Genomic DNA, 144,179 nt, shown 5'->3' with positions numbered 1-144,179 from the left:
TCACATTTTGAGTTTGTGTCCCAAATGGTCAGTTTTGGTTTTATTTCATTTCATATGATAGAAAGAGTTCCTGAAGAAATTAATGTCTGACAAACCTCTTAGCAGAAGGTAGCCTGGCCAGGAGGATGGATTTTGTTAGCGTTCTTACTGGGGAATGGTTGCAGTATGAGCACAGCCCTAAGTAGACATCAGAGAAGACACAAGAAAGAGTCATTATGAATATTGCAATCTTTGGGGAAGACTTCAGACGAAAACTACGCCTTAATAAATCCTAGAGAATCCAGCCAGGAAACACCAGTTTGGAGGCTACCAGGCTTCATTGCTCACAGAACAAGGTGCCTACGAATATCCTGGGAGCATCCAGTTTTCTTCGCCCCAGCTGTTATCCCGTGCCTTGTCCCGTCAGTGCTTTGGTTTTGTAAGTGAGCTCCTCAGGGCAGAGGCGTTAGGTGGTGGAAGCAGAAAGCAGCCACAGTTAGACAACTTTTCTGTCCAAGTACAGGCTTCCCAGCTGATCTTGGAAAGCAAGCAGGGCCCTTCTGCTTCTTTATAGGCTGCTATAAAATCCACTGTGCAATATTTCTTGTTGTGAAAGTCTTTAATTATGAAGCAGGTATCCTATTGAACATGGGAACACGGCACACCTTTGTCATCTGCATCTTGCTGGCTGTGATTATTCTGCCTGAGGAACAGCAATAGAAACTTTCCATTCCTTCCTGCTCCTCCAGGATCTGCCGCAGGGCTCTCTAACCTGGGAACGTCCCCCCAGCTGTAATCCGTGACCCTAATTTCAAACCTTTTCCCAGAACTGGGATGGTTTGGGATGGCTGGGCAGAGCCATATTACGAATCTCTCGGTATCACTCTTGAGTCAGCCAGGGGGAAGGCTGTTAAATGATGTGAATTAACCCCTTTGACCCCTTTGGTTAGTGCTGGGCACATGTCCCTGCATCTCCTGCCCCAGAGAGCAGAGCACAAGAGCCATCAATCAAGGCAAAGCTGCTCGCAGAGCCGCGCAGGCGACTCTCCAAAGACAGTGCACGGCAATTACAAGAAGGCTACAGCAAATTGCAAAGGTTGGGGCAATGCTATTTAGTTCAGTGCTTCATCTCCTTTTCTGAGATGGCACCTACCTACCAGGATTCGTCTCCAGAACAGGAATATACTAAGGACAGCCTCAAGAACCTGTAAATTTAGTTAGCTAGGGTAGAACTGGCAAGTCTTGAAGGGTAAACCCTGGATGAAGTGGAGTATGAAATTCCAGCGCACTGCAGCGATGAATGCATAGCAGAGAGCAAACGGCAAGTGTGAAGGAGAGATTAAAGAACTGACTGACGGGAGCTGCCCTCTTCTTATACAGAATGGCTTTAACCGATACCTGTGTTTAGATCATACCTACCAGCTGGCATCTTTTCCTAATTATGCCTAATTATACTCAGACTATGAAAATTGTCAGGTCATACAGTTCAACCCAGATTATCTTTTAGCTGGCTAAATCAGGAGTAATTGGAGGCATTGCCCCAATACATAATTTACTTGGCAGCTGCAATGCATACTTAATTTCCACAGGGGGTTTCCCCAGCCCCCATTGATTTCCATAGTGCTCATGGTACTTGAGTGGTTTAAAGCCAGCTCAAGCCTGTTTGCAGCCACAGCCACGAGTGGGACCTACCCTCTGTGGTAAGTGCAACAGCTCATGTCCGTCCGTCCGTCCGTCCGTCTGTCTGTCTGCAGAGCGATCTGCCTCTTTTCTGTCTCCTGTGTTTGAAGACAGTCAGTCAGAGTATTGCTTGCGGAACAAGGAATTCTGATTGAGAAATTCCTGTAATTCTGATTAATTAGAATACCCGCAGGTGACTTAAGTGCTCCCTGGGACTACAGCTCCAGGGAGCTGTGCTGGCAGTGCTCAGCATTTTCACTTACCAAGCTTACAACATCCCAATGCTTTCAGAAAGTTGGTGGCACCAATTTTTGCCAGAACAATAGCATGAAATTGTTATTAGTGTCTAATCAATGATCATATTTACTTATTCATGCGATGGCGATGTAGACCCCTGTGATACAAGAGAATTTGAGAAATATTTTTAGAAGCAAAACAAGTTACATTTGTTGGTGTTTTACTCTGTTCAGAGCGGCAGTTTGCTAAGCCGTACTTGAAGATTCAGCCTATTATTTTCTATTAGCAGCTTCAATTTTTGGTTGTTGCTCTCCTGTCCCATTCAGAGATCCTTTAGTTCTGCCTGGAGAATATTTATTTAGGTGGATTTAGGTGGAACAGCCCTCTTTCTCTAACAGCTTGATAAATTATCTGCTGCCGTCATTTCTGATTACATAATTTTAACATTTCATTACCTTAATCCTAAACTGGGGCCGGACTTGATCACAATATAAGAAGTTTATATGCGCTCTGACTTGAGGTCTGCCTCACATCTGCACTGGTTTCCAGCCACGTGCTTCTCTGGGGTCACAGAAATTTTCACTCAGCACAGAAATTGTTCCGAGGTTTAGAAGACTTTTGATTTCTGCTGAAACAGATCCCAGTACTGATTTTTTGTACAAACAAAGAATGAGGCTGTAAACTCCAACAGAATAAAAATAATTCCAAATCCAACTCTTTTTCTTTTTTAATGTGTTTACCTGGCACAGTAGGCAAATGGATATGATGACTTTAATAGTTGTAATTTTCTACTGCTTCCATTATATAGCGAAGACTCAGGGAAGATTGTAGGAAAATATAAGAAAACCTATGGTCAGATGTTTAAATCTGAGCATTTCCTTAAACACTGTAGGAGAGATTTCTGCAGGTTCTGCCAAACTCAGTTATCCACCTTACATAGTATTTAATCTGTATGGCCTGCACTTCTCACTCTGTTTGAAAATAGTGGAGACCACGTACCTGGTTTCCACTTTTTTTTTTTTTTTTGTGAAGGTATAGCAAAGCAGCTATGAAATATTTCAACCTTTTCCCATTTCATCTATAATTTGTTCTTCTTTTGCAGTAGGTAACAGATCCACACTTCTCTCTGCTTGGTTATCCCATATAGCTAGTGTTCTTCATGATAAAGAATGGAATAATGTTTTCAAATAATTAAATGCAAGAGTGAAAATGTATAACCAAAGTATATGGGAACCAACACCTGATGCTTCTGAAAATTTTTCCTGATACTTTAACCTTGTATATATATAAAGTATAAAGTGTGTGCATATATATATATATTTATGTATGAAGTATATTTTATTATTTCTTCAAATAATAATTTCTCAGTAACATTCAGGAAAACAGCAGCGCATTAATAATTTAATAAGGCAGTGCCTCTCTGACGGCAACATTATGTCTCTTCATCTGCATGTCGGTCCCTGGTGCTGCTGAAGCAGATGAGAAGCCGTGGCGACGAGGCCTGAGCACAGCATGGGCAGGATGACTGTGTTTTGCCTTTTACAGGCTGCGGAGACTTGGGGATACGTTCGCTTTAGGCATCTGCAAACAGCTCTTCAGGTAGAAGGCTAAACTTAAGTCCCCATATACTCAGCTGAGAGAATCGGAGAGGTTTTTCCCTGGGGTAACTTAGGTGAGACTTCTCTGACTTCTCCTCTGGAGAGGCTTAGCCCTTCCCTCGTGGGCAGTCAGCCCTACCCCATCCACGCGTCTTCTGGGTGGGTGGTACGCTGCAGCGATGAAGTCCCTACAGAGTCGTTACAGTGTGTTGCGCTCAAGGAACATAAATTACAGTACTTCAGGGGATATTATGGAGAGCAAAATTTTGTGCTTGTTTTCCTGATGGTCTTTAATGCCCTATTGAAAAAAATGCAACCCTAAACAGGCTTCCCACACTAGGAATTTGAAGGTGCGTGGCAAAATTAAAGAAGACTCAGAGCTCTTGTCCTGCATTACCTCCTGGTGCGCTATTTTGTTGTTACCTCATTTGTTTTGTGCTGTTTAGTGGGATGCTGACCAAGCTGCACAGGGAAACTGTCATTAATTATTAAGAAATTGTCTAATCCATCAGGACATCAGTACTGCTATAATGTTTCCCCTGAGGAGACAAAAAGAGCCTTGAGTAAGGAGCTGGAGGAGTTCCAGTGAGAACACGCAGCCCCAAAAAACAGTCTTACTTCTTAAGTTTGTTAAATGAAATTTCCAGATGTTTCCTCCCTTCTCAGTGTTGCACACCAAAAAGATACAGCAGTTAGTTTTTAGAAAATGAAATTTGTTTTCCAGAAAGCAAATATTACTGAAGGGACTAAGACACAGGATCCTGAGGGACTGAATTCCTCTGTCAAGACAAATTCCCCATGTCCTTTGGGCACCACCATGGTATTACATGAAATAATATAAAAGCTCTGACCAAGGACTACTTTATTGAGCTCAACCCTATTGAGCTTAAAGCCAGAAGGGACATCAAATCCTATAGTTTTACTTCAGGTATGTCACAGGCATGAGATTTCACCCATTTACCTTGCATTTGACCCACATATGTTTGATACACAGCTAGGAAGACAGCCGGTATTGGTCTGAAGATAAGATCTTATTTACCCTATTGCAGTGTCTTGCTTCAACTTTTAGGTGTTGGGGCTTGTTGTGCCTCTGGGAGAGCAACCCAGAACCAAGTATGCATCAGCTATCAGAGATAGCCCACCATGGTCACCCTCAGAGAGGGTTTTGGGCAATTCCACTCTTCCTCTGCCAGTAACTCCCTATTGTGTGGCAAAAGAAGACAAAAAAAGTGCAGTACAGGAGGTTCTGTGGCCGGGTATGAACAAGTACTAATCTGTGTCTCCTATTTCCCAGTCCTTACCTTCTGGGAGAAAGCATCCGCCTTCTGTCTGATACTACCCACTGGCATTTTACTTGACAGGTGGAAGCACGAAAAACCTCAATAAAATGTTATCTATTAATCACTTGAATTTAAGAAGGGATTTTCATGTTATCTCCCATTTCCAGCCCTTCTTCTCCCCTCTTCTATTAATGTCCTGAATTAGGAGTGAAAGGCTCATGAGCTTCTGTCTGGAGTAATAAACTCGTCTTCTGGCAGCTGCTAAAAAGGCTTCTTTTCTAACCAGGAGAGCAAGGATGCAAGCCTGCGGCAGGGCTCTTCACGCTTAAATCTGGAAGTTTCACTCTCCCTCTTTGCCAGTCGCAGGTGGCCATGATTCATCTTTAAACTCTCGAATAGCCGGGGCGTTTCAGGGTGCTCTGCGTCTGGCTGACGGATAGAGCTGCAGATGGTTTTTTTCTCTTGTGGCCGATACCGTGCATCCCCTCCCTTCTTTAAATATGTTTGGGACATGATTGTGAGCAGGAGCTGATCAGAAACATTTTTGGTGGAAAAAGCAGGTTCTTTGAAAAGGAATCCTTCACAGGGGCAGAAAAAATAAAGCTTTTGTCAGAGATTGGTTCTAGTGCTCTGAAAAATTAAATTCTGGTTGAAATGAAAGAGCGTCTAAGTAAGCCTCACTCTCCCCTCATGATCTTCAGAACAGCCTGGGATGATATTAGTCTCCCTCAGGGTTTAATTTATATCCCAGACTTTCAGGAAAATACTGCTTCAATTCATCATGGCATCAGCATTTATTGAATAAGTTTGCAGATAATACGGTAATCCTTGTCTACTAATCCAGGGTGAGAAGTTTGAACATGGCAAATATTATCCTGACACAAGGAAACAGCTTTCCAAGGAAAAATTATTTCTGAAGGGGTTTTGACTGCTCTGTGCTACAGTATCTGGTAAGTTTACCAATAATTAAATACACTGCAATTTAACTAATTGTTTGATTAGGGGCAATTCTCTAGACATTATAATGTGTCAGTTTTTCAATGACAGGGCTGACAGATTAGTCTCCCATTTTTCTTTTGCTATAAATCACAGAGTGTGACTTGCTAGCAAACCTGAAGTATCGAAATGAGATACAATGAAATGCACAACCACGCAGGGACTGTGGTGTTTACGTTTTATTCTAAGCGATAAAGCACAGGAAAATAGCTAAAGCATAGAGAGTCTTTGTGTGCAAATGGACCCCTTACAAGCAAAACCAAGCCTTGCATAATTATGTTGAGGCACAATTATGTGAGACAAACACAGAAATGTACGTTTTTTGTGTGTCTTCAGTCAAAACACGGTTTACTTCATCGAGAGTTCATAATAAGGAAGTGATAGCAAAAGAGTGAAGGTAAAAGAGGTTATATGTGAGGGTGAAGGAAATGCATGTGAACAGAACAGCTATAACATACCAGAGGGAATGGGCCTGAATTTCACATATTTCTAGCATGAGAAAGTCCTCAAGGATCTCTCATGCAGAAAAGAGATTCGTACAAACAGAACTGGCCACTACTATTTTATTAAGTCATTTATTATCAAGCCGTAAGCCGTGTCAGTGGAAGCTGATGATCATGGTGTTATTTGAGAAGGTACCATCCAACTTTTCATGAGTCTGAGACACAGCCTGGGAGTTGTTTGGGTGTTTTTTAAATATCAAAAAATATCTTCATCAGGGCAATCAATAGCCAACGGAGCCAACCCCACCCTGCCTCTGTGAGATCCTCAGAGAGGGAGCACAGGCAACGGACGATTTCTTGGCAGAGTTTTAAGCAAATCTTTCCATGCCACACGCATGGGCTGAAGCACAGCCCTCCTGCCAGATCTCAGCAGAGCCCTGTGGTCTGATTAATGCCCGCCTGATGCACGAAGCTGGGCTTATTTAACTAACCCTGTGATTTAAACATGTCTCCATGAAAGCAGGGCATGCGTGGACATCCATACAAACCTTTCTGTGGGTGTAGTTGTGCCTCTCATTTTCTGGGGAAAGCAAAAACCCAGTAGATTAAAGACAGTATATGGGCATCTGCGTTCTGAACTCTTGTAGTGAAACTACTTTCACAAGTGACTGAGATAGTCCAGCTCTACTTCTGTGCGTGGTCGGACCCCATTGCACATCCAGCCCCCATACTCCAGACCGCTCCATCACAGCCTGTGTTCAGATTTCTCTCTTGGCTTCCACCTTCAAATGTTGGCTGCGGAGCATGGATGGCTCTTCGGTCAAGAAAACAGCGTTTGCTCAGTGCTCCTTGGTCCCTCCTCAGCAAACCCTAAAGCAACACAGAGCCTTCAGCAAGGGGCAGGAGAAAGATGGGGGGGGGGGAAGTCATTGCTTACCCATGTCAGGGTCAGGGTGATCTCTCCCTCGCCTGGGGATGCAAAGGACCTAATGGTTCCCTGTTAGGAGACAGGAAAGAAGAGGTGCATCTTTCAGTCCCTTTGTCAGGAGATTGCTCCGTGGTAAGCGTTTGGGTCTCTTGTTTCAGCTAGATCGTTTTCTCTGCTTTTGTGAGCACAGCTACATAAACTGGCTTAAAAAAATGCAAAGGTCTTTGCTAGTAAAAAACCTCTTTCAAGAAGTGTTCCCATTTTCTACAGGAAATCTGACACTGTCTTTGTCTAAGACCCTGGCCTTTTTTGTGTTTCCATCAATCAGCCCTCTTTCTCCATGAAAGCCTGCCCTGTAGCTCCAGATCCATTCCTTTTCATGGATGTCAATGCATCTGCCAGTGCCTCGATGGCTTTCAGTTCTTGGAATTTCAGAGTTTCCTTTGTCCCTGCATCTGAAGCAGTTAAGATGCAGATCTGCTCTTTAAAGAGAACTGGAGCATCAGTCAAGTGGATTACATCGAGGCTGGCAGGTTACAAAGGCTTTATGAAAAATAGGCTCCTTTTTGGCAGGCAAATTGTCCCTTGAAAGGGGAGTTCCATCAAAGCAGAACTTGTCTGGATCTGAGAGTTTCAGATCATTTGTGGAAAACATACATGCTTCATTTTGCCCGCAATATGGATACCCCTGATGAAAAGAAATTATTTCTCTTTACCATTTTTTTTAATGTCCCATAAATTAAGAAAGGGCACCAAATAAAGTAAGAGTCCATTATCACTTATTATTCTATAACCTTTCCATTCAGACACAGTCTTTGAAAAACTAATTAAGGAACTAGCAGTGGCTAATGCATGCACTCAAAATAATGCACATTCATACTCTATTTTCAGCAAGAGCAGCCGAGGTTCATTAACATTATACACTAGCAAATGAATTCAGTTTGGGATAATGCCATCCGATTAAACTTTCCACAGCCCACTTAACTGGAGCTTTGGTGTCTGTTTGACAGACACTTTAAACTCCCTAGAGATCCTCTGCTTTCCCATTTTCATTCCATCCCTTTCTAAAGGCCAGATTCCGTCTGCTCTGAGGTTGATTAGTGACTTGCTCTTTCCACGGAGTTCCCAGGGTTTAAGCCAGATGAATTGCAGAGCTAAATGTTGTCCGTGTGGGGAAAGGTAACAGAATGGGATCCAAAATGATGAAGTTAACAAAAGGGTGGTTTTGCAGTTATCGCTTCACAACCACGGATCAGAAAATGGGTTTCAGGTAAGACCCTGGGCTGGGATTCAAGAAATGGGTTAGCATTAAGCTTAATTAAGATAATGACTCTTCCTAACTACCACCTCCCTTTACCTTGCAACGTGTTTGCAGCAGGTCCTGCCTCTCGGCAAAAGCTTGTGCAGTGACTATTGCTATGGGACGCATACGGGGAATGCAGGGAAGATGCAAATGGACCGAGTTGCACAAATTTGTGCTGTGAGAAGCAGAAGAATGGACAACTGAGTCTTGGAGCCTCAGACAGATGGTGGTGGCAGGATGGGACCATCCTCATCTCGCAGGGATGACAGGTTATAAAAAGCCAGTCAAGGAGCCAGCCAAGAATCCTGCAGATGAAGCTGTGGCAACCACAAGCAGGTGCTTAGAAGTGGAACCAGCTTCAGTGGCTGCCAGACACCCGCATTCAGCAGGATGGGTATCCATCCCTCTGCACATCGTGCGGGTTTTACCGAAATGAGATTCAAACAAGGGCTTTATTTCTTACAGGTGGCAGCTCTATGCGAATTAAAAAGTGAGTGTCAATAAACACACACTTAGGGATTGCCTTTATCGTGCATTTTGATTTTTATCTTAGTGGTTTGCTGCATGTCCTCAGAAAAGTGAAGAAACAAATACTGTGTTAATAATTAATGGTTGGCTAATCGAGTTGCTGCCCTTTTCACTTGTGTGATTAGCCAATATTCACAGCTTTTTAGAGTTCTTTCCGTTAGGATGAGAAGTGGTTGGTGTCTGACTTGCATCTTCTTTGACATCAATTTATGAAGAATATACACAAATTCCCAGTGAACATCGCAGAAACACAGCAGGCAGTTCCCTTGATGAGAAAATCCTTGTCTGGACCTCCTGTGTGTGCTCTCTCTGGCGAGATCTGCCTTTCTGCCTGTTATTGAGAAATCACAGAAACCCAAGGAGTCTGAGAGAGCCCTGCTTCATAGAGTGACCCTCTACAATATGAAAACGAGGTGTGAAGTGGCAGTAGCAAGAGGTTTTTCGAGATACAGTTTGCTAAACTGTGCTTTATAACAAGCACAGGGTGCTACTCCTGGCAAAACATGATCATGTTTAAAAGCAGAGAAACTCCTGAAGCCCCTCAGACTGTCTCTGAATTGCCACGTACCCTAGGTAATCTGTTTGTTACCTGTAGCCACCTGAGCTGTCTGAAAGGTCTTGATTGCCCAGTTCATGAAGCCCATGGTACAGGAGCACAGAGTCCATCCGTAGCTTTCATGGTCGTGCAGAAAACCATCAGAAATCAACTCCAAATATAGTATTAAACAGTCCCTTGAGTAAAGGAAAAGGCATTTGGGGAGGCTGGATCTGTTGGGAAAATGCTTTCTATTACTCCATTTTTTCTTTCAAATATGTGTACTGTACAGTATTTCTTTATAATCCAATCCAACTTTAATGTATTGCTCTGTTTTCTGCATAGGTTGTTTGGATGGATGTACTCCAACCCACCAACACCTGCATATGTGCATGTGTGTATTCGTGTATAAATTTACATACATATGTACGTGCATATGTGCAAAATTTAATACAATTCTTTGATTTTTCAGTGCTCACAACTGGACAGGACTGGAACCACACTTTCACTTTGGAGGTGTGTAATAGGGTCACCTGGATTTTGAGATGTCCTCTTTTACCCGTCAGTTAGCATGTGCTTCCTGGCACGGAGATAATGTGCCCAGTGTCCTGAGCTGGGCATGCCTCTATGTGGCAGTGAATTAATTTGGCCTGAGACAGCTCAGATGGCAAAAATCCTTGACTTATCTGCCAAGAAAACTGAAAATGTCCTTCAGCTGAGATCTGTCAACATGAGGAGCAGAGGGTTGTCCAGTCAGCCAGAAGATGAATTTGTGCTTGTTCTGTCAACTGCTGGAGATTGGAATGTCAATACAGAGCCTAATAAACTTCTAGTTTCTAAGCATTAGCTGCTCTGAGATCGTGTTTAATAACAATCTGGTCTACCTGAGGTCGTGCAGCCATCTGCAGCGTTGTCTCCAGGCTGGTAGTGTTGCCAATACGCTGGCTTATCAGGGCTGCTTAGGTGCGTGATCCACCCAAATTAAATTTTGGCCCCTGGCGGCTTCACTTCTCAAGTCTTCCATGTGCAAAGCAAACGAGATAATTAAAAATAAAAGCTAGGGACTAGAGACTGAGAGATTAATGTATTTCATTAGATTGCTTCAGAGACTGGATACTGAATGCACACAAGCAAATATCCTCATAAGAAGGGTATGACACCCCAAATTTGATGGAAGTCAGCCCTTACCAAAGAGCTGATAAAATCTCTGTGACTACTCAGGCTCTTAAAAGACTAAAACCTAATAGTGTGAGATCTGTGAAAGGGCATGAACACAAGCTTTTTGGTGCAGGCAACTGTTTCCCATCCCAGCGCGGCTTGCAAGGCGGTTGGAAGGGAAGTGCAGGGAGTGCAGATGGATGTCTGGGTACCAAAATGCCGTGTTATGCTGCCTCCCCCAGATTTCATTTTTGTGGGATATACAAAGTGCAAAGAAAATATTGAATGCAGAAATGTCTTTCCTTTGCTTTTGTCTTGGCTAGATTAATTAAAGATGTCATTGATCCTGACAGGACTGCCTTAGGGTAATATGGCTGACGCTGTGCTTGCTGCAAATAGCTGATGATGAGGGTAGACGCAGTGATCTTTTTGTGCTGTATTATTCCATTCGAGTCCACATGAGTTCCTTTTGAACAACATTTCTCTCTAAAATTATTACATTTGCCCTCTATTTATTGATAATATATAGTAACTTATTCCATGACGCTGGAAATTAAATTGGTTGTTGGTGACTGCAGGGTTTTCATTTGAATATTCTTTAGATGCAAAGCAATAATTTAGATAGAGTTAAAGAGAAGACGGGAGACATTTCCCACCCTGCTACACTGATATCTGAGCACTGTTGAATTAGAATAGTGCTCATCTTGTAGCCATCACAAAGCAGTTCTCTAAATATTTCTCATCAAAGCTGAGATTCAGTTGCCAAATGCTGGCAGGTTGGAACTTGCAAAGATGGGGAAGGATGGAATAAATGCAGTCGTGGGCAGAGGGCAGGTGACGGGGTCAGAAGCACATGACAGATCCATCCCTCCCACAGCCCTGCAATTTGTTGTGTGACTGTCACTTCCATTTATAGAGTATGGATTGACTTGGCGACCCATAGGTGAGTAATGGGCCAAAGCATGAAGCATCTGTCTTGGTTCTAAAAAGGCTGTAGTCATGGCATCACTTGGGTGCCTTAGAGGCACGAACGCATTTATCACTGTAGTACCCTTTGGAGGTTGGGCAACAATATTAAGATTTTTCGTATTTTATTTATTTTGAAGACAGCAGGAGAATAAATGAGATGGTAAAGGTCACAGGGAGCATTTCTTGCAAAGCCAGGAACTAAAGCATATTCTTCTAACTCGCAGTCCGATGCCTTGACCGCAAGACTCACTTGTCAGGTGGCATCCTAAAAACCTGTTCTATTTTCTCTGTTCCTCTGGGGTCTTCTGAATATATACATGTTGAAAGTATATCTGCAGAAGATATAGTTTAACAAGTTTTTCACTGCTTCTCCAAGAGTGAGACCACTTTAAAATCAGCTGTGTCATGTTTTCGGTGTTATAAATTATTATCTCTGACAGAAAAATATCAATTGTACATTGGCTTTTACTCCATGTCCATTTATGCTTGATGTCTCTCTAAATCAGTGATGGCTAAATTACAGGTGACTCATAGACAGCGATCCGGTGCTAAATCAATTTTTATTCCTTTGATTAGAAACCTGGAAGACAGAAATAAGGTGGTTGAAACTTTAGATCTTTCCCAAGAAACACCTTGTTCTTCCTATAAACCCAATAAATGCTTGTCTGTTACCAGGGACAGAGCCTCTAAATGAGGCTATTTCCAAAGAACATCTCCATGAATAGTTATTTACTTGGTAGCTTATAGTTTCAGAAAAAAAGTAGGATCCTTCCTAATTTAAAAAGAAGAAAAGTTGTCCATCCGGTCTCAACTTCTGTGGCCATACGTCTTTTTCCCCACCATTCTGAATTCCCTTAATTGCTCCTTTCTTGGCACGTTCAGGCTGTGCATGCCGCTCCCTGAGCCCCGGCAGACCTCTAACAAGAACTAGGAAATGTAATTATTCCCACTCCCTCTGTTTTCATTATGTCTGTATTAATAGTCTTTCGTTTTCCAACAACCTTTGCTGACAGCAAACCATTATCATATGATGCACACACACTGAGTACAAATTCAAGTTAATACACCGTGATGCTGCGTAATACACTGTCCTGCTGCTGAGCTTAATCTAATACAAGGTGATGTAGGAGGCACCATGACACAACTCAGTATTTTATACCAGGATGCATTATCTTGCAAAATTTTGCAGAGGGCTTATTTAAAAGCTCTCATTCTTCACCAAAATCTCCCAAGCCAATGTATAGAGGCTGTCTATTGCCTGCGGGCCTGATATAGGCACCTGCTGGTATCAGCTGGGTGGCTGCTTGCTTCTGTGCCCCCCTGTCCTCTCTTGGCCGTGTATGAGAAGAGCAGCAGGGAAGAAGGGTTGTCCGAGGGGAATCCCCCAAATGCCACAATCCAGCCCCCTGCCAGTGAGTTCAATAAGTTTTACTCTTTACAGCTTTTATATGAAGATGGGCTGGCTGGGTCAGAGGGAGTAGAGGGCACGGAGGATGCCAGCAGAGGGTAGGGAGAAGGGGAGATCCTGCGGCCGTATGCAACCACCCAAAAAAGATTAAATTAGAAGTGTGAACCCAGTGCCTTCGTGGATCCTGCCAAGAAGTTTAATTAAAGCCACTTGCTGTAGCAGAGTGACCCACTTTTACTCCCAGCTATCACATCAGATGTGATGTTTTATGAGATGGGCTACAACAGCAGAACTGCATTTCTATCTTTTTTTTTTTTCTTTTTTCTTTCCTAAACAGAGGAAACGACAAAATCACATTGCAGGCAAGGAGAGGAAGATGAACTTTTTATGTTGCAGTAGTGGTAAAAAACACTGACACATCACATGGCTTTTCTGGATCCCAAGCTCTGTCAGTAGCTGTTTCAATCCCATATTCCCTTTTTCTCTAGAGAGAAAATTTAGGTGGAGAAACAACTTGACCTGGAAAAGTTGAATGCTTTGGCCTTGCCTCTGTCTTCCATCCCCACATGTCCCACTGAATTTAGAATTGCAGAGTCTGGATTGCTCATCAGTGCACAGTCCCCACAGCGTATCTCTGTCTGGGACAGACTCTGCATTACCTCTGTCTCCCCAGGGTGCTCACAGTAAAAGATCCCTAGATTTTGGCAACTTTCTGCTCCCTATCTTGCAGGTCACTGCAAGTCATTACTGCTATGGCACCATTACATCCCTCTATGATGGGGGAATTTCCCCCATCTGCCTTGGATCTGCTGACAAAGAAGTCAATGCAAAATGGTGCACTCTCTGGGAAATTGTTCCAAGCATTCTCCTAGAGTCATACAGACTGTCCTCTTTCATCCTGTTCTTCTTCCTAAGGATAAGGCCATACCATGAGCCGTAAGAAATAGCCAGGTGGAAATAATTTGGCTGGTTATTTTTTGTTTGTAATAGAGGATTTGTATCCTCTCGCCAATGCAGTTACAGCTCTTTAATTGCATGGACCTCAGTGTAACTCCATCTGGCATACTGTACACTGGTCTGAGACCCAGATCTGCCATCTGCAAATCAGCAGCAAACTGCACTTTTCTTTCCACAGAGAGACAGATTTATGACAGCTGCTGCCATCTCTTCATTTTTATAGCAGACTGTTGAATGAAAAGTCAAAATTAATTCAAATCCAGAGAAAATACCAGTCCACAGCAGCACTGACAATCATTCCTTTTCTAGAAACAATAACACTGACTAAACAATAGAATCCTTACTGTGAATACTCAATAAAAGTTATGCTGACACTTGAGAAAAACAAATGACTTCTTATCCTCAGACCATGGAAGGAGAAAACTCACCCACCTGTCATAGTGAGGAGCCCAAAATGAAACTTTTGATCTGTTGCTCCTGGACCTCTAGATCTTGGGGACAATGAAACCCAAATGTAGGCGAGGGACTGTCCAAGTTAGTATCAGACCCAGAGGCACTCTGGCTTTGTTGTTGTCTCTAGGTGCTATAGTAAAGTAAATAATACTTGTGAGGAATAGCTTCTACAAGCAGGTGGATGTCCATAGCACCAACATTCTTCCAGCTTTTCTTGTTAACTGGGTGTGCCAGGATAGAGCCAACATATTTCCATGGCTCATACACAGTTCATGTCTCCACTTCCCAGAGGCACCAGTAGTGCTTCCACCTCTGAGGCAGACACTAGTTTTACACTGAACAGAGCCAATACAAACATCAGAAAACAGCCCACTAGTAGAAAAAACACCCTCTCCAGGAGTAGGGAAGGAGAAACAGTGACAGCAGACCTGGCCATTTAGCCAAAAGATTCAAGAAAGAAAGATGCTGCAAAAAGATACAACTCAGAGAGATTTCATTTCTTCCAAAGAATGCTTTGGCTTGACCTCTTTTCCCATTTATATCACTTCACACATCTCTGCCCTCGCTGTATATCATACACCCCACCATTGTTGAAAAGAGGAGCTGAAGAAACAGAAGAAGAACAAAACCCACAAAAACACCCCAATTCACCCTTGCCCTCCAGTCCTCCTTCCAAAAGAGCAATAAGAAGGAGCCTCATTCAAGAAAGCACTCCTTCCAGCTGCCCCCACACAGCTGCTTGAGATTAAATGGTTTCATCCTTGTAGTGGGTCGATTGCTAATTGCTTCCCTGCCCTCCACCCTCCCCCGGGATTGCCCGATGCATCCAATTGGTGTCAGAAGCAGCAAGTGAATGGCAGAAAGCTCAAGGGTTCAGCAGCTCCTGCTGTGGATGTCACTACAAATCTGGGAGAGGCAAGAACACGGTGAGACAAGCCTGATAGATGACAGAAATCACAAAGGGCAGCCCATTGCCCTAACACAATCTGGGCACTACGGGCCAATATGCATCTTTATAATAACATTTAGGGATCTTCATGAGATGAAGGAAGAGCCTTTCACTGTGCTCAGCAATCGATTAACTCATTTTGCTTTGCACCTGTGTTGTTTAATCAATATAATTAAAGCTGAAGTAGTTAAGGGTGCCTTTGATGTAATAATAGTTGGTAATCACATACCTAAATTAGTATACATAATTTGCAGTGAGTCCCTATGCATATTAACATGAACTTGACATTTTGCTCTCATATTTGAAGCCTGGTCTATGGGACAGATGCAAGGGGAAATTTGCTTTCAAAGGCTCTTGAAACAGGCTTTGGTAAGTCTGAGGGCTCTGCTCACATGGTTCCGCATGAGAGATTAATAACACTAAGAGAGGTTTTATCACAGTCAGATTATCAACAAGACATGACAGAAACGATTTGGGTCATTGAGAATGAAGAGGCTGTGAAAGCCAAAGATATACATGAAAGGGAGTAAATATTAGGGACTGCCTTTTCGAACAAGGATCCAGAGAATTTAACACATGAAATTTCTTGCACAGTATTCTCGGCCAAAACCAGATCCTCCAGATATTGAGTGCCAGGGGTTTTATGCATACATTTGTTTCTACACATGATCATCCCAGCATGAAAAATGGCAAGTGCAGATCAGTGGTACACAAACTAAGATGAGAGCCTCTTGGCAGTAGAGGGCTTGATCCCTCCTGTACCAAAGCTGTGCCATTTTGTTCCTAATAACACAGCAACAGCTGAGGAACGGTTTGAATGTCCAATGTGTAGAAGAACTGAAATACCCAACCCCTGAAGTTGGCAGTGTGATGGCAGAGCAGTGTCAGGAGGGTTTTGTCAAGATCCTCTCAACATGTAGGAGTCTCTGATTATCAGGTCAGCCAAGACCACATGTGTTTCAGCCAAGACCACTTCTCTTGCATGGCCAAGATGAACATCTCATCTGTGCCAATCAGGTCATGCAAATGCTTGGTCAGTTTTCCAAGGGCTGAGCAGGAACCAGATTTCAACTGAACAAACAAATCTCTGACTGGACACTATGTAAATAAAACAAGGGCTAATTTCATGCTGGGGGGATCAGTTCCCACCTACCTGAGCTTGCTTTGGAACAGGTTTTATCTCTTCCTTCCCCAGATAATTACTCTAACATACTACAAGTTATGCCATTTTCTGTTATTTCCTGCTTCTTTTTCCTTTAAAAAAAAAAACAAACAACTTATTTTGTCCTTTTCCTTTAAACATACGGCTTTTGATAGATATAAAACAATACACTTAATTGAAAATATGCTTCCTGAAGGAGTTTAAAGAAGTAGAAAGACCCATCATGAAACATGCACAGAGCATCTATAATAGAATTATATCATGTGAGTCTATTTGAAAACAATTTGTCATCTCGGGACAAAGCTATAGCCAGGAAGGAATATTACATGAGAGCTTTCTCTTTGCGTAACATATTGCTGCTAGCCTGGCTGGAAGCCCACAAACTAAGAAACCTTTTCATTTATTTAAGTGTCAGATGCCTGATTTAAGGCAAATTGGGCCTGATCCCAAAGCCCATCAGAGGTGATAGGAAATCATCCTTTGAATTCAGCTGGCTCTGACCCAAAATTACAAGCTGGTCTCTTACAGCAACGTTTGTACCACATTCGGTGTCACTGACCGGGAGTATTTATGTATTACAAATGCTCTCCTTACATTCTGGATTCGAGGTTTAGGCTATGCTTACTAACACTTGCCAGAACTCATAAATAAAGACTCCTCGTGTATTTGACCTCAGTTTTCAGTATGAAGTTGTGGCAGCAGTGCTATTTTGAGGCTGTATTTTGAATTAATATGCTTGAAATGGTGCAGGAAAAGGACCTCATTATGAAATTTTGTGTTACAAAATCACGTTGTCAGTATCATTTGGTTCCAGCCTGTGATGGGGACTTCAGAAACCGGGGAGAGAGAAAAAACCCAAAACAATTGGATAGTGTATAGGCAGCATGACTAAGGAAATACGTAATGAAGCTGAGTGATAAATAAGCAAAGAAAAAGAAGATCTGTAGGCAAAACTGGGTAAACAGAAGAGGTGATCATTTCCCCAGGCTGACTTTTCAGTAACAGATCCTTTCCTCATGTTTTTAAGTCCTCACTGTACTACACCCTGATGTTAGGACATGTTCTTCTTCCAGCCACATCAGCTTATTTAATGTGACTATAACGTGGCAGTTTTTTAACTGGCTAGACGTTTTTGTCCAGCTTCATTTAAGCTGCCCTCTGGCATCCCAGGAGCCACTGATGCTGCCCTGAAAACTGGTGCTTCAGTATTTCAGGGACAGCTGAAATAGCAGGGGAAGACTAACGTGTGTTTTTATGTGTGCATCTGGAGTCTGATGAAGAGAATGAACAGAGCTGATAAGGGATGCTCACAATTAAATCCAGGCCACATAATAAAATTAGGTGAAGAATAGACCTTTGCCCTGAAGCTTTCATTCTTGTTGGCAAAGAAAAGAGAGCATTAATGCAATTTCGTATACTGCTACCTTGACTCATTTCTCTTCTTCACCAACAAATACACTTGTGTATTTGTGCACATCAAAGTTAAGATTCTGGCAAAAGTAACTCAAAATACCTGTTCTCCTTCTGCATAAATTCTAACTTTGGAAGCTTTACATCTGAGCTCACTGAGGGTTGCTTCAGCTGGTTGTTATGGCAGTATCCATGTCTCAAAGAAATTCTAGCAAAACCGAGAGAAGGGAGAAATAGGCAAGGTCCCATCAAAATTAATTTTTCGCAGAGTGAGCGCTGGGAGGGGAGCAGACCTCTATTTCACTGTGGATGCAAACCAAAGCTGCACAAGTTTTTTGCCACCGGTTCGTTAGACAGTGTGTTACTGTCTATCTTCAATGTCACTGTCATCCAGCAGTGATGGTTGCAGGCTGGGCTGCTTCTAGGGATATAGTAGTAGGCACTGGGATATGCTCGCTAACCAGTACCTGATGTTTGAGGTTAATGTAGTATTGTTCTTGACTGCATAGCACACATCAGCTCATCAGCCACCTTCCTGGAGCTTGCTTATCCAAACCCCTCGATTAGTAAGTGCTCATTGAATTACTCCACCTCTGGTCATTCTGCTGCCAATAGTTTCTGCATCCGTTTGTGGGTGTGATATATTTGTGCTAATGCTATCGCTTCTTCTATTTGTGCTTCTGCTTATGCCAAGGTATCTTTCTGTCTGGTGAGAGACACCAGAGTACAGCTGAAAAATGAGTATTGAGAATAGTAATCACTCCAGCACAGGAATACGAACTTCTGCTAATCCAAGCAAGGATTCTGTGTTGGATTCGCACAGCTCCACTGCGTATGGTATTTAGCTGAAAATTAGACATATTCTCTATCCAAAAGTGTAGACTCTGATGTAATTCTTTTACTTTGATAGAAGGCCACTGACATTGGCTCCTCCTGATTTTAAAATGCTGCCAAGGAGGTAGGATTTGCATAGGTCTAAGCTAGACTGCTGCCCTGCTTCATATAGTGCAGTCAGGGGTAATTTTAACTGTTTGGGGTCTACAGGGGGAAGCAGAAAGAGTCTGTATCTGGTGACTGCCACTAGAAAGGCACATTGTAGCACAGAAGGGTTTTTTTTTCTGCATAAATTGCCTGAGTTCCACTTTCCTAAGTAAACAACCAGCTACAGAATTAGCTACAGTGCTAAATGAAAAAAGGAGCTGAAAGAGAGTAATGTAGAATAATTGAACAGGAAGAAAGGAAATATGCATATAGGAGACCTGAAAAAGAGACAGAGAGCTAATTAAATGTAGTACAATTAATTCCACATAATGTCCTTCACATGCAGCATCATAAAATGTTTTGCTGAATGAGTGCACCTAGCATCAGCTGCACTTTCAGGAACTTTTTACATCTCTTTTGCTCTGGCTTATTGTTGTCAGGCTGATGCAGAGAGGTGTCATGAGGAAAAAGCATCATAGCTCACCAGTCCTTTCTGAGATCAAGGTGAAATTCCACCATCTCAAGCAAAGAATGGCAAAGTGGGCAGCACAGAGAGACCGAAGCTCTGGCATGGGCGACAAGTCAGAAAGCCAATCTACCACGTGCATTTGCAAGAATCCATGCAAATTTTTTGAAGTATGCGTGTAACCCTTACTGTGATCTCACAAAATGCGTGCCTGTATGCCTATACAGCATGGGGCGTGTGCCAGTGTGCGCACGTACGGAAGTGTCTGATGGTCTTTTTGGAGCTTAGTGCCATAGGTTGTAGGAGTGATTTCTGTGTTCCCTTTTCCAAATGTAATCCTTCCGTTGTCGGATTTTGGCTGTGCTAAGGCAGGGAGTAGAACTGAGGGTTGGCTGTAGGCCCCTTAATCATTTCTTGCTTTCAAATGACAGCAGCACACTCCCTGTATCAGTTTCCAAGAGTGCTATTTAGAATGTGCAGCAAATTGAAGGGTAATGAAAATAGCATAAATTTCATTATTGTTGGAGGAAAAATATTATGAGTGGAGCAAACTGAGAGTCACTGGAGAATGATGGGGCTAAAAGGAAGAAATGAAGTATGTGAGCATTCTTTTAGGATACTGATATCTCCGCACTAGCGGTTTTGTGCAAAAAGCAGAACTCGGGAGTGATATTGCTTCATGCTCTGGCTCTAATCTTCACAAAACTGCCTGATTTTCTTCTAACAAAATGTGCAGCCATTCTTTTCTGTGTTTGTAGCATGAATTGCAGACACTCCTGGGGGCTGGTGTGCAGCAAGCGCCTGATCCACGCATGCAACTGGACACACAACTCAAGCATGTATGGAGCCAGTTCCTCTGCTCTCAAGCCTTCCATGTTCCAACCTGCTACATCTCCTGTCCTTTGATACACGGTGAGTGATGCCCATCTCAGAGAGGCGGGTGATGTAGGCAGAAGTCTTCTCTTTGGCTTTGGATAACTTTTCAGCAACGGATTCCTTTGAGTCTCACAAATGAAGGCAGGCTTTTTCTTGGCCATGGAAGAAGATTCCCTTGTTGGCATTATCCAATAGTTAACTGCCCATCTCCAGGAATAAATGAGAATAACAAGGTAGAGCAAACCGTTTTGTTCATTCCCCGTCTCTGCAGGATGTTCCTCAGAAGGGAGATGCACTCCAGTGTGCTTCTGCTCCTATCCAAATTTCTTCCTTTTTGTCCATAATTGGGACAAATTGGGACTAATTGAATCATAAAATGCTTTGGATGTCAGTGCTAACCTCCTGGGTCATCTTCTTTACGTGGGATGTAGTGAGGGTAGGTAGAGCTCTAGCTGCTTACATTGTAGCCTGTGACTTAGGAAGGTATCCCTTTGCTCATCAGTGAGCTTGAGGTTGCTACATTATATAGTTTTCATGATGGAAAAAAAAGGGCAATTATTATAAAGCACTGTTATCTCCTGTCACATTCAATAAAATCAGTTTGGCTTTCTGAAAGTCCTATGAGGAAGGTGTTGGGATGAAAATTCATGAGTGAGACTAAGAGACATTGGCAAATAAGACCTTTTGTCAGTCATTACTCCACAGATCCTTTTTTTAGGGAGGCAATGAGTAAGCTGGGGTTAGGGGACCTCGCTGTGTGACTTGCCAAGCATTTCAAAATGTGGACCCTACGTGTAATGACCAGTGATGAATGCAAGTTGTATTAATGAGCTTTGCACTGCAGCAAGTTGGGTTATGAGAACAATGCAGCTCTGTCTGATGATGGATGTTGACTTTGACCACCACGATGGCTCCTTGCAGAGAAAAAGTGGCTCTCATCAGGAGGGAAACCTTTTGAAAGGCTTCATAGCATAAGATCTCTCATGGATTCACATGTGAGTGAGGATGAGTGGACAGCACCCTCAGAGGTGAGCATCCTTGAACAAACACTAAGTAAAAAAGAGCTTCTGACAAGGCCATTGGATGGATAGAAAGGACCTCCTTTGCTTGAGTTGAGACTTCTTCACTGAGGTGAGATCTCTATTGTGGGCCAAGGAAAGCCAGTGGCTTCTTTCTGTTGTTGCTATTAGCAGGGCCACCACAGCTAATATTAATACTTTCCTAAGGAGGAGCAACTCAGTCTCGTTGCTGCTGTCACACCCATAAGTACTATCCTCCTTTGTGTCCTAAAGTTAGGAGAAATTAAAACGGTGACTTGATTTCTCCTGCCATCAAAAGAAGTGTGCGGCTGAGCAGAGATTTGAGTCCATCATTTTAAGTACTGGGAAACCAAACCCTTTGACACCCATGTGGCCGGTTGACCATGTTTGCTGATTTACCCAGCTGTTTGTTATCAAGCTTTACCCTGCTTGTGAGAAGAATTCCTGGGAAAGGGGTGAACAGTTGTTGCATTTCAGCGTGCTGCCTGTCTTGGGAGCAGCTTGGAAATACAGCATAACCTGAGAGCTTGTGGTGATACGTTTCCCAAAGCTGCTGAAGAGGAGCTGATAGTCTTGGTGTCTGATCTGTACGTGGAATATTAAACCCAGACTGCTTCTACCTGGCTCTGCAGGGTTCAGATCTCATGGGTTTTTTTTTTGAAGTGCAAGGGACAAAAAGCAAGTTGCTTTTCTGGAAAAGCTTTCCTCTCTCAGGAAAAGCTTTATCCTACAAAGCGTTGGCAGCTCTGCACCCTTACTGACTTCAGGGTGCAGAGGGAAACTTCTTTAGTATCTTGCAGAGCAAAGCTCCTCAGGCAATTTTAAGGTACCCGTGATTCATAGATGCCGCAGCAGTAATTTAATGCACATTTGTTTTGCATGGGGATTTTGTAAATGTAGCTGACTAATAACTTTGTTTGCCCATCTTGCTCCTTCTGTTATGAACTGTTAAAGATTTTTGATGCAGATTCCCAGGAATATATGGGTTTAAATTCCAACTTGGTCCTGGGAGGGGAAGAACCCATCTTCTGCTCTTGTGTCAGGCCTGTCTGATGATGAATTGGCAGGACCTGCCTTTCTGATGTAGATATTTTCACTTCGATCCTTTTTAGTATGTGGTAGAAAATGAGATTTTGAAGCCAAATGACCCATCTTAATAGGCTAGTCCTTGTCCTTGCTTTGCTAAGCATCAAGCTGAAACAGCTTTTGTCTTTCTGAGCCACTTTGTTAGCATCTCATGGGAAAATGGGAGCAAAAACTGCAACCAGCCTGCAGCATTGTTCCAAACAGGGTGGGCAGCAGAGTGGTCGATGCGTGGTCCCATCAAGTGTGCAAACAGAGGGACTGTGGCCACGTTACCCCATTAGCTGACAAAGACCTCAGCACAGTCCCTGTTTAAGCAAGAGGGCTGTGACACCGGCGGGCAAGGCTGCTTTCGCTCACTTGCCCCGTGCCAGCGCCCAGAAGTTACTACAAAGGAGTGGGGAGAACTGAGGAGCTTCTCCAGAGAAGCTGGGCACCTCTGAGTAGGATTTTTTTTTTTAAATTGGTTTCCACCTGTCAGACTTGTCAGTGGTGAAAGTGGATGTTTGCAAAGGGAAAAAAAATCCTTCCCCCTCACCCACGCCCACACCTCCTCCCCTCCCCCTGGCCTGTCTCCAGGCTCCGATGTGACATCTGAGCAAGTTTATTTCAGCATCCGCTGTCAGCAGGAGTGGAGGAGTTTGTGAGAAGAGGCATCCCACGGCTCTGGTTCCTAGCGGATATTTTGTGTCTGATCTGTGTTTGGGAATCATTTCCTTTGGATGCTGTTGAGAATCTGTTGTGATCCGTGCTCTAGCCTTTAGGCTCAGGTAGCTTCTGCGATGTGCTAGTGCTTTAACAACAGCTTTGCAGGGCTGCACAGGTAGGGTGAGATGATCGGGATGATCTGTCCATCTTCAGAAGGTCCCAGGTACCACAATATTGGTCTGGGAGGGATAGTCATCAGCTAGAAAAGAGAACCAGCCGAGATGCTTACCACAATAATGAATACCCACTGCGTGCATGTATATTTTTTGCTTTTTATCCACTTCATCCAATGACACGATAGTGACTTCAGCTAGGAGAAACAAGGGGAAACGGGAAACCTGATGTAATAACTGAAGCTGTTCCCAGCAGTGAAGATCATGAGGCAGCAGCTGTAGCACACAGAGCTTTTCTCCTCTCCTCGGTACTCCAGAAGCAAGTGTATGCTCATCTCTACAGGTGAGTAGGGACCACGCAAAGATTTCAAGACAGAGGTCTGAAAGTAAAGAGGATTCTCCCCTCCCTGTCTGTTTTCCTTCATTTAAAGGAATATGCATTTAAATAAATGTTCCTAGTGCTAAATGGGGATATTCAGCCCAAGAAGAAAAATAAGATACTGAGATGGATCCATAGAGATGAATACGGCAAAGGAGTTGTTTTCTGAAGACACCCAGCAACTGATAACACCCAGCATTTGTTACCTCCAGCCTTCGTTCAGAGACCCATTTTGAGAGCTCCAAGTGTTTGAACGTGGCCCTTACAGCAGTGCTGCGTTTCTGGAGGAGGTTGAAGATGACACCATGTGAATCTCAGCGAGTTCAACGCTGCATCCTGCAGCAGCTGTGTTCATAACCGTCTCTTTTCACTGCAGGTCTCTCTCTGGTGGAAGGATATAGCAGACAAGTGGGAAAGGAAGGGTAAAATCAAATCAATCACAGGAGGACACAGAAAAGGAAGAGCTGAGCCTCCCTCTCCCTGAGGGATCATATCTTCAAGGTCATGCAGGCTTGGAGGCTTGCTCAGGTTCCTGGAAAGTTCCTCTTGTACTTTCTGGACCACAAAAGCATGGAGCAGAGGTGGTTGTGGTTGGACTGCAGCTTATGTACAAGGGGACCACCTGGCAGGGGCTGTGTGGGAGTATTTGGAAACTTAAACTGGGACTGCTCAGAGGAGGGTCCCTGGCACAAGCCCTGCTTCTTCAGGGGAAGGGGCAAATGGAAAACACATGTGAGTGGGGATTTTGCCAGTTGAGTGTCAGGGATAATTAGGGGAGAAAGGAAACAATTCTCTTCTGCTGGCAGTAGAAGACAGAGGCAGAGGGGTGAACAGCCCAACCACAGCCATGTTGTGGCTGTACTACAAAGTCCAGCCTGCAGATGACTTCCCCACTCATTTCTCTTCCCTTACTGGAACTATAATGTAGGAAAGACTTAGGTGGCAAAACCAAAGTGAAAGAGGACCACAACTTTAAGTTATGGGGAAAGTGATTTTGTAATTTAAAAAAAAAAAGGGAAAAAGGAAAGACATTCCCCTTGTACACAGTTGTCACCTGAGAGGTCTCTGCTTCCACAAAATTGCCTGAACTAGTGAGACAGAATGTATCAGTCCAGCTTTGTGCCAACAGCCAGCTGAGTCGACAACATTATTAGTGTTCGCAGGTCAAACCTGTCCTGTTGAATTAACAGTTCATAAGGCACAAGAAGTACTGTTCCCCCATGTGAATCAGAACTGAGACATCACCTGCACAAATAATTACATTAGTTTTGAATCAACAATGAAAACAAAGGATAAACAATTACCTACTTAAGTTCTTCATCCTTTTTGGTAACATCATTGTGCAGAGTAATTGAATTACCTTTGTCTTCCCATTTGTCGTGGGGTTTATAAGACACCCTTTCTTCCTTTCCCCCCTCCCCGTGCAGTTGTGCGCACGAACGCTCTTAGCAAATAGCCTAATGTGCCCCTGTCTCTGCATCGAAGGACAGTGCCTCAAGATGTCTTGGTCCCCAGCTACCTGCTTCCTGGGGATGTCAAACTGAAAACTCCTGGTGTGGTTTAAAAGGGATGGAGAATCCAGCCAAGGGGATGGGAGCAGAGAGGAGAAAATCTAAAGTTCCCACACCAGGATCCTAGATCACCTCTTGAAGTTTGATGGGACTGAGATACGAAGCTGGACTCGGCCTTTTCTAGTTATTTTTCCATCACTTGGTCTCTACACAGAGAGGGTTGGTCCTCCTGCTTGGCACCGCACCTCCCTACTGTTAAGCGAGCAAGCAGGGATGCTGCAGGGGACGTGAGCTTGTGCTGCCCACGGACGTTCGACACAGGCAATACCAGCTCATGGTTTCCAGTGGTGGAGGTCTGGTTCAGCCTTGGGTACACTGGCCCAAAACCTGGCTCTTTGCAGCTTAGTCCCCTTTTCTGCAAAGAAGCTGGTGGTAAATAATGTTTGGTTGGCCCTTGAGGAGATACAAGTTTACCGACAGCGCTGGAACTCTTTTGGCGCAGTACGTCTGGACTGCTCACACACAGCGGTGGGAACATTAACTTTCAGCTTCTCTTTTGCGTATCAGAAATCTCTGATGCGTCTTCCCCTGCTTTCTATGACTTATATTCTCTATTACTGCTACTTTTGAGGGGGAGGTTGTGACACTTCTGAAACTAGGCAGGGTCTGCCAGAGTCAGCTCTTGGATGGGAAACCAGGATTAGAGGCTGTTGGAGATGTTACAGAAGGCAAACTTTTCACCTGAGAAGTGAGCTCCTCTTTCAAAATAATGCTTGAAATTAAGCTGATCTCCTTCGCATGAGCTGCTAAAGTGAGATCCATACGTGGCTGCTCGTGATCCCCATGATGGGGCTGGAATATCTGTCTGCGATATCATAGAATCATAGAATAGTTTGGGTTGGAAGGGACCTTTAAAGGTCATCCAGTCCAACCCCCTGCCATGGGCAGGGACATCTTCAACTCGATCAGGTTGCTCAGAGCCCCGACCAACCTGACCTTGGATGTTTCCAGGGATGGGGCATCTACCACCTCTCTGGGCAACCTGTGCCAGGGTTTCACCACTCTCAGTGTAAAAAATTTCTTCCTTATATCTAGTCTGAACAGCGTCTATCTAGACACTGATATCTCAGTGTCTTTGCCTAATCCTGGTTGTGCAATCCCAGTTTTGCTTGTCTCGGATTTGCTTTCTATGTGTCTATCCAAATTTCAGGCATCGACTCTCAGTATATGGCATTGCTCCTACCACAGTTCATGATTTATTTGAGATGAAATCCACTTTTCTACATCCCAGTTTTTCTGGGTACATCTGGTTATGATGAGGTCTCAGTGTTTGACGTTTGAAACATTAGATTTTCTAGTAGCACAGAACAGTTTAAGGGAAAATAAGGACTTTTAGCTATGAATATTTATGGTTAGAGTTGATTCGCATTTTAGCTTGCCATTCATTATTGCTAGTAGAATAGTAGACAGAAGCTAGCATTCAACTTAATTGCAATATTTTCTCTTTTGTGCCTTGACCACTGAACAAATTTGTCTGAAATCTGTATAGTGTAAATCTCAGTATGTAAATCTTATTAAAGTTACAGTCTTATTAAAGAAAACAAAGCTAGGAATTGATCTGTCCACAATGCCAATAAGCCAGAAATATTTCTGCTCACAAACAGTAAAAATGTAGAATTGACTCAAGACATTTTATAGAGCAGATACTTTGATATGAACAGAAACAGAAATTATCCTCAATTTAAACATTCACGGGGTGTAACCACAGCTGCTCAAGTGAAACTTCTACTTGTTAATCCTAAATAAAAGGAGCTGGTTGGAGAGATGTGAATATTTGAGGTGGAAATGAAATAAATAAAATCAAACACACAGTTGTTTTAAGGGTCTGGGACTGACCATTTTTTCCAAATTTAACATTTGGAGTATAGGGATGACTGTGAAAACATCTGTGATTGAAAAGATGGATGTGGGAAGGGGGATACTGGTAAGGATGCAGCTTGACCTGCTCTGAGCTGTATTTGGCAGCAGATAATCTGCAAACCTCCCCAAATTTGAACGTTTAACTCCTCCCTTGCTATCCCCCTTCTCTCTTTCTCCTGTAAGCCAGGTGAGTGTCCTACTCCTCAGCATCTGCAGCATCCGCTCAGATCCTCTTTGTCCCCTTCTGCTCTCTTCTCCCACTGACTTTCCCAGTGTCTTAGCAGCTCTCCCTGCAGTTGGGGATGTACATATTAGGAACTAAAGAAAGGAGATGCTTTTAGGTGGTCCAAGGAGCTACTACCAAACTGAATAGAAGTGAATTTCATCTGAGCAGAAGGGAAGATGTCCTCAGTTGCACTTCGGAATAATTGCTCTAAGGCACAGTTGAGAACAGTTAAAAAATACAGAACTCTGGCCAAAAAGAGACAGCAATTGTGGGAACAGGCATGTGCAGGGAGATGTGAACAAACTTAACTCTTTGCTTCTCTGCTTTACTGTGATGCTCAGTGAGGGGATGCTTTACTGAGCAGGTTAGTGGGGTGGTACCCATGCTCTCCCTTCATCCCACTGCATCGGGTGCATTGTCTGATCAGCCCTCTTTCCCCTCCAGTTCATTCTGTTCATTGTCCTATTCTGTATTTCTGTCTGTGCACAATTGAACAGCTTCCTGAGAAATTCCATTTTGTGCCTCACAAGAAGTAAGCTCAATTTCAAATAAATACGCAATATCCTCAGCTTTATCAGTTGTCACCCCAACAAAACATCTTTCCTGTCCTATCATCTGATTCAGGATTTCATTTCAGTCCTATAGCTCCTAATTCTCCATTACTCTGGAGCCAACTGCTAAGGAAGTCTATTGGGCTCATCAAAGTCTTGCTGTGACTCACAGCCTCTTCTTACATAAAACAGCCTTTTCATGTGGATCAAGGCAACCAATCTCCAAACCCTACGGTGCCTCCTGGAGAGATGGATATAAAAAATAGGCAGACCCTGAGCCCTGCAGGCAATCTGCAAGGAAAATGAATAGCACAGGGGGATGAATTGTCGTAAACAAGTGGAAGTGAGATTTTGGTTGAAGAGAAAAGCTTTTGACTGATTTGTGAAGATGCGAAAATCAGACAGGAGCAGAATGTTTTCTTTTTTTCCTTTTCCTTTTTCCAGTGTTTTTTGTTACATGCTGATGTTGCTAACACAAATGTCTTCTCTCTGGAAAATGTCTGCAAATCCTTTTGATGACATGATGTATATAGAAACACAGAAAGCAAATAGAATTATCACTGTGCACTTATTTCTCCCACGCTTTCTGAAGATGTTTGGAGTCCTTTGTAGCTTTTGTCCTACATCTTAAGCTGATGCGGCACAATCTTCCTCAAAGCTGAGCGTTGAAAAGTCAGTAGCTTTTGGCTTGGCATGCATTTCAACGGGGACCAAACAAAGCGAGTTCTTCTCCCTGCAGAAACCTTTTCTGCCTCTAGCTCCCTGTACAGCGGTTCATTAATTTTGCATTTGCCTTCCAGACTGATGAGTGGAGCAGAGATAGCCCGCCACGATTTCTGTTTTAGTGTTCATCTGTGGGTACCTCTGGCTTTCCTGTTCACCACAGGTATAAAGCTGCCACTCGCACTTGCTCCTATTCTTTCTCAAGCTTACTGATGAAATGTTTTCCCAGCAGAAGGCAGCACTTCTTCCCCAGGAATCCGATTACAACAACGTGGCTGATCTCAGAGAGATCATCCCACCCTAGCGCCAGGGCGAGAGGGATTTCTACCAGTTAGCTCTACTAAGCCAAGGACATTGCTCTTCGATGAGGAGCTGGTTTTAATGGCATATAAATGGAGTGAGAGTGGCAGGACGGGAACATGTATTTTTCTTTGTCTCCCAAAGTCCATGAAAACTTATTAAGATACAAAGTGAAATCTGCCAGGGTGTTTTGTGAATGCCAGTGAGCTCCATATGATAAACAGTATATTAAAAAGCACTGAGGCATGCTGTGATAAATGCTTTCCCTCCTTGCCATTGTAATATATACAATAAGCAACAGATATCCTCCTGTATTCAATCAAAATCGGGACCCCAGTCTTTGTTCCTTCCAGACACAAGAACTGTGATTTCTGTTTTAATCTGATCAGTGCCTCTAGCATTTAAGATTGGCTGTGGAGCTGCAAACATAATGAATGGCTTCATTTTTCCCCTGCTAAATGATATTTAAAAAAAAAGCCTCAGAAAAGAGAAACAAACAAAGCTAGACTGGGTCACTGAAAAACACAAACTGCAGGTTTTTTGCAGGTGCAAACTGATCTGTACCAGTTGTGCATGTGGGCCTTCATCTGGGCTCACAAATACTTACAAATTTGTGTTTTCTTTCATTTCAAAAGCTTATAGGCTTGTGTTTACATGTCTTGCTAGATCAGCCTCCCCCCCCGAAGGATGCTCGTTTCTCTGAGCAAGAAAATTCACCGGTCTGGCTGCCTTGCTGTGGTGTCGTTGGTGACCAGCTTTAAAATCCCTGCACCTTTTGCTTGTCCTAATCCAGATCAAGGCCAGAGGAAGGAGAGGGGTAAGTCTCAAGTTCCGAGTCAGGAAACACCAGTGGCTACATACGGCGTTTTTCTGGGATGGTCACAAAAAATCTAATTTCATGCTTGTGATGATGGTACAGAGAAATTAATCTTATCCCAATTGCCAGTCTGAAGGAAAACAAAAAATGATTTATTGCAGTAATGTGGAACTTTGTAAGACTGCGTACTCTGTGTGGGAGCTGTACTAAAAATGCCGTTGACAGTCGTAGCTGCTTTTCAAGTGGACAGATGAACTAGAACATTGAAAATGTCAGGTGTCACCGATTTCGTTATAGTTCTCCATGGCACCGCTAAGGTCATTCCCATTTAATGGAGTTTGTTCCTGTTTGGGTATTTTTTAAAATTCAGAACACAACACTTCACCTCCTGCAAATCTGTATGTTTTCTGTACGGAAGCAGACACCAAGGATAACAGCACCGTCAAGAACACTTCGAAAGCTGCCAAGTACTATGCCAAGGTTGTTGCTGTTGCTGACAACCAGCGAGAAGGTGCTTTTAAATAGTTGAACATTGGCATGTTTTGCTAATACAGGTCTTGGAATGGAAGCTTAAAATAGCTCATGGACTACCTGCTTAAGCTGAATGAAGGGAAAGATGAATCAGAGTTGATTGTGCCGGAAACACTGGGGTTTGAATTTCTGGTCTGCAAGAAGATTTCATTAGAGATCTTGAGTGAATCCTTTACGTTCTCTGTGCCTGAAAACCACCTCGTAAAACCAGAGCACCCTTGCAGCGATGAAGCTATGGAGTGTGCTGGGTTGTTAGCAGTGCGCTAACACTATTAAATCTCGATAACGATGGCTATTACATCTCGACTATGTTCACAAAACGCTGGCAAGTGACTGTGTACAGCACGTAGGTACAGGATGGCAGAAGTGGCCGAGTGTTTGCTCTCCAGCTGGGCCCGGGGGGCTATTCCACAACAAATGTGTTTTCAGAGGAGTGAGCATCACATTGTGCAACCCACCCCCCAGTTGTTCAGAGTACCTACTACATTAACGCCAGCTTGGCCATGCAGCAGCTTTCCCTTCATGCATTTCTGAAAAAACATGAGTTTTACAAACCTCCCTTGTAGCTCTGGCCCTGGGACTCTTCCCTTGCATGTTTGTCTTCGGCAGGGAGACGAACAACAGACCTGTGTGACCCAGTGTTGATACCTGCTCAGCCCTGAGACATTCATAAAGAAAAAATGGTACGTGAATATTTTCATTGGAGATTATATACAGAGCAATCAGACATCCTGATTAATTATGATGTGTTTTAGTGGTGCCTGAGGCTGAAAGCTGCATTGTAGAAGTGTTGGACCCTTTCTACTGAGCAGCTTCCAAAGACAGGAGAAGGGAGAAGCAGGAGAAAGGAACAAAGAAATTCCAGGCTAACTGGTTCAGCCTTTAATGCGACTGAAGCTAATGCAATGGCAAAATATGGTGTGCCTGTCCTTTCATCTTCTTGCTGCATTTCATCAAGATGAAACGGTCCATCCAAGTTACTAATGTTACTCACAAGAGAGGATTGCTTGATTCTCTCTGTACCTTTGCAGATCTTGAAGCAGATCTTCCAGGCTGTGTGTTCATAATCATTCCTTTATGCAACTTCAGTTTACAACAAAGCTGAGCCTTCTCAGCAGTGCGTGGCGGAGCAGCAGCGGTGTGAGAGCAGAGTGGACTGTTCCTGCTTTACAGGATGGTTTTATATTTTTGCATTAAAAGGGTGAAGGATATTGCTTCCCATTTCTTCAGGATTTCATAGAGAAACAGCCAAGTGTAATTAAATGTCATGTCACTGGTGATACAAACCAGCCGAGCCTGCCAGTACTTTCAAGCAAGAGGAAGAGGTCCCCACTGGAAAGACCAAAAATTTATAGTGAGTGTATGCACGGGTAAGTGTGTGGCTGTTGTATTCACACCTAATGATATTCTGGCCACCTCTGAGACGTTTAAGTTTTGTTTAAGTTTCATTTAAGTTTCATTTAATTTTTTTTGACTCCTCCCACTTATTTGGCTTTCAGTAAATATGTTTTTAAGAATGAAACAATTGTGTTTTCTCTCTCTTTAGTAGCTCCGGTCGCTGGTGGGCTCAGTTGACCTGTCCTAAACTTGCCATCACCGTCCTTTCCCCCTGGCATTTGGCTGAGTGAGCCCAGGGCTGGGCTGGCAGCTGGCGGGGGCTGGGCTGGCTGCTGTGCGCTCGCCCCGCGTGGTTTTTCCCCTGGGGAACAACCCCAGCACTTTGGTTCGGCCACCCCGCAGCACTCGGGGCTGTGTCTGTGCTCGTGTACTTCTGGAGGGGTTTTGCACTTGAGTGCCCAAAGTCGCTTCACGCTCTGCTTCGTACTTCACGGCCCACAAGAGACCCGTAATAATAACCAGGATGCGCTGCCTTATTGCTTAAATACCCTCATGAATATACTCCAACCCGATCTACAGTTCAAACAAATCCAATAAGGCAGAGGAGGATTTAAAGACATTTTAAATAAATTAACTTCTGGATGGATGTTTATTAAGTTTTATGAAGCCATTTACTAAAATGTAACATTTGTTTCAAAAGGTGCCTGAAATTTTCCTCTTGTGAACTACGGAAATTACTTTTATAATTGAAATGAGAAACATGGGCCAAACTGAAAGCATTCCTCATTGCTTGAGGCACAGTCCTTGTGCCTTTATAAAAGAAAAAAGAAATTCATTGACTCTCCACCGCCTTTTGTTTTCCTTCGCATTGGGGTGTGGGTGGGAAGTCTGCATGGGTGCAGTGAGGAGCTCTGGTTCCCGGGAGTTTTGCTTTTTCAAGGAGTCAGCCCGGAGCTAGAGAAGTCACAAGCAGAGGGCAACATTTTTCACTCCAGCTTGAACGTGGTCTGGATTTCTGCATAAGCAATGGAGGCTCCACTGGGAGCATTGTGCCCTGCACAAAAATCTCCTGCAGCCAGAAAACAGGGACATATTGCCGCCTGTTGTGGACCTTCACTGCTGAAGACTAACTGCAGGTCCTCAGGCAGTGGACTGAAATACATCGTTTAACAGAGCATGGCTGAATGCCGAATAAAAGGATCCATAAAATAAATTATTTGATTCTTTGATAAGTGGTGGTGTAGGGACAACAGAGTCTCCTGCTCTTCCCATCCTGAAGCAGCACCAAAATGCTTTCGGAGAGGCGGTGCATTTCAGCTAGGTTTTAGAAGATGAATTTTCCAGGCGTGAATGATTCCAAATATTTAAATTTTATTTTGTTGCTGCTTTCCAAGCAACCTTTCTCTCTACCAGAAATCAAAACGATAGGGTTGAATGGCTAAAAACTATGAAGCTTTTGTGGATTTTCCTGGTGCTCAGCTGAGCTATTTCACAACAGAACGTTAAGCGGAGCTGCAGGGAGAATGGAGGTGAATGATTTTTGCTCATTAAGCGTAAGGACACTTTAATACAGTGGGCGATACCCAAGTATTCTCTTCCTACAAAATCGCATCTGCGTTAGAAAAACGGCTGCCCGGGAGGAAGTGGGCCATGCCAAAGAGGGGAAGGCAGGAAGGGAAATCTCACTGTTAAGGCACAGTAAACCGGCTTTGTTTTTCAGGAACAGATTCTCCGGGGTGAGGGCTGTCTCCTTCGCTGCGTACCTACAGCTCCTAGTGCATCAAGCCCTGATCTGCTCAGTTTTCTGGGCCGAGCTGCTGCAGAAATAATGGCCAAGACGCAATGTCTTTAACGTTCGCCCTACAACAGGGGAAAGCAAGCAGGCAAGACAAGCAAGGCAGGAGTTGAGAAAACAGCCAGACTCCTGCAGGACCACCTGGATCTCAGCAGCTCTCTGCAGCACGGGTCTTTCTTGAAGCCCAGAAGATCTCCACTCCCATACTTCAGGCTTGTGCGTGCCACACGCTCAAAGCCCAGGTGTTCAACCAAAGGGAGCTGGATGCTCTCCGTTGCTGTTCCTAACAGCACAGCGGGACCGTGAACCAGCACGGACCCTCTTTGGTTTTGCCAGGTCTCGGGATGGATTTCTTAGGGCAAACTTCACCGGTGGGAGTCTCCCTCGGACCCAGCCAGCCTTCCCCCCGTTTGTTGGCCGACTTGCAGACACAAGCAGCAGCCGGCGCTCGGGTGCTGTGCCGTGCCGAATGGCCAGTGCTTGCGGGCTGCGGGAGAGGGGCACGCGGGGGCCCTTCTGCAGCGGAGAGGCAAAGGTCAGTTCAAGGTCGATGGGATTTCACCAGTGTAGACCACAGCCAGACAGCCCGTGCTGGTAAGCAGGCTGTATGATAAAGGCACAGCTGCCATTTCAAGCACAACTAGCCCAAGCCTTAAATTTGGATATTTATTTCTTAGGATCAATAAATGACAAAGTAAAATAAAATAAAATAGCATACAGTACAAAGGCTATGTCAGGAAGTAACCATTTCATTACTGGTTGATCAGTAAATACAGTATCAATAATAGCATGTTACATTGAAAGAGTGTTTCCCATTGCTACACAAAAGGATTTCACACCCTCTTCCTTCCCTTTGTCACAGAAAATTTTACAAAGGAGACGCCGACACGCTTTTAACATTCATTTTTTTTTTTCCCATTGCATAACAGGCCACAGAAAATAAAGCACATCAACATTTTGTATTTCAGGAAAAAAAAAAGGTGCACTTTAAAAAATATTTGCCATAAATACAATATGTGCAGGACTATCGGGTGGCACGGCGGGGGAAGGACTCTTGATCACAAAGCCAGGACACGGCATCATGAAATTCTGGATTAGCAATGTCTGTTTTCGTACTAAACGAATCCAGACTGAGGACAAAAGAACTTGTTGAGCTGTAATGTTAAGAACCAGACAGAGCTCCGGCGGATACAGCTTTCTTTAAACAGCTACCAAACACCACAACCAGGACGATATCAGAGCGACGCGCGAGGCGTTGCACAGGGGAGATCCCGCGCTCTCATGCCCGGGGGTCCCTCCCGAGGGCAGGGGGTGATGGCAGCCGCACGGGCGCTGGGCTCAGACCTCAACACGAGCTGCCTGCAGCAACAGCACGCCTCGGTTTTTATTTCACTGTATATTTGATGCTATAAATGCAACGGTCCCGCTATCGTCATGTTTACAGCACATGTCCTGCTAACCCTCCTCCCCGACTCTTCCATTTAGTTTTCTCCTTTACGGGCGCAGTCGCTGAAGCGAGGTCTCATGCGCTTTACAAAACAGACAAGCTCAGCAGAGCGTTCAAACAGCGATGTGTACTGGGCCTTTGGTGAGAAAGTCCTGTCTGGGGGAAACTTCCGAATAGCGTAATGACTTTGGAAATCTGATTTCACACGCTGCCAAATGGATGGCCCTGACAAGAACACTGCGAAGAGAAACGAAACCTCAAAATAATCTTTGAAGAGGTCACTTGATAACTCTCTTCAGACGGGAATTTCTCAGAATCCATCTGGCAGCACTTCACATCTGTGGGCTCAACAGATTTTTTTTTACTGGAAAGAAACAGTTCAAAACACTTATAGGAAATCTGCATAGATTAACAGCATGCCGCACCAACGCTCACCTCTCTGCCCCGGCGGAGAGTTCAGACGAAACAGGGATGCAAAGGATGCGAGCATGCATTTTGTCTAATGGCAAAAGCCACTTATACTCGATTAGGTTTAAAGCTAAACCTTGTTGGGTTAGTAGTTCAACCGTTGTTAAAAGGCATGGAAAGAACCATTTTTCTGGTATATACCGGGCAGCTCGTACCTTTTTCTTCTCTATGGTATCATGCTTTCCTTTACAAAACTGTGAGGTCTTCCAGTGAGTTATCCTCACTTCTTTGAGCTCAAGGGCTAAATCTTTAGGTCGAATATAGCCAAACTAGGTGAGGAGGGGAGAGAGGATGAAATCAGCTGTAATTTAGGCTCTCAGCTCAAGGTAGTCAGATTTGGCCAGTGGAAGAGGTAGCTTTGAGCTGCAATCTCAGATTAAGGCCATAGACTCAGGTCTGCTCCCCGTTAAACTGTGGGACCAGAGCTGTAGAAGCCAGCAAACCGCTTGGATAAATCCCCCCAGATAGTCAGCTCTTCAGGACTTGAGTGGCCCAACAAACATTGTGGAGTTTATGATACGTTCATTTTTACTCCTGCTTGTTCCCATTTTCATGTCAAACCAAAAATAAACCTCCCAGTTTCTCTGAGCTGTGATCAAATATTCTGTGAGCTGCCAGTGTATCTCAGTAACGAAAACCTAAGCCAAGCATCTTATGTGAAATAACAATTTTTGTACAGTGTTTTCTAAGATAATCAAGCACATTTCAGCAGGTTGGTGTTGGACAAGTATATTAATAATGTTTAACATCAAAAGCAACTGCGACACGCAGGTTGTTAAATCCTAATGAAAGTCAAAGCAACACACAGTTACAGCTTCCGTGGGAGGCTTCAGAAACCACCTCCCAGCTGTTGACTCTACTTAGAAGTGAAGTTAAAAAATTTGGGTCCTCTCCAGAAACCTTTAAAGTGTCTTGCCTGGAAGGCCAATGTTAAGTGTGTGACATTAAGACTCCTCTTCCTCTGCTCATCGTACCTGGACTTTCCCACAAAGCAGTATGTACAGGTCTTCTAGAGCTTCTTCTTCCAACCTGCCCAAGCCATTTCTAAGACACACAGAGATAACATTTGTTGGTTCCTCACAGATTTCCTTCCAAAGAGACCAGTCCCCCTTTTGCTTTTTTTTTTTTGTCTGTGTGTGCTGTTACCTGTTTTTCTTGCCAAAGAGGAGTCAACTGTGCATGAGCAACAGAAGTGCTTTGTCAAATATAATCTCTGCCCTCTGTTTGGTACAACCAGGGCAAGAAATTAAAAGAAGGCGTGACAGGACAGAGCTTACAGTTTGGCTGAATCAGGAGAAACTAAAGCCCCACCGATTTCTATATTTTGAGCCCTTTCTTTTGGAGTGGTTCTGTACTAGGCATTAAAATAATCTCCCACCCCTGGTAGGTGTGGTTGGAGGTCATGGCTGATGGTAGCCAGGTCTACCATGGTAGCTAGCTCTGTACAACTGCCAGGTTATAAATGCCTTGGAAGCAGATAGCCATCACTCACAACTCACAGCAAATGCCCCACAGGTGTTTTCCCTATGCCCTGAGCCCAATAGGGTCTAACCCATGAGATACCACATCTGTAGCAGGAGAAGTCACCAGTACCCAGTGGATCAGTAACTGGTCTCCATCATTGTGTGACAGTTCACTGGGACCAGATCCACATCTCCAGCATTGAGACTTCTGTTACGTACCAAGGGTGCTCGTTAGCTGAAGAGTGACAGGGTATGGGCAAAGCCCAGAAAGCTGAATTAAGCCAAGTGACTCTTCTAGTTTGTCCTCATGAAGAGGCAAGCCCTGCTCTCCTAATGAAGTGTGGTGTGAAAGGGGACGCAAGGTCACCACCAGCAAAATCACAGCAGAGGTTGCAAGGATAATTGGTTGGTTCCAGGTTCATGCAGGTCACCATCTGGTGATGTGACAGCGGGGAAAGCCCTTTGGCTTGTCCCAGAGGCCTGTGATTTCTGGTGCTAAAGGCTCTGGAGCAATTTGCTGCATCACATAGTGGGCTGTTAGAAGTGGAATCACACGGGAGAAAAAGCTCACGTTACCTATCCTGGCCAGCTGAGAAATTTCAAAGAGAATTTTCAGGTCTTGTTTCTGTTCCTCTGGCTTGTTAAAAGAAAGTTGGTTTAGAGCTAAGACTCCTCAGTTCAGACCTTCTTGTGTTCTTCATTTGCACTATCTGAAGATTTGTGTGTGCAGATCAGTGTGCCAACAGGTCTGGTAGCAAAAAGAAATAAAAGAAAAGGTAGAACAAGAGGCCCTGCTGTCTACAACTGATATATGAGACGTCAGCCTTGTGAAAATGGTGAGGAAACAAGTAAAACTGGAGTAAGATTGGGAAAAATCTGAAGGTCCCACAAAATTGGGGCAGGTTGCTCTTATCTCAGCAGCCTGGAGCCCTCATGAGCCTGGAGTTTTCTCGCCTCTTAATGCAGGCCAGCTAGCTGTTCTCCCTGCTAAAAAATAGGATTTGGCTGTATGGCAACAGTAAGATTTTCCATTTCTGTTCATTTTCAGCACTCCAGCTGGGCACAGTTTCTGCATTCCTGACTTTGCCGGAGACTTTGTTATTTATTGGTGTTGCGGTACCAATACCAGCGAGAGAGGGGGTTCACTGTGCCAGGCACTACGTATGCCCTAAAGTAAAAGATGACCCCCATTTTCCCAGGCCACACCCACCCCAATCTGAGTAAGGCATCATCTGTTGTTATTTAATTTCAAGGAGCCAGAGCGGCTCACTTGAGCACCTAGGTCATATTAATCATAATTTAGGTATATTTCTAAAATAACCACCTGGCTCCCTGAGTTTTCACTCCTTGTTCATTGAACATCCCATAGATGAGCATGTCCATTCTCCAAACACATCTCTTTCTGTTCAAAACTGCTTTCTCCTCAGCAGACTCTCTGCTCGGTGCCACCAAGAGACGTGATCTCAAACCCTTGGATGTGAACACGGCATCTCTGCACTGAGAAAAGGATGAAATGCAGTATGGTTTTGCCTAAGTTTAACATATTTTGGCTTCCCAGTTAACACCGCACCTGGATTTATGCCAGACTGAAGTTACAAAACGTGTAGACATTACTCACAAGAGGCAAGGCCAATGCTTTAAAATAACCTTAAAGTTACTGGCAGCACAAAGCCTATTTTTCCGACAAAAATGACTTTGCTAAACACACTTGTGTTACGTGAATTTGGAGACCATGCATGTAAGTCACAGAGGCCTCTCTCAGGTTTTGACTCCACGATGAAATGCATTTCCCTTCCTCCTTTGGCTTCAGTACGTAGTTTCCCTTGTGACCTGGCTGGAGAATGTGTGGTTGCTGGAGATGCTGTTGGATTTCCTGGTGAAGGCCAGTCGTTTCTTCTTCTTCCTCCACGGCAGGCACAGGAGTGCGAGTGTAGAGAGGAAGATCTGTCGGAAGTTTGCGGACACCAGGTTGTAGAGGATGGGGTTGATTGCCGAACTGACGTAGAAGAGGACGTTTGTCAGCATGTAGAAGTAGTGGTAGAAATTGAAAAGGAAACTGCAAGGACAGATGAAAGATAAAAATCTAAATAGAGTGTGGAGAACTGAAATAATTCAAAGTCACAAGACTGAGCTAACCTTTCTCGGTTGGGGACAAGCTTACGAATGGTGCATGAGCCACCAGGAAAACATCTATGTTTTCAACTGGGACTGGCCAAATGTAGTTCAAATGCCTCTACAAAGGTCTTACCCCAATCACTAGCAGTTAGAAACTTATTTATTCCCTGGGTCCGGACATGATATTTACCTCGTGTGTTCACTTTGTCTTCGAAAATAGCATTCTGGAAACTGAGAAGCCAGATGGAAATTTGTTTCTGTGTCATGCATATACATTAGCTTGACTTTTCTGGCTGCAGTTCTGGTCTACAGAGCCTGCCGAAGAGCCAAGATCCAGTAACAGATGCAGCTCTCTCCTCCCCCCAGCAGTGAGAGCTGCATCAGCTCATCAATGGGTCCCTGGGTTGGGATTTGTCCGTAATCTGGGATAGCATTCTCTATTCCGGGGTCAAGCTGATGATAGCATGCTTTTGAAACATATCCTGACCATCACAATGTAATGTTTTCAGCTAGAATTGGTTGAAAATGCTTAGGTTTTTTTTTCTTCTTTTGGAAATATCTTTCCTTGGGACAACTGAGATCAACAGCTCTGAGCTGGTAAAGCATTTATAAACAACGTGGGTCTCATTTTCAGGAAAATGTTCCCCAGGATCATTTATCTGAGTGGAAATTGCAGACCTTTTTGTTAGTCTGAGCACTGTCTAACAAAAGATAAATAGACGTGTGCTGGAGTACATCACCGGTCCCTCCACACCCCCTCAGCACTGCCAAATACTGCATGGCCCATCCAGCTCTTACAAGCGGAGCTTCTCGATGTAGTTGTGAAGAATTAATATAGCAAAAATTTGTCTTCTTCAGCGGCAGGCACATGCATTTGTAAATGAACACATCAAGCTGCTGCAAGCTCTTGATTAGCTACCATACTGATAGTTCACCATTCATAATATGCCTGTAAATTCAATGTTTTCTTAAAATCGCTCATGGCTTTTAAAAGAAGAAAAATAATATGTGAATGCAATCACAATGCATAAATTCACACTAACTGCAGACAGACTTCTCTACCCTTCTTGCTCAAAGCAAATGCGGTCGTTACATAATTGATTGCTGCTTTAAGTGCTTTTCATATAGGAGAGCAAACAAGAAACAACAGTTTGTCCCAGTGTGTGCCTAGAGCTCTGTTTTCATGATTGAAGATAGGTTTTGGTTTTTACTACGGATGGCTGTACAATTCCATTCAGTAGACTGCTATCTCATAAATTACTATTTTTTGTGCTTGGAGTTTATGAAATTTTAATGTCTCATAGTTCTCTGCTTTTTGGTATCGTAGATTTTTTTTTCTTTTCCTTCATTGCAGGAAACAGACCCGGACCCAGAGAGAAAAGGAACATAACACCATGGGAGAGAAGACACATTTTTCACTGAGCGCATCTCATAGCATCTCAGGCTACCTGGGTGCATATCCCCAGACAGCGTTAATGCTTAATTATGTATTTAAAATGAGTAATCAGGTCCGTGGCTGCTTTGCTGAGGAACCTGGCCTGATGCAGCAGAAAGGCTGCATGGAGCTGCTTGCGTGCCCTTGCATGTCTGTGAACAGCGCACGTGCATTCAGCGTAGGCATGCAATTATCCCTAAATTCTCTGAGAATTTGGACATTTTCTGATCAGTGGCAACTACTAGTATGTAATTTTGATCCACTCCCTGCAAAACCCAGGAAATAACCTGCCCCAGACTCAGTAAACAGCGCAGTTCTTTCCCCACCTGTGTAATCTCTCCTATCACTAACGGCGTCGTGGAGGTAAATTGTGTGTTGACAGGAGCTGCTCCATCCCAGGGCCAGTGATCGGTATCTCCCCCACGGAGACAGCAATCCACTTCGGATGTATGAAACCCCCCTTTCCAAAGGGTCATTGCATCAAGGGCTGTCAGAGGTGAATATCCATCACTGTTGTTAACGGGGGCGAGTCTGTGGTCACAGCCACAGAAGAACAAGGGGCTGATGATGCATTTTGGTTCAAGCTAATGCTTCCTTCACCCACACCGGGGGGATTTTGGTGATAAAACCGGGACTCTCAATTTGGCTGGCAATCATGGTAAGAAATCCAAAAGAAAAAACTAAAACAACAATTCGGAGGTTGAGGCTTCAACCACTCGCATGGAGAACGCCTTCAGTCCCAGATCCCCACCTCCATCCCCAAGTCCGCTGGTGCCCCGGCAGCCCCGGCTCCAGCCTGACCCCGCACCCCCTCCTGGCACGCGGGCAGCGCGTCCCCCGCCTCGTGACTCACTCTGTCCAGTGACTGGAGGGGACATAGCAGAACATGAGACGCCGTATGTGATAAGGGAGCCAACAGACCACGAAGGCAATCACCACAGCACCTGCAAGGTATGAAAAAAGCCCATTACTTTTTGTGAGCAATTCTTCATCGGGGGTGAAAAAGGGACCTGTCTGTGTGGTGTTTATCGCTGTAAACTGTTTTCCTAAAGCCCCGCGTTGTTCTCCTATTGCCGTTGTGCAAAGAATTAATAACCCTGAGGGACAACCAGCCTGCAAATGTCTGTAAAAACAAGCATAACAGAAATAATAGAAAACAGCAATAAGCACGGGGGCAGTGACATTATGATCAAGCGAAGGCACAATACAGATCAAGGACTGCTGATGCCTAGTTCAGACACCGGCTTAAACGAAACCGTATTTGCATCTGTCCTTGTGTTTCATGCCCTTGTGGCACTGGGTAGTTTGTCCAAAGTACTCGCAGAGGCAGTTAGTGTATGTTTTTCATCCAGGTAGCCAGGGAGCCAGGGAAACTATAATCCCATTAGTTTGTTACGCGGAGCCACTGGCCGCAGTCCCCACGGGGCTGGGGATTGTTAAACAGCCTCAGGAGCTGCTTTCTGGTGGCAGGGCTCGTCCTTTTGTTCTACGTTTGTGCAATACCTGAGACAGTGATTACAAGATGTTTGGGTCTGGACATTGCCATAATAAAAATGATTAATTAAAGGGTAAGCAGAGAAAGACGATATGTTTTTTTCCTTTCCAGATTCTTGCCGAGGGACATCAAACAATGGAAAATAAAATGCAACAACTCTGAAGGTTAAAAGTGCTGTTGGTAGAGCGCGTTTGTCAATCTAGATTAAAAACCAGATATATCAGGCAATCAAGGGAAAGATTTGTTTTCTTTTGTAATATGCATTTCAACCTCCCTGTGAAATGACGGGATTCTGGCAGAATCCTAGCAGGAAATAAAGAAATCTCAGTTAAAACATAATACCATAAAAGACAAGAAGAAAATCAAGGCTAAATAAAATAATTATGTTAATTTTTTATCCCAGATTTGCTCTACAGAGAATAAGGGCCACATCACTCTTGTCCTTTGTGTGACCTGCAAAGGGCTGGGAAGCAGCAAAGCTCTCTTCCAGAGCTACGCACCACTGGTGCAATGCAAATTTGGCACGTGGAGGCAAAGGCTGCTTTTCCTTCTGCCTTGGGACTGAAAATATTTATGTGGATGTGTCCCAAACCCAGACGCTGTCATCCCACAGGGACTATGCCATAGCTCATAGAGGAGATATGCAGAAGATGTGTTTCCCTTGAAAAATGTGGTCCAGGAGGAGCAAATCTGGCTGTGGTTGCATCTCCCATCACCGTTACTCAGTCAAGAGGCATGGAGGAGGCTTCAGTAACAAAGTGGGGAGGGAAGTGTCTGTGCCCTGTTTTTTGTGGGTGTCATCACTAGCAGGGTCACTGCCTAATTTGGGTCACAGAAATTAAATAATTCCTGGTGTCCAGCTCTGTACTCACAGCCTTACTTCAAGTCCATGTGCTATCTCTTTTATTAAACACATAACTAACAATGGAGATGGTTATATTCTTTTAGCATCAGCCTGCATGATGTATAAGAGCACCTTCCAGGAACGCTGCAAAAGCCATTTATTCAATAAAGTTTTAGGCAGCTGAAGGGACATGTTTTGGAAAAAAGGCTAGAGGGTCTGTTTTTATTCTCTTATCCAAGTGAATTCATTATTTCAATCTGAATATTTTTGGCTGCTATATGGTCACTGCGATCGCAGATGTCATTCATGACTAGATGGCCTGCAGCTCCTCAGATGCCGTCAAGTGAATGAATTTGACCTGCGTCTGATCCTGCCTGGAGGAGCTTTGCTGGGACTTTGATGGGGACAGCCCAGAAAGGACCAGTGGCACAGGAGAAGCGGGGAGGTCCACCAGGAAGCTCGGAGGCAGCGCTGGATGCCTGCCTTGCTCTTTCACATTTCTGGGCACCTGCTTTTGGCCACCTCCAGAAATTAATTTCTCTGTCAGATGGACCTTTGGTTTGCCCTGCATGGAGCAGTCCACCCGTGACTCCCCAGGAGATCCCTCCCAGGGGCCACAGAAGAAGCGATACTCTCCAGCCTCTCCCCTCCATCCATCAGCCTCGGGCCAACGGGAACAAGCCAACATCACACCTCCAGTCCCTCTGCTTTCCCAGTGCCTGTACAGGATTAACTGGATTTTCAGGCTGTGAAAGCAGCTTCCCAAATGGCTCCCAACACAAGTTCATTTGTGCGCGTCATAATGTTTGCAGAAACCTCCATGCACTGGCACTTCCCAGCTGCTTACCCCTGCATGCAGCTCTTTAAGAACAGCGGGATCTGGATTCTTTGTACAGCCAATTTTAAGTCTCACACATCTGCCTGTTAAATTTACCAACAGGTTAAATGAAAGTGGTTTTCTCCTGGTAAAGGATCTCTGCTTCTGTTGCTCAGACAATGCTCCAGATAATATGGAGGCAGGCATCTATAGCAGCAAAAACACATATTGAGAGAATTATCTGTTTAACCTCAGCAAACAAATAGTCAATTAAGTAATCTGTGGTAATTCTGTAATATCACATGCAATCACTCTGCAATTAAAACTCTATTAAACACATAGTGTATTGGAGACACTTATGGTCTGATTTTGAAATCCCAGCTGGGTAGCACGCTGTGCGGTTCTGTGCCGCCAGCCTCCGCCGCGCAGATTAGGAGACCCTGACCGGTATTCGTCACCCTTAATCCGTATGTTTCAATTTTATCATACAAGGGATCAAGCAGATTTAGGGTGGCAATCCTGCCCTGTCGGGTCCCCTCCCCAGGGATGAATTTGAAACACGGAAACGTGTTAACTTTCATCTAACAGTGTGAAAGTGCCTTTTTCTGCCTGATACCTGGTGCCTTTTGCTGCTGTCTTGTGCCTCCCCAGGCACATGCTTATCAAAACAGATGAGTTGTAAAACAAATGATGGGCAAAGTGGCTGCCAAAATGATTTTTTTATTATTGTTACTGGCTCCTAGAACCTGTTCTCCATTATCTTGAGGCTTCCCACAGGGGTTTCTTTGGTGGAGTAAGATGGAGCAGGTCAGCCTGGTGGAGCTGAGCACCGCCTGGGGAAGGATTCGACCCAACGTGTGGTGGGGGTGACTGTCCGGAATGGTGTTTGTTGTTGGAGATTTGCTGCCTCTATTTTTTGAACTAAAAATAAACTAGACCCATCCTTCACTTCTAATTAATTCAATGCGGTTTTAGTAGGAGCAGGGCTGCTCTATGAACTTCCGATATTTCCCACATTTGAGCAAACGAGGTGCCAAGCCTGCGAGCCCAGGGCTGGGGAGCGGAGAGGAGAGCTGAGCAAGCCGCCCCTGACGTGCCAGGGATGCTGGGGAATGATCCTCCCACCGAGCTGCATCTCCATTTCCCTTCTAAATCAAACTCCCAATTTAAAAGTGTATTAACAACTGAATTATCGCATCCTGTGGCTTTCTATTTTGTCTTATAATGGTTCTATTCTCTGTCTGTTTGAACCGCATCCCGAGGAAGAAGGGGAGAGAGGAAGGAGAAGCAGCAGAGAGACGAGCCCTTGATTGTTTATCGCGCAGGAAGTCCTGCAGAGGAAACATAAATTTTGAGTGACATCTTTTTCATTGTGCAAAAGAAGATTTAAACTGTGCCAGTCTTGATTTTCAGACTAAACTAGATGTGGAAGCAATTCTGGAAGTTAAATTATATTAGATCGCACTGAGTACTTTATTTTACCTTGTGTGTATCCTGTGGCTGATGCTGGGAGACAGCCCTTCTCCAGGGCCAATAACTCGAAAAACTCACGTTGAGTTAGCGTGAGCATGGAGCAATACATCATGTGTAAAAAGTCCCTGGTGGGTGCTTGGTGGCCAGCTCGGCTGAGCGTGGGAGCCACGGGAGGGATTTTGAGCCCCTTGTCCCTCTTCTGGGGCCATCTGAGGCTTGGCGTGACTCAGAGCACCGGGACGGCGATGGGCAATCTGCTGCCGCTGCCGACTCACGCGAGACCCCAGGGATCTGCTGCAGTGGATGGTGTTTTCTTCCTCGCTTTAGCTCTTCCATCCCCTCTGGGGTCGTGCTGAGCCACAGCCCTGCGGCTCCGGGGTGGCCCTTGGCGAGGGCATCCCTCCATCCTGTCCTCCTTTCTCTCCAGGAGCGGGAGAAAAGAGATGCTGCTCCCTCTTTTAACCACCTCCACTGCTGCTAAGGCCTCCAGAGAGCCTCAGATACATCCTTTCTTGATAGTTTTGTTCAGATTGTTTTGGCCAATTTATTTCTTTTTCTCTGCATTTCAAGGGGAGATGAAATGCATACTGCTGGGGAACAGCGTGTTGTAATTCCTGAGCAAAGGCAGGAGCTCTTTGGGTATGTACTGACCCATCTGAACAACATCTCTCAGCCTTTTCTGCATTTCAGCTCATCAGCGGCCGTGTGTCTCCAACGCTGCCAAGGAATGCACGCTCCAGCTGGTACAGAATAACGTATATGACAGTGTTATGGGGCTCATGTCAGGGATTTGCATTAGTGCTGATTTCTGGAGAAACAGTCTTTGTGTATTCAAAGCTCCTGGGTTTTATATACTCGTTTAGTCGATGCCGTTACAAGAGAATCTCTCACAAAGGGGAGCAAATGTCACCGTGCCACTTGATATGAGAGATGGCAAAAGCTGGGCCAAGTGTAGATGTAGCTGGCACTGCCTAGTTAAACCTCGAGGCGCTGTTTATATTAACATGATGCACTACCTGACAGGTCGTAGGCAATATTTATACCAGTGGGCCCTAAACTAGGGATTATGGCAGCTGCAAGGGTGGGTATGAGCCTAGTAAAATTAAAATTGCTTATGCTGGTATTTGGGTCACAAGGCTGCAGAAGAAAGGATTTCCATAAAAGTCGATAACCAGCGGAGATTGGGGAACACCAGTATGCACCAGTAGTACTCAGGAGAGCAAAGAAGGAGAAACTGGGAAGAGCAATGGGCCTGGGGAGCCCTCAGCTCCTTTAGACACCACTGCAAACATGCAGCATTTGCTGGATACAACCCCCCTGTGCTCTTGCACATGTTACTGAGCAGTGTAAACATTAGATTTGACTCCTTAATTTCCATTCCCAGCAGCCAGAGATCTGCTGTTTATCTTTCTGTATCATTTTCCTTCTTTTTTTCCTGCTGGAGGAGGATTGTCTCTTTTTGTGTCTCTTTTTTGGATTATGGGGTAGAAGATGCTGTCTTGCTTGAAAGGAGCCACAGTCCCCTAAATACTTCTTTGTTAATGGTGACGAGACAGCAAAGTGAATAGAAAAACCTTCTGGCATGCAAAACCAACGTATTTTACTCAGACTATATTCTCCAGTCCTGATTTTCAATGGCTTCAGCTGACAGGTGTGAAAATGGATGTGAATTCCTGCCCCTGCTCATGCCGGTGATTAAATCGCCCACTGGCACTGGTTTCGTCCGAGCAAGGCAGAAAATGAAGGTTAAAGCCAGCCCAAGAACAGGCTCCAACAAGCAGCACGTCACCGCTGACCCAGTGCGAACTGGGGTGTCTTCCTCAGTTTCCTTCTAAGGTAATTATTTTTTTGGAAATTAAAGAAGAAGTTGCTCGATTCCATTTAAACTTCATTCCTGCCATTCCTCTCGGGGATGTCCAGGAGTTTGGAGAAGAAGGAAGAAGAAAGAAAGAAAATTTCCCCTTTGAAGGATAGATAAGGGCTCCTGTCTTCTCCTCACCAGGTTCAAGGCTCTTTCTATTTGATAAGATCAGGTATAACCCGAACTGGCAACCTCTGCAGCCCCTTTCTTCTTTCCCCTCCAGCTTTGAGTTTCACGTGCCCTTAGTTCTTCCCAGAACGGTTTCTGCTCTCCAGGGGGACGCCGGGGCTTTGTTTACTGCATGCTTCTGCAGGGACTAAGGCCCTGGCCGGACTTTATGTTTAAAAACGCATCAGTTAGTTAGTTAGCTTTTTAAACACTCATATGGACAGGGTTTAACACCTGGAAAATCTGCTTGCTGGGCTTGACCAGCCCTAGGGTTGTCTTCAGAGATGCAGCCACGAGAGCCTGAATCCCAGTAGAAATGCCTCGCCAGGCTGAGCAGCGCCAGCGAAGGGACACGTCTTGGGGGAGGAGAAAAAAGAGACTCGAGAGGTGCAGCCGTGGTCCCTTTCCGCTCCTCAGAGGGTGTTTATGGAGCGCTCCGATACTGCTCTCTTTATGTCACTTGGCAGGCTGTAAACCGACGTGTACAAACATCTCTGGGAAATATATACAACTGTTATATAGCTAATTTATCCTCTTGAATTTCAATGTGACACTCCAGCTGTTAAACTCAGCTTCCACTCACGCTTAATGTCACAGGGGTTTTGCTGAACTCCACTTGCAGTTGCTCAGACTTTTTATTAGGGATACAAACTGCCATGAATTTTGTTCCTTTCTTGCAAAAGAAATGATTCATGGACAAATCTGATTTCCCTAGAATATCGTAATTATGAAATACAACTGTTTAAGGAGCAGATCTTCAGACCGGTGCTCTTCTGTGTATTGTGGCTGCAAAGTATTTACTATTTGTTATTCCTGTTTGCGGGATGGTTACGCTAAATGTCATAGTGATATTCTCCTCCTAAAACGGATAGCTCAGACTTGGCACATCGGTGAGGAGACATGAATGCACTTTTCAAAACATTTGTCAGAAGGGGAATTATTAATGAAATGCAGGTCGCACGGATACTTCAGTAACTTGGCCTTTCTCTAGTATTACTTGAAGAAATGCAGAGACCCCCAAACCATAATTTAAAAATTCTTAGATATTCAATAAAAAAAAATGGTTTGACTTCATCTCCTAAAAAGCATCTTACTGAGGCATCACCCAGCCAGCTATGGGAGACTGAAGGATATTCTTTTAATTGGTTAAACCTCTCTAAGTGCTTTATAATTGCTTTCACTAAGCAGCTTCTCTAACGGAGCAAATGCTACCTGGCACCGATCACATTTTAATAGGCTTAGCCAACGTCCACCCAGGGACGTGCAAAACCTGCCCTTGATGTCCATCAGTTTGTCTCAACATTGTTATGAGATCTCAGCTGTGCCGTTCAACAACTCCTTCCTTCCATCCACGGCAGGAACCTGACGGGCAGTCGGGGAGGTGCTGAGGGCTGCTCGGAGGAGAATGGGCTGCAGGCTGGTGTGCTGATGGGGACAATTAGTCCATGTCACAAAACTGTCCCCTTTCGAGAAGATGTGTTGGCCAAACAGTGCTTTCAGCTTGAACCAGGCTCAAATATGCCCTCATTTTTGAGCAGCTGTTTGGAACTGTGAAACTGAGATGGGGATGATTTATATTGCCTCTCGATGTCTGGGGACAGTATGCAGCGGTCTGGGCAGCGTATGTGAGGTTTTACCTGCTGAAGGCTGCTTATTCTGAAGGGTGCGTGTGTGCACGTGTGTGTTTAAGACTTGGTGCTACAGTTTGGGTTTATTTAGGACGTTTTCTACCTTATCAAATGATTGGCTTATCAGTCTACGCCATCAGAGAAGCTTCACCCTTCCATGGAACATCACACAGCACCCAAGAGACTCAGCTTCAGCACTCCTGCAATACAGCCAAGGAATAATAACAAAAATTGGAGGAGGTTTATAACTGGAGAAATGGAAGATGTATTGGATGGATGAAGGAGGGTATGAAATCTCTTAGCGGCAGGTATTTTTAGCAGCAGCGCTTGTGCAGACGCTGCCCTGTTATCCTCACAAAAGATCTGGGAAGCTGCCAGCGCCTCGAGCTCTCTGAATTTGGATCCTCACACCTGGTGAACGCTGACAGCAGAGAGGGAATTACAATCAGAAATCACATGCTTAATGAATTAACGAGCTGGCTCCCAGGCAGCAGGGCTGATGTGTTCCTTGATCCTGATCTCCCTAATTATTTTGTACACGACCAAAGTCAGACAGAGCCAAGAAAATACATAAATGCTACTAAAGAGGAGGAAAAAGTGTTGTGGATGTTTTGAATGAAGCTGTTAGCCTGACCACTTTTAGCTCCTACTTCAATGTAAGTAAATATATAATCTCAGTAGATCTGGAGGTGTTTGCTGCTCTGATCTCATCCAACAGCTCTGCACACCATGAACTGCAAAAATTTCTTTTCTGAGCACTAGTTTTACAAGTTCTGAAACATTTCACCCTTAAAACAAAATCAAGCTCTCCGTACTTCAGGCCAAAGTTCCCTTTCGGAAATGGAAAATACTTTGACCCCCATGAAGCTCTGATTTTCTGCCAATGGTTTTATTAGTGTGGACAAGTGTCATTTTTCTTTTCCCATCCTCTTCCATAAACTAGCCTAGACTGCGTACATGGTTTTGGCTTCCATGGATCCCAGGGTAAATCATGTGCATCCTTGTTTATTTTTTGCTACTTTTCAGACAGCTCAGAAGCCTGGTTTATTTAAAAAAAAAAAGTTGCGAGGAACAGGTGACAAAAGTAAATGTGAATCAGGCACCTCCAGTAATCAAGTGCCTCTGAAAAATGAAATGAAGCAGGATTTCACTCACACTTGCTAGATAAAAAAAGCCTTTCTGCATGATGTGGTGAATCACAGACAAAACTGACGGTGGATTTCTTATTTGCTGGATCTTCCTCACTCCAGAAAAGGAGCAAGTGGCCGCTCTCTCATTGCCTTCCCAGCAGGGAAGGGAGCTCAGCCCTGCTGCCAGGCTGGCACTGCGGAGATGCACGTAATGTCTGTGCATCGCTGCCCACGGTGCCACGTCTGACCCACTTTTACACCATTTCAGGCTCCAGACTGAAGCCCTCGCTTTTGCTAACTTTTCTCAGCTTTTGCCGTACATAACAAAAGCAAAAATTTGCCTGGAGAAGAAGAAGAAGAAAATTAAGCTTATTGTTCGGAGAAAGAAGGGCTGTTTTTCAGTGCCTCAGAGGAAACGTGGACCTGTTGGTGAGGGATGCTTTCCACCACCAGCGAGCAATGCCCAGGGAACGGCAGGTGTAAATTTAGATCTCTCTGTTATTATTCATGAAGAGCTCTCTCCTCTTGACGTTAGAAGAGTATACAATACTAAAAGGAGAGAGAGAGGTGTGAAAAGTTGTAGCTCAAGTGAGAAAAGGCAGCTTCTCACTTAATGGCAGTGGGCAGAAGCATTAAGAAACAGAAGAAGATAGCGGGCAACCGAGGGACTCGCATGGCAGGCGCAGTGCTGAAGCAAGGCTCACTTCTTGTCCCCGGGTGGGTGGTGGTTAACCGGGGTGCAGAGACAGTAAATAACCACAGCCTGACAAGATAATTACAGGGAATTTAATGTCTTCTGGGTTTTTCTCTCCTTTTTCTCAGTCGGCATTTCCCAGCACGATCTTTGAAGCCGGGGTGCACGCGGTGGCTTGCCTATGGCATGGGCATAGCGTGCTGCGTGGGAGGCATCCCTCGTGAAAAACAGCTGGAAAAATCTCATGGAGGTTCTTGGTGCCTTCTCTAGGGATTTCTTTCCGTGTTGAAAATGTGGCCTTGGCCAAAGCACTTCAGCTACCAAGAGCTTTGCCATGGAAAGCACCGGTCAGAAAACTTTCTGCTAACAAACCCTCACCATCTAATATGCACGAGGACTCTCACAGTTTATAACCAGTACCGGCATACTTTATTAGATTTTGTTGGGTACTATTTTTGAAGACCTTATGCTTTATCATCTGTCAGTCTAAGCTACCAGATTTTTTGGTCTTTTCCTCAGCTTATTTATTTAAGCCATCCAGTATTTTGCAGTACAGCTCAACTCCTGGGTGCAGGATCTTTTATTTAACCTTTGTGTGAACCAAAGCTCGGCAGAAAAAGAAAAGGAATAAAGCGGTATATGCAAGGCTTAAGTTGCTGTTGATTGAATCATTAAAATGCTAGGCTAGTTTTGCTTTTTCAGAGAGTGTCTGTGTGTGAGCAGGTCTGTTCTTTAGCTCTATATATCAACAAGCAAAAGCAAAAGAAAAGGATTATTTGTGATTACCTTAAATGTCGTTATTTGGAAGAATAACAAAAAAAAAAATCGAATCTCTTTCTGTCTTCATTCATGGAGACCAAAGTTCTATCTAGTTTCTCCACGAAGTTATGACTACACCTGAGCAGTTCAAATGGCCACTGGTGCTCACAGCTATCAATGTTGTTTGAGACATCGCATGTGCAAATGTGAACCCTTTATTGCATGTGAAATATGGATGAAGGTATGTTCCAGAACAGGGCTTGGGAATTTGGATGAAATATGTTTAGATAGCCAGCCCTCAAAGGGCTGCAAAATTTAGTTAAAATCATATAAGAAGCAGCATTTTTTTTTAATTTCTGCTGCATACTAATTTGGCTTGGGGCAAAAAATGTCTTTTTTTTAATATATTGTGATTACCTGGGTCAGAGTCTGCAAAACATTGGGTGCAATATTGGTGGGAGAAGGTAAAGCGCAGCTCACAGAAGGGTGCACACATGTCCCTTGGGAACTCTCCTGAGTTTATAGTGAGACATTTGGCCCCCAGGAAAGGCAATAAATCAGAGTCACCTTACCCCAGAGCTGAACACTTGACCTGGGGAGACGTTACGTGCAAGACAGGAATGGGGGAATGCTCTCACTGCAGAGAACGCAGCCATCGCCCCTGCCACTGTCTCGCTCAGGGTTTCGAGTCTGCAGTGGGGTTATTTCTGGGATATTGTAAAACACCAGGTGTATGGGATTACGTGAGGAATGTTTTGCTATCAAATCAGTTTTGCTATTATCAGAGTTTTGAAGAGGAGAAACACCAGGAAGAGTCTGGATTAATCAAAAATCTTTTTTTTTTTTAATCTCAGTCATTTGGCCTGTTTTTTTTTCTAAGAGAGAGAGGAAAATTGAAATCTGAATTAAAGCTGTGATTGATTGTGAGAAACTCCTTTCTCCTATGTGTGTATCTTTGGAGGAAAACTGATCTTCCACACACCTTCAGAGCGGCTCCTGCTTTTTACCTTGGGAGCAGGGGAAGGAAACCACCACCACCGGGCTTCCAAAGTCTCTGCTTGTAACAGCTGAGAGGAATTTGCACATCTAATTTACCACGGGCAATGCCAGTGGGGCTGTGTACCCTGTGCTATGTGTCCACTCCAGCCAATCTCTTCAAACCCAACATCACGAAATAAGTTTGGCTTTAAAACTAGACCAGAGCCTGGTCACACTCAAAGCCTAAAACCAGCACCAGCTGAAGGAGAGGTGTTCAGGCTGGAGCTGGCCAGAAACAGAAAAAGAAGCAGGAAAGCTTGATGTTATCAAGTTGTTTCTGTTTCACAGAACGTGAAATATATATTTTTTTCTCAACTTCTCCCCCATTGAGCACAATTAATTAAATAATACCTAAATCTCTCTCTAGCTTCCTTTCTCTATATGATTTTTTTAATCCTTTATGGGAAGGTTAGGACTCACAAAAGTGACTCTGGGAGACAAAGAAAATAGTGGAAAATAGAGGATAAAGTTCCCTAGAAAACTCTTGGTGACTCAGCAAGAAATAGATGAAGAAGGAAAGAGGCCAAGAAAATGAACAAATTTATTTTCCAAAGTTTGGGGCTTTGAGACAAGAACTGGACAATTTTGGCAAATGTCAAAGCATTTGGGGGCAATTTGGATTTCCAAAAAGAGCTAATTTTAAGTTAAAATATGTTTTGGGTGAAAACATTTACCAATTTTAACCTATTACTCTTCAAATCGTATTTACTTAGACACCTCTAGCCAGCTCCATGCCAAAAGATTTGAATACTTACGTAGGACCCTCACGCCGTGCTTCAAGGCTTGCACGCGGCTGGGCTCCATGGACATGCTGAGCATCGTCTGCTGCCCGCCGATGGTGCAGACCTGGTTTTCCTGGGCAGCCTGCCTGAACATGACCATGAGCTGGTTGGCGATGATGGTGTTGAGCACAGAAATGACGACCATGGGGAACACGAAGGAGATGAAAGTGTTGACCTGCGGGGCAGAGATGTGGCACAGTCAAGGGATGAGAAGGATCAGTGGAGCAGGAGATTGTGTTTTATTTCTCACAGCAATAGAGAAACAGCCTGCAGTGGAAATCTTTTCCCTCCTCTTACTCTGCTGGCTTCGGCTTTTGAAGGCTTATTGCAGAGAGGGAAAACTCAAACACCGCTGACATACATTCATTCATGTGGGTCAACACTCAAAAAAGGCAAATTCATTCACATTCAATTATGTTGTCTTCCCCTTTTCAGTGCAGTTCATTGCCAGAAATGTCTCGACCAAAACATGTCATTGATCTTTTCATCTCACGAACAGCAGGACGCTTCTTAGCTTTCATTGTGTGTACTGTGACTTCTAAATAACACTATGTTATTGTATTTTTTCTTTATTATGAGCAGTCCCTGGGATCTTTTTAACTTTCTTTTTTGTGTTCTGTCCTTTCCTTGTAGATTTAATGACAGCGTTTTGTTATCTCATAATCAAATTATCCAATAAACCTTGTGCCTTAAAGGATTAAAATTGATCGGAATAAACAAGTGGAAGTTGTAATGGTTTTAGTATAAATTATTTGATTACTACAGTTTTGATAAAATTAAATGGAGGATCAAATTAAGCAGTGATTGAATCAAGTGGAAGTCACTGTTTGTGTCAAATAAAAGCAGGAAGGCTTTGTGAGGGCCTTCTGCGCTGTCTAGAAACCCCGCTGGAGCGGAGCTTAACTAACGGCAGCCCAGGGAAACAGAGGCACGTGTAGGATTTGCCTGCGTGCCTGTGGCAAGGCTGCGGTGGTGGGATGCTGAGCTGCCGTGCTAACTTCTTCCCCAGATAGCCACAAAGCTTGCACCTCAGTGCTCTAAAATACAGAAGCAACCCTGCACCCCAAGCCAACCCCACGTCCCTCTGCAGACTGCAAAACCAAGAAAGCCTCATCTACAAACGGGTGCTCCGTCTGCTCGGATGGAGACATCCCCGCTGCACCCACCCACCCGCGCAGCACCATCACCTCAGTGTACAAGCATTTGCTGGACACCCAGTATCTAGCGCAGATGTGTGGTCTCTTTGCTCTGTAGGGATTCAGAAATGCCGGAGATGAACGGAAAGATGGAGAAAGAATCCAACCACACCCCCAGGATGCCACAGGGGATCCATAAAAGAAAGAACTAAGAAGCGCACAAGCACATGGGGAGCAGGTGCACTGGCAATCAGAAGCACTTAAGTTTCTTTGTTCCTAAATTTGAGAAAGATGCAACTCCTCCTTTGGTGAAGACAGGCAGTGTTGTTGTTGCCAAAGTTTTCTTTAGATGGATCAAGTCTCTATACAGCTTTGTGCTCCTGAGCTCAACACGTTTAGCAGAAGTACCAGCTGGGTTTCGTCTCTCGCAACCCACGTGGTGAGAACATCGTCTCTCATTTATGCTGGTAATAATAATAATAGCGCTTCTCTGCGGACTGAAGAAATTCCTAGATATACCCCACCATTACAAGCTGTTAATGGCCTCTTTTGTTACATATATAGCGGTTTTCTAAGCTTCTAAAAGATAACACATTTTACAGCCTCCTGCATGTAAAGAAGAGTTATCTTTTGGAGTCGCCTCAAGATGCAAAGAAAGATCATTAAGCAGTAGGGACCAAGTTCTCAGCTGGTACAAAATGACACGGTTTCACTAAGAGACTAATTTGTGCTTGTAAAGAACCCGCTCCATTTATTTGACCTTCATGATGCAGCTGGGCTGCGTTGGTGCACACAGGGGTGAAAGAGCTTGGGAAATTGTCTAGAATAGCGTTGACTTTCCCTTTTATGAATTGCCATGGTAAAAGCGTGAAAACTGCATGCTTTCTATGAAAGGCTGTATTTAAAGATTTTTTCCCATATCTTGATTTGTACCAAAACTCTCGTGTAGTTTAAAAAAATTCAATACTTTCCCCAGAGGCAGACGGTTTTAATTTGTGGAAAGAATTATTTGCAAACACAAACTCTCAAGGACCATAAAGGCTAGAAAAGCTTTTCCCCCTCCCACAAACGCTCTGTATTCAGTGTTTTTTCCGGCGAGCTGCTTGCGGGGTTGTGCGAGTGTGGACCCCGGCGCCCTGTGCAGGGCAGTGCAGTAACACTTCATTTCCAGGTGACTCCGCACGCTGCTGGAGCTGATGCCTCCAACACCTCTTCAAAGCCAGTGGAAAATTTTCCACCTTCTTCAAGAGGAGCCGGTCCGGGATCGCAGGACTACACATTCAAAGGTCTTCGGGAGGAGGAAGACTTGTATAGGTGTTTAATGGGATTTTTTACAGCACTGAAACTCCTAACATCAGTGGGACTAAAGGGGCTACAGCTGTCAGTGAACACCTATGGGAGCCTTTGGGTCCTTATATACCTTTGCAGATCACTCTGGCCTTGGGAAGGAGGATTTAGACAGTGTCCAGGTTCATTTTTGACCTGAAAGTCTTGGGCTTTATGTTGGCTCACCATGGAAAGGACAGCTTATGTGATATTAGATCTAAACATAATAATTCTGTATTCAGGGTCGTTTGGATGCCCAAGCAGAGTGCTCTGGCCATATCTCTGCTATCACCAAGTGTGGTTCAGTCTGATTCTCCTCTCTGTTAAAACAGATGTGTTTGCATCAGTGTAAACCCACCAGATCCGAGGCTTCTGCTCAGCACCGTGGTGGGCAGTGACGTGCAGCATGAGCACAGTGTGGAAGCACAAAGCTGTACATGGAAAGGCTTAGCCCTGGCTGCTCTCTAATGTAAAAAAACCCGACACCACAAACCCTGTGACTGTGTGTTAAATCCTCACGAAAAAAGAAAGAAAATCTAATAGTACAGTGTTTGCCACTGGCAGGAGAGAATGAAACACTAACCCACTTCCATGCTGCTGTCGCTCCTGTAATCAGTGCAGTCCTAAAAGCCATTCAAACACCAGGCTGGCAGCATCTGTGGGATGGGATTAGTCCTCAGGACCAAATCGTGTTTTGTCTCGTACAGAACAACAACCTTCCCTTCCAGCACTGCCTGAGCAGTAACACTCAGAGACCCGAAACGCTGCTCTGGCTGCGCTGCGCAGGATGGCGACGACGTGGATGCCATCTGAGGGCGAGCTCCCAGCAGAAATCTCTGCCCGGACCCTGTCCCCATGAAGGCATCCCTGAGATATCTGATCACTTGAGGGGTGCAAAGACATGGCAGAGACACCCGCTCTGCCTCAGCCAGTCCTCAGGGGTACAACGCCTGCACGGCCCCCCAAGGCGGTGATGCTGACCTTCCCAGCCCCATCTTGGTGGCCATGGGGGTCCTGTCCTGCCCAGGCACCGAGCCTCCCTGACTCTCTAGCGATGATGCACTTTTCATCTCAGCTTTCTCCTAGCCCTCTATTGTAAAAGGTGATTTTAATGCCAGCCAAAACGTGAAGCATTAAAATTATGCAGGGTTTTGCAGGACACAGAAGACAGAGCAAATCTGGGGATGGGGCTTCATAAGCTCCTGAGAAGACAATGGAAATTTATGGAATTTGTCACACTTCTGGAAGGGAAAAAATGCAGTTATCAGCCTCCCTCGGTCAGCTCAACAAAAATCAGACTTTGTGTGAGACTAGAGAATTCAACACGATGTGAGTTTTCTTCTTCCTTCCAAACAGGAGCGTGGGAGAGACACGGGGGAAGGGACCAGAAAAATCAAGTGACACAAAAGCAGAAACCATTTCTTGGGTTTGTGACTCTTCCTAAATCTCTTGTATGGAAAACTGCTCCCCTGGCTCTGCTGAGCTTCAAGCTGACGTGATTTGTTTTTGCCAAGGCGTCCCTCAAATTATTTTGCTGCCGTGGTTTCCCTGGGTTACCACTAAAAGCAGACATCAGCTCGCTCGCAATGGTGATGGAGAAGATGAGCACATAACTTCACTAGGGACTCCCCAGAGGGCTTAAATGAGTCCTGTAAATCAGAAGTTTTGCAAAGGTTTATTCTTTTGTGCTCTAAGGTGACTTCTGGAGGAACACGGACTCAGAGGCCACTTTGGAAGAAGATAGTTTTTCCATCCCTCCTACAAGCCCAGACTTTTGTCTTATATGTATCTGAAGGGGGGAGGGGGAATATTACATGTTACAGGCATTTACAGCTCACCTTTGCTCCCAGCAAAACTCAATCGCCTGAGCCACCTACAGCTGACTGTTCCCACGGTCCGTCAGCGCACGGCTTTGGAGGGGTACAGAACTTTTAATGAGTGTTTGTAGATACTTTACGAGGTCTTGGAGCATTTAAGTGGTTAAAAGTAAAAAATTAGGCTAAAGGCTCTTCCTGGAGATACAGTAGCAAGTCAAACACCTCCACTGAAAGTATTTATAATAAAAAAAAGCCCAGAACCAGAACTATTCATAATATTTTCATTGAAAGAATTTTGATGAGAAAATGTTCCTTTACTGAGATCGTAAAAGATCTTTGAACTTGCGTCTTGTGTTTTCCCACAAGCCAGCCTTTTTTCTAAATAAGTAAATAAATTCCCACAAAGCAAATGAAGCGTGAAACGCCGGTCGCAGCAGCAGCACGGCACGGTGCACCGCACCGGTGCATCCCACGAAGCAGCACCCGGGACCCCCTGCCAGCAGGAGCAAGACCCCCAGAGTGGACATGAGGGGCAGCTGAGATTTAGGGACAATTTTAGCTCTGGGTTATGACAGCAGTTTTGTGGCAGAGACCAGAGATGTTCCCTCATTGCCTGATAAATGAGGTGACAGCAGAGCCAAATTCTTGGTCCCTGTCAGTGCCACGTCTCTGGAGACACGGCCCCTTCCAGCAGTGAGCTGGGATGCTCAGAGCAATTTTTCCCCCTTCTTCTTCAGGGATGTGAGAAGGACAATTAAAACGGAGAGAAGAAATGTGGAGGATGGTGAGCTGGTAAAACCTCACCCGGACTGACTAAGCTTCTCTCGTACTTCATTTCCCCGTGGCACGCCTGCCTGCCAGCTGGGAAATGCTATGAAATGGCTGTCAGCCTTTCCGTTTTCTGCTGGGGAGGATTTCTCATTGCAGAGACTCTCCTCTGGTCCAGCCATCCCTTGAGGGCACGCCTGGGGAAATGGTTGAGAAACTCAAAAGGAGCTGAAAAATATCTCAGGAGGAGATTTGTCTTTGCTGGTTTCCTGGAAGTGATGATGGATCCTGGAGGACTGAGGATGCAGGCTATCGTTTGATTCATGGTTTTGAGCAAATCAATTAAACCACATAGCTGGGATTTAACAATCTACCACATTCTGGTTCACCTCATTTCCAATGGAAATGAAAAGTAAATTATCCTCCCCCTGACTGTGGAGGCAGTATTGTTAGCATATGTCAATCAGAAAAGCACATTCTGCTACATCAACATTCGGCTGCCAAAAAATCTTATTTGACTAAATGTACTTTACAAAATTACCAGTTATCTCACTCAGTGGCTGGAATTAGCATTTTTTTAACCACCCCGTGGATAATTTCAGCCTTTAATAAGCACAGTGCTGCATTCCTGGATACGGCAACCTGTGGAAGACAAAGCAGGAAGGGGAAAGGTACATGGAGCTGGCATGCCAAAAGGAGCATTTGGCAATGGCACTCGTGTTTGGTGTTCACAGGATGTATCTGATGAAAAATCCAATTTTTTTTTCCCCCGGTAAATAAATTACCATCTAATTAAAGCCCATCGTTGCATAGCTTTCCAGATTTTCATGCCAAGTATCTAGCGGTTATCAGCTAAATGCCATTACTTAGATACAACAGGGCAGGAGAGGTCTGCGTTTGTGAGTGGTGGAAGAAAATAACAACTGCTTTTGTAGCCAGTACCTGGTACAAGGAGGAATGCAGAAGCCAAAAAACTGCAGCCTAGGACGGGAATTCAGCTCTTCTGGAAATTTTTGAGAAATTTTATTAATTTCAGAGTGTATTAGCACTAGATTTTAGTGGAAAATCTTTCCAATCTTTCCTCTCTCTGATCATTCATTTAATAAATATCTAAGTTAAATCTGCAGATTCAAGGAGGAAGCTTAAAACAGTATGGAAGTGAGAGAATAAAATAAGGAATCTGAAATGCTCGAGTGGGTATCCAACACTAGTGGAGACCTGTTCTACAGGGTACGGGTGCCGGTCCTTATCTTGGATAAGTGCATCCTGCTGTGGGAACACAAATCCTGGACAAATAGGGATAGGGCCAGGTACTGAAGCCTGTGTGTAGATCTGGAGCTCCAACAGCGAACTTGAGCTCGATCTTTGCACAGTGCGGGTTTTAACTCAGGCAGGTTTGCCTATCACGTTTTATTTCTGGTGGCTGCTATCTCAAGCAGCCCTGGCAGCGTGGTACGGTGTGACACGGCCGTCACCCTCGGACGCGGATGGGTAGCGCCAGGTGCCCTGTGCGGGCTCACTTGGCGGCTGCATGCGGGTATGGCCGGATCCTGCATCCCTGCAGGGTCCCCTGGCGACACAGAACACGCTGCCTTGGGACTTCATCAGCTGGGTGAAATGACCCTCCCCTTGCCTCGTAACCAGAAACAGTATGTAAATATCTGATGGAGATCCAGGTGATGGGACATTATATCCCATCATTAACTTAATGAATAACCGAAGAAAAGGTACCAAAACCCAACTAATATTTTATCTTTAAAACATTCTGAAAAAATAACCACAAAAGACTCTGGCTGTTATCACACCATAAACCCTGCACCTCTTCTATCCAGCTATAGGTGAGTATGGATTCCATACATCTCATCCAAGGTAACAGGGGGTGATGGTGTGAATTGCTCTAATCTCATCCCAAAGAGCTCCCCCGTTCACCTCCACCAGCTGGACGTGCAGACCCGAGGGATTGAGAAGCACCTTCACTCTGCCCCAGCGAGGCGTTTTCGAAATATCAAACCCAGACATTTCAAATAAAGGTTACGGGGATGTGAAACATTGCTCGCAGGCACAGGTATCTGATGTCAAAATGTTACGATCAGCTACGCATTAGAGAAGCAAACCTTGAAGCTAGGACACAGCTGCGCGGGGACAGGGGGACGGGTGGCAGGCACAAGCAGCTGAACCTCTGGGAGTCGGGGCGGTGATGCGGGTGCGAGCCTGATCTAAACGCGGAGATGAGCAGGACATCAAATGTGTGTCGTTCAGGGGAAAAGAAAACAAAGGAAAGCCTGAAACGCAGGTGGATCTTGCCCAATCCACCTCTGATAAAGTAACTCAGTGGTTTTTGCTGACCTCAGCTGGCATGGGCTGCAGGAGCTCGAATTGGCCAAACCGGTGTAGTTTAGACCTCTGCAGGAGTCTCAGTTCTCTTCTTGTTTTGGATAGGGTCTGGGAATAGGGGACTGCAGGTACTGCTGCTTGGGTGAAGAAAGAGAGCACACAAGTCTGGAGATAAACTGTCAGATGGAGCTGATGGATGCTCCCAAGTGACTGGACCAGGCCCTGTCCCCGTGACGCTACTGCCCTGCAGCCATTAATGTCAATGAGACTGGTACTTAATTAATTGCATGGCAAGGACGTGTGAGCATCTGGTACTGACACATCCTTTTACTGGCCGTATTCGCTGAAGGAAGACAACTCAGAGGACAATACAAAACACTTGCGCAGGTGCTCTGGCTGCTTGCTTCCATTAAAATCTTTCAGGTTTTGTATTCATAGATATTTATATCAGAAGAAAATGCATGTTACTACAACGCTTATGGTGACAGCATGCATTGTTTGCAGTCTCTGCTGTACTTTAAGATCTACAAGCACCTGCAGCCTACGGCAAACCAGGACTTGTTCCGCCTGGTAATGCACAGGAACCACTCGCGGGCTAGTGGTCCTCCCCCCTCTCTGTGCTGGCTGGATGCCTCCGATGTTGTCTCCAACTGGCTAACACCAGACGTGAACTCTTCCAAAGGGCTTAAATTAGCTCTAGCATTGAGATCAGAAGGAGGATCTGCTTAAACTCCGTTTTCATTAGCATGGTAACATGCCTTCTCTCTTTAGATCCAAGGCCATCATGACAGAGTGACCAGTCAGTGTGGATTAAGATATTAAGAATAACCAACGTGTAATGTTTTCAAGCTTATGTGTGGTCCCACACTGATGAACTATAATGGGAATGCAGAGCAGCTAATGATCTTGAGAAGTTAAGTTAATCACATACTCTGCAGGAGTTAATCAGATACAGAACAGATGGAAATAAATTGCATACTGACAAAAAAATCCATCATATCTCTATGGCAAAAACATTCCACTAGCTTTCCCATTCATAAATCTCCCTCCATGGAGAAATAATTTGTTCATAAAAAACAACATCTGATGCAGAACAACTTAAATGGGTCTCTTGCTCATGATGGGTCGGCAAAGATGACAGAGCATTGAATAATGGTGGCATTTCTGAGCTTGACTGGATACCTGAAGAGATCATTTAACCTCATTTCTATGCATAGTTACAATCCTGTGGCCTAAAATATTTTCAGATTTATCATAAGTAATAGCAAAAAGGTATTATTCATACATAAGTGTTTGATATAAAGCTTATTATTCCTAATTGTACACCAGGGTAATACCTAAGTATCAAACTCCCTGGGGACCTCAAAGCTCTTTATTACCTTGCTAAATGCCAGAGAACTTTCTTCACTATAACTATTCATAAGAGAAAACATCCTCCTCTCCTGATCTTTGGGACACCAGTCTCAAACCCTGAAAGGCTCTTCCGATTCCAGCTCCCAAGAAGAGAGAAAAGCTGTGAAATTCAGGAAATCCTGGAAATAATGGACTGGAGAATGGGCAAATGGGAAGGTTTTAAGGTTTGCCACTGTGCGTTGCAGAATGCCTTGTTGCGCATCATGGATATCCAGCTTTATCACTCCATAAAACTGAAGGATAAAAGAATGTTTATTTAGAAAAATGAAAGAATAAACCAGTTACTAAAAAAACCCCAACCCTAAACAAAAAAACCTCAAACCCTCACTGGGATTATGCTTGATGAAGTTGATGTAGATGGGTTTGGGGGACTTGTACATCTCACTTCAGTTAATCTAGGGCCTCCTGCCAGTGATCTAAGAGGGATATGTGGAAGCTAAAATGGAAGGGTTCTGGCCCAGGATGGCTGCTGCCTCCCCGTACCTGGTGAGGGAGGAAGGAAGAAGTGACAGAGCAGTGGTGATGATCTTCCATCATGTCATCATTAACCCGAAAGCTTCAAATCTTCCCCCCTTCCTCCTTCAGGAAATCTTCCTTCTTAGTTTCCTGCAATTGGGTACATTGAGCTACAAGGTAAATTAATTAAATTTACCCAATTTTGCTTGCAAACAAGAATAAAGTCGATTTGTATGCTGTCAGTTTACTGGCCTCAGCTTTGCTCCTCAGATCTAATTATCCATAGCACTATTTAGGGCAATATCTTTGGTTGAACAAAAACTCAGTGAGTAATGTTCTTGATTTTCCCTTTGAACATGCAGGTCTTTGTTACTATTTCCCCCTCACCCTCCCCAGCAGCTGTATTCTACTGAAGGGGAAATAATACTTCAGCTCCAAATGACAGGTTGGAAATATTCTTTAAAGAATTTACCAGTGCAGTTGGATTTCAGTTCTCACTATCTGCTGGTATTTTAGTTCCTACTTGTTTTCACCAAAGGGATATTGCCCATCGCCTATCACAATATATTTTCTTTTCTCCAGTTCTGCTGCTTGTCAGTCCTCTAAATAATTTAATAAATGTTCATACAGTGCCTAATATTCCTGATGTCTGAGTAATCCTAATCCAGATTTTGCAGTTATTTTGTGTCTATCCTCTTGCCTATCTTCTTTTCCACCGTGCATTGCACAAGCCGTGGGGGCTCACGTGGTGGACATTCATCCAAAGACAGTGCCTCCGTGGCTTGGTGCTTCCCCTGGTGCGGGCTGATGCTCTCTGTTGAGGGTAGCTAATGATGTCCTTGTCAAAACCGAGAAAATCATCCTCAACTACAAGCGCTCAGCACATCCGACGCTCCTGCTCCCGATGCGTGGGTTTTGCAGCCTGGGACGGGTGCAGGGGTGGCACTGGCAGAGACTGGTACTCAATTTAATTGCAGCCTTAATGAGAGTGCAGACTACACGTATGTCTTAGAGGCGTATCGCCATGCAAATAAATCACAGCAGCTGATTTTGAGAGCTGATACCCGGATCTTTGCTTCTCTAACATCTGCTTGTTATTCCGCACTTCTTCAATTCATGCTTGGGATAGTTGTTGTAATGAATGAGACTATTATGTTTGGATATTCTCTCAGAGAGTATGTCAAAAAAAGAATGCAACCATGGTGACAGTCTATCCCTCAACTTTTCTTGTTCTGGTAAAATTCAGTCATTTCGGTCCCGATAATCAAAACGGATGGCTTTTGCCTATGTGGGTATGAAGTCACTTACAGGGAGCAGGACAGCGTGGGGATTTCTAGTTAGTGTTTTAGGAGTAAAATAAAGGAAAAGGTGCCAGCATGGGAGTATACTAAGCAAAGATTTCTAACTGCGAAGAGCAGTAAACAGTTAAATCAAGTGGCGCTTGCTTGCTTTCTTCCCACACTCTCTTGGCAATCTATGGTAGATGGATCATGACAGAGAAGAATGTGGGTCTGCTCTGCTCACGTGGGGACCATCAAACTTCAGTTTTACACTCGGCACGTGGCAACACCGCAGCCAGGCTCGGCCCTGCGGGAGCGGGGTGCGGGGCTCCCCTCTGCTGCCGGCGTCCAAGCTGGGTCCAGGCAGGGGGTCCCACGCCAGGGCCAGCCCGTGGGTGTGCAAAGCAGCAGTGACCCCCCGCCTCCTGCTCTTTGTGGGGGAAAAACGGGGATGCAACCAGCAGCTGGATGACAAGCAAGCACACGCTCACTAGAGCGAGAGTGCAGGGTAATTAATAAATCAGGTCCATCCCCCAGGACGATGCTGAAGATTTAAGATAGAGACTTTGCTATAAACCAAGCCAGCGGCTAAAGCCTTCAGCCTGATGCATGAGGCACGCACACTACAGAAGGATTTAAAGGAGAGTTAATTTAAAAAAACAAATGGAAAGAAGAAATCATTCTCCTACTGAAAAACACATTGGACCCGATTCTGGTTTTGCACGTCCTGCCAGGTGAGGTGGAGGTAGACGAGGGTAAGAGGTGCTATAGGTGTCTGAGAGACAAGTGAGATCATGACAAAGAATGATCTATCTGTTGAATTATGTTTCAGGATCAAATTTTCTGAAGCTATTTGTAATATTTCACATACGCTGAAAAGTCATATTAATATAGCTGGTAAAATAACAGCTTGTCTGCTTAAAATAATTAGTAGTTGACAAATGGGTTGAATTTTAAATCCATGAGGAGCTTTGGTTAGCACTAATAAATGTTGATTAAGGTAGCAATTAAAATCTAACAATCTCTCTGGGGGTCTGAACTTTAAAGTTTGGAACATTCCCCAATTTACAGAGAAAATGCTACAGTTCCTCCCCAAGTTGCATTATTAAGCTGTGGCAGTGCGGATCTTTTGTCTTTATTTTTTTCCAGTTTACACAAATTAATTGCAGCTTAAAGTAGTGCCCCGCAGCCAGGGGCAGCAGCCAGCACCTATCCTACTCTAACACCTGGTCGATGTAAAAACCTTGGTACAGCGGTGGCATTTAGCAGTGTGAGGTTTTAGCTTTCTCTCGAGTAAGTTAATGCTGTAAGACCCTCTTGAAGTCCCTATTTCCATGGCAGGAGGCAGTACCTGTCCCTCTTCTCATCAGGCTTTGAAGTGGGCTGGAGAGATCTCCATCCCTCCTTCAAGCTGTTCTCCTGCTTCGGAAATGTAGCTGACCTCTCAAAAACAAACAAGGTCAAGTAGCGCTCAGTGTGCGCTCATCTCTCCTGAATCTCTCTCCTGCTGCTCTGAGAGACCCGACTATGCATCTATTAATCAGGATGATTGGATGAGCTACCAAGAAAAAGTGTTGACTAGGTGGTGTCTTGAGGAAGACTAAAATTATCTCCCTCTGCTGCACTTGAGCAGTGTGACCAAGGCAAATGAAGAAGCACATTTTTGTTTATAGACTTGTTTTACTGATGTATCATCACGGGACTATTCACGAAGGTCTCAGATTCTTTGCGATCTTACTAAACCTGAGAAAATTTCAGTCATTTCCCTGCAGTTTTCTATTTTTGAAGGAGGAAAGCGCATTTGTATTTCACGGAGCACCTCTTTTACGCTGGCCAAATCCTTTTGTTTTTTCACACTTGCTGTGGGCAAGGCATAAATCTAACAAAACCAGATTTGTCTTTCTTTATCACACACTAGCTGTATGTCCTCCATTAACTACATTTCTTCTCCCAGTTCGTAAGCTGAATGCCAGCAGGACAAAAAGAGGAATACAGTGTGAATTGGGAGTGACTTCGTCCTCTCGTGCTCCCAGCGTGAATGGGAGTGCATCTGTACGTCCGCCTTTGTCGGGCAGCTTTAATGGCCAGACACGTCATTATATTGTTAGATTACAGTCTGCTTTTTCACGTCTGTTCCTGCTGACTTTGGGAGCAGCTGAAACAAGGTCCTTTGCCTGTAGGGTATTTGCAGTGGCTGTTATTGAATAAAGAGATCAGCAGAAAATTTGCGCACATCGTAGTCACCGTGCTCAAATCCAGGGACCGCTCCTGGGGGAAAGCTGGGAGGTCAGAAGGAAGCTGTGTCCCCTTCACCTCCCAGAGCTCCTACTCAGGATGGTGGCTGCTGCTTGTCCTCCTCTTGGCCCTAGCACCCTCAGCGGCAAAGGAGATCTTGACTGCATGTGAAACAGCCTCCGTCCTGGACAACTTCTTGTTCTGGGAAGGACCTTTAATAATCTGCAAAATTTGTAGGTGCTTTCTCAGCCCAGCCTGTGCAGTCTGAGTGTGGCTGTTGGTTTCTCCACAGCACTGCATGTTCCTCAGTACATTTGCTGAGTCCATCCATTGCTAAGGATATTTACATCAGGAGAGAGATGGAGAGCTGAGGATGTGAAGAGCTGGAGGAGGAAAGGGAAGAAATCTGTCCAGAGAGTGGAAAAAAAAGCCCATTCTCTCAGTCGATGTGTGTATCACTTTTTTTTTCTTTTTCTTTTCTGTGTGGTAAGGGTGAAAGACAAATGGCTCAGATAAATACAGAAAGGGACAAAAATGAAAGTGTTGATAGCTTGAGATGCTCGGAGCTATTTTTGTTCAAAGGAGGCATGAGAACGGGGTGCAATTATGCATCTACATTTGAGTGAGCAATTTCCATGCCTGAAGCTTTAAGACAGGTCGCTCTCCAGGCAAGATGGATGCAAGGGTTGAACCAGCCAGGAACTGGAGCCGCAGCAGGGCCCAAGAGACCAGCGGTGAGCATTGGCGGTGAGCATTGGCTCGGCTAGCTCGGCACTGCTGTAGTGGGGCTTTCAGGGAAAAGAGCGGCTGCTGCCAGAGGTTCCCAGGTGGACACAGTCATCCTGGACATCTCCATCCACAGCCAATACCACCTTCCACAAGCAGTGGTATTAAAGCTGGCTGAGATGGGTCTACTGGTGCTTCAATGGGTGCTCAGGGCTGCTGTGGACACATCACCTTGGGTCTCGAAAGATTATTCTACGGGAAACCACGAGCTCCCTAAGAGAAACCAGGGTGATTATTCATGCACAGACTTCCAGACTACTTGAAAGGGCCTATTTAATATTTTTACAGTAATACTATGCACTCTGCTGCTCTTACTGTAGAATTACAGGTGTCAACCTGAGGAGGTGGGGGGGGGGGGGCATGTTTTTGGAGAAGACCATTTTGCCAGAGAGATGAGACAAACAGAGCAGCTGCAGAGAGACCTGGCATCTCCAAGGAGCTCAGAGGATCTACAGGTTTCAGAGTGCTGACCTGCCGCCTTGCAAAACCATGAAGATAAATCAGCAGGTAAATACACGTATAGCAGGGGCAGTACGGAAGTACACGTTGGCTCAAGTGATGAGCAAGGAAAAGTGATAGCAGGGGGAGAAATCCTAAATCTAGCATAGATAGAGAGGGGAGCGGATATGAGAGCCACCCTTCCCTGGTGACAATGTCTCTGTTGGCTAATTAAAACCCACTGCAATGAACAGGTCTGATCCCAATGAGCTGCAGGTCTGAAGCCTAACTGGAGAGCTGGAAGGCCACCGTAACCCCAAATCCACATGGTCTTTCAGAAAATGATCCCAAGGCAAAACATATCAAGAGGGATATGGCGCTCTACTGCAAACCATAGCAAAGACAAGTCCTGATTGCATTTCTATTTCTCAAAATTGATTTTTTTTTTTTAAAGTAAAATGCAAAGTGAACATGTGGGACCAAATGCTATTGGATAAGACTGCAAATGAGACTAACAGGCCAAATGTCAGATTTGTTTCTGGTGTAGCTGCTGAGGAGTCATTACTGAATACAGCCTTTATGTAACCTACTTTGCTTTAAGACATAATCCAGCCACCAGATGACTGGCATGAGGAAGATGTCTTGTCTGTGGGCTGGCTTCTTTTCTGTTATAAATGTCTTTGGACCTTACCCCAAAGCATCTGGCTGTAGCCAGCATTTGAGATTGGCTAAAAGTCTGATGGATGAGGCAAATCTGAGGTGCTGGGTTAATTAACTCCTTGGATTCTGTACGGAGCTGTGTCTGCCTGCAAAGATATAAACTGCTATTCCTTAAATTAAGATTCTGATTGCAGGTTTAGAAAAATCTCTAACTATTTCCCCATGACAGTTCAAATTCCTTTATAGCAATTTGCAGCCTGTTAACAGTAGGGTTGTTTTTCAGATTTACCTTTCTCAAAACCACAAGGGTCCATGGAGGAATGGCTGAAAACATTAACCCAGAAGCTGGAGCAGAAATCACCTTCCAATGTCCTGGGTTCTGCCATGCAAGAATCAGGAGCTAAATTTCTGCAGATACCCAGTAACTCTTGGTCCTGTTCAAGGATCTGAGTGTGGCTGCTGGTAACATCATCCTCTGCTCACAGAGATGTTGCAGCTGGTGTTGCTGGCACTTGCTTACACTGGCCTTTGCTATGCATTAACTAAAATAATTTCCTTTTTAAGCACAAGAATTTCAGTGCAAAAATCACTGCATTTATCCCTAAGGCAGGCTTCCCAGACACAAGACTCAGTCTCAGGTAGAAACCATTCCTTTCTAAACAGTTATGGAGGCAGAGTCCTTGCAGAAGAGGAGGTGATTTAGCCAGATGAAATAATCACAGTGTCATGAATGCAGCCAGGATTTCCCTGTTAATTACCTAACTGGTTAATTAAGGGGCTGGGTTTTTATTAAAATTAATTCTCATCTTTGTAAAATACATGGCTTAAAAAGGGGATAGTGCTGAAGTGTTTATCACTGATGCCCTAAGATGCTAATTTCCCAATGTTATGACTTGTAATCAAGATTAATTTTCTCTGACTTACCCTCCAAAGGAAAGACTTTACACCAGTTTTGACATTTAAATTACCTTAGATTTGCAAGTCCAATATTGTCATAAATATTCATAGCCAAGAATTGAGTATTTAGTCTTTAATTTTTAAAATTTTTTATTCACCACTAAAACTGGTTTCAGAACAAGGACAGAGAAATGAAGCACCTTTTATTTGGATCAATGGGCGCATCTGGGTTTGCTACTCCAACAGTGGACTGACACATTACATTTCTGTCTGATGCTGCTGTTGAACATCCCATACAGCAAAAATTTGATGGTGAAGCCATCCTTTGATCACTTTCCTTATGTCTATTTGCAAAAAGCTACTTTTACGTAGAAGTTACTGGACAGCACTGTCATTGTTTTAGCACGTCTCATGTCCATTACTGCATGAAACGAGGAAAGGCCAGTGCAAACCACAAAACCAGATCTCCAGGCAGCCGGCAGCCGCCGGCACGAACCACTGCCGGGTGCCGTAGCTGGCATCGCTGTGTCTGGTCTCTCCTCTTGGGCAGGCAGAGCATTTAGGCTTTCGCAGTTATACAAACAGAAGATGCTTGACTTGCCCTGGACGCTGTCCCTGTGCACACAAACCCCAGCTTGGCACGGGCGAGATGCCGGCTGAAAAGAGATGCCCAGGGATTTGTGAAAAAGTGCCTTTTTGGTGCTTCCTGGCTTCTACCCTCTGAGCTCACTTGTAGGTACTGACCCTGCCCTGGCGCCGAGCTTGTGCCCAGGGTGACAGTGTGTCAGCCTAAGCGCGTTGCCCACAAACATCCCAGTTAAACCGAGCAGGCTCTGTGCTAAGGAAGGAGCCCCGCACCCTCCGGCAGTAACGGCGAGGTGCTGCTTTTCTCCAGCCACCCCATTCATTCCGTCTCTTTGGCACCATTTCAGTGACGAATGGAGTTTGCGCATCACCCCGGGGAGGCTGCCAGTCCCCATGTGAAGCAACGCGGCCGCGTTGCTTCACATGGGGACTGGCAGCCTCCCCGGGGTGATGCGCAAACTCCATTCGTCTTCCCTGTGCAGAGGTTCAGCTGCTGGCAGAAACCCAGGTGAGGAGCAGGAGAGGTGAGATGCTCCTGCCCTTGCTGGTGTGGGTCTCTTTGGTGGCTGATTTCTGTCCCAAAATGTTTTAAAGATACTCCATTTTTCTCCAGGATTTTGTGAGAACATGGGTCGACGTGGGATGGGAAGAAGGACGGGATCAGCCCATATGTCAAGAACGGGGCTGGCTCTGCTCAGAGCCTCACAGCCGAAAGCTGACGGATCCTGCCAGGTAACTACCTGCACGCGTCAGTCTCAATAAAGGGCAAATTGGCTTTCTAATGAAACATTCTCCTCATTTCAGTGACTGATGACTTCTTCAGGTTTCTTATACCTGATACCTTTCAAATGCAATTAATTTCTCCAGTCTTTTTTCTCCCTTCAACACTAAGATAGGGTTGGACAACCAGCAGTATTACTATTCACTTCTCAAAAACATTTCTATTTGCAAAAGGCTACTAAAACCCCAAGATTCACAGTGACCCCTCCTACCCTTAAACCAAGGAATGTATTTTAAGCATAAGCAGCTACTTCAGAGACAAGCCACTGTCAATGCTTTAACTAACGCAAGACGGAATATGACACATATTGCTTTCATGGCACACGAGGATGCCCCCCAGCTCACCCCCACCCCAAGGACTGTAGGTACCTCTCCTGCTGCCAGGCACCCATGGGTGTTAGTGTCCTTATCTTCTTGCGTCAGCATCTTTGCACCACAGGGACCAAACTGACTCATACTTGCTAACCTGTTAACAGCCAAGTTACGCTCAGATTGATTTTCTGACCTATACCTGAGGTGTCTGCTCCTACCCGAGATCAAAGAAGGACCTGGTTGCCCAGGAACTCACCAAGATCTTTTGTTTGTTTGCTTGGTTGCTTGTTTTCCAGTTCAGTTCATTATTTTAGTAAAAGATATTTTCTCTGCCTACAAAATGATGCCTCACAATGGATAACAGAAGCATTTCTATTATTATTTACCTCTTCCAGTTGAAAAGAAACTGCTTGCAATGAAGGCCCAGACTACTAGGGGTGACCTGTTCACTTGGGATCTGAGTGTGGCCTTAGAAAATGAACCCTCCAAGCTTTGAAGATGTCAGGAGGGGCATAAAAGATCTGGGAGTTCAAGTTCAGGTCTGCCTCTGCCAAAAATACTGAAAAATGTAATTATTTGGTGGCGTGATGTTCCCTGTAGTCAACACCTAGGACTAAATTGAATGCCAGGATAATAAATTGAAGTCCTTCCAGACTGACTTTCCATGAAGGACCAGTCATGAGAAGGATGAGCATCAAAACTGGTAAAGATGAAGCTCTTCAGCTCTGAATTGTTTTGAGAGACTCCACTTGAACCACAGTGGTTAGAGAAGATGCGTAAGAAATCTTGGACTCTGTTCTCCCAAATAATTCATTGCAATGTAGGAAGAGATGCTCCTGTGCCAGTCTGGTAGAAAAAAATATGACAACAGCCTGGAACTTCTTGATTTCTGATTCAGTAAAAACTGAGAGTCTTTTAAGTGACAAGTTCTCATAAATAATTCCATCTAATGGAAGATACTTCGGTAATTGCGATATTTTAATTCCAGTCCTTTAAGTGCAGAGAATTCTCATTAGCACTCAGCATTCAGGTACTGCAATGAATTTTCATGGAGCGAGAATAGCACGTGCAGCACTGAAATGGTGGAAGTACATTGAATTTATTCAGCATTTTATGGGCAAAGACATTAAGTGATTCATTAAGCAAACCTGTCCATTCCTTTCTGGGTACAAGAAAGTTTTTATTATTCCTGTTTTTCAGGTAAATAAATGGAGGCAGAAAATAACTAGATCTGATCTAAAACCTCTTCTTAACAAGCATTTTCACAATTATTTTCTCTGTTTTCTAGCAAGGTTTATTTTTAAGTGAAGCCTTCAAGTGACCCTGGGAAGTCTGACTTTCCATACCTCAATCTAACTCCATGTAATATTGCTTTGACTAAAGGCAATAAAAACATCCACAGGGGAGCTGAAGTGCCAGGCTGGCAGACTCAGTACATGGATATTATAAATGAATAAAGCAAAATTTAGATTTCAGGAAAAAAGCATGCCATTTCACCGATGCAGAGAGAATGTTCACGCTGGTGATGTTCACGGTTGTTTAAAGGAATTTGCGGTACCTTGGAGAAGTGACTCTTCTAATTGCCTTATGTTGCTAACTCTGAAACCAAGTCATGGAAATTAAAACATCCATGTCCACAATTATTCCACTGGCACTGAAAGTGCTGAAGGAGGAGGAGGGATATTAAAGCAGGTGGGCAAGAACGAAGGTGAGTGCTTGTTTTAGACCGAACTCTGATCTCTCTCGTGAAGCAACAGGGCGTAATGTCTTGGGCAAGTGGGGCTCAGCAAGGATGGCATCGTGGGCAAAGCAAGAAGAGTGGTAGCACATTTTCCTTTTGATTGTCTCTTATCTTTTAAGTGTCTTCAAAAATAGGTGTAAGCAAGGACGTAAATGCTTCCTCCATGTCTGATGCAGTTAAATGGAGCTGGTAAAGGTAAAGCACTGCAGGTAAAACCGGTGGGAATGGGAAGCACCGATGTGAGTCATTCCCTCCATTTAGCTTGTATTGAATTACCAGCTCAGGGAGGCATCACTTGATTTTGTTTAAGATAGAAATTAAACGTCCTCAAGACTCAACTCCCTGCTGGGCTGTTGTTTACAATCAACATGTGAGTGAGAGAGAAGAGGACAATCTCCAAAGCAGAGCCAGATCTCAGCCAGCCCAGGGGATTTGCTGTGCATCACTTTATCACCGCTGCAAATGTTTTCCTTTGGGGATGTTTTAGACATGCTGCTTCTCCTTGCTTACACAGACAAGGCGCCGCGGCTGGGTCATCCAGATCCAGACATCTCCACGTCCAGGCGCATTTCTCCTGCCTTCTTTCATTGTCCTCCTTGACCATCTGAATCTTGCAGGGTTTGCTGCTGGTTACCTTCGTTTCTCTCTCATCAGATGCAACTGTATTTGATATTGTCCTTTTTATTTGTCCGTATAGCGACTTTCTATCCCCAGCCCCAATCACACTGCAATCCCGCTCTGAGGGTACCCCGCCTGTTTTTGAAAATACCTCTCTTCCCCGTTACATTCAGCTCTTATTCACTTCACTGCCTATTTCCTGCACTTCTTAATTTGGAAAAGCATAGCTTTATGACAGGGTTATGCCAACTTTGACCACTTTATCAGGTTCACAGCTCATACGAGGGAGCTGAGCAGTGTAGGTCACCCCTCACTCAGCGCAGACCCGTGGCCAGTACGTCCAGGTCTCTGCGGCTGCAGTTGCTACAAGCGGCCAAGGTTGTTGGCTCTGCAATAGCTCTTTCAGGGTAATTTTGAAACCACCTTCTCTGATCTTTCCTCCTTTTTGCATGAAGAAATGGCTTTTTGTATAAATGTGTCCATGTGATACCAGGACCAGCTTTAATTCTAAAGGTAGAGTTCAAACCTAATTTGAGTCCGTCAAAATGTTCCACAGGCGCGGACCTGTCTGGGGCTTGTCGAAGAGGCATTCAGAAGTTCTGCTCTGCTGCGCAGCTGTTGGTAAAGCAGGGATCATATAGATGAAGAAAAAGGGATTTGTCTGATCTTTAATGATACAGTCAGTCTCATAACCTGAGAACAAAAATAAAGAGCCTGAACCAAACATAAAGAGGGAGAGGCACCAGCCATTTGAGTGCTGTTTGGATTAGTATATTTAGAGCCTATTAGCGACCTTATTAACTCTTCCTCCAGGATCTCCCTGGTATATACCTGGCACAGACAAGGAAAGACATTTCATCTTTAACAGTGAAGGAACATGAGCAGCCTAAAAATAAGACACACTGGAAGACAGATACTTAAAACAAAATTAATCAAGAGAGAATGCCAAGAAGATTGCGCCTCACTTTTAGGGGACAATTTATGTCTATGCTTACTTATTTATTATGCATTAATTAAAATGCTTAAAAGAAGTGGAACCTGGCTCAGTGTTGATAAAGCCAAATCAGACATGCTTTGACTCAGTGCAGTGAGACAGTGAAAGCTGTATGAAAAATATAACCAGAAAGATCTGTTAGAAGAATTTAAAAGCTTTGTGCATTTAAGGATATATTACATGCTGTCGTAAGATAATGAAAAGTACAGAGATTGAGTAGATGCAGGAATACGAGTTATAAAAGCAACTGAAAAATGTCTTTGTCCTGTGAGGAGTTTCTAATGACTGAAGCAGTCCTAACTGCTACGGGAAAGCAAATCCTGTGCCCCCTGAAGCTTGTTGTACCTGTGCTGTCACCTGTGAGTTGTTGCTATACACACCCTCGCTGCAAAAGGCCCCCTCCTACAGAATGAAGCTTCTAAAGCAATCGGTAACACGCTGGGCTCTTACTTCTGGAGATCCCTGGTTCAAGCTCCAGCAACTCACACAAGTCACCCAGGTGAAGGCTGACGCAAAAGGATGGGGAGTTACAAGCCTGGAGGTCCAGGATTCTGCCCTTGCTTAAGTATGCAGCGGTTACAGACAGCTAATCTTCTTCTGAGAATGGTGAATCTGATGAAAAATGAATTTTTCGAAGGAAACCAAAACCTGTTTGGGGATTCATGTTATAATTCAAGAAACAGTAGTGACAAAAAAAAGGGGGGAAATGATGAACTATTTCAGTGTTTTCAAATAAACACTTGTCTTCTCTCTGGAAACACTAACACATTTCATTTCAAAATATTAAATTAAAAAAAAAACAACTAAACTTCTGTTTTATTTCAGAATTGTCCTAAGCTAAAGAAGAAAGAAGAAAAAGATGGGTTATAAGCCAAAAATGAAGCGAGGTGATTCACCTCAGCACAAACTAGATGTTTTATTCACAAACAAAGTGCTGTAGGTCAACCCCAAATTAACTGCTTTGTTTACCTCATCTCTGATAAATCTCTTAATTCTTTCTTCTCGGCTTGACCCAAAAACATTGTTTTCCTTTGAAAATGAATTATTTCACTGTGAAACCGCAAACCCCATTGTTCTCCCAAGTGCAGGAGGAACGTCTCCAGTGGAAAGAGAGGATGAAGGAGAAATAGTGTCTCCAGCCCATAAGCACTGGAAGCAGGAATGCAGCTCTTGCCACGGGCAGATGCATCTCCACAGTCTTCAACACCAGTTTTCCTGTGACAAGCACTAAAGAATGAATAAGAACAGTAGGGAGGATCAGCTCCTCCTGCCGCCGCAGCCCAGAGAGACCACACCAGCATCTGGGGAAAGCCAGGGCAGAGATGTATCACCCTCCTCTGCACCCCGGGGCTATCTCGGTATTCTGTAGCAACGCTCTGCTGGGCAATTTCATTAGAATTAGGGAGAAACATCTCCAGAAGCACATCTATGCAAGTGACAGCTGACTCCTTGGTAATGACAGCTTTAGAGACAATTATGACAAGCAATTGTTTAGTAAGGACTGGCATTTTTCATGAAAATAATTATATTGATGAAGCATAAGGATATTTTAACTTAGAGTCTCTGGCTTTTCAGCCACGCCTGTCTTGATGGTTGACAATCCTAACTACATTACCCTCACTAACCAGCTCTGGACTGTTCATACTTCTGGCAAGCGTTTTGATGTACCATCAAAATCTAATCAATGAAATCAGGCTGGCATGCCCATAAAGACAAATACAGTGCCCACTTCAGGCGGAAAACCCACCACCAGGCTTCAGAACTTCATCGGACATTGCGGGTGGGTGTCTCAGGTCTTCATGGCCCCGGACATTCACTCCCCTCCAGCTTTTCACGCCTTCTTTCTATGCAACGTGCCATTGAGGTCATCCACCTGCTCTGACCTCATTCGGGAGCCTGCTTATCCAACATCTTTCCAAGCTCCTAACATCATACAGAAGGTCAAGATTTCTCCTAAAACATCAGCGCTTTTGTGAAGCTCAGCATTTGGGTGCAGAGGTTGTGAAAAGAAGACAACCTTGTTTTCAAAGGTGAACCAACAGTACCTTCAGAGTATTTTGGCCACAAAAAAAAAAAGAATAAAAGGAAGAAAGTTCATTTGGACTGAAACAAAGGAGGAGGAAATAGTCTGTCTTGGTGAGGGGCCCTGAATAGCCTGGACTGTATTAGGCCCCATAGTTTATACAGAATGAAACTAAGGATTGTTATGCTGCCGTGTCATTTGCGTGCCGTGTTACCTCAGCATTTCCTGGTGATTTATTAACCTTTTACAGCTCATTACAAAACATTTTCTACATTATAATTTATTGGGGAATGCCATCTAATTCAGTGCACATGAGAAATGAGCGGGTGAGAGTAGGACACCCTTATCCAGCTAGGTTCAAACCAGCTTTTGGGACTGGTCTGTGCTGTAGCTGGATGGGCAGTCCCTGTAGCTCCAAACATATTCATTCACTGCCCTTTCCACTTGGTCCCTTCATCTAACACAAAGTGTTCATAAATTGTAATTAATGGCAAAAACATGCTGCTCTGTTTGCAGACTCAGTCAATCAATGAATGATAGAAGATCCCCCAGTTTCTAAATGAAAGAAGTACATTAGATCATGAAAGCAGCAAGTTCATCAAACCAGAGGTGATTATATCTCATCTTTATGTCAGGAAGCAGCAGTGGAGCTTCACTCAAATATTTTTATTCTTTCCTGAATTCCAGCAGACCAAAAAAATAAAGGCCACTGGAAGGTTGGTGTGCAAACGGGGTTTCTTTCTAGCTAGCTGCTGGAAAAGCACCAGACAACTGCTGGCTCCCAAAGTTCAGGAAATAGCCTCTGTAGTTACAATACAGACGATGAACGTGAAAAGCAGTCACAAGGAAAACCACAAGATGAGTCACAAGCCTGTGGTGCATGGAAGGAGCGGGCTGGGCTGGGCTTGCTCTGCCATGAGCAAGGCGCAGCCTCAAGCAAAGGCCTCCAACGATCTGGACCAGCTCCCTGGTCTGCAAGGCGGGGAAGGATGTGATGCATGCCTGGAGGATTCATTATTTCTGAGCTGAGGAGCATTTTGAACAGATCCCCAACAGGTATAAACTGTGGCACCACAGGAATGTGAACTGACCTCAGCAGAGCAATACCGGTTTTTCCAAGCTGATAATCCATCTTGCAGTGGGCCTTGAGTATGCTAAACACTGTACCAGCCACATGCGAAGCACTGGGACCAGGCCACAGTGCCTAAAATTGCAACACACTTCTAATGCTTAGAGATGGGAAGAGGCACCAACCCAACCTGTTGCTCCAATCCTCCTTTCTTAGCATCTCTCCAGCCACAGCCACTTGCCACCCAGCTCAGGGAAGACTTCTTAGGAAATTGTTGAGGTTATTAGAAAAACCTTATGAATGCTTGGTCATTAGCATCTCTGATGCTCATCATCATTTTATGACCTCACTGTCCTGCACAGATTGGGCTCTCTTCCCTTTGGGGGAAGGCAAGGCTCACACAGCCATGGCACAGAGTCTCTGATTTGTGTCACGCAACAACCAACCCTTCTGGCCACTGAAGATACTGGTCTGAAGGATATTGGAAGGATATTGGTCTTGTCTTGAAAAAAAACTCGCTGGCCAAAACTCATCAAGGATGGCCAGGAGAGAAGGTAAAAATTAAGAGGATGTGTGGGACCCCAAGAGGTCCTGGTGAATCCTCATTCCCTGGCTATGCAAGGCCACACTGAGGTATGGGCAGGCTTAGGATCTGCTCAGGGTAGAGCTCAGCACCAGGCAGGAATCACCCAGTCCCAGCGGTCGCAGTCTGCAATAGCAGCACACACCTACCCAGGGACAGGTAGGCACAGCATGGGCAGCCCTCACAGCATGGGCAGCCCTAACTTCTTCTCTCCTTAGCTTTTTTTTCAGCCTCCCCTCCTTATTGCTTCTGCTTTTTCATCCTTGGCCACACAAGCTCTCTTTTGGGCATGGAATAAAATATTTGGAGCTGCTACAATCACAGCTCCAGGGAAGGTCCTGCGGGGTTGGAGGACGCAGGTGGGAGCCTGCGATGCGCCCAGGGCAGCCTGGCCAGGGACACTTCTCCCCATGTCCTCTCCCAGATGCCTCCCAATAGCATCAACACACAAGGACATAACACAATGACATAAATAAGCCAGATAGCGCTGTCATGGCTTGCACTCTCCCTCTTCATTCTTGTTGAACAACTATTGCCATTTTGATGGATCTTTCTCTGCAGGGAGCACCAAATATCTTCATTTTCCAGGTATATCATCTGGGCTGAGATTAGTCATTCTTGACATGGGCATTTTCCAGCTAACAGATTACTCCTACCAGGCACAAAATATTTGGATGTTGTCTTGCAAGATTTAATGAATTGCTTGAAGTTTGCTGTGCACTCAGGCTCCTTTACTCCTGCAAGGAAGGGCTGTTGGTGCGGCTCAGAAGATATGGCAGGAAAGCTAACTGGGAATTGCCAATGTTAGTGAGATGCTGCCCTCCTGCCGGTTCCTCTCCCAAGGTGGAAAATGGAACTAGATCCAAAACAGGAGAAAATTGGTAAATGTGAGCATGGCATTAACACCCAAAGGCTCGCACAGCCACTGGGAATTGCTGGCACCAAGGGTTTATCCAGCAGTCTTCATGCTTTGAAAAAAAATTTTCTCCCCCTCCTTTTGGCCAGAGCAGTGATTGCTGTTCGTTGGTTTAGACAGGGAAAGAGTGGAATGTTTTGGAAAGAAGGAAAAAAAATAGTATCTGGAAACATTTCCATTTCCCTCAAATCTTGCTTAACTTGCTTTAAGGTTTTATTAAGGACACAGAATTGTTGACAATAAAATTATTTCTCTGTGCTGGGAGAGGTAAAGCAGATTGTTACACACCGAGAGAAGGGAGCTGACTGCTCTCATAAATAAGTCAATGTGTTACTCCTGCTAGACTGGAAGTGAATGACAGCTCTTCCAGATGCTGATGCTCTACTTCTCTGTGACCTTCAGTAAACTTAAATTTGCCAAAAATATCCTACAAAAGCACATGTGCTTCGGAGCTACAGAAACATCTGCAGCAGGGGAGATTTTAAATGATCAGATTCCAGCTCCCCACCTCAAAACCCAGCCGTGTTGAGTATTGCACCTCTGCTCCCATTTAACGTGCCCAGATCTCCGTTGATCATCTCCGCCGTGGCTGATGGGCTTTGTGTCCAGGGACTGGGGAAGGATGATGGAGCCTGAGGCTGCTGAGCCTCCCAAGCGTGGTACCTTGGGACGTGTGCCTGCTGCATGCCGGCCGTTTCGGGAGCAAATCATGGCATACGAGGGGAGAAAGGGGCTGCTGAGCCACACCGCATTATTTAGGAAGAAGATTATTTCAGATTATGTTTCTAATAGACACCCAGTCTCGCCCTCCTCCTTCCCCTGCCTTGACACACCAAAGAGGCAGGCACATGGCAGTGGTAAAACATGTAATGAAAATTAAAAGGAACAGGAGATGGAAGCACATTAAATTCCAAAGCAGAGCTTCGTTTTGGGATGAAAGTTCCTTCATTCCTCAAAATGCAGCTCATGTGCAGCCAGCGACGACCCCAGCAGCCAGAAAGAGCATGTCACCCTCCCTCCCTGAGACCCAACGGAGGGAACAAATCCAGCGTCATCAAGATCCATGCTTTTTCTCCCCTTTATTTGCAATTTGATGTCTGAGATGCATAAGGAAAGAGAAAGCATGAGTATGACAGGGTGATTAATGCTTATCTTTACCCACGCAGAGAATAAGTTACCGATCAGCCGCTCTGTCCCCATCTCCTTCTTTAAAATGCAAACTAACATGAATGAAACAATAACATTTTAATCAGATGGAAATCAAAAAGCTACAGTAGAATGATATTGTTGCAGCAGTCTGAGGTTCCTGAGCCACATGTAATTACTTTGATAGATAACACACTAAAAGGAGAGTTAAACAGCACAGTTTCCACAACACTTTTTGCACCACTCTGTGTCTCTTCTCACTTACAGTGTTAGAAACCAGGGACAACTAGGGTGGGAAATGGCTTTCCTTCCAGTGCAGCAAGGACAGCCTCGTGAGGAGCGGACGCAGTCCACACTCCGACCCTTCCTGCCACGTTACCTGTCTTGCATCAAAAAAGGAAGAAAAATAAGCCCCACAGCTCCAAACCAGATGATGCCCACAAAGTGTTACAGGACATAAACCGTGATGCAAATCTGGGTGTGCAGGAACACAGCCTGACCTGGAGCCGTGGTGATGAAAAGAGGAGCTGGACCACATTGCCAATGTGGCTCGTGTCCCTGGCCAGGGAATGGGGAGGAAGAGAGAGCGCAGCAGCGGGTACCCATGGCTCGGAGATGGTCACCCTCATCACTGCCCGGGGCTAAGCAATGAAGTTACTGCATGTATGAAGCTGGCAAAAGAAAAAAAGAAAAAAAGAAAAAAAGAAAAAAAGAAAAAAGAAAAAAAGAAAAAAAAGAAAGAAAGAAAAAAAGAAAGAAAAAAGAAAAAAAGAAAAAAAAGAAAAAAAGAAAGGAAAAACTGGAAGTAAAGTGACCCATTGAACTTTTCACAAATATAAGGCTGTACTCTAACTAAAAAAGGTAATAAAAGACTGCCTAGTCAGCTCTGATGCTAACTTGCACCCTGGTGTGGTCCAGGGATCAATCCCTTTGCAGCCCGGACCACACGGCGTATCGAGGCTTTCGAGACGAGGCCCGTTGCCAACACAAAATGTGTCACTGTGAATCATCCGCGCACCGGTTTCAAAGTACAAAACTGTTCCCTGAATCATGGTAAAAAGCACAAATGTTCTGCTCTGAAAAAGGAAATTCACTGACTCCTTCTTGAGCCAAAAATAGGGAAAAAGAGGTTATGTAATTAATTTACTTTGAATAATAAGCATTTCAAAGTTATCTAAACAGCACTAATAACAGGGAAATCTCTGTTTATTTAATCGGTCCGTTTTTGCTATGGGATTGATGCTGGTGCTCCAGGCAAGCTTGTCTCCTTCACCTTGAAACAATTTAAACACAAAACTTTACCCAACAGCTGGGAGAGGCTGGCAGGGCAGCTGCCTCGCTTCGTAGCTACGTTACTGCCTTAACCACATGCTCCTAAAAAGCATCCCATTTTTGTTGACTGCTATGTTGTGAGCAGAAGGAGAAGCTGGAAACATTTTGTGATTAAGTCTTGGAACAAGCTGGTTTCTTAGGGGTGACCAATGCACATTTCATTGCTGATTTGCCCCATTTCCAGACCAATCTGCTTGGCTGGAGCCAGATTTCTGACAAGTTGCAGCTAGAATTATAAATGAAAAAGCCATGCTTATTTTCAGCTGAATTTCTTGTCTCCTTGGATAATAACTCTGCTTTCCTCAGCAGTCTTTGCAATTCGTTCTTCGTAACTGGACACAAAAGCCCTGTTTTCTATGAGATCGCTTATCTCCAGCAAAGCTTCAATGGAATATCGAATGAAGGTATGAAAACTCTGTCAAAACAACCACTGTCCCAGCCTGGTAAGTAATTTTTCATGGCTTCTTCCTTGATGTTTGCTCCAGGCCCTTCACCAGCTTCGTTGCCCTCCTCTGGACACGCTCCAGCACCTCCATGTCCTTCTTGTCGTGAGGGGCCAAAAACTGAACACAGGATTCGAGGTGCGGCCTCACCAGTGCCGAGTACGGGGCTACTCCTGCTGGCCACACTATTTCTGATACAGGCCAGGATGCTGTTGGCCTTCTTGGCCACCTGAGCACACTGCCGGCTCATGTTCAGCTGCTGTCGACCAGTCCTTTTCCTCCGGGCAGCTTTCCAGCCACTCTTCCCCAAGCCTGCAGCGTTGCCTGGGGTTGTTGTGGCCGAAGTGCAGGACCCGGCACTTGGCCTTTTACGTGCACAGTAAAAGCAACCTTGGCAAGCGGATACGGGGTGGATGCTGGAAGCTCACCCAGCTCCGCGGATGGAAACCAGCTTCACCCCACTGCGACACCAACCCTGCGTTTAGGACCAGTGTCTGTTTATAAGTGAACGCAGCCAGGCAGAAAGACCCATTCTCCACCTGAGTGGTTTCCCCGCTGCCGAGATGCCGACCTGAAAGGCCCCAGCCACGGGCTGGCTCTTGGCAGAAGAGCAGCACCGCTCCTAGGGGGATGCTGGGTCTGAAGAGGAGTAGCCAGCCGGTCGATGCAATGGTTCTATGCGGCACAAGCAGGTTTTGCAAACGTGCTTGTGTGAGATTTGTAAGACAGAAATAGAGGGCAACTGCTAACTATTAAGTTTTTCCTTTAGTGTAAGGCACTGGGGTGTGGACCAGCCTCCCAGAGAGGAAAGAAGCCCATTGCTGAAAAGGAATTAATGCCCAGAAGATTTTCAGCTGCGCTTCAATTTTGTATCAACAGTACCCACAGGCCACAAGTCAAAATAATCTCTACAGCTGGATCGATACGCATTGCCTTAAAAACAAGCTGCTCTCTGTTGTCATGAGGGCGGCTCAGGAAAGGCGTTAGTGCAAATCCGCATGGAAAATCAGGGATTGCACCCTGTCAGACACAGCCCCAGCAAAAGCCACCCCTCACAGCCACGCTGGTCCAGCCCTGTAAAACTGGGAAATAGCAAAAGTCATGCAAATCACCCAAACCAGCTCCTTCTCCTGAAAAATCACCTGAAATGGTTTTTTTTTTTGCTGAATTTGAAGGCATGGCTCTGATTTACAGCACCAAGGGAGAGCTGTCCCTGTATCTTCTGAAATTCAGCTGGGAGGCAGGGGCACCGGCTGAGCGGGGGCGAGCAGATGCGAGGAAGTGGATCTGTTCGCAGGCACACGGCTTCTGTGCAAAGCTACAGCTGCACTTGTAGAGTTTGAGTCAATAGTTGCTTTAACAGAAAACCAGTTTTGTTCTGCAGGCACAAAGGCCTCTTCTATCACTACCCAGCGGGAGATAGATAAAACTGTCATTTCTTGCCCTGTTTCTGCCCTTGTCTCTTTGCTTCTACTTTTTACAGGCTGCCAGTGGGTTTTTTATTGCTTTAGGTTTTTTTTGTTTTAATTGAAACTGAGTAAATTATGTTTTTCCCTAAACAGTTGATGAGTTAAACAACATTTTCCATTATTTCACAGGGAAGAAACCAGCAACCTTCAGAGCAGAAAACAGAAACATTATTTGAACTTGTTTTGTGCAAAAGCGAGGAGACATAACCTCACAACGAGGGGGGCAGCCCCTGAGGACCCTTAAAAGCAACTTTCACCTCGGCAATATTTAAGAGATGGAATTTAGCACAGCACTACATGATACGAGAAAACCTCTAGAGTATGCCCTGCAATTTTCCCTTTCCCAAACACACTTGTTTCAAAGGAATGAAGGCAGAAGCCAGCTTTATTTCTGGCCGTAACATCACTATATATGTGGTAGTCTTTTCTGAAACACCTCCATTGATAAAAGGGGGGGAAGAGGGAAAAGAGAAGCATTCATGAAAGTGGGAGACGTGCATCGTCTCCCTGGGATACAGCCATTCCCTGCAGATCACATCTCTCTCACCCTTTTTAGAGGAACTCAGGCTAGGCAGGGAGTGACAGGGGTGGGAGACCTCATTTGCTGGAAGAGACAGAGCTGGCAGGCAGTAATGTGCCTGGCATCTCATTCTTGAAATAAATAGCTCCTGCCACGCTTCATCTTCCTTCTCTTTTCCTAGAGGACCCCTAGCATTAATATCACTAGAGAAGCAGATGCCTGTGTCTTCTTACAAAGGAGCAAAGTAGCTCCCTCTGACACAGCTCAGCTACTCTACCCTAAAGCCCTCGCATGCTTGTGACCTGAAATACTCCTCTTGCTTCCAGCACCTCCTTTAGCCCCCAGCCTTCCCCTAACGCTCCCCACCCTAGAGAGGGTGAATTTAAAGAGCAGGTTGCTAAGGGATTGCACCAAGCTGAAACCTCGGTGAGACCGTGGGAAGCACCGATAGGACCCGATGGGATTTGGGAGGAGCAGGGAGGGTGCAGGCAGATGGGGTGGGTTTGTGGTTGGGAGCTGGGTGCTGGGAGCTGCAGCCTCTTTGTGGTTTTTTATTATTACCACCCCTCTGCCCTGGCCCCTTTTAAAATCCATTTCTTTGGATAACAGTGGTTTTATTTTCCCTGGAAGCACTGCCCTGAGACACGTTGTCAGTGAGAACCTTATACGCTGGCTTGGTGATGAACCAAGGGAAAATGTATCCATAAGGGAGCTCTTGCTGGAAATTCTCTGAGTTTTTTGCTGCTCCCGAGCAGAGCGTGTTTAGCGGCGAGCTATAAGGTCTAATAGGTTTCTGCCATTTTCTTTCACTCTCAGAAAAATGGCTATTGTAGCTGCTGGTGCTCTATCTTCAAACGAAACCCCTTTCTCACTAGACACTAAAGAATACATTATATTTGCTTGGCTCCAGGATACTATTGGAAAACAACCAGCAGATCAGGCAGTGTTTCTGGCCATGCTGCCATTGCGTTGACCTGCTCCAGTTAAAGCTGGGCTGGTTATTCCCCTTCAATACCTCAACACTGCCCTCGAGCAATAGCTGTCCTTAGGAGGTCTCACCATGGCACGACCCCTCTTAAAGAAAAGCAGGGGGAAGGTTTCCCTTCCGCTCTGCAACAAGAGGAAATCTTTTAGCAAGCAACAAGTACACCAGTGACAGAGCCAGCACCTGTACAATGCTACAGGGAACAAGTGGCATCGCTGTGGTGATTATTTAGACTGAGCTCTTTGGCACATGCACCAACCTTTAATGTTGTTTGTGCAAGACCGAGTGCACGGGGGCTGGGGCTGAGGGTCCCAATATCCACAGCCACGGGTGTTTAGCTGCATGGCAGCATGTTCTTCTCTAACACCCCTGCCTGAGATAGCCAAGGAGCAGGTTAAAGCCCGAGTTTTGTGTCTTTCCTTTACGCATCTCAGAACTGCACCTCGATGGCAACCTGCAGAGCAGATGCCAAAACAAGTCTCAATACAAGTCGCAGAGCCAAAGTCCTGCAAAAGCCCCTTCGCATTATTCAGCATGGTGGAGCCTGAAGCAGCTTCTCTGCAGAGCTGGAGCGCAAGCCTGGTCCACAGTGAAAAGCAAACCAAAACTGACTCCTGTCCTGGCATCTACTAATGTGTTTGGCCACATTTCACAGTGTGACATTGGTCACATTTCTGCTCCATGAATAGTGAACTTGGGCAACGACCTGGGCAGGGCATTCAGTTCTCCAGAGGATAAGAGGGACAGAGAAGGACCCAGACAGAAGATCAGACACAAACCTATTAATAAAGTCCATAATGAGGTTCTGAGCCCATGGCATTACACCTGACAAATTCATCACATGAAGATACAAAGGAATAAAACAGCTCCAGATAATTGCAGGGCATGAGAATATGTTCAGTGTCATCCTAAACTTGGTAAGATTAATTTTGCTGACAGCTTGTTTAAAAGGAAAGTGGGCTATATAATCAAAAGAAACAAAACCCTCACACACAGCCTATTGCGTGACCAGCGGAGGTTACGTTTCGAGGGTCTCGGCTACTTGGATGTCAGCATTTCCCAGAGGTTTTTATGCCTCCCAGTCCTTTCCTTTGGCTGTGGAGCCACAAGCAGGCTTTCAGGCACTGATTTTTGCAAAATGGCAGTCTTAGACGTAGATTTTTAGATTCAAATATTCTTAACACTTGCCTATAAAGCACCAAGCACAAATCAGCACTGTATAAACCAGAGTAATAGAAAAGCCAGGCTGTTAATCTTCATAATGTGCCTCTCAGTGGGGATTTCACTTGAATGTTATTTGCATTAAATATGATACCGAGTGCTGGATATGCAGTTATAAATAAATTAAAGGCCATATTTAAGTCAAACACTGTCCCACTGTTGACTGCAGACTCAAGCGTGAGAGCTGTTAACAGTGGACCGTACAGATTTGGTCGGCTGCCTGACTTGTTGGAGGAAATGGTAGTGGCAAGTTCCATCATTGGTGCCCCGAGAAACTAATTTTGGGGGGCAATTAACCCCCTTAGTTTGTAGTTTGTAGTGTCAGCCCAAACTCTAGTAGTGCTGGCTGTATTGTGGACACTTTGGCTTGGGCAGAATAGAGTATAGGTTTGCTGGAGCTGATGTTCAGCAAAATACCTCAAGTGCATCAGTCTTTTCATTTGATATATAAACATCTTAATTATAGCAACGCAGTCAGCCTTGCTCTTCTGGCAATAAGGAAAAAAAGTTTGTGCTAAACTGCACTGAGATGAATTCATCACGTATTTAAGCAAATAACTGAAGAAAACTGCTCCTGGCCGCAGAGTATATGAAGCAATAGATGGGTTCAACTGCATAAAAGTCAAAGAGCTGAAGTTTTTGATGATGAAAATTAAAATCCCTGGAATAAACACAGGGTGTTCCAGCAGCAGGACCGTGACTCCTGCGGCACAAGCCCCTTGGGGAAGAGCTTTGGGGACGAGCTCTCCTCCCTCCCCCTGGTACATCTTGCCTGTGGCTGAGCTCAGAGGAGCAGCGAGGGTGCGAGCACGGCTGGTGGCATGGGCACAGGCGCTCGGCTCGTGCAACACAAACTACACCGGCTTTCTACCTGACCCCTCAGCAGTCAGTGGCCTGAATTCAGCAGGAGATTTGGGCAGTGGGACTTGGGGCTTTGGTCCTGGGAAACGCTTACCCATCACCCTGAGAAATGTCGTGCTCCCTGCAAACCTTGCCGCAGCAGCACAGCTGCCGGCACTCTGATTTTTATAGAGTCAGGCAGTTTGCAAACTATTAAGAAATGGGAGTTGTGCTGGCCCCCTTGCTCTGTGGTGTGGGAGGATGTTGCCTGATTTGGACCCTGGGCTGGAGGAGGGCAAGATGGGAACGACCATCTGGAGCTGAGCGCAGGAGAGAAGGGTTTGGGGTTATTTTGGTTTGCTTCAAACTTGGCAATAGCTGCCGGGAATAGCCGTGGTATCCATGGCAGAGAACAGTGTGGCAGCATGGACGTGAAAGGTCCCTTCACCCCAGGACACAAATTAGATCACAAATATTTGGAGGAAGGTACACAATCAATGCAACATCGCACCACATTTCTGTGCCCTCCTGACTGCCTGGTGCTGCCCAGCCCACTAATCCATCTCTAACCCCCTCAGCAGCTTTCAGATCTTGCTAGCTTATTTTTAACCAACCTGCTACAAAACCACAAACCCCCATCCCTTTGCTTTCCTCTCCCCCTCCCCACGCTCTGCTTATGGATTTTCTTCACGACGACCGTGCAGGCGCGAGGCTGTACCTGTACCTCCTCTTGTACTGCTGAGGACGGGAGCAAAGAAAATTCAATTATACTTTCAGGGGAGAAAAAAAAGCATATCCCAAAGGGGCAATAACGTATCGATTACTTTATTGTTGCTTTTCCCAAGAGTCTTTCTCTGCCGCAGCTCCTCTCTGCCTTTCGGAGCCTCAGGTATTCAGGATTTATTTCCTGGCATGGCTTGATCTCTGGGCTGGACCAGCACTGCCAGGCTGGCCGTGTGCCCTGCTCCGCTGGGCTGCTGCACTGTGATATGCTTTCTGACCAAATTCCTGCATATCTTTTTGCCCAATTGAGGGATTTTCCATCCCACAACTCTCCTGCGCTGGCTGGGAAGCACCTGTGAGCTGCCAAAGCGGTGTGAAGGAGACCAAGCTCGGGGCAGAGTTTGTCCCTTGGGTTAGTGACTGCAGCCTGTTAGGTGTTTGGGGCATACACATCACCCCATCATTGTATCTTGAGGTTAAATATCTATTTACTAGCTTGAACCTGTATTTCCCCTTCCTCCTACAGTGCTTTATGACAGTTCACACACTTGGAGGTAAGGGATAAGTAAGTATGACAATGTCATAAGCCCATGACTGGCAGTGATAAAAAATGAAATGTGGGCTTTCAGGAGGGAAACTCAATCCTACAAGTTTCTCTTTTGAATGAAGCGAGTATATTAAAATGTATAAATCGTTCCCGTAAGGATAAAATGTAAGGTCTTTGCAGGAGGAATCAATAGAGTGATGCAAGCAATGAGCTAAACTTTCCCAGTGGCTGTGTGAGCTGCATTTTTATAAGATGGTTTTGAAAAAATCATAGAATAGGAAGGAAAAGCAGCTTAATTTGGTATTGAACATACTCAAATAGTTATGGACTTATTAAACAAGTTCTCCAAGGGAACAGGGTGATATGACAGTCCTACCAAGTCCTGAGACCACATTTATTCAGTTCAGCACTGCAGACCTGCATTGTTCTTGATTATGTTACAATTAATAGGATGTGTCATTGCAATGACTGTATTAATTAGCTCCTTGGAGTCCTGATCAAAAATAGGGGTCTGCTGAGCTAAATGCCATCCTGCATCAAAGCGTTCGTAGCTGATACGCAGCAGTCTTTGCTCCACAGGTCTGGGTGAAGCTGATAAGTTGGTAGACCCTTTTCTTCAAGGTTAAAGGAGGAAGAAAATGAGATGGTTAAGGGATGAGGTTGCTCCTCCTGCTACTAGACACCTTGAGCAGCAGAGCTGAGGCAACGGGTGAGCATCCATCAGGCTGAGCCTGCAAGGGCAGGAGAGGACCCATCAGCAGGGCTGAGTTGCCCAGGAAGAGAAGGCAACCAGCACACCCATTGCATGGCAGGAACCAGAGCAAACAGACTGTAACTTTCCCCTGGAGTCCCACAGCTGCTCAGAAAATAGAGGTCCGTGCATTGCTTCTGTAAGCCAGTGTCTATAAGAGAAGACCTTGTGTTAGCCCTTTCTCTTGCAATGGAAACCATCCTGCAGGCTCCAAAAGTGCTCCAGGCAAAGGGACAACAGGTTTTCATTGGCCCCAAAGAAAGAGTACCCGGACAACTTATGATATTTTAACAGATGACAGTTCCAAACACAGCTGGTGTCGGCGGGAGGCAGGGCTTGTTGGTACCTCTGAAATGTTGCACTGAAGTGTGATCTCTCCTGGGGTCATTCAGCAAGTGGGAAGGCACGGAAAGATTAAACCAGATCCACCCTGAGACCCTGAAATGAAGGTTCTCAGACAGCTTCCAGGATCTCAGGAGTCTCTTGATGGGCATACCACATGCTAAGAGAGTGTTTGATAGTCTCCTTCATTTCTTCTGGAGGAGGAACAAATCTCTTGAAGCAAGGTAAAACATTCGCATCAAGAGTGCAAGTTGGCTGTAACAGCAGTGGCCCTAAATTTTATTCTTTATTATCTGGAGGGAGTAATAATGGGCAGGAAAGTACCCGAAGGTATTTTCAAAGAGAAGGGAAAGTGCTGAAATCAGGCTATATACCCAGTCCTGACTAGGCTGCCTGTGCCTCATATATTTAGGAATTCACTTGGCAAAGAGACACCTGGAAGGTTTTATAAAGGGAGATTTACTGCGCAGGGTTCAGCATCTGGGGAGATGTATATCCACAGGTTGGGTGTGGAGGGGAGCCGGCGGGCAGGGAGGCTGCCCACGAGGACGGCGAGGGGCTGCTCCGCCGGAGCTGGCAACACGGCCACGAGCAACGCCACCAAACCCAGGGCACGTCCTCCGGCTTAGCTGCCACGCCGATGCCTCTCTGATTTACTGATACTCATACGCTTTTCACTCTGTGTGTGGCTTTATAGTTTATAGGTACTCCCAGGTTCTTCATAAGCATTTTGTATAAAAGAGATGCTTTCTTCCGCCTTTCAGGTACTAAAGACTTTGTGAAAGTTTATGTTTTTTTCTTTTTTTTTATTTCCACTAGGAAAATCTCATCGCGTTGATTTCTGTCTTCAACTGACAATTGTCTCTAGTCCCTGAGAACTTAAAAGCTTCAAAGAAACCTAATTGAACTTTCTCTCAAAAAAAAGTTCAGTTAAAAAGACCTTGTTCATTCTATTGGTTTTTTCCCCTGGGAGAAAAGGAGCCCCCATGAAGCCGTGCCCAGCAGTGCACTCTCTGCACTGGGAATTATTGAAGTGAAAAAGCCACGGGAGACAAGAAGCAAATCTCACATGCTCGACCTGCCTGTGGGTGGCTGGCTCCTCCAGCCCGTCAGAGGTACCTTCTCCGAAGGCCGAGGACGAGAGCAGCTCTCCCCGGCGAGCTACAGCCCTGTCCCACAGCATCCTCGGTCCCAGCAGGAGCAGGGGGGAGCCACAGGTTTCTGGTACCCCAGGGAGGGAGGAGGAGGGTGGACTTCCATGCACGATGCGCCAGGAGGGCACTTGGGTATAGGGATATAATATTGTCTCACCGCTATTTCCCTCCCATCCATGGAAAACTTAACAACAGATACTTTGAATGCAGGAAAATACTGGGAATGGACAAGCAGCTCAGAAATTTCTGCTACGCAGACAGGGTTAGTACTCCATCACATCACCTTTTCTAAACCAGCCCCAAGCACTTGTCTCCTGAATAACTCATCAGCTCAACTGATTTATCATCAGCTTTTTTTTTTTAATCCCACACCTAAAATGCTTTGAAATTGAATAGAAGAAATGGCATCCATGGGAGGCAAAACGTGGGGGCTGATGTTATTGGAGCACGATGAGTTAGCTGGCCCTCTCCCCCAAGAGCTTCATTTAAGGGAAAAAAACCCCAAACCTTTCCAAGTGATCACACCCTCACACAAAATTACAGAACGGAGCTATTCAGCCCAGCCTGGGCAGGGGATGGCACGTGGCTTCGTGTCCGCAGCCAGGCAGAGGAGCAGCGCGTGGCCCCGAGCCCGTGTCTCTCTCAGGTCCCTTTCCATGGCAGGGCTCAGGTTCTGTCCCTCGTCCTCCAAGGCACGTCCTGCCACCCTCCAGGCTGCAGCCCTGCAGGGTTCACTCCTCATTCACTGCCAAGGAGCAGCCCTTGCGCTTGGTGCCATCTAAACCCCGGGAAGCGAGGTGGAAGTGATGCCCCGTCGTGCTCGAGGAGCTCCATGCTCCCTCCATCACGGGCAGGGGAGGTGCCGGGCCACCGGCCATGGTGATGCCAGACCAGCATTAATTCTGATGCAAAGCGCTCTTGGCTTGCATTTCAAAGAGGTCTGGAACTAGTGAGGACTCCATTTTGTAAGAGACTTTAAAAAATATCAACTCAAATTCCATAATAAAGGCAGCAGAATTTGGGGAAGGGCAGCTCTTCATGAAACCAGGTGACTGGCTCACCCAGGTCCCCTGCTTGGACGTGTTCTTGCAGGGGGTGATGGGGGCCAGGAGCTGAGACTGGACTGGTCTCAGATAGCCACACCAGACAAGCAACCGCAGGGTGCTCACGTGAGCATAGAAGTAGGGAAAAGATTAGGAAAGCTCAGAATTTATAATCTGCTTTTCTCTACCATGCCAGACTGACGGTGCTGACACCCCTGTGAGAGGGACACAGGGTATGGAGATACGGGGAGGGTGGGTGTTGGAAGTATCTCCAGCTTCACACGGCACAAGTGGCTTATACCGGAGAGCAACCGGACAGACTGGGAATATAATAACTCAGCCTCATCTGCTTAATGCAAGGGAAAGGAGGGATGTCAGCACTGGGGCCGTTGGCTTTGGCATCTAATGATATCTGCTTCAGGGCTAGGTGGCCACAACACTCAGACTTCCCCACCTTGTCAGCCCTGGACCCCACCACGCTCCCCAGCCTCTCCAGCTACCTTTGCTCACCCGCTGTCCCGTGCCCCTCAGCCCGGGGTAATTTCACACCAGGGAAAAGGCGATGGTGACGCCGTCGAAGCCCGAAGCCCGTTCTGCCCGCCGTGCGTCCCGTGGTGGGATGCTGCCCATCACGCGCGCCTCGGCCAGGACACAGAAGCGTTTCTAAATGTCAGGAAGTGAAAGTGCCATCTGTGAGTCTCAAGCAGATGCTGCACAGAGATGATAATAAAAGCCTTTAAGGGAAAGGAGGGGGGAAGTAGGGAGAAGACAATGAAATAGCTGTTTTAAATGATCTGGAAGAAGATTAAAGGCAGCTGCAGGTTTGGTTTTTTTTTCTCTGGGAAGAGGAACCACTAGATTACCTTCGTCTCTTCTGCCTTTACAAACTGCTGTTAAGAGGAAAACCTAAGAGCTAAATTGATCGGCTACATTTCCTTGTTCTTTTATTATCCCTCCAGCTGACATCTCGGGAAGGGGGAGGGAAGAAGAAATCAAGTGAATTAAAATCAATTGGGGAAAAAAAAAGAAGAAATTATGTAAGAACTAGCAAAACACAGCAGGCCAAGTGGTTATATAAAGCAATGAACACAAGAGCTTATTTAATTTAGATCTAGCTGCAAGACGGACCCACCGGGCTGGGATTAGGCAAGCTGGGCTGTCATCATGCATATGCTGAATTAAAGCCCTGGGTTCTCTGCATAGTCTGTGGAAAAAAGGCAGCTTTTTAGGGATGCTCACGCCACCACAGATGGGCATCCCCGCTGGGGTGGGTGTCTCTCTCCATCACTGTGGGGACGGGTCCAGACACTCTTAAACATCAACACCTTCATTTTCTTGTCTACCTGAGGGGCTGGCAGCATCGTGACCTGACGGGACACCTTTCATGGGACACAGTCCTGCCACAAATGTGCCAATTTGTTGTGCCGCCGGAGGGGTTAGCGGCACCCAGGCGTGGGCTTCTCTGGTGGGCAGAGATCCTGTGTGTGTAGCCAAAATAGTTTTATCAGCCAGGCCCAATGGGTGGGATTATCACTGCATGGAGCTGTAGCGAGTGATTTAAAACAGTACTGTTATTAAAAGCCATGGTAGGAATTTGGCTGTGACCTAAGGAAAAGAAACCAACTTCAATTCCTCTAGTCAACATCAGTATAAATGCAGGATTCCTGAACTGAAGCCATTGACCAATCCTGGATATGATTTGCCAGCAAACCTGGAGAGAATTCAGCCATTTTTTATGGGTTGCTATTTTCGTGTACTACGGAGAGATGCTTGTCATGTTTATTTACACGGCACCGCAGACCTGCCGGTGGGCAGAGCCCTGCCGTCCACAGCACCGACCGTGTGCCATCGCGGCAGAAAGCTCATCGCACACCCTGCCGAGGTGCTCCTCACCGAAGGAAAGCGTAAGGGAGTGTTTGCAATATCCTGCATGAATTAATAACTTTATGGGCCTCTCAGACAAATGGGAATTGAATAGATGTCCTTGGAAGAGTGTGTAGAGAGCGTGGTAATGGATGCCAAGAGGCCAGGCTGCATCTCGTGTCTCCCAGGTCCAACGCCTGGTCCTTCTTTCCCGTCCCCTTCAGACCTGAGGCTCTTTGGCACATTCCTTGGAAGGCATTGCAAGAAGAAATGCAGGAAGAAATAAAGCAGAGGACCTCCTTGGGCAAGCGGTTGTTTCATGTGCAGAGTTATTTACTCTACAAATCATCTGAACTATGAGCAGACCTCATAAAACACAATAAGCAAGGGATCTGGAGGGACGGGCGAGCTGCAGCCACGCAGGGTGGGCTGATGCAGAGCAGAGCTGGAGCAGCTGTCCACCCAAACCCATGAGGAGGTCCAGAGAAGTTCCCAGTGTGCTTCCCAAGAAGTTGCCCTATCAAATGAGCAACTTAGAGCTGATGGAGCTGTGACAGTTTATGGAGGCTCAGGGCCTGCTGCCATGTGTTTTAATAAATGGGTTCACACCAGCTGTCCGTGCAAATAAAACATTAGCATGCGTCAGACACTCGCCATGACTTAGGGGACATTTTGCAGTAGAGCCATCCAAGCACAGACTGTGCCATACCAGCAGGACAACACGCTGCTCTCTCTCCCATGTTACAGGATAGAAAGCTGCCCACACCCAGGCTCCCCTCGCACGTGTGCCCAATCCAGGCTCAATTAAAATCCTGAGATTTTAGGTCGAGGAGTTGCCTGACTCTGTGTGCTGGCACTGATGGTGCACCAGGATTGTAGGTATTTCTTTCAACTTCCCCTCTTCCCCCAGGTCCACTAAGGACCTCTCCAGAAAAGAGGTACAAAGGTAAGAAAGTAAGAAGCAATAAAGGAAAATTTATTTGCACAGCCATCTGGCCATTAAAATTAAGACCTTTTTGAAAGACAGGGCTGAGAGCATACGGTGCTAACGGCACGCAGGGCAGCACCTGGTGGGATGGGACACTCAGGGGGGTCCTGTTTCGGGGGAGCTGGCCCCAGAGCCAACAGCAAGGCTGTGAAGAAGCCAAACCCACCGACCCACAAGGAACAGAGGAAACATCTCGTTCTGCCTCAGAGCTTTCTTATCTGTTGCTGCCACAATGAGCAGCTTTTAAAACCTCCTCCAGCTCAAGTGGCATGAAAACATGAATGTACTTGTATGGGGATGGCTTTAAGAGGTGTTTAATTTATGTGGAAAAAAACCTAAAATTGGCTGCAGTGTGTTTTAGAGGATGTCTGCCAGTTACAAGTGTTAACTAGACCTAAATAGTGTGGCTATAATGGACTTACTCCTGCTACCAGATCCCATGCTGATGCCAATATTCAAACCAGACGTCCCTGACTGACAGAAGTAACAGGCAAGCTTGGCAATGAAGAATATATAATAAACCAGATTCACAGGCTGATTTAAGCAGCTGCAAGGATAGTGATAAACAAAGGCAGGAAATAATACTGTTCTAAAGAATTAAGTATCAGAGGCCACACAGAGCTCACGTCTCGATGGCACGAGGCGAGATGTGCAGCGCCCGGCCGTACTGATGGTGGTGACACATGGTGACACCTGCAGAACACCTCACTTACTGCTCTTCCTGCTTATCACGATGTGCTGCGCTGAGCAATCTGTAATTACTAGAGGAATACCAGTAATTACTTCTTACAGTTGTTGTGGAGCTTAAGTGGTACAAGTTAAGTAATATGAGCAAGAACCAAATATGCCGAGTTTGAATAGTTACTTTTTTGTTTTTATAAGGAAACCTGACTGTTCACACACAGTCTAGTTTCACTCGGAAATGTCCACTAAAACTTAAATATTCAAAGCAAATAGTGAGGGACTTTTGCAAAATGAGAGATGTTAAATTAATACACTCAAATACTCATCCCGGGAAGCTTGTCCAGTCCAGGGAGGAACGTTCTCCTGCAATGATCCAAGCAGAACCGTAGCTCACACTGGGCTCTTAGTCTATAAATGGTTACAATTGCTCTTTCTGGAACTGGCTTTTGATCAGTCAACAAATAAAACCTCTAGGAGAACTAATGGCTTCCAAAAAAAATCCTGATTTGCTTTAGACAGTTTGCCAAACAGGAAGAGAAGTGAAATATGTTAAGTGATTTATTACAAGTGATTTGCCAGCTCGAGCAAGTGCATCATTGCTCTCCTCAATTTAAAGACAAAAAATGAACGCAAAGAGATGCAAAGACCTGCTCTGAAGCAGCTTGAATCCACTGAGAAAGACCAGGGCTCCAGATTTCCAACCGGCAAGACCTTTGCGCGTCACTCTCCACATTACCACTGCCCTTTCTTTCACAGGTCTTCCATTATTTGTCTTTTTTTAAACCTCTGCACAGCTTACGACGTGAGAATGCCCGCTCACACGCTGTGCAATGGTTTCCATTAATGCACTTCAAACCTGACTTGCAGCTGCTTTGCTTATTCGCTCCGGAGCCTCCCCGGTCCAGGGACCTGCATCATGTTGTGTGCTGCTTCCCTGTGCTCGGAGGAATGGAGCGAAGCCATTAAACATCCTTCCTATCTTAGCAAATCTACTTTTGTAGCCAGATCCCCTGAGAAGGAACAGTATGGTAGTTTTTGGTTTGGTTGGTTTTTTTTTTTCCCCCAACAGCTGCCTCGTTTTTACTTTTAAATTAATTCACAAGTGAAATAAAAAAAAATAGATGAGGAAAAGCCCCCAGGTGAACTTCACATACTGTGCATTCATGTCTGACTACTTCTTTCTTGGGTAACAGGATAAGATATAGCCTGAATAATAGCAAGACTGTAAAATATGTTGAGAATTGTTTAAACTGTAATCTCCAAAGACATGGCTAGGAAATAATCCTCTCTTTTTAGCCCTATCATGGTAACAATGAGCATTAGTTTAATCCTAACAGGAAGATGACTGGAAATAATGCACTTCAGCCACATTGTTCTCAAATCAGACGGCTCATGTCTCCTTAGAGAGTAGAGAATTTGGGTTAAGTACACTGGGCTGCCACTGACAAAACCTACAAAGCACCTACAGGAGAAGTACAGCCCCCACCATCTCAAGATGAAAGTTAGGTATCAAGACAAAATGCAGAGGGAATCCAGCGCTGCTCTGCAGGGTGGATTTTCGTTTACTGGAGAAGTCCAGGGGGAAACTTGGAGAGACGTGTCTAAACATCTACAGGCTCCGGGCTTAAAACTAACTGCATGTACACGTACTCTTGCCTGCTTTTAGTGGGAGAAATGATTCTGATTTGTTTCCATTTAAGTTCCGTCCCTTTAACTGTGGGAACATCTCAAAGGCTTTAGTACACATGCAGCTTTAAATTCTAATTGGTCACTGATTAAACCCACCTGAAATTCATGTTCAGAATAAAAGATTGAGAAGCTATCACACGTGAGTCTGGCAGCAAAGGGACTGGAGGTTGGTGTCTTGCTCTTTCTGTCTCTCTTTCCATGTCTCTTACATTTTTCAAGCCTAATGCTCCAGTAAACAAATGCCTCAACCCCTCAGAGCACTGGAGCGCAGCAAGTGTTGATGCTGAAATCCTTTCCACGCATGGGTGTGTTAGATTAAGCAGTATGTGAAGACCAGCAAAGCCTTTCTGAAGTCAGGAGGGGTCTGCTAGTTAAATCAGCTATGGATTTCCCCAAAACAACAAAAGCACCAGCCTCTGGCTTTGAAGATGCCGGGTTTTTTTGGATGCCTATGCTGCACCTTGTTCCCAAAACTTTCTGAAATTAGGATCTGTCACTACACCGAGGAAATGGGCTCTGGATCAACCCAAGAAACTGGGAGAGGGGGAGAGATGGTTTTATTTCCCTCGATCTTGCTGGCTGCTTTCCAGCAGAAGGAAAGGAGATTCAGAGAAAGGGTGGAGATTTGTGGGTTTTCTGGCAATGAACTGCCACGTTTGGGGAGGACCCGAGCATCCCCGGTCCGCGGCTCCCCGGGGCAGGTGAGCATGACGGCGGCCGCGCGGGGGAGCGGCCCCAGGGGAGGGGGGGGGGTGTCTGCGGCACATGGGGCTCCCGATCCGGGTCAGCGTGAGCTCCGGGCACCGGGAGAGGAGCTCCGAGGGGGCTTGCACCGGCCCGGGGCCGGATTAACGGCGGTGCAGGATTTACCCCGGTACAGGGTCTCAGCCCGGCGCTGTGGGGCAGGAGGGGGTGCAGTGTGGGGCACAGCAAGCGGAGCCGAGACATCTCCCCCCCAAACTTCGTCTGCCCGCACCCCGGTCCGGTCCGCCGCGTCAGGGCTTCCCAGGACACCCCCCTTCCCGAGCTGGTCCCCCCCTCCCAACCTCCCCCTCCTGCCCCGCCCGTCTCCGCAAAGTTTGGCCGTCGAGCCCGGGGAGGGAGGTGGCTGCTCGGCCCCGGCTGCTCGGGGAGCCCCGGCCGCCGGGATTCTCACCTGGATGACCGTCTTCAGCGTAGAGGCGTCCACGATGGTGGTGCAGATGAGGGAGTCGGGATTCTGGTCCTTGCCGTAGATCTCCCCCATGGTGAAAATCATGGGGATGGCGAGGAGGAAGGAGGCGATCCAGATACAGCTGATGAACTTCTTGGTGCGGCTGCGGGACATGATGCTCTTGGCTTTGAAGGGGTGGCAGATGGCCATGTAGCGCTCCACGCTGAGGCTGGCGATGTTGAGCGCCGTGGCGTAGGTGCAGGCGTCCCGGAGGAAGTAGTAGCCCTTGCAGACGGCCCCCCCGAAAGCCCACGGGTGATGGACCCAGATGAAGTTGTAGAGCTCGATGGGCATGCAGAGGAGGAAGATGAGGAGGTCGGAGAAGGCGAGGCTGGCTAGGTGGTAGTGCACGGTGCTCTGCAGGTTCTGCAGCGACTTCTTGCGCACCAGCGTGTACGCCGTGATGGAGTTGCCGACGGTGCCCACCAAGAAAAGAGCCAAGTAGATGACGGTCACCATCACTTTGGAATAGATGTCGGTGTTGACATCCAGGTCCTCCTCGTCGGGCCCTTTGGGGAGCGGGTCGGAGCGGTTGGAGGCGTTGGCATAGCCGCTGGGGTAGAGGTGGAGGGGACCGCTCGGCACGGCCGGGGCCGTGGCGTTCGGGTGCATCCCCGGGGCCGGGCCAGCCCCGCCGGGGCCGCAGCACCGCCCGGCGCCGCGCTCCCACCCGACGTGCCTCTGCCCCCGGCGTGGAAACTTGGCTCGTTTTAATGCGGCGGGGAGGAGGCGCCTGCCGCTCCCGGGCTGCCGCGCGTGTGCGTGTGTGAGACACGCACACCCCCCCACACCCCGGAGCAGCCTCGGCTGTGAGCAGCCCGCAGCTCCGGCTCCCTCCTCCCTGCAGCTCCCCAGCGCCCAGATGTGCCCTGGCAGGGCAGGAGCCTCCCTGCACGCACACACACGCACCCGCACCCGCACCCTCGCACAGTCGCGCTGGGAGAAGCCGCTCCGCCGGCGACCGCACAGCCCCCGCCCGCTCTGCCGGCGCTGCCTTCCCCCGGCCCCGGGGGGCGGCCCCTCGGTTCGACCCCCCCTCCCCACTCCCCGCCGCCGAGGTGAGTTTTGCAATCTCAGCTCAGTCCCCAACGTGGGGCCGGGGAGGGGAGGGAGGGAGCACGTCCCCGGCTGGGCTGCAGAGCCGGTCCCCATTGGGACCCCCGCTCCTTCTCCATCCCATGCAAAGTCAGACACAGAGGCGCGGCTGTAAGCTGAGGGCTGGTAGGGGTCTGAGCACAGCCACCCCCCTGCTTCCCCCCAACCCCGGCGAGAGGAGAGGCACCAGGGATGCTCCATCACCCTTGGACATCCATATGTCCCGCTAGTCCCAAATACCCACTCACCTGCTGCTGCTGCTAGGAGAAATGCATTTAAAGGAGGGGAAAAAAACCCTAAAAATATCTACTTCTGCCCTGATCTGCCTGGGGCACCCTCAGCGCCATGGCACAGCAGCGACAGCAGCGAGCTGCCTTGCTTTGGTCCCCATCAGTGACTTTTCCCTTATCTCCATATCCTCAGATTTGGGCATGTGGGGTCCTCTCTGAGCTGCCCTGTCACAGCTCAGGGCAGTGGGGGTGCCATGGTGATGCTGAAGGGATGACAAGGGGATCCCCCACAGGAAAGGGCCTCCGAGGGTGCACGTTCTGAGTTACCCTTTCAGGCCCAGGGCACTGAGCCAGCCAGCTGCCCCGTAAAACTCCAGTGAGCTGTTTGTCCACTCAGATATGTTATGAAATTTCTATTAGCGAAGAGGATTTTGTCAGGGTTGGTGTTCCCGGCTGGTCTCATCTGTTGTTCCTGGCCCTTGGACAGTTTCTTTGGATGGATCAAGGACTTTGGATGGATCATGCTTCTGGACTAAAGCACTTCTCCCACAGAGGCAGCAGGTGAGTTCCTTTGGGATCTTTGCCTGTGATGAAAAGTTATTGTCCCTTCCTGGTCCAGTAACTTCATTTTGGCCTTGTGGAAAGCAATGGCTATCCCCACAAGCAAGATACCCATCTGCTGGTCTAATTTTACAGTGTGGATGTGCACATTTATATCAATAGCTGTCTCTAGAAATGCTTTGGTTTGGATTCTGTTGCCTCATGTTTCTGCACACAGGCGGTGCATAGGCATGGCTGCTAACGAGGAGAGTGTTGCATCTCCCTGCTCTGTCCCAGCAGCTGTTCCCGAGCGCTCCATGTGCTGCCTCCTCCACTTTCCCTCCACGCCAAGTACTGTCAGGGAATATCAAGAGATATAGTTAAAAAATAATTCTAATTACACACTGAAATATCAGCTATCTGAAATCAATGCGGCTGTTGATTTACAATCAACACTTTTAACAGGCTGGTGCAGTTTGTACCAGCCAAATCTCTCCTTTCATAAAAGTGACCGCCCAACGAACGGGCTGGGTGCTCCCACCATTAAAGGCCTCAGCATCATATTTCTATGAGCTAATTAATTTAATAAATTCCATTAATTCCTTGGCAAGTTTGTCTCAGCCACACATGAAGCATTCTCACTAGCAGGGGTAGATAGCTCTGCTCTCTTCTTTTTCTCATAGATCTGGGTTTGAGCAAAGGACTTGTCTTCTGGGCTGCAGCCTTGCCATTCCCCATGCAGAAGTGCGGGTCATTTCTTGTAAAGGAGAAAGTAAAAGAAAGTCTTGTCTCGCTCCGTGAGGAAAGGGGTCAACCTCTCCCCTCTCTTTTTAGAAAGCTTTTTGTCCAGGCAGGTTCTACCTTCTGTCCTCACGTCGCTTTTACAGAGCTGGACGCCTACTGCTGGTCCAGAGCTGACCCCCTGCCAGCCCTGGCCTCGGAGCAGGCAGAGGTTTAGCCCTGTCAAAGGAAGACATCGACCCCATTCCTGCCTCGCCGTGTAGCACATCTATCCAGCACCCCTTTACTCTCCCCATTGCTAGCGTGTGGCCTGGGGGATGTGTGAAGTCCCTTTCCTGGTGTGGGGTAATGAAATGAATGACAGAAGTATCTCTTCTTGCCTAAGTATCTCTTCTTGCCTTCACTTCTGCTCCCTGCACAGTTTTAATCCATATTCCACTTCAAGCAAAAGCAGAGCTGGAGGTGCACCATTCTCTTCTTGCGCGCCAAAACCTCCAACCTAAATCCCGGCTGTTTGTTTCTGAACTAGCCGACCTTTTAGCTAAGCTGGGCTCGTTTTAATATATTTTGTATGTGTGTGTCTGTGGCTTAAAAAGGAAAAGAATCATGGAAACCAAGAGAAGCCTGGTCTCAAATGTTACAGCAAGGCATTTACTTAAAATCTTGCAGGAAAATGTCACCCAAAGTCCTCATCTATTAAAACTGCCTGGACTTTGAGCAGAGGGTCCCACAGTGCCCAAGATGCGAGGCCCACAGTTGCCTCCCTCCCTTTTATGTTGACCCAAGTGTTTCTCATCTTTGCTTTTTCCAGTTGCAACTGGGGACCACTAGAAATTTTTCATATTAATCCCATTCCCGTCTGATTTTACCAGGTGGGATTTTTCTGAAGGGCACGGAAAGCAGTAGAGAAAAAACTCTGCAAGAGGCGGGTGCTAAGAGACAACATCAACCTTTTTCCTGTTGAGATCCACAAATATGTGTTAGAGCAGGTTCCCAAGTCAGGTAGCTCTGGGCTGATTCAAGCCTTTAAAATCAGTTCCCCATGGACTCACTATAGACAGGATCTCCCTAAAAGTCAGGAGTGTCTAAGGTGGGTTAGGAAGGTAAAATCCTGGCGTGTACAGGGCTTTTTTAAGGATGCTGTGCTTGAAAACCAAGAAAGTGAGGGAGAAAGGGGTGATAGAAAAAGGGTCATATATCAGCTTTGTTGATGACAGTATTGACTGTATCATTATTTACAGGCATGGAAGTGCATCCCTTCCTACACTCAACATACTGCAAAATAAAGTATTGCTCGTTTGGATGAGCAATAAAAGATTCCCAACGGCTGCATGTAATTTACTGCCTTTGGCTGAATTGATTTCAGGAGAGTATTTTAAATCAAAACGGTTGATACATGGGATATTTATTGCCTCTGATTTTCATAACAGAGGAACCTGCTGAGCCTCCGCAGTGTGAGCATGTTGGTGCGTGGGTTGGCAAAGCGGACAGACCATACCCAGAGCAGAGCAATGATCACGCACCCCAGCACTTTGTCCCTGGGCAGGTTTTAAAAAAAAAAAAAGGCAACCCAAAAAACAGAACACACCGAGATGTGTATGATGATATTGGTAAGAGAATTACCCTGAAGAAGGATCAATCTCTGGGAAGGGACAGCTGGGAAATGAGTGTCCAGACACCTTTTACAGGTCCTATCTTCTGCATGCTGCATGTTCAAATTCAGCCCTTTGGCAAAATTCCTTTAAAGTTAACGGATGTACTGGCTGATAGACCCTGTAATATTTGTCTCAAACAGACAGAGACTGATACATCGACTGGACACACACAGGAGGTATCAACTGTTTTAGTTTAGAGATAGAAGTAGTTTTTGAGTCCCCTGAGTTGTTACTGCAACAAGCCCAAATCAGATTCCTCATGGCAATAAAAGCACTTTTATCTTCATATGTGTAATATAAGTGTTCAAGACATAGGCATTCGTGCTCACACTGCACACAGCTTCCCTTCGGAAATCCTCTGTTTCATTCCAGGAACAAATATAAAGAGAAGGGACAGAGGACTCCAAAGGGAGAGTTTGCACTTGCTGCAGCTGGAAGCCTCCGCTGCAGCCCCAAGCATGGTGCTGGCACCCTCAGTGCACATGCAGACGGGCAGTTAATTTATTTCTGAAGGATTTAATCTGCTTTTGCAGCCCTGGCTCTCTGGAGCTGCAGTGGCTCTGCCAGCGGCGCTTCCAACAGCTCCGCTCAGCGGTGCCGGCTCGGAGCACAGCCCTCGCTGCCGGGAAACACTCCAGCTCCGGCTCCAGCTCCCAGCTCAGCACCGTCCCTTCCCCCTGTATACACCGCACCAACATTTTCCAGGAAATCTCCGGAGGCACAGATTAACCTCATTTTCTCATACCCCCTAATAATTTGTTTGTTTTTCAAAATTTCAGTGTGCCTGGCAATTTTAAAATGCAAATGAAAAAGCAGCACAGTAAAAATCCCTGGCAGCCAACCACTCTTTACTGCCTTTTCCTAGTGACCTTCCCATACATTTAAAATGCTCCCAAATCCTTATTAAATGCCTTGGATTTCAGGAAACACACAAAGCACCCGGCATGCTTTGTGCTCTTTCCTAGCGTGAGTCTTTTTATTAAATGCTAGAAATACCATGGGCTGGTAGGGCTTTCTCCGTGGCCATATGTCACCGAACAACAGGACATTTGTTCAGATGCTCCTCTCTGCCTTGGTCCCTTACACCCAGAAAGGCCCTTCCCTTACGCCAGGGAGACCAGGGCTGCAGCAGGGTCAGTCCTAGGGAGGTTCCCAGTGGAAATTTTCCTGGGACGCCCTACACTGGCCTCGAGCCACTCTGTGCCACTTCAGCAGACTCAAAAACTTGGCATTTCGTGTCTTCCAAAGCACACTGTGACCTGCTGTAAATACATATTATTTGTATTCTGCAATCTGGCTCATTCCTGCCATTCTTCCCTTTAAGAGTCCACATCCTCCCATTTTTTGCAGCACTGGCACCCTGGCTTTGCCTGAGCCTGGGCTCCTCCCGAGCCCACGCTGGCATCCATCTCGCTGTGCAAGGAGAGGACGCCAACACTGGGTCTGCAGCCTCTGCGAGTGATGAGAAGGTTCCTCCAGATTATTACCAGGAGGAGAAACGAGAGGCTGCAGAGGCTCCCGAGCCCCGTCCCTGCCGTTGCAGCCAAGGGCATCGCGCAGCCGCCCGGGCACAGCCTGACCTCAGCACAGAAAAGTCCCATTTCTGTCCTGCTGCTCCCTTGGTAACGTTGCTGCAGGACCTGCTGCTCCGACGAGGAACGTGAGCCTAAGAGGAAAGGTTTATTTGCAGCCCTGTGGGCCAGGGAACTGTCGGGAACGCTTCTCCGTGGGCTCGCCCGGGGACGTTTCTTTCCTTGCTGAGTTGTCCTGCGGACCCTCGGCTGACAGCCTGGTGCACGCTGGCCCAGCCCAACATCCCCGAACCACAATCTCACACCTCAAGCTTTGCTGATTTTCTTCCTCCTCTTGGCCAGACTTAGCCAGGTGATTTCTCAGTTAGAGCATCTTGGCCCAGAGATGACAAAAATAGTTCTTATGGCTCAGTGGTTGTTGCAGCCACCCCACGGGAAAGGGCTCCCACGCTTAGCTGTCACCCCCTGCCCCAGGCTGCAACATAGAGCAGCCCTGGGACTGCTTGAAATTAAATTGTTAGAAAACAGGAGGCAGGAGATGAAAAAAGAAAAAAAATCTACAAAAAATGCTCAGGGAGGCTAATTCAGTTCAGGCTGCATTACGGAGGGAGCTCATTCAGTGCTTTTCAGCGTGATACTGGGGCTTGATTGTAGTTGCATTCAGGTGCCTGAGATTTTTTGTAACTCTGATCAGAGCTCTTTGGGGAACTGCAGGTACTGAAGAAATTTGGTAAAAAAAAGTCCAGCTTGTGTGAAATCAATCTGTGGTTGATTCGGTGGAAAGTTGTTTACCGAGAAGGAGGACCCTCTGGACAACAGCTATCTTTCTAAACTTTCTCACAAACCACGAACAAACTGTTCTGACTCCAAGGACAAATATTTCCAACTGTTTCATTGTCAAAAAATAAATTATTTTTGCATCTTATAGAAAACAATGTCTGCTCTTGCAGTGTGTGCTCCTTTTTGCTTGTAGAGAGTTCCCCCCTCTGCTTGTTGTCCTGTCTAAACTGCAAATATCTTTTAAAACCTAATGCCAAAGCAAAGGGGTGATCCTCTGGTATCTTTGCTAGAATTGCTCGTTTGCTCCTCAGGGCACGCTGTTGTCGCTGTGAGACGGAGGAAGGCTTCTCTTGTGGAAGACTGTAGCAGATAGTGCAAAGAAAATATAGTACAAGCTTTTTCTCGACTTCTTTTAGAATACTTTCTAAAGAAGACAATCCATCTCTTGTCTTGAAATAGAGAGTCCTTCACTGCTGCAAAGGACATATAAAATAACAGCTTGTTTCTAGCTCAGATTTTGCAGCATTTAAAGAGTCTTCATGAGGAGCTTTATCCAACCTGCCATCTCGCATAGTCTAATATCCCTGGAAAGCCACAGGGATGGATGAGGCTTAACGCAGTGCAGGCTTATTGGGGAGGAGGGGAAGGGAAATTTGTGAACGCATTGCATCCCAAAATGTACTCTGTTAACAGTAATTAATTACTGTGTTTATATTTCTCCAAACACGTGGAAATATGGGCATCTCATAGATACTGGGAGAGATTTTAAAGGGGAGCATAGCAGAGCAGTGTGGTTATAACCGAGGAAATCTTGAGTGGGTATCACAGTGAGACACCCAATAGATGTATACACAAGGCATATTCCCGGCTCATGTATCTATGCAAGAACACGGGCTGCATTTTTTCTCTTTTGCTTACAAAGCCCATGTACGGATGTTGAAGTCAAAATCAGTTTTCTTTTGGTGCAGTATATGACTTTACAGCAAAATAGAAAAAGCTGCGCTCCCAGCCTTGAATGCTGGAGGGAAAAGTCTAGAAAATGATTTGGGTAGAAGGGTGCATTCATACAAGAAATTGCTAAACAGCAGCAAAGCCACACTGATGACAGGGATGTGAAATAGGTTAGAAAAATTAGATGGAGTCCTTCTTGCTCAGTAATGATCATTTCATCAAAGAAAGTCATATTTCACTATGTGGTAAACACAGAAGTAATAATGATGATAACTGCCACAAAAGTAGCTGCGAGATGAACTGGCAGACAGCTGAACAGAGTTAATTAACGAAAAGATTTCTTTAAATGATTTGATTCTCCAGAATTTGCTCTGATTCTCCAGCCAATCCTTCAGCAAATTTTGCAGCCACTGGTCAGCTTGGCACAGATGTTGTGTAAGGCGATGGTGCAGAGTCACTTACAGTCCTTGCCTTTCCTGGAGCTACGCCAACAAGATGACCGGCTTGACCTCAGTGCAAGGATAAATGTTCCTCTGCCAGCGAGGAAGGAGAAGAAACAGAACCTATGAAATTCAAGAATTAAAATCCAAAAACCATGCTGAAGTCAGTGGCAGAATCTGTCCCCATTTTGTTTGCACAAGTTACAATTTTAGAGGGCAGAAGTACACATGCCACACTTTCTTTCACCTCTACAGTTTAATATGTAAAGCAAGGCCAATGCTTGGAAATGCTTCTCCAGTGTTGGGACATATAATATTATGTGGCATATAACAAATTGTGGGGTTTGGACCATAAATGTCAGGAGCTATTTATAAAGATTTTTAGGAGTTCTTAATTTGTTGTCTCCAAACAGCTTGTCTCCAGGGGTGTCTCATTTGGGTGTCTTGCTGGAGAAACAGAGGCACCTGAGATGTTTCAGTGGTAGATCACAACTGAGAAAATGACTTAAACTAACAGCATTTTGTGTTAGCCTCTGAAACAACTGGCAAATGAGCTGAGCAAGCAGGAAGTCCTAAATGCAGCTTTGTGAGGACTTCGATTTGGATGCATTAGGAAGGTATGTACTTCCCACTTGCTTGTATCTATGCCTTAATGGAGATCTTCACTTTCCAGAAGCCCCTCCAAGGAGCTTAGAAATATGCCCCTGCCCTCTGCTAGGCTGTCTGCTTTCTTTGATGAGAACGCAAACACATTTTATTATGAGCCTAATATACCAGATAAAATAAGAAATTGATAGTTTGCCATATAAAGAGATTTGAGAATATGCTTGAAAAAGGGCAGACTTACGAGAAAGAAAATACACATCCTGTTGCAATATGAGGAGACCACTTTATCCATTCATCTTTTATTGGAATAAAAGGGCATTGGTAGGTATTGAGTTAGCCGCATGACGTGTCTTAGGCTGAGCTCTAAGTAGTATAAAAAGAAACATTTTGATCAAATGCATGCTTACTTCAAGATTTAAAAGAGATTATGTTAATTTTGCATATTTAAGAAAAACTGGTTTAAAACAGATTTTGGACAGCAGATAGAGACAGCAGATGTGCAAATCCCACCCTCACCAACCTCACGTTTAGCACATAACTCTGCCTTAGCTTCTGCGATGGCAGCTTACAGCTTTATCTTGGCTTTGTCCAACCTCAAAGAAGGGTAGAAGAGCTGAAGACGGGGAGTCCAAGTGGCCGCTTTTCCTTGAGGGATGAATCCTAATCCTGTTCTGTGGCTTCTGAATTTAAGCACAGAGGATTGGAGACAGTGATGCTCGTAATCCAGGAGAGGTGCAATAGTCTCATGCTCAGTTACTGACGGGTTGAGTTTCTTCTTCTAGTGCTAAAAGTCAACTAGAGAGGTTGGAGGAAGATTTCTCTATAGATTCTTAATTTGCCTAATTGCTGACTTCCTCACAAGTGCGATGCTTATGGAGGACTCAGAAGGCAAGAAGCTATTTTCACTCTTCATTTAATTCTTCTAAGCCATTAGCAATGGAGAAGTTGTGATTAGTGCTGCGAGTTCTCCTGTAAAACAGTTATCCAGTGAATCGCTCTTCACTGACAAGCCTCTGCCCACCTTCCCGCCAGCCTCACCGTGTGATAGCCTACCATTATAACTCCTCCGGGGACCACTTATTTCACAGACACAGTCTTTTTCTGCCTCTCCTGCCTAGTAGGGAGCTGCTCTGCTCAGCTCCATGGCAAAGAGCAGCTGCTGATGGACACGTCCCTTCCAGACCTTGGTGCATCCAGGGTATCCTCACGGATGAGGCTTCCCCCACTCCCACATCAGAGAGCCGTGGGGAATGTTCCTGCTGGCTCCAAGGAGCTGATAAAGCTGAAAACAAAGAAATGTGCCCCTGAATTCCTGGAGATCCACTGTCCAGGACATGCAGGGTCATCTGAAGTTGTGGTTCTGGGTTATGAGGGATGAAGTTTTCCCCGTGAGCAGAAGTGTTCCCGCTTGCCTTAGCCAGCCCCAGCTGAATCAGGAGGGCATTTCCCCAAAATAAGGGCTTCCCTCCAGCGTCTGGTGAATACAGCGCTCCTGTCCTCCACTCTCTGCTGAAACCAATGCACAATAATGCAAAATCAATGCACAGCAACGGTCAGTGTTTCACCCGTATTGTGTCTCATCAGGAGGAGAAGGGAGGAGCAGATCCAGACCTGCTGCAACGCCTTGTCCCAGTGGATGGGCTGGCCTGGGCTCACCAGGAGCACAGTTGTGCAGAAACACTGGTATTGATCATCATTAGATTGTGCTGGAGAGGAACTGCTAATAACAACAATACTCATCACGATTCTCGTTATCTTATTTGATCACGCAGACAGAGTCCCAAAATGTGCCGATAGCAACAGGAACCCCCTGTAAGCATCTTTGATTTTCTCTTTGGGAAATCAAAAGTTTTGCTGTTGTTCTCGAAACACATTACATGAAACTTATTACAAGGCAAATTACGTTCAAATACTGGCAGTTCATGGAGCGGGGATGCAGACAGCCTCATGGACTGGCTTGCCTCTGTTGTATCTGGGATCGGTGGCTGGGCTCCACAGGCAAGCCCCATGCTGCCTTCCCGACTGCCCAGACCTGCTCCAGAAATCAGAAATTTCTGATTTTTGCCACCTCCAGCTGACTCCAGGAGCTAACTAGCAGGCTGGATTTGGATATCACCACCAATGTGTTTCAACCTTCCCATGCCACCACCTAAATCAAAATGAGTGGAGAAATAACAGGGCCAAAATCCATCCCCTTCCTCTAACTCAATGTACACGCATCTTACTATCTTGAGCTAGTTATTACAGCTTGTGTTTATGTGTTTTTTTGCCAACCTAGAAAATAGCAGCAAATCCTCATGCTTGGTTTTGGCTTTGAGCAAACACCTCAAACACAACCTCCCTTGAAACGGTCCGGTTCCCGCAGCCCTTGGGTTTGCTGACATCACGGCGGTGATGTTCGGTCCTATATGGCTTAATGGCGTTAAGTGATTTTATGACGCCTTTCCTGTGGCTCCAACAGCAACCCCCCTTCTGGAGTGCGATTTCTACCCTGGCACAGATGAGTGAAGTAAATTTTGTGTCATCATATGCAAAGAAATGCTCTTGCTTTGGAATAAAGCAAGGAGAGAGCTAGCAGCTCAGTTTGCAATAAAACTGCAGGTAACATGCTATCACTGCTCAGAGCCAGCAGTGCAATAAGGTATATAGTTCTGGATGGTATCATAATGTATGTAAATACTATACATAATATGCTTTGGTCAACACATGTGAATTGCAGTCCATGAGAGGAACAGTAGCCTTTACTTTCCCTCCCCATTTCTGTCCACTGAAGATTTTCTTCTGCAGAAAGAAGATATAAATGCCTACGTTTATAATCAGTTCTGAGCGTGGGGTGAGAGGATGTTAAATGTTTAAATTAAACACAGTAACTTCTGCTATTCAGACAGATACCCACTCCCTTGAGATGCTCTTTCATAGGTGTGTTTAACGGGACCATCTTTGTATCAGCCGAAAGCAACACCGCGTCTGCTACCACACGACCACGGAGCTGAAGCTGAAGCGTGTTAGCTCACAGGTTTTGTTTTGGGGTCCCAGTTCAGCCTTTGGCGAGGTGATGTGCATCCATTCCCAGAAACTCCAAGGCAGCTTCATGGTATAGGGATTAAAATTTTCTGAAGTACTTTGCTATAATTACATGCTTCTTTTTAAATTAAATGCTTGAATAATTCTAGAAATTGGCTTGAACTAGAAAATACTTCACCTATAACTACAACTTGCTAGGAAACAGGGAAAAAAAGGAAGAGCTCAAGCAAGAGCAACAAGTGTGAGCATAAAGAGGGCTAGGAGAGAGGAATTAAGTGTGAATATTTATCACCAATAACTTACATTTATGTTACCCTCACAGAAGGGAGAATCCTGAAAATAAAATCCATGAACAAACTGGGATAAATATTAAACTTGCATTTATGTTCACTTTCACTTCGACAGTGCAAATAGTTAAGCACATTAAAAAAGATTTAGATTTTCCAGATACTCAAAGGTTTTGTAGGCACTGCCAAATTTGATTGAAGTTGATGAACAAGTTTGAATATTATGGTTACATATGCATCTTAGTAAGCCTTGTGTCCAGCTTAAAAAGCAAGACATTTTTAATCAGCAGACTAGAAACGGGATCCATACAATCTTCTCATGTTTACTCTGGAAATTTGAACACAAAAGAGTTTCCCCAGGAACCTCAGGAAGGATTTGACCTGATTGATACATCTGATCAAGGAAGAAGCTGACAGCTGGAGCAACTTCACGTCCATGTGAGGACTTTTCTGAACCACTGAAATAAACTCTCCTTTTGTGCATCTCAGATATGTAACCACAAAGTTGGGAAGAAACACGCCACGTCCAGACCCACAGATCACTGAAACTTACTGCTAACACCTCAGGAAGGTGCAGATAATGCAGTGAGGGTCCATGCTTAGATGCTTCTAATGTTATTAGGGCTTTTTATAAAACTGATGAACAACACAAGACAGACTCATGGGACTGTCCATACTGCAAACACAGAAACAATTGGTAGGAAGGGGAAAAAAAATATATTTGCATAACAGATGGTGTCCCTCTGCTTGCCATTTGTAAATGAATAAAAATGCCCCCAGGCTCACAAAATCTCTTGCTTTGCTGCTCTGTCTGCTGACTGACACTTCTTTGAAGCTAACATGAAGATTTTATAATCAGCCTTGAAGAGGAGAACAGAGAGAATGGCTGAGCGAGTGAAGGGGTTGGCTTGATGAATACCTGCAAAACACCTCCCTGTGCTTGTTCCTGCCCTGGTCTGGACCCGACACTCAGCCAGAGCTGGACCCAGCAAAATGGCATGGGGTTATATTCTTGCTTCTGCATCTCCCAGTGGCCGAGGGACCCTCTGGGATGCTTCAGCCCATCTGCGCGGCAGCCCAGAGGGCTGGGAACTGTGAGATCGGGCACTGGTGGAAATGCAGCTACTGCAGCTTCACATTTGGGACCTCTCCAGCTCTGTGCCAGGGTCTGGCCGGGCTTTCCCACCTCTCCACTGCCATCTCAGCTGCCCCTTGCTACCGGGCATCGCCTCCTGCACGTAGAGAAGGGCAGGAGGACAACAGCCAGTTTCTGAAGCAGAGGCTGAGTTTGCTGCATGATGATGAGAAGCTGCATGGGAATGTGCAGGGGGTCTAGCCTGGGATGAAGCAGCGGTGGGAGAACACAGCCTTCCCCAGCAGACGAGACACATTTTCCTTGCAGGAGGCTGGAGAAGAGGAGCCCAGGACCAGCCAGGCTGTTTCTGCTTAACCAAAGCCTTCGCTCCAATCTGACACGTTTCTGTGTTGATTCGTGTGAGACTTCAGGTGCGACCCGGGGCTGGAGGCACGGCAGCTGCTAAAAGGCTTGTGATGTTGTGACTGCCGGGCTGGAGGGTATGAGAGCCCAGGGGGGTCTCCTGGCCTGGGGGCTGCAACCCCCAGGAGCTGCTCGGCTTTCTCCCTGCCCTGCCCATGGCTGAAAGGAGACGAAACCACGGGGGGAGATAGCCAGGGCAGGAGCAGGCATCATCCCCAGCCTGGGGCAGATGTGTACGATAACTCGAAGAAAGCAAAAGTGCGTTTGTGCTCTGATTTAAGTGACTCTGACTCCCCACTGCTGCTGCCCCTGGGCCCTGGTGACAGCACCGTCACCCAGCTCAGGGACCTGGTGTCCACCTGAACACTCATCCTGTGCAAAGGACTAATGGATCAGCGAGACCCGGTGCAGGGCAGCAAGGACTGTTTGGAGCCACAGACTGCTTTTTGTTTGAGAATTAGCTGAATTTAACCCATCCATGACATTGCACCATAAAAGGGGTCCTGGGGCGGCTCTGCAGTGCTGTGTGCTCCAGCAGAATTGGCACAGGGAAAGACGCAGGTCCACTGAGGCTTTGTCCACCGAGGCTTTGTCCACCATTTCTGGAGATGGGAAGACGTGACAACATCATGATTGACCAGGATGTTGATGCTATTTAATTTTCAGACTTGTAAAAGTGGTTACAAACTTGAAACTTTGTTTGACTCGTGACTAAAAGCAACATATGATTACTACAACATTTGGACCAAAGTATTGGTAAAAAAGAAAAGCAGCATATGAGGCAACATATGGTAAATATGTATTTAGAAGCACAGAAAGTAGACAAACTCATTTGGGTCAAGATTTAATCAGATAATGTTTGGTTTAGACTCAGCACTAATGCTACTTAGGAAGCACATTACACTGGAATCAGTATTTAGAAGTCTGTTAAAGGCAAACGAAAATAAAAACGAAGAGAAAAAAGAAAGAGTGGCAAATTTATGGCATGGCAAATTTATATTTCTTTGGCAACCAGAAGATCAAGTCTAATTAATGTGTACACACCCACTTTCTCCGCATGGCTTGCAGAAAAGGCTAGCCTGGCTATGAGTGTGTATGTAATGTGGTTAATAACTAATTTCCTTTTGGTTTCTTTGTCTTTCTTCATTAGTTTCCGAATTCCAGCTAGACCTACAAATATCATCTTAGATTCTGAAGAAGCTCCTGAAATGGAGAAGAAGGAAGGCTATAATACCAGAATCCCTTCATGTTTTAATGAAAGTCCTTGTGGTTCAAGAGGTCCTGTGGGTTTTTAAGCATAACATTTCCCCCCAAAGCCAATGAATCACAAAGCACAATCAGTACTGTCATGGCTTGGGGTAGTGCTTTAAGAGCCCCATGGCCCTGTAGACATGATATCACCTAATGTTTCTCCAGTGCCTTTATAATTTCCCAATTCCATCACTATGTGTCCTTTGACAGTCTCCATAAGCATATGCATATTGTCATTCCAGCATGCAAAACACATTGGCCACATTCAGATCTCTCTTACTCAGGTGAAGACAATGGAGCAACACCACTATCTGTAGGGTGTGAAGCAAATCAGGATCGAGCCACAGTCTTTTCCTCAGCCAAATATCTATAGCTTCAAGCCATGAGTAATACAAGACGTGTGGGATACAAACATGAGCATGCATGAGACGCATGGTACATATAAAGTGCCTCTGCATCCTGACGGATGGGGTGATTCAGCTCTGTTCTCCACTACTTCTTTGCCCCCAGGACCGTTGCATCGCAGATGGCCCATCGTGGCATCCAGAGCTGCAGCATGCCCTTGCCGCAGTACAAGTCCAGCCACCAGCAGAGCCTCTCACGCCTGCTTTCCACCACCTCCTGCTTGAAACATTATATACTTTGTGACTTTTCATTATTCCTCCATTTGACTTCGGCCAGGATGTGATGAAATATTCACAAATCTCTCCCCCATTTGGTACAGGGTGCCCTACCAGCTTGCATTAACAAGTATGATTCCATTCATTTAGCGAGAACTCGAGGAAAACTTAAGGACACGGTAAAGATCACAGGAGAGGGCATGGACTGCACAATAGTTAAGGCCCAGGACAAGTGATTTCTGAGCAGGCATGTCTTTCTTTGGGGGTCAGGTTTAAGTTAGGATCAGGCATCTGATGGGGTCTCTGAATTTCCTACATATTCATGACTCCACACATGAGAAAAGTTGTCAATTTTTATCCTTAGAAATGAAATGAGAACAGTTTGAGGTTTACTCTTCTTTCAACAAAGGCACCAGGTGGCTGGCAAAGAAGCTGTATTACTTAATTAGCAGAAAGCAGAGCAGAAGGCTGCCTGTGAACGAGCGCTAACGCAGCGGAGCTCTTGCTGAAGGAAGCCAAGCAGATGAAGCTGCGGGATGGAGCCCCTCCAAGTGCTGATAGGAGAAAGGAAGAGGGGCCAAGCCAGTAAGAAAACCCTGGCACCTCTTCCAGGCAGTCACAGAGACCTTAAACACTCCTTTCTTACAACTGTGAAAGCATCTCCTGTCAGGACACGTGCTTTGCCTCAGCCTCTATATTATCTTTCCTAACAAGAGCTGCTGTCCATAGGACAGCGATTGCAGTAACCCCCCGGGAACCACAACCCATTAAAACATATGGCTCTGCTCGTGTACATCTGCTCGGGTACGGTAGCATCAGTTCTCACACAGGATCCTCAGCAAAGATGGAGATGTGCAGTAGCGGTTCACCGGTATCTATGGCTTTGAAGGAAAAAATTCCACTCTCCTGGTTTTTGGACCATCTTTACTAATTCCATCAGATTATGACTTTAGTGAGGGTAGGAGAGGCAATAAGCTAATGCATTAGCCTTTCAGGCTCGGGGGGATTTACTACCCTCCTTTTCTTCATATCACAGACATGCAATGTGGTTTGACATGGATATTGAGAACCAACCCCGAGACTGTGTGCAAGAAGCTTCTCTTGAGTCCTGGGAATAATTAACGCATCCCTCCATTTTAAAAAGACAAATGAAAATAACAGACTTCTGGGGGGCTTGGAACTTCTGTTATCAAGATTACCAACAGATATTAAAAAGTATATGGCTTTGCTGTCTGCCCAGGAGATCAGCCAATATCGCCAATTTTAACCAAAGAGAGGACTCAGATAAAGGATCACAAAGCTCTCAGACACCGCGTGTTGCCGCAGAGAGTGCTGTGAATAGCCACAAGCCAGTAAAAGCAATTACTAGAACATCTTCCCTTTCCTTCTTGGTGGGGATTCAGATGAGTCCCGGCAGTACCAGTGACGACTTCCATTTGCATTAATAGCACGGGAGGTTCAAACACAGTTCTCAGGGCCTCACTTTTGCTGAACACATCAGAAAGGACAAGCTTTTCCCAAGCAATTGCAACCCCTATGAGCTCCACGGGAGATCCAGAAGCTGAGGTTATCCCATGATTTCTCCTAGTTTTGCTTGAATAAGGGTTGCAGCAAACAATGTCTGGCTGCAAAGCTTTCCCTTGCCGGGCAGGTTGGGTACCTCCCTCCCTGCAGACCCCTCGGTGCTCTCCGCTTTCTGCCGCCAGCTTAGCAGCGATCTTCTGTTTATCCCCCTGTCTGTACATCTGCTACGCTCACCCTTCAGAGCTGGCATCTCGGGTGGGGTAATCCTCTTCTGGTGCCTTTAACTTTAATTAAAAGGTCACCTTTGAAAGGCAAGTGAGAGGAGCCCGGTGCCTTTCTCACAAAAAAAATTAGACATGAAATTATGACTGGGAAATTCAGCATCTCTCAGCAACGACGATAATTAATCACCATTTCACTTTTAAGGACTCTTTCATTCACCCATGACAGCAGCAGCGAGGAAAAGGAAAAAAACTGAGGAACTGTGAGTGATGATCCTAATACAACAATGTTATTGTCAAGTCAATGAAGCCTTGAGAACAAGTTAACAGACTTGAAACACAAAGAGAAAAAAAATGGAAAGAGGGGAAAGCTACATCTTCTTCATGGCAGTCAGGTTCTGCTGCCAGTTTGAACTGGCATGATCAAAAGGAGGAAGGACTGGGAATATTCTTCTTGCATTATAATCCATGTAACGGTGGGTTTGGGCAGGTCACTTTGATAGTCACTCTCTTTTTAAAAGTTCAAGGACCAGGTGAGCTAGCTTTGTGGGTGAACACAATGTAGCCCATATATCCTTCAGCAAAAAGTCTCGCTTACTCTTCTCCTCCCCATGTGCCACCAACCACGAGGTCTCATCCGTGAAGTCCTGCCCCGAGGCACAGCAGGTCAGCAAGGAGCCCTTCCTGCAGCAACGGGGGATGATGGAGAAGAGCGATGCTTACAGCCTCTCCTTAGCAGAAATAAAACAGGCCGAGCAGGACTGCTAACAAATATGGCAAAATGAGCAGTTAAAGCCACAGGGACAATTTCATAATGCCTCTGGTAATTTGTTGCTGCTCGCTAGAGTTTTCCCTCACTGCTATTTCACATTGCCGGCTGATTAAATTTTGCTGTCTGGTATTGAGTCTAAATAATAATTAATAACTTATGAGAAGGTCTTCTAATGAAGCACGCTCTGTTCCTGTGATTCACTCGGTGCAAAGCGTTGGGATTACTGCCCACCAAACCCAGGGGAGTCAGCCAGGTCTGCTGCCCATTCTCCATAAATACCGGTCGGTGACTGTCTGTAGCTGCCACCCCCGTGCCATTCAGCTGCCTTCGAGCTACCCGGGGCTGTGGGTGAGGGGACCCAACCATCGCCCCCGCTCCTGCAGCGCCGGGCGTCGCGGCCAGCTCAGGAGATGAGGTGACCGGTAGAGTCAGTACCCAGGGAGAATACAAAAATGAAAGCCTACCAGCTGCCCTGGAAGCATTCGCCAGCAGTCCCACCTCTATTCCTCTTACTCACCTTTTATTAGGTTTTCCTTTTCTGCTTAAGGCAAGCCTCCGCCAGAATGAAGCACTGGGCAAAATAATCTGCAATATTTTGAGTCCTCCAGCGGGTTTTTAGCTCTCCCAACTCCCATGTCTGGTGGAGGAAGACAGCAACTCTGCCCAGAAATGGTGCAAAAATATACGTTGGCTTTGCCTGGCTGAACTAACAGGAACTGCACCACACCTCGCTCCCCTTACACCCCGGGCAGGGGCGTATTGGAGCCCAGCGAGGGTGGGACGTTTAAACCAATTCACTTTGATACAAACTGCGGAGCCGGTTCGCAAAGGCAGCTCTGAATTCCCCAGACTGAAATGCACTTAAGCAACTTTAGCTCTGATGATCCATGATCAGATGGGTAATGCAAAGTGCCTGTTTCTCCTCCAGACTGGAAGGCAGCTATTTTCTCAGCTGAAGTGCCGTGTGTGTATCCGATATGTATGAAGAGCTGCTTAAGTATCAGTTGCCAGAGCCTGCCAAACAAGAAATAGATTTGCCTTCTACACTCAAGTGAATTTTTATTTTTGTCAGTCTTGCCTCTCTTATAACATGTCCCCCCGTGAGATGTGTTGAATGGAGATAACCAGGCATAATGTAACCTCGGGGATTTGCAGTGGCAAGAAAACAATCTTGATATTCACAATGAAAAATGTCAAGTAGTTTTATGCCACTTATAGTATCAAATGGTGACGGTTTTTATATTCTGTCTATGGAGAGTATGCTTTGCAAAAAGCTAGACTATGCGAATTTATGTATGTGTGTGTTTATTTATTGCAACCACTGGTCAGATCAAGAAAGCAATGAGGAATCACAAACAAGCCTCCTCATTTTCCCTGCACACCCCAGGACTTCTTTTCTTTCTGTGTTCTTTTTCCCTTCTAATTACAGTGATGATATTACCCAAATTAGCAGCTGAGAACACAGCCCACAACACCATAGGCAAACACACGGGAAAACCTTGGCAGGATCAGGTGCGATGGCAGCGAGACAAGTGCCACCAAGGACTGGTAAGGTGCTGTCACAGCCAGGAGGACAAGACACATGGGATTTGAGGAATCTCTTCTGTTCCCTGCACCTACAGGATTCCCTAAATATGTTATTCTTTGTTCCTGTATTCTTTGTAGATCATAATGTAACCGCACCTTGGAATTCAGAGCACCTCTGAAGAACCCGTGCATAGGGAAGACATGGTGGGAGGAAGGTTCACCCACCAAAGGGGATTAATTAGGAGAAAAGCAGCTGATGAACAGTGGATCAATAGGAACTTAAGGGTATGAATGAGTAAGAATGAGACAAGAGCATTTCTCTGTCACCTACTGGTTTCACCATGTGTTTTCTGGTATCTGGCATCTTCTTCAGCAGGAATAGTGCTTAAAAAACCCAAGTTAGTAAAATGAAGCCCATTTTCCAAATATGCATTATTGGCCTGGAGGAATGACTTGTGTTAATTCTGTGTTTCTCATGTAAACTTTTTAAAAGACAACAAAACTTTTCAGTTCCCAGGAGGGATGTGCAGACACTGCAGTTAAGGGGGGGGCAGAAACGGACCTGAGCCCTGAGCGCCAGACCCCGCAGAGCCCCTGCACGCAGGCTGGATTGCTCAGGCGGCAAGAATGACATCTAAGATCTACCCCTCCTCATGTTTTAATTCAGACCTAATGCTCCTAAAAATAAGCAAATGCACAAATGTTTGCATTATCTGATCTGAATTCAAAACTGAACCTGTCAAGGTTTGGCAGCGTTTCGGTCTGATACAGTTTTAACTTAATCTAACTTAATGTTATATTGAGTAAAAATTTAGCTTTGATCTCACTTTGATGTTTTCCAAGGTAACTTCCAGTCTGGGTCCATTTAATGTCACCATCCAGGCTTTTAACACCTAATTAGCCAGTGGGATAGCAAGAGGATGCAGTTTTAGGCTCTTCCTATCGTCGATGGCTCTACCAAGGTGGGGCTGCAGGAGATGCGTTTATCGGCAGATGCTCGCGACTGCACTTCACGCCTTTATGTTTGTAAAGGAAAAAAGCTTCAGGCAGTGAGAAGGAGAATGCTCGAAAGCAGAGAAAGGTAAGGAAAGCCCGTAACATTGCTGTTGTCAGAGCAGTGCACAGAGAAAAGGTTAACATGAATGATCTCTCTCTGGTGTCTTATTAATTGCCTGCTTTCAGTTATACCCTTCGATCAGCTGCAGGTAGGAAAGATATATTTTCACCACTTCCAACAGCTGTTTAGGAGTTTTAATTACATCTGGCACATTAAGAGAAGCCTAAATCAAAACACTTGGCATGGGGGAGGTTAAATGTTGCTCTTTTAAAACGAGGTATGTGTTTAGATTTCTCTCTATAAGCAGGATATTACGGAAGCGAACGTGGCACTGCTCGGTGAGCGCTTCCTGCTTAATCCATTTCAGCATTTGCAGGCTCTCAGTTGGTTTCTACAGTAATTACGTTTCCATTATCTTTAATTCATAACTCGATCTTTCATTTAAAGTGTTTCTTTCTTCCTCTATATGTGTGTATGTATATTCCTGCTCGTGGTTCTTGCAATACACAACATAAAGCGAAAACCTAATGCCAGAGGGAAAACAAGGTGGATTTTTGCAGTGTGAAACTTCCGAAAGAGGCTGACATTTGAGGAAGGATTCAGGTGCCTGAACATATAACATATGCAGCTTTGGACCCCCCACCCCATGGTATCTGAGATGTCCTCAGAAGGGCTGGAAGACATGACAGAAGACCTCAAGAAGACACCCAAGCTCTTGTGAGGACCATGACCCCCAATGTTGGCTTAATAGAACACACAGAAAATCACGTTGTCATGGCAATTATTCCTGCTGTTGAGCAAATCCAGGGGATGATGAAAACCTCCTGTCTGTCTTATCTCTTTCAGTGATTTCGGGAAGGTGAAGGCGAGAGCTCATGGCCTCCTTTGCGCTGCAAGAGGGGCAGATGCCTGGGGAGGGTCGTCCCCCCCCCGGGCTGCACGAGGGATGCTCTGCACTCCGGGACCAGGGGCGCTGGCCCCGCAGCCTGGGGGGGATAAGCTGCTCAAACCCAGTTTTAATCTACCGCAGGATTTGTATAAGAATTCCGTGAAAGCTGGTAACTAAAGCTCTCAAGAGGTATAGGATTTGCTGTGATCCTGGGCGGGATAAGCTAAGATTGTGTTTCTTTAAAAACCAAAGCTGGTAGAGATGCAGGCAGGAATCCCCAAATCCACAGAAGCTCTGTTTTAGGCTGAAAACACCCAAAAAGACATGTTTTAAAAGAACCAAGCCTTCAGGTCTGGGGTGTTGTGCTTTCTCCTGAGCTGCAGAGACATGAAGGGAATTTGTCTGTTTTAATACAGCATTGGGGATTGCTCCGTGGCAGGCTGAGCCTCGCGGCTAAGGAGAGGTGGCAGGAGGGGATGGGGATGGGAGAGACCCCCAGGGCAGCTGCTCGGAAGAGGAGGGTTAATAAAGCACCTCCCAAAGCTGCTGCTTGAAACCCGTCTGTCCCCATCTCCTGCCGCACTAACTGCGCTCCTTATCCAGGTAGGAAAACCGTTTTCCCAGCTCTGGGTTTCACTGTGGTGTGCTCCATCACTTTGGGAATGAGGAGCCAGAAAAAAGAAAGAATAAGCTTTAATAACACGCAGCTGCCTCCCGGCACCCGGGATCTTTCCTTAACCTGTCGAGCCTTTGGTTTCTCTGTCCCGCTGAAATGAAAAGCACGGGCGATGCCAGGAAAGAGGGCGTTGAGGAGGAAATGTGCAAAATGAAAGGAAAAAAAATAAACAAAGGCCAAACTAAAATAGCAGCGGTCTGGAAAATGAGCCTTTTATCTGAGTCAGATCACAACGCACCGAGTCCTGGTGCCTTTCCCACTGCTTCCCCTGAGATTCGATGAATGCAAAAATAATTCTGTAAACACAATTATTTGCAAATGCTTCTTGGAAGTAACTTTTTTCTCCCCTCAAAGAAACGGAAACAAAATTCAACAACTATTATGTAGGAAGTGAGCATAAAACTCAATCGGTTGCATTAATCTCCTTCGCAATTTTTTTAACGTACATTCCTGAGGAGTAAAACCATTTTTCACAACCTGCAGAGGGGCCGGCTGTGGGCGAAAGCTGAAGCACATGCACTCTGTGCCGCTCATTTTTCACCGTCCCGGCGTGACCCAGATTCATATGGGATTTGTCACCGTTCCCGGGGACAAGACCGAACATGACCAGGGAAGGCAATGCCACAATTATGGAGGTTTTCATATCACTGGCCTCATTCTGGGCTTTTATTTGCCCTGACTGGGCTCAGATGGGCCACGTGTAACTTGTAGACTGTTTGCTGCTGCTGGGGAAAAATGGACCAGTAGATACGGCTACAGTCCTCTGGGTAACAGGGCAAAGCGGTCAGAAAAAACAGCGTCTCAAGGTGCCCACCTGCAAGTTTAGAACCATCTAATATTAAACTTATTTATAGGTAAGAAAGTCTGAAACTCTTCATATTTTTATAGTAACCGCTTTCATCCCGCTGGTAGGACGAGGAAAAGGGAAAATGTGACCAGAATTTGCATTTTGTGGCTTGCAAAAGGAATAATTTGATGATCTAAATTTATTTCTATTCCTACACTAAGAGCAGTTGCTGAAGCCTGGGACATGGCTCTGGCCGGTGTGCTCAGGCCCTGCAAGGGGCAGCTGGGCTGTGGCAAAGGCTTCACGGGATAGGATGGTTTGAAACTAAAAGAAGGTAGATTCAGACTAGATATAAGGAAGAAATTTTTTACAATGCGGGTGGTGAAACCCTGGCAGAGGTTGCCCAGAGAGGTGGTAGATGCCCCATCCCTGGAAACATCCAAGGTCAGGTTGGACAGGGCTCTGAGCAACCTGATCTGGTTGAAGATGTCCCTGCCCACGGCAGGGGGTTGGACTGGATGACCTTTAAAGGTCCCTTCCAACCCAAACCATTCTATGGTTCTGTGATTCTATAACGCAGCCCCGGGACAGGCAGGGCAGAGCCGCTGGTGGCAGCAAGGAGCGTTTGGGAAACTGCAAGTTCCCCCATTGCCTGTGCATTTGGCATCCATGAAAAGGATGGTGGAAAAGACATCAAGGAAGAAAAGCTGGGGTTATTATCAAACAGCGATGGTATCAGTCATTAATCTGCTGTCTAATAACAGTCTGCCCGGCTAGAGGGGCTCAGCAAGGAGATGTGCAAAACAGGGATGGCTGCGGCTGCTGCTTCTGCCGTCTGCTGGTACAGACTCTGAATAAACGTAGGATGGGGTGGGGTGGAATGGGATAGCATCAGTGCTCTGGACTCCAAGGTAAAAAAGGCACCTTACAGCACTGTGAAATGGCTGGGGTTATTTCACATCTAAATTAGATCTCAGCGATGTAGAAATCTGCATGTGAACCAGTCATCTCCATAGTCAGCAGAAAAAAAAAGGGCATTCCTAGGACGCCGGTCATCTCATCCTATGGCAGAAATTCATTTTGACGCCAGGCTTTGCCTGAGAGGAGCCATGCCCCGGGAATACCCTGCTCTGCCAGCACGCAGGAGGGCAGGCTGGCTGCAGGCACCCGTGTCTTGGGCTTCAGCAAGAGACAAAAATCTCGTCACACTTACCCTTTTATGAACTGCAAATTCCTGGGTTAGGCACAAAATAAATTTTCATTTAGATATTTATGAAACTGAAAAAACCAAAGGAATGCAAAATGAAAATTTAGAAATCTGATTAATTTTGATGAAAACGAGTTGTGCGTTTCCAGGTTTTTAGCTCACTGGAGCCCCAAAGATAAATCTTTTTTTTCCCATGCAGAACGGAAAATCTTTACAATTGTTATGGGATAGAAAAAAAAAATCTTGCTCCCTTTTGTTGCTAATGAGGCATAAAAAATAACAAAGCTTCACTTTCCAAGACCCTCTGCTTATTCTGTACTTAGGGCTTTTTCTCCTATCTACCTCCTCCGTTTCCCCTCATCACTAATAGTCATATAAAAATGCTAAGTATTTTACAAAGACAGAAATGAGATGTGCCTCCTAGGTACACAACATATTTGCAACTTCAGGCAAAGAGGCATTTGCAGATCTGAAGCTCCGCTAATGAGAGCAACCTTGTGCTTAGTGGGAATGTTAATCAATTAGACACGCAGAGCATTAATGATGTTTCTTTTGCCTAATTAGATTAGCAAAACATGAGTACAGTCACTTTTTTTTCCCTTCCAGCTCGTGCCTCCCAAGGAGCACCACGCATCTGGCTCCGGGATGCTCCGGAGGGAGGTATTTCCCCAGGCACCCCGGGGCTGAGAGCAGCTGGCTCGTGCCCGTACCCGCAGCCCCCCGTGCCCACCCTGGGGACGGGCAGGAGAGCATTGCAAGAGTGATGTGGGAAGATTTCTAGTTCTCCCTCCAGCTTTTAAATGTTTGAGGCTGAAGGCAGAGGTTTAGCAGCTGTTGGTCTGCTCCGGGCTGCAGCAGGGACTGCCCCGAGCCCCAGCACCCACAGAGCTGGAGCACGTTGTTCAGGTGAATCTCAGGGAGGACCAGATGCTCTCCTGCTTCTCGAGCGTCCGCAGGATTCACAAGGAATGTAAAACCCAACTGGGCATTCCTGTGAGCCATCCCACGCAGAGCTCCCGAGATCTCCACGATAACAATAACAACAGGGCTATGAAAAAAAAAGAGATAAGGCTTATCTCTAAGAGAAGAGGAGCATCATTTGATTCAGAGCAAGACAAGAAGCAGGCACCAGAAATGCTCACAAGTCCAGAATAATACTGACCTACAAAGTGTGGGATCCCTGAAAAACACGGATAAACTGTCCCCATTCTTCATCCGTTTTCTTCCTGGTTATCTGATTTATGCAGATGCAGGTAACACACTGCTTAGTGCCCAGCTCCCCAGCGCAGGGAGAAAATGAAGGAAATACACTGCAATGTTTTAACGAGGGAATATTCCTAGAGCAGATCCAAATGAAGGGCTAAAAGGATTGCACAAAACCCAAATAATCTTCCCAGCTTGCTGGTTGGGAATTGCGGATTATCATGTAAAAAGAGAGGAAAATGAAGTTTTAACATATTGTTAGAGAAAGATTAACCACACATCGGAAAGCCCCAGACTGGGTTCCTTTAACAGCTTGGGCTGTTTCTCAGGAGAAGCCGCTCCTCTGCACAGGGAGCGGCAAGACTTTAAAAAGCGAGTTAGATGGACAACCCCTAATTGATCCTCACTGATGTAAAAAAGCACAAACTTAACGGTGCCCAGCAACTTTTTCCTCCGAGCCTACATGTTTCAGCGTAACTCACCGCATTTCCATGCAGCGCCAGCTCCCCGCTGGCAGCGGCAAAGGGGCACAATTCAACCCGACTCCCTTTGCTGCCTTCAGCGAGTGGTGCGGCCGGTGAGCGCCACGACCTGCACTCGAGCTGCTGTGGACTCATTGCTCAGTGAAGGAAGCTAATCGCCCACCCTCGTTAAGTTAATAATCCACCTTTTTTTGCTGCATCGAGCTTGGCTCTATTGCTTTTTTTTCCCCAGAGTAAAACAAAAATTAGTGTCTGCATCTCCCAAGGCAAATCCACCGCCAATCCATCCTTAGGAATCAAGGCATGCAAAGATGGCGGGTAGTTTACTTTTCCTATTAAAAACATTTTTCATAGATATTGCTTAGGCGAAAACAACTGGGCAGATTTTATCTGTAATGCCCTAAAGGCTCGGATACCTCATGATTTTTAATTCTTACCTCTGCTGAGGTGGAAGGCTTTGTCTGTGATTTCATCGACTTTCAAAGCATTGCTCCACTTGGAACAGATTTTGTATTTTTAACCCAGATTGCTAGAATAGTAAGAGATCACATTTTTCTTATTAGTTTGAACCAGGGCACATCAGTATGTCAAACATTCATGCCTAGACCTACAGTTTCTATAGTTACTAGTGCATTAGCGTTTCGCTGAACTACTGCAATATGAATTTTGTAGTAGCTCTGCTTCCCCCTTACTAGAAGGGTAGGTCTGTAATGAGAGTTTTTGGTGGGCTCATCCCATTGTACATACTTTTAGGAGGTTTCTCAGGTTCCTGTATTAACTGACAGAGTGTTACTTGGTAATGAAGCAGGCAAGATGTAATGCAACTGAAATTCTTAATTTAACATGAGATTTAGTCTTCTATGTGTCTCTAGGAAATTGGACGGAGAGTCCCCGGCTGGAGAAGAAACACAGCGCCTCATTCGAAGGAGCAGAATGGTCTCATTTTCATCTTCTAAAATTGCTTTGTGCAGGTCAATATGAAAACTTGAGAAAAGGTAAGAAAATTTTGGCATATATTCTGTTCCAGAGGAAATTATTTTGGCCGCAGAAAATGCCAGCAGATTCTGCTCCCTTTAATCCCGTTGAACTGTTCGATAGAAATCCAGTGCTGTTCCCGCAGCAGAGCACAGCCACCCCACACACCTCCTGGCCACCAGCACGTTTGCTGGGTTGAGTCTGCCCAGGCTGGTAAAGCACCCGCGTTTCCTTTAATCTGCCACTCTTCTTTATTGCTATTTGGTTTTGAAGCAAGCCAGAGAAGTTATTAATTATGAGCCTGATCCAGAGCCCACTGGGCTCAATAAAAGGTTTTCTACTGCGTTCAGCTGGACCAGAGCACCCTGGGGTTAGTGCTGTGCTCCAAAACGAGCGTCCTTCGCAACTGCGGGAAAATGCAGGTAGGCTTTTCTGCACAACAAAACCAAATAAGGATCTCCTGTGAGGATGTAGAGATTTAATCCTCTTATAGTTTAATTTTTTTTTTCACTTCTGTTCCTTACTCCGTGTTGCTTAGTTGACTTCAGTCAATTCAATTTCTGTCCTAAGCAAGAGGAGAGTCAGACCCGAGAAGTCTAATACTGCATGGGCAGAATAACACCGCTTGGTCTTAGCTAGCCAAGGAAAAATTTTGCTATGGGGAGAAGCAGCTAGAAAATCACCCGTGAATCCCTCTTTGCATTGCCCAGATTGCTCTGGTGCAGCCACGTTCCCCTCTGCCAGCTTGTGGCAAGGCAGAGATGCCCTCACTGCTCGCCCATCACAGCCTTTACTCCCCTTCACGGTCAGTTATTCTCTCTTTGCAAGTCATGTTTTCCAAAAAGCCCAGCAGCTCCACCACCCAAAGCTTTCCCAGTGAAGGGGAAGGAGCTGCACAGCACCAGCCTCCGACCCAGTGCTGGGGGGGCTGGCACCCCCTTAGCTAGCCCTTCACCCCCCAAACCCTCTCACGTTTGACTTCCAGCTTAGTGACAATACAGCAACAATGGTGCGTGAAGGAAAAGGGGGATCAGCACGGGTTACCCTCCAAACAGAGGTAGATAATCTTTTAGGGTTAAATGCAAAGGTGAGTCTGTGCGAGCCCCGCACTGCAGAGCGGGACGGTGCTCTTTAAGGAGGTGGAGTTGGGAGATTTATCCTCACCTCACTCAGAGCGAGGTGAAAGGCTCAGGCTGATAGCAACTGCAATGATCACATTTGGGGGAAGAAGAAAATCAAGAAGGGAAAATATAAAGAGAGAAACTGCCTTGCTCAGAGCTCTCTATCTCTGCTTGGGAAGGGAAGGCTTCAAATAAGAATTTATCAACTTTTGTAAAAATAATACAGCTGTCTGTTTGGACCCTCACCTGCTGCATCACTTTCTGATTACAAATGATAGCTCTTTCCAGGGAAAATAGATGTTTCTAGATCCTAAAAGTTTACCTTGGACCTTATTTGGATCTTACAAAATATATCTGCGGTTTTGCTGGGGCAAATCTGGAATCCAGTGCACCGGCCTGCCTTTCTCCTTTCTATAAAGCAGCAAGAACTTGCTCTCAACCCGTGCAGAGAGATGCTGGGACAAGCCACCCCCGGCGGCGAAGCCCCGCTCCGCCGTGCTGCCGTCTCCATTGCCACCTAGCGGCACCGGGGCCACGGTCCCCCCCACGCAAAACCCCGACCCACCGCGATGGGCTGCGGCCAGGAAAAGGGTCTGGGGGCACCTGAAAAAAGGGGGTTTCTTTCTTTCGATGCAATCAAAACATGCCAATTGTTTTTTATTATTTTTTTTTTCCCCCCTGAATTATATTGATCTAAGTATAGAAAGTGAATTACCGGGATTTGCTCCTGTTCCCGTCTACAGCAAGAAGGAAGGCTGGGCTGCAGGGGAGGGAGCACGGGAAGCCGAGGGGGTGCAGCCGCCGGGATGGGGGGGCATCGAGGCTCTTCTGCACACCTGGGCGTAGAAGAGAGGCCACAGCAGCAGGAAAAGGGAAGGAAGCTCTGCAAAACCATCTGTGTATCACATTCAAAGCTTTTATTTGCTGTCATTTTAAAACCTCCAGGAAGCTTCCAAACAAACTTCACTGGAGAAAAACAGCTCATTGACTGCCTGGGTTTTTGTCTACAATAAATAACGTTCAGTTCTTCCTGCTTGGACTCATTTGTTTTACTTCCCTGTGGCTTTTCCTCAATACCAACCGCTGTTAATTTGTATTCTTTAACACCATGAATCATCCCATAAAGCAAACCACAGGCAACACAGGACTTTGACCTCGTTTACTTAGCGTAGGTCCGGGAGAAACTCCATGGCTTTAATGGGGTTGGTCTGTGGATGAAGGAGGGCAGCGAAGGTACTACCTTGCCCTCTTCGGTCTTCTTCCCCAGCAACCAAAAACCTCATTTTGCCTTCAAAAGCAATTATCCTCTGTCTCAGGAGAGAGGGTAAGTCAATAGAAGACACTAACCCACGGGGTCTCAGTGTCACCTGCTGTCCCACCAGTCAGACAATGCCGCCTGCAGCTCCTGTATCCACGAGGGGCTTCATTAACACTACAATTCAAGCACAAACCTAAATCCAAACTCTCCTCCTTGGAGACACCACGATGACCCGCAGCGAAGCCTGGACCCCCGTGGGGTGGCCCTGACCCTGTTAGCAGGAGGCTCTGCGGCACGGGCTTCCCAGGCAGCACAGATCCAGCCCACCCCTGCCGAGAACAGCAGCTGGGAAAGGGTGACAACTGATGAAGAACACACACACAAGTACCTGTGAAATACTGATTATATTTCTATGCTTTTATAGCAATATAATACTTCATATGAGAAACATACTTTCAAATATTTTAAGTTATCTGTACACCTACATAACCCGTTTATGGAACAGGAACACCTTGTCGCTGCTTACTTAAATCCATGACTTACCAGTCCCACAGCAACATCATAAATGCCCAGAATCCCGTGAGCTTTTCTTTTGTTCTGGAAACAACACACTCAGATAAAGCTCATTTTATAAACACTAGAATTGCATTGCAATATCCATATATATATATATATATATAAAGAAAAACTTCTACCTTTCATAAATACATAATACATAAAATATGTTCCCAAAATACATTCATGCATTTTTCCCATCTAAGATCCCTGCTTGCACCCAAAGTGCCTGTAAGCTGGGAAGGGCAATGCTGGGCAAGGCCTGGAGACAGGCTCGTGTTTGCAGGTGGCTCCAAACCAGGAGGCTGTGAAGAAGCCTTTGGTGTTTGGGTGGTGTTGGTGTTAACTCCTGCATCAGTGGGTCTAATCCTGCCTCCCTGGAAAAATCAGGGCTCTCCCGCATGCTGTGCCCCATCAAAGCTGCACCAGCTGCCCGTGTTCAAGCAGCCAAAAGCCACCCTCCATCTCACCCTTAGCACTTCTAGTTTTTTCAGCCGTTACTGGAGATGCTCAAGTCTCCCAGCGCCCTGGGAAACAAGGGCTTTGGAAGCAGGAAGGTCACTACCTGGCTTTGGTGGAAGGGGATCTGTGAATGGAAGAAGCTGCTTTCTTGACTGCCATTGACCTGAAGATTGACCACGCTCCCAGCGCCGCCATCCCTGTCTGCAATGGGAATGGCTTTGCCTCCGCGCTGAGAGCTGGTCCTTTGCTAACAAAAGAAACAAATGCCCATCTCGTGTCCATTTATGAAAGCATAAATACACAAAATATACAAAACCATCTACAAAGTAATTCGAAGTAGCAGCTGGCACAAAAGAAGCGCCAGTTTTGCAGCTCAGTAATGTAGATCCCATCCCCGTGAACGTGGTTTATACAGTGTAGGACTCCAGGGGCCGGCCACAGCCCTCCCCCGGAGCTGTACCTGGATCGTGTGGCTGTGCAAATACAGGCAGACTAAGCACTAACCTCACCTGGTCTGGGTTGAGAGGGAAGCCAGACATATGCCCGCCCAAATTCCATTTTCCCCCTCAGAAAGGTCCTGGTCAATATTGCAAGTGCACATTCAAAGGTCATTTTGGGAACGCCGCCCTCTGTACTGGCAAGCAAGCCAGTTACAAGTCAGCATCCCCTTTCCACAAGGCAGTCTGTCGTTAGAGCAAGCTATCCCTTAAGCTAGTGGTCTAGAGACAGATTAAATTCATTCTGACTTTTCTCATCTACCCAAACTCAATGTCTTTACAGAGCAACCGAAGAGAAGCATTGCATAGATCTGTATCTCATGTCTTCCCGCACCCAACAAACAGCAGGAAATAAGTTCAAGTTTTGCACAATACATTACAAAAGGCATCACCTTGAAACAACGCAAGAAAAAAACCCAAGGAAGTGTCACCACGGTTAAACCCTGCAAGGAAATGAGGCAGTGAACGTACAGCGCTCGGCAGCTCTCGGGGATGGCTGCCTGTAGTGTACTGATGAATTTGCTAGACAAATCTCCTCTCCAGCCTATCTCCCATTGCACAGTAATATGAATTTGCATAATTAGACAACCAGCTCCTGAACAAAAGGAGCGATGCTGTGCGTCACGGGAAGGAGGAGGACGCTGTCAGGGCCATCTGCTTTGCATACAGTAGTTTAAGGGCCAGTCGTCCTCTTTGCAATGCAGACTGCAGGACAGCAGGGCTCTTCTCAGGCTTAGGAAGTCTCAACAGAAGTTTTGCTACAGTTGGCTTTACAATTGAGATTTTAGGGCCCAGATACTCTGGTGGTTTAAACCCCACATGCTCCATTGGAGTTACCGGTGCTTATTTCCACGAGTGGAGAATGCGGTCCTTGCTTGTCACAGACATAGAATAAAGTTACGGTAGCCCTTTCTTTAAATAAAATTAAATAACTGCATATGGCATTAGCGCACAATTTTCAATGTGCTTCTGCTGTTAAGAAAATAGCAAGCACGCCTGTGGTTAATTAAATTATTTATCTTCAACTAAAAAAAGTGATATTACTAATAATTTAAAAACCCCTAGGGACTGCATAATATCTTCTCATCGTATTTTTGAGACTGAGAAAGTCACTTGCACGTGTACAGCGCTATATATCCTCTTCAGCCGGCAGCGAAGGTTTGTGTTCCTGGAGGTCACAGTTGCCATTTTCAGATGCACCCGAGCTGCCCGGGGCTGACTCTGGTGGCGGCGGTTTGTAGAGTAAACAGGCGACTATAAAGAAGGTTGTCCCAAGCACCTGCAGCACAAAGACATCCCGTTACTCTGCTCCCCCCAAAACCAGGCGCCTAGCCCCCATTTGGGATGAGATTTGCTGGCCAAGCTTTGGGGAGGAGATGATGCTGAAGGCCAGCCTGGGAAGCAGACCAGCGCACAGAGCCGTAGAGGGCAAAAATCTGAATTTAGCCAGCCCCCTAGCAATGGGACAGTGAGAATTTGGAAAGCTGTTCAGCCCCGCACGGACACCTGGAGCACAGTGCTGTGGGGACCAACACCGCCTGAGCCATTTGCTGGAAGGCTTTCGAAAGCCTTTTTATCACAGCAACTGCTAAACACTACTATCTAGGGCAAGGGCTTGTCGGGGAGCAGTTAAAATGATGGTTTTCAGCTAATAAATAAGAAACACACAGCTAAGCTCTCTTATTTTCTAGCAGCGATTGGGCAATGGTTATTTACAGCCTGCCCACAATGCCATCCCTCATCACTAACATGCTGCAGTTACATATTTTACTCCATTTCTAGCAAAAAATCACTTCGGTAACTGTTGGGAGAAGAGATATTTCATATGGTTCAGCAGAAGCTGGAAGCTTGGAAAGTACTGGGAACTTAAGAGAATGATGGTGCCTGGAGTACCATTACCCGGCGAGAAGCAAATGGAGCTTTTGCCTTCCCTGAGAATATTTCTTGTGTGAAGGTCTGATTTGGGTTGGGGGGGGCAGATCAGGACAACCCAATTTTGTAAAATTCTCTCCCGGAGCAAAACACTGTCTCCTAAAGACCTGCTCGCTTTCCGAGAGAGTGGAGTTAACAGGCAGCATCACCTTGTAGACCAGTCCAGCGATGAGGGTGTATCGGCTCATGGCCGAGTTCTGGTAAATGTAGCAAGAACCTTGCTCGCCGCACTGGTCCTGCCAGAGCAGGCAGGATTTATCGATCATGGACCCAAAGGCGATGGGGCCAGGGATGCCTCCTGCGGGAAGAGAGCGCGGACCTTCAGTTTGGGCAGCACCTACGCAACCAGCCTTGCAAGACGCAAGGTGCTTGCAGAAAAGCATCAGGCTCTGCTGCTACCGTGATTAAGCAAACTCATCCTGCAACATCTAGAGCCACAAGGTATCCAAAATACGCTGACTTTCAAGACCTGAGAGTCCAGTGGGTCTTTTGACCATCCCTGCACAAGAGCCAAAAGACATACACAGGAGCTTCAATGCCTCTGCTCCTTTTTTCTTAAAATAAGGACACGTTGCCAGGACATTGCTCTTCTACCCCACCTGTGATGTGTTACAGAACCCTTCATTCAGTTTGCAAATCATATGTAAAAGGGAATTAGGTTTTTCTGAATGACAGCAAACAAGAGAAAGCATCCTCCTTTCAACAGCGCACGTCCTACCCCCTTCTTTTCCAACCCAACATGTTTTATTCTTAGGTAACAGCTTGGCACATGCTCCACAAAGCCAACAGACCACACCAATGCCCAAATTCACTCTGTTCCATACCTAGTGTTCGTACTACAATCCACTGGATCCCGAGTGCGAATGACCTTTGCCTGTCAGGGACACACCTGGGGAACAAAAAGAGAACGTTTAAAAAATGCTGCCAGGCTGCACAGCACCTCCCCACCACGCAACACCGTGCACTTGGGTCCAGCACGCTTGGGACCTCCATTCCCTCTGGAGATCAAGGTTCACCTCAGTGCAATGTCCCCCAACACTGCTGCAAACTGGGACACACACGTGCGTGCCCAATGTCAGAGGATAGAGCTGCCAATGCTAAAACTTGCCTTCCCAGCTAGACAGGGAAGGGAATTAGTCCCGATGTCTCCAGGCTGCCAGTAACAAGGTGGTTCCCATCACACCTTCCCCATGGCTTAAGCCAGCAGGATAAAGCGGAGGGGTGGATTCTTGCAGCGCTGGCGGAGGATGAGGCGATCCCGTGCTTACCGCAGAGTGGCGGTGAGGGCAGGAATGCTGCTCAGGAAGGTGAAGAGGATCACCACGAACATGAAGAACAGGAGCAGGGGCCTTTTTGCACAAGAAGAGGTGCATTTCCCTGCCTCGGCGTCGCCAGGGCCGGGGAGGAGGGTTTTCTCAACGCAGCTACACTCGTGATAGACCTGGGAAAGAAAGGCTGGTGGGTGCTTTGCCGAGGAGAGCATGGTGACAGTCAAAGCTTTAAAAAGAAAGAAATTCAGGGAGGGCAGAAATCAGCCAGTTTCACTCCCAGAACAGAGCGAAGCAGAACTCAAGCTGCATTCTTGACACACCTCTGTTTCAAAACAGGTTATTAAAGAAGAGAAATTAATTTTGCCTGGCAGCTCTTGAACGCTGAATGTCATCACTACCCTCCTTAAGCCTTTGCCTGTCTCTATGAGCAACATGCTACAAGGATGAGGAGGTGCATCACGTTCACTGAAGACCCAAAATAGCATCGGGACAGGAATTAGGAATACCGAGCTCCCCGCCTGCCCCCGTGATTTACCACGGATTTCAGCGCAGTTTGACCCAGAGTGAGGCAAAACCGGTTGGACACGTGGAGAGAAGCAAAGCAGGGCAAACTCAGGGTACCTTCTGCCTTCATCCCAGGTGGTGCCTGAGAGCATCCATCCTGCAGCGGGCTTTTACACTGATTTGCAGCAGAGCTCAAACCTGGGGACACTTCCGCAGAGCCAGCCAAATCACTCCAAAGAAGATGTGCCACCACCTTGTTAATACACAGTGCTTTCAGACATACCTTCTTGCCATTCTGGAGGTTTTCGGACACTTTTTTGCACCCTGCATGGCAGGGAGAGTAATACATAATGTCATCGCTCCCGCAGACAGGGCTGTAGGTCTCCTGCAGACAGCCACACTCGGCGTTGCAGGCTGCTGTCAGGTTTAGGTGGCCACCAGGCAAAGCACTAAGGGAAACACAGGAGCAGTCAGTGGGGAGACACCGAACAGCATTTTCCAGGAGGAAATGGGTAGAGCAAGAGAAGAAGGGGGGACGGTAGGAGGTGCGGTGGATCGCCAAGTAGCATAAAGCCAGGCTGGGCAAGGGTTACATCTCAATTTTAACCACGAACAGGAATCGTGCCCCGGTGCTGTCTCTTCCCCACAGCTACCAAGGGATTTTAAGTGACCAGCTCATAGGGAGACACCTCCGTTTGGAGAGGAGATTCCCACTTTTAGTCCAGTTTATCCCACTGGATGGAGATGGGGGACCCTGTGAAGGCAACTGAAGAGTGCAGTATCTCACACTCTGGCGCTGCTGATCTCCCCTGAAGAGGGAGCCTCTTCCATAAACTCCATGCAAAAACTAGGATATCTATATTCTGGGTCTCACTCTCAGCATCTGCCTGTAAGACTGACTGGACATGACCTTCCACAACCAACAATTCACACAGGACTACCACCAGCACCGTGTATTTGGAGTTATCCTTCTATTCCGACCAGGGCCACGCAGCACAAGACAGACGGGATGATTGTTATTACCTTCCCTCGTACATCTGGGTTACTCCTGCCATCGGCATGTTAGGGCAGTGAATAAAAAAAATGAATATAGCCAGCAGACTCGACACTGTGCAAAGTAAACACAATTTGATGATTCCTGAACAGCGGAGTTTAAATTTATTCACAAGGAATCCTCCCAGGAATGTGCCTCCCCCTCCGGCTGGCACGACCAGATAACCTGAAAAAAAAGGGAAAAAAACCCACAAGCAAGTTTAGAAATGTCAGCAAGGAGTTTTCATGTCTGAATACATTAACTGCAGTGTGTCTGCATGAGAATAACCCCTTGGTTGCTGTGTGGCTTCTTGGTGGGAGTTCAGTGGACTTTGCTACAGTAGGTGGTCCTCTGTAACAGCTCAGGTAACATGGCATGAGCCTGGTACGGCAGCTTTTCCTATCCAGAGATCTTAAAACAGACTCTTTGAGGAGCACATCATGAGTATTGATGCTTGCTGGACACCACTTCCTCGGTCTACGATACGGCAGCTAAGTGAGGATCTTCCTAGTTTTGGGATGCTGACAAAATATGTCCCCCAGTTCAGACATCCCTCGTTAGAGGAAACATTTAGTTAATGTTCCCTGGTAAGGCACTAGAAGGAACAGACTACAATTATTTTGCCTTCCTCTAGAGGGTAACAGATGGCTACAGAAGTGACGCATTTCTTCCTGATGTCCTGATCCACATACAGCTCTGACAATGCATTTGGTACGGATGTGCTGACGGGAAACGATCCTACCTAATAGCTGAAGACGGTAACTGCTCTGTAAATGAACTGCAAAGCGTGTTTGTCTCCATTCTAAACGAGCTACAGTGCTCTTGTATTTGTAGGCCAAATGGGAAAACATCGCAAAAACCTGGTTTCCTTACCAAAAAAGGTAGCAGCTTCAGAGGCACTTAAACTAAACTGAGACTCCAGGAACTTGGGTCCAAATGTGGACATCCCAGCAATGAGGGTGGCTTCGGTCGCTCCCGCTAAGCAGAGGAAGATGAAGGTGGGGTTCTTCAGAAGCAGCAGTACTGATCTGGGAAGGACAAATATATTAGAATTGAATCACTGTGGCACATTTTGATTTCAGGTCTGTCCCCCATCTTCAAGTCAGAAGGACCACATGTAAGACGAGGCAGCATGCCATCATGCTGCATCTCTTCCAAAGAAAAGAGCCAACAGGGAGCTAATGGGAGTTAGAGCAGTGAGCTTCTCCGCTCATGCTTATCGAGTCCTACCAGCCAAGGAAGGATGCTGAGGACACCCTCACCTCTCCCTATGTACCTACACAGAGTAGATGTTGGTGCTTTGTGGAGATAGCCTCCATTGCAGGTGGGGATCAACAAGTTTGCCCTCAAACTCTGCTGTCTGACATATATAATGTCTCTCATGTGCCAACCTGCTCTAGCTCTTGTTCCTACTGGGTGTTGTCCTGACTATCTTCAGGCGCCTAACAGACGTGCTTACCCTGGCCATCTTTTATAGCCCCGTTGGCCAAAGCCAACCGCCAAGGGAATCTGAGGAACGTCAACTAAACACCTAAAACAGCAGGGAATAATCCGGGATTCTTCTCTGTGGATCTCATGAGGGCACCAGATGGGTCTATTTATCTCATGTGCATGTTCAAAATGGGGATTGGATTCCAGCAGTGTGTGTGATATAATTCACACTCAGGGTGCCCACAACTTCTATATGGATGCTTTCAGTGGTAATTTTCCAACATTTAGGGTCAAGCTGAGTTTTTCCATTGCTAAATGGGGCAATACGAAAAGGACACTACTCCTCACCAAATCTCAATCATTTCAAGGTTTTATTAGTCCCTGATAGCAGTTATCTTGGGACTCCCTACTCAACCAAGAACAGGGAACAAAGTTGTGTTACAGCCTCACACACGCACATGGCTACTCATGTGCACCCATGTCCTCATAAGAATAACAATCTCTGATGACCACGGATGTTTTGCAGCTCAGGGGAAATACCAAGCAAGCCTTTCTATATGGAGGAAACAGCTCCAAGACACCTTATATCCCACTGGAAAACAGAAAGCAATCTTTCTCCCACAATCTAAGTGCAGTTTTACTTTAAGCTTAATGTATAAGTTGAGCAAATACGTTTTATTTTTGACCCACCAGAATTTAGTAGAGAGCCATAGATATGCCTGAAAAATTGCCACGTGTCATTTATATGCGGAAAGATGATCCAGCAACAATTCCATCTCCGAGACACAGAAACACCCTCGGGCACACGGGATGGTCTCAATTATCTCTCACTATCTCGGATATTGGACTAAGAGGGTTGACACTGCTTTGCAGGGAGCGTTTTGGAGCTTGAAATTCTCCGCATCACTTTCCCCAAGCCTAGCCCGGACCCGTATCACAGATCATCCCATTTCTGAGACAGGCACAAACCCGTCATCCCGCAGCGACGGCGGCGACAGGGATGCCGTGGGATGCTCACTGAATGGAAAGGCACAGTCACTTACCACCTACTGCTTTGGAGGAAATGTGAAATCAGAGAAAACCTCCTGTAGTACAACCGAGTGAGAGACGTGCTGAGGCTCAGCACCAGATTTATGCAATTTTACCCACATAAAGTGGAGAATTTCATTACACCCAAAGAACAAAGAAGCTGAAAGACAGAAATACCACATGTTCTTACACCTTGATTACAGGAGGCTTTATACTAACTATTGTCTAGCTGTTGGGATTAGTTTAATTTACTAAGCTATTTTCCAGGAATGATCTTTTCGACTGTGCTTTATTTGGAAGCACAAAGCCCAGTCTCTTAGCAAGAAAACACTTGCGGACCTTGTGGCTGACGTAGAAAGCGTACAATGCCTTCACCTTTTTACAGTTTAAGAGAAAAGAGAGGAGCTGTCCCTTGGCATTAGATGACCTCTGCCTGTTGGCCAAAGGTCACAGGTTAGTCTTGCAGGTAGGAAAACGCAGAGGAACTCCTTTCAGCACTGAGAGTAAGGATTTACTCACATAATTTAATCTGTTTGTAGATAGAAGATGTAGTTATGGGGAGCTACAGCATATAAAACCTTACCAAAGTCAACACAGGCCTTTTCATTGCTATCAGTAGGACTTTAAACACACCGAGACACCACCTAACTCTTGAATAGCCTTGACTGTCCTCAGTTCTTGCAGCCAAAGGGATTTCAGGAGGCTCAGCACGCCCAAGAGAAGAATCCCACCATCATAAAAGCCTGATCCTGCAAGTCTTTACTGATACAGGCACGTATAGGTACTCTTTCCTCCTGTAATGGTCCTGCTGAGTAGGCTGGGACCACCTGTACAATCAGAGCCTGCTCCTCTGAGAAACATTTGCATGCCAGGACATGGACACCCCAGACGGTAACAGAGTACGGCCACAAGCTAATGAGCCATTAACGATAGATATTTATGCAATCTTAGAGTATGTGAATGGGAACTCTTCCAGCACAAAATGACACCTACTGTCACCACCACCCAGGGAAGGGAGGGCAGTATGTACGTCCTGCAGGAATGTAAACCAACCTCCCTTTACAACGCACAGAAGCTGGTGTAAAGCCATGAGACAAACCGAAGCCCCACCCTGCCACCTAATCCAAGAGGGATGAGTGAAATATTGACCGTAGCTTCTCATGAAGATCAGGGCTTGACAGACCAGTGAGTGATCCTCACAAACTCCATCCCGTAGCTCGCCAGGACAAAGCCTCCTCTCCTGGCACAGCTCTACGTGCCTTCTGTTTGAATCCCTCTGCACTGACAGCAGGGGTTATTTCATGAGAGCAATCACATGGAACCAGAGAAAGGAAAATGCTATTTTATCAGGCCTTTTCAACCCAAGAATTAAGACAGATGTCTCTTCAGGACAGAGGATTAAGCTATATGGGCTGCATTCCTGTAACCTCCTGCTCTTAGGCAGCACTGTGAATACAGCAATTCATTAAGCTCGCTTAGAAAGGCATGGCATGGATGGCATGGAATAGCATTTTACTTCATCAGTATTTCTGCTTATCTTTGTGAGACTCTCACTGTCCGTACTGTGAGAAATCGTGTAGCACCCGATCCCTCACTAAAACAAAAGCAACAGTGTCCTTTGGCCTCGCTCTCCAGCCTGGTCCACGCGTCCCCAGGAGCTGCACGCACAGATGTGATCTCCTCTTTAATGCAAGTTTCCAGAATAGCAACCCTTTAAGGCACTTCCCTTTTCTTAATCAAAAGCAGGGAACACAAAGTCTGTTGGGTTTTTGCTTTCAAATGAAAACCACGCTAAGGTCTGGACTGATCCGAATTATTTGATACAAGTTGCTCATCTTCAGGTATTTGTTCTTCAGGAATGAGGGGTGAAAGAAGATGGTCCGGGAGGAGGACTGCCTCCATACCTGCTGTCAGCGTTCACCGAGAAACAGTGGGAGCTTTGTTCCAGAAAAGCAAGAAAAGCATCAACCACTGAATTTCATCCCTCTCTGCTAGCCTGTTTGTGTTGGTTTTAGTCATAACCTTATCATTATTTAAATGCAGGTTTTGAATTTAATTTCCGTGCGGAGAATAAGCCATGAGCTCGGAAAATGGCACCCAGTCAAGAATGCCATCTAATAACAGTATTGAAATCTGTTCAATGTCGTATTCTTCGTAACACTGCCTTAACCCCTGGTAAACTTCCTATGAAGTCTCCGAGGATTTCAGACCAATGTGAGTAGTTGCGTTGACACAACACAGAGTGACTGCTGCCAAAAACTCCCGTCCTGAGCACCTGCTTCAATCCTCCTCTGCCAGCACAAAGACAAACACCACTACTAAAGTTCAGAAGTAATTGCTGGCAGCGGCACGAGGTTTGGCAACATTGAATGTTTGCCTTTGCATGGGGCAGCCGTCACACATGGATGCAAAGTCCTCCCCAAGAACGGTCCTGGGAGAAATACGAAAAATGAAGAATCCCCTTATTGACCGCAAGCTCTGAAAGGAATTGATACCCAGATATCTCTGCAACATCCAGAGCTTGCACACCAGCTAAGCCCAAGCTGCAAATAAAACAGCACCTCTCCCCCTGCCCTCCATTTAAATATAACTCAACATAAAAAAAAGAATCATAAAAGATTTCAAAGATATAGCAAACGTTTCGAGGTTAAAAGACCACATTTTGTTTTGGCCACTCGCTTGTTCCCACCCAGGATCCCTTTAAACCATTTCCCACCAAACCTCCTCTGGTGCAAGCCTGCTCGCCCGCAGCACAGAGCCAAGCCCTGTGGTTAAGCGCGCTGCTGTGTCACTGCTTTGCAGGAGAGATAAGAAGTAGTAACACATAAAACGTGGCTGGAGGATGCAAAGGCAAAAGAGAAAAAAAAAAAGAAACTAAGAATAAAAGAGAAAGGGAACTGAAAGCTACAGTGCAGGATATCTTGTTCCCTGGATTTGGAATGGAGCTGTAAGAGTTGGGGGGTTTGTTTCCTCTCTCTTCTCACTAAAAGGACAAAACAGGGATCTAACACAAGCAAAAAGAGCGGAAAAGAAGAAAAGCCCCAAGGGGACGGAGAGGAGGAGATGTTGGACAACACCCAGTTGGGCCAGGCGAGGCCAGACACGGAGGCAACAATGCCGCTGGGGAGAGGGAATGAGACGGGAACGCCTGTGCATCTCCTGTCACCTAAAGGTTGGCACCAAGCCACTCTCGGTGAAACTCCGCGTGTTGCATATGCCTGCAGGTGGATCTTCACACGTGGACGTGAGCTTCTGAAAACCAGAGATAGGACCAGCCACTCGTCCTCTGCCCTCCCACACGATCCCCAGCACAATTTCTAGTTCAGCCCCTTTGCCGAGAGCCCCCAGCCGCTGATGGGATCAGGCGCTTTGCAACCTCCTCTGCAAGAAAGTGTCATCGCTACGTTTGAAGATGGGCAAAACCTTTTAGCTAGCATCGCAGGAAGCAAGCTCAGTTTGGGCCCATTGCTCTCGCTTCTGGGGAGGGCTCCCTGACCCTCACGCGTGGGGTGGTTTTCTCACCGAGGCAGATCTTTAACTGTTTTCCCAAAGTCCGGATCCGATGCTTTTTTGTGGCTCCCATCCTTTAGCTGATGAGCCTCTGACACCCTCATAACGATATACCGCTGCGATCCTGAAAACGAGAGGCAAACGGGAACAAGGAGCACGTGAGACACGGAATGCGGATGCTACCGAAGCGGTGGATTTGCAGGGGGGAAATGCAACACAACGTCCTCCCTCCGCCAAGGGAGGAGCAGGGAAACAGGCAGCTGGAAAGCCGCGGGGGTGAAATCCGTGTAGGAATTACAATTTAAACACTAGAAGCTCTTCCTTCACCCCTGTGTCCCCAGCTACACGCGTGCATACGGAGGCAAGCCCCAGGGCGGGTGTAGTACCGTGCAGTCCCAGCCCCACTTCCCTCGGTGGAGCCGCGTACCTGGGAGGCGCTGGGGGTACCCCAGGATGGGGACGGAGATGAGGAGGGAGGCTGCTCCGGCCCCGAGGAAGCCGATCCACCATGCCCCTACCCACAGCGTGTTCTCCGGGGTGATGTCGATCCTGTAAGAAACGAAGCCGAAAGGACACAAGGGAGAGAGGCGGCGGTTTGAAACGAAGCAGGAGAGCTCGTCGTGCCTCCCGCTGAAGCTGGCAGGGGTCAGGGGGACACGGGAGGGACGTCAGCGAAGGAAACCAAGCTCTGGCCATTCCCACGGCAATCTGCTGAGGATGCCGCATCCACCATCCCTCCTGCCACACCAGGGTGCTGCCGGCCTTACCGGAGAGCACAACACTTAACGAGCCCTGGAAACTACATCGTTTAATTCTCCTTTAATCTCTGGCTTGCACATTCACCTCTCCCCATTTCATTTGTGTTTTGGGTGTTGCTACAATCCTTGTTTCACCCCAGAGCCACCCTTTGCAAGAAAATTGATGGAAATAACCCATTTCGTCCCCCGGAAACCCGCTCCCCCTTTTTAACCCATTCACCTGCCAAAGAGCCTGTAAGGAGACAAGAATAAATTAGAAATACTGGGAAGCAAGGAGGGACTAAGCATCCTGGCTGGGTTACCAGGAGGACGAGCAGCACTGCTGGTAGCCTCGCCTCATCAGGGAACTCATTCAAAAGATTCACCTGCTGCCCGTAGCCTCATTAGCGCAGGCAGTGCAGCGTGAGGAAGGATTTAAGCTGACGGGTTTATCAGCAATTTTCTTCCAGCGACAGCACTAATGCAAGCCACCCTTCCAGCCTCAGCACCCCCGCAGAAACACCGCTGAACACCACGGGCACGTTTCCACCCAGCCACCAGGTCATTTCTCCAGATTATTACGGTTATGATGATGATTATTATTATTATTTTACCCCAAAGGAAACAAACAGCATAAAGGAAAAGGAACAAGATTATTTTTTAGCGACTTACTCTCTGCCAATTTCAGTATAAATATTTAGAAACATTCCTCCTACCAGATAACCCGCTGCAGGCCCAAGGATTGCAGCAGTGTAGAAAACAGCTGAAAGGGAAAAGAAGCCGTGTTAGACAAACCGCAGCCGGGGATGCTGCGGAGCAGTGCCGGTGCCCAGCATCCCCTGCCCCAGCCCGATTCCCTCCTGGATCTGGGATGCTCAGCCTCCTGCCGCCTCGCACCCCGCTCCCCAAGCCACTGAGAAACAAAGCCAGGCAGTTTTCACAAGTTTTCATCTCACACTTATATCACTGGGAAACTTCTGCATCCAGCCTGGGAATTTTTATAGCATGGGGCAGGCAAAATTGGTTCAGTGGAAAACCATATTTACGTAGTTACTGTTTTATTATTTAGCAGGGATGTAGCTGACCCCACTGCCACATCCCGACTGCCGGCGTGACGAGCCGCGGCGTGGTCTCCCCGCTGACGATACGCAAGGTCTGCGCTAAATGCGGCACCACTGGCACTTATTTGGTTTGCTGCCGTGGGAAGATCAACTTACTGATGATCTCCTTGTGATCCCCTTCTCTCCCTGCACAGCCTTCTGATACAACGGTATGGGCAGAGTGCTAAATTTTAAAATTGCTAAAATTTTCAGCAATTTCACCCAACAGGACTGTAAGTATTTGGCAATTGCTGAGTGATCCGCGATACAGAGCAGAGGAGTGAGCTGAGCCTCCTCCCTCGGTGAAGCTTGGCCGTGCTTTGCCCCAGCAGTATCTGAGCAGCCCAGCCACCGTCCCTGCTGGGCTATGGCACTAAAGGGGTGATGTCCCCTCGCACGGACGGGGTACGGCCCTACGGTTGTTTGCCAGAGACGCGAACGCCAGGCAGGCGCTGGGGCACGCCGAGGGCTCTCCCCAGCTGGCCCCGTGCCGGGAGCAGGAGGCACCTCCTGATCTGCAGGGCGCCCGTGGCAGGGGTGAAAACACCCAGCTCCACTTACAGTTCCTGCCTGTAAATAATTGAAACCTCCCCAACAGCTGCCACTTCCCTCCGATTACCACCTCGCCCGTCATCGGGAACAAAAGACTGGGAGCACCTCTGTGTGTGTCCGGTGCCAAGGCAGATGGACCGGCTCCCCCTCCCGCCGCCCAGCCCACGGCTTCCCCTGCCCCTCCGGCTCGACTCACCAATGTACACAGGGGAGTAGTTAGTCTTGACGTTTTCATCTAAATAGGTGACGCCGAGCGTGTAGAGCGGCGTGGCTCCCATCCCGTGCAGGAACTGCCCCAGCATGAAGACGAATCTGTAGCCGGAGAGGCTGGAGGCAGCCTGGGCGCAGGGCAGGCTCTGGTTCCCCCCGCAGACGCCCACCTCTGCCGCCGAACGCACCTCGTACCGTCCCGTGGTGAAGTGGGGCAAGGCGAAGAGCAGGGAGCCCAAGCCCATGACCAGCACGCCCCAACCCAGCCATCGTGGTTTGTGGCCGTTCCCCCCAAAATAGCTGACAAAGGTCAAGCAGACGCACGCCGCGATGTCGTAGGAGCTGGCGATCAGGCCGCTCTGGTAGCTGCGGAGGTCGAAGCGCCGCTCGATGGAGGTGATGACCGTGTTGATGAAGCCGTTGACCGTCATGCCTTGCAGGAAGGAAGCCACGCAAAGGAAGAACAAGATGCCCTTGGACGTGTTAAAGAGCTGTAAGCACCCGGGGGTGAACCCCCCCCAGCCGCACGCCAGTTCCTCCCCTTCGGCCGACACGTATTTAATCCCTTCGCCAAACTGGGTCTCCTCCTCTCGCGGGGTGGTGGAGCAGAGGGGTTCGGCGCACGAGTCGGAGGGGCTGGGCGCGCTGGAAGATGCCGTGCCATTGCTCAGCGGGGTCCCGCACGGCTCCCGCGCGCTCGGGGTGTCGAAGGTCCGGCCGGTCTCGCCGGGAGGAGGAGATGGGCGGGAGAAGTCGAGCGTCTGAGTGAAACAAAAGCCATTTTCTCCGGTTGAATTCTGGGGCATTGCCATGAACGGGAACGCAGAGTCGAGCGGCAGGTGAAGGTGGGGCTGGTGGCCGGGGCGGCTTCGTGGGGCAGCGAGGACCTGCCTACCCGGGAGATGCAATTTTCGGCGCTTACATCAGTAGGGAGACGGTGAAGGTCTGAGCCAGGACCATTGCAATCTGTGAAGAGAGAATTTCCACACGTGTTTTTACATAAAACCATGCCCCAAACCTCCAAATATTGTTTTGTTTTTTTTTTTTAGTAAGTATTAGCACTTCACTGTGCAGTTCAGCTGGATGTGTGCCCTCCACCATGGCGTGTGTTGGTACCCCAGGTATTGGGGCACAATTAATATTACAGAAAACCCCCAAACATCCAAAAGCATTTTAAAAAAGAAAAAAAAGCGCACCTCTGACGGCAGTCTCCCTACCAGCTGAAGCCCCTTATCCTCTCAAAGAGCCCCTGGTTAGACGCGGGACCCTCACAACCTCTGTCGCTCTCCTTCCCCCTGCAGAGAACGGCGTGCACAGCTACAAGTTTCCCACTGCTAAAAGTCCTTTGGTCTCCCTTTCACACTCTGCCAATAACAGTTTATAATTATCCTGAAAAGTTTCCACAGTCAGACTGATTTTATTCCAAGCCCTCAGATCTGTTTACAACTATTCAGTAAAATCCTTTCTATAACTAATTAGACTACACGCCAGTTCAGAGCGAGCTGGAGGGCAGAGGCAGCTGACTCTAACCTGATTACCGATGCAGACTGCCGTCTCTCAACCGGTTCCTGTGCATCTCAGCACCTGATCATGCCAGCAACCAAGAGTATTTTTTCTTAAATACCTTGGCTGAACTATAAATGATGAAAACAAAGTTCTCCCTTGAATACTGGTCTTAAATACGCAACAAATGCTAGGCAAGAACTGTTTTATTAGAGAGCATCTTCAGAGAGCATCTTCAAACCATCCTGTGTTTCCCAATATTTTTTGCCAATACCTGTTTGAGAGGTTCCTATAAAAACGTTCCTCTTGAGATGGCAATCAGCCTCACCAGCAGGGAACGGGAAAAAAGGGCATTTGTTTCCCCAATAAAATGAGCCATGTTCAGAATGCTGTAACCTGGGAATACTGCAGCCTTTGGTGAATAAATTAATACCCGTCTGTGTGTTGCTGGAAAAACTTAATGACATTTGCTTGGTAGATAATGGCGTGCATGAGCACCAACGTGCTTCCCTGTACCGGCAGTTCTTGCAGGCACCGGGGCAGGAGGACTTGGCAGAACGTGATGCTTAGAGCAGCTTCAAGGTCCTGCTCCCACCCCAGAAGGGCAGAGGATACATCACTTAATGCACGCAAACTTTAAACATCCAGGTCAGCAGTGCTACAACAGGTCTGGTCCTCAAGGTAAGTTAAACAAATGAGATCCACCTTTCATTTGCAAATAATCCTATCTTAATTACCCTGTCTGGGGAGCGGAGCGCGCAGAATATTTCAGGGTCCAGATTTTAGTAGGAATTTGATGATGCGCAGGGGCAGGATGAGCCTGGCAGCCAGAAGGGTACTGCACAGAAGGTCCACGCTAGACTCCTCCGCGTAACTTCTACTTTAGCTGGCTGAGTACAGTGCGGGATAGCTTTGATGTGTAACGTGTAAATGCAAAAACTAACTGCAGGCGCTGAAATTTTGCTGCAGAGACAGACTGTTATAATGTGCTGGCACAAAAAGAAAATGCTTTGGATGCAAGACTATATTTTTTCACTTTTTTGTCCCTCCCATGTCCTTATGACTCTTAGAGCTCTAAATCTATTTTCTCATCTTTGGATGCAATATTGGAAACAATAAATAAGAGTGCTTTAGCACTCTAACTGTATTAAAGTCAGAAGTGATTATTAGGTACTGGATCAGGCTCTAAGGGGCGGAACCGGTCATGTTACCCCGGTGTAAATCAGGAGTGCCTCCTGCACGGCAGCCGGCCAACCTCAGCTGCACGCTTCCCATACCAAACATAAGTCTGACGTTACATTTGACTGCACTTGTAAAGAAGGTTGCTTGGCTGGGGGCTGATTTCAGTAGGTAGGAAAAAACCCATCACTGTTAGTAGCTGATGCGACCAGGAGCCAAGAGCTCCCAAACTGGCACATCTTCACCTTGGGGAAGCACTCCTACTGCCTCTTTACCAGCACTGGGACATCTCCTTTGATACTTCATGAATATATATTGATATTTTGATATTTCATGAGTCAGGAAAAAGAGATTACAGTTTTTCATTCAAGTTTTCTTTTCCTTGAAGTAGCAGGAGTCGGGGCCACCAGAGCCAGGTGACCACATCACCCTCCCCTTCGACTTTGGTTCCCTTAGTCCTAACTTAGCAGTAAACACAGGGCGAAACATTTCCAAGAAAGCAACTGGTCTTTCCTCCAAGCAGCAGATGTTTCCCCACACACAGAAGCCTTCTCTGCCCCCAAAGCCCAGGTCCTGGCCATCTCCCGATGGACCTGGACTAACAACTTGTACCCAGGAGCTGCGGGCAGGAACCCCGTTCCTGCTCGGTGTTGTCCA

General features: G+C 46.1%; 2 protein-coding genes across 2 annotated transcripts; both read right to left on the bottom strand.

Annotated features, from left to right (window-relative positions):
- Positions 1–34,251: 34,251 nt before the first annotated feature.
- On the bottom strand, positions 34,252–97,734 carry NTSR1 (neurotensin receptor 1). Its single transcript, XM_075166677.1, has 4 exons — positions 97,012–97,734; positions 52,922–53,123; positions 41,113–41,203; positions 34,252–38,765 (listed from the first exon to the last, which is right to left on the bottom strand). The coding sequence occupies exons 1-4, from the start codon at positions 97,678–97,680 to the stop codon at positions 38,516–38,518; spliced, it is 1,212 nt and encodes a 403-aa protein (XP_075022778.1). The 5' UTR covers positions 97,681–97,734; the 3' UTR covers positions 34,252–38,515.
- A 30,871-nt stretch (positions 97,735–128,605) lies between these two features.
- SLCO4A1 (solute carrier organic anion transporter family member 4A1) lies at positions 128,606–142,220 on the bottom strand. The gene is made up of 11 exons (XM_075166675.1): positions 140,827–142,220; positions 139,651–139,741; positions 138,669–138,790; positions 138,254–138,365; positions 133,145–133,299; positions 132,262–132,457; positions 131,522–131,687; positions 130,732–130,904; positions 130,288–130,352; positions 129,613–129,761; positions 128,606–128,810 (listed from the first exon to the last, which is right to left on the bottom strand). The coding sequence occupies exons 1-11, from the start codon at positions 141,650–141,652 to the stop codon at positions 128,661–128,663; spliced, it is 2,205 nt and encodes a 734-aa protein (XP_075022776.1). The 5' UTR covers positions 141,653–142,220; the 3' UTR covers positions 128,606–128,660.
- Between the last annotated feature and the right edge of the window lie 1,959 nt (positions 142,221–144,179).

Source organism: Calonectris borealis, chromosome 17 (assembly GCF_964195595.1).
Source record: "Calonectris borealis chromosome 17, bCalBor7.hap1.2, whole genome shotgun sequence".
Lineage (NCBI taxonomy): Eukaryota > Metazoa > Chordata > Aves > Procellariiformes > Procellariidae > Calonectris > Calonectris borealis.
Note: the sequence above shows the minus strand (reverse complement) of the source record. Positions and strands in the feature narration are given on the sequence as shown.

Excerpts from the sequence above, each read along its gene's own strand:
- SLCO4A1 (XM_075166675.1), bottom strand. The coding sequence starts at position 141,652 with ATGGCAATGCCCCAGAATTCAACCGGAGAAAATGGCTTTTGTTTCACT. Across the intron at positions 139,742-140,826 it reads CTACTCCCCTGTGTACATTG|CTGTTTTCTACACTGCTGCA; the intron begins GTGAGTCGAGCC and ends TTTCCCTTTCAG. Across the intron at positions 132,458-133,144 it reads TGAAGCTGCTACCTTTTTTG|GTTATCTGGTCGTGCCAGCC; the intron begins GTAAGGAAACCA and ends CTTTTTTTTCAG.
- NTSR1 (XM_075166677.1), bottom strand. The coding sequence starts at position 97,680 with ATGCACCCGAACGCCACGGCCCCGGCCGTGCCGAGCGGTCCCCTCCAC. Across the intron at positions 53,124-97,011 it reads CGCTGAAGACGGTCATCCAG|GTCAACACTTTCATCTCCTT; the intron begins GTGAGAATCCCG and ends TCTGCCCCGCAG. Across the intron at positions 41,204-52,921 it reads GCACGGCGTGAGGGTCCTAC|GTGCTGTGGTGATTGCCTTC; the intron begins GTAAGTATTCAA and ends CATACCTTGCAG.